The 121,308-nt window shown below is 37.4% G+C and overlaps 10 protein-coding genes across 17 annotated transcripts; 2 read left to right on the top strand and 8 right to left on the bottom strand.

The window, feature by feature from the left end:
• Positions 1-14,157: 14,157 nt before the first annotated feature.
• Positions 14,158-32,784, bottom strand: gpt (glutamic--pyruvic transaminase). Of its 3 annotated transcripts, none has more exons than XM_055228332.1 (12): positions 32,526-32,784; positions 29,509-29,692; positions 23,741-23,830; positions 22,948-23,056; positions 22,250-22,383; positions 21,392-21,635; positions 20,716-20,795; positions 20,491-20,627; positions 20,214-20,388; positions 19,210-19,365; positions 16,738-16,850; positions 14,158-16,159 (listed from the first exon to the last, which is right to left on the bottom strand). In XM_055228332.1, the coding sequence occupies exons 1-12, from the start codon at positions 32,555-32,557 to the stop codon at positions 16,069-16,071; spliced, it is 1,545 nt and encodes a 514-aa protein (XP_055084307.1). In that variant the 5' UTR covers positions 32,558-32,784; the 3' UTR covers positions 14,158-16,068. The 3 variants fall into 3 exon arrangements, with proteins under 3 accessions (XP_055084307.1, XP_055084308.1, XP_033838162.1); XM_055228333.1 differs by having other exon boundaries at positions 32,660-32,757; XM_033982271.2 differs by lacking the exon at positions 32,526-32,784 and having other exon boundaries at positions 29,509-30,138.
• On the bottom strand, positions 30,690-32,492 carry fuz (fuzzy planar cell polarity protein). Its single transcript, XM_033983098.2, has one exon. It carries the CDS (start codon positions 32,183-32,185, stop codon positions 30,902-30,904), a length of 1,284 nt encoding a protein of 427 aa, XP_033838989.1. The 5' UTR covers positions 32,186-32,492; the 3' UTR covers positions 30,690-30,901.
• A 489-nt stretch (positions 32,785-33,273) lies between the features above and the next one.
• LOC117384973 (guanine nucleotide-binding protein G(I)/G(S)/G(O) subunit gamma-5-like) lies at positions 33,274-35,381 on the bottom strand. The gene is made up of 3 exons (XM_033982164.2): positions 35,215-35,381; positions 34,397-34,532; positions 33,274-33,540 (listed from the first exon to the last, which is right to left on the bottom strand). Exons 1-2 carry the CDS (start codon positions 35,290-35,292, stop codon positions 34,407-34,409), a joined length of 204 nt encoding a protein of 67 aa, XP_033838055.1. The 5' UTR covers positions 35,293-35,381; the 3' UTR covers positions 33,274-33,540; positions 34,397-34,406.
• Positions 35,382-36,308: 927 nt separating this feature from the next.
• Positions 36,309-42,558, bottom strand: ssx2ipa (synovial sarcoma, X breakpoint 2 interacting protein a). 2 transcript variants are annotated; one of them, XM_033982166.2, is made up of 14 exons: positions 42,344-42,558; positions 41,391-41,543; positions 41,057-41,214; positions 40,740-40,946; positions 39,843-39,953; positions 39,624-39,759; positions 39,471-39,546; positions 39,160-39,337; positions 38,587-38,734; positions 38,236-38,354; positions 37,829-38,002; positions 37,636-37,756; positions 37,183-37,339; positions 36,309-36,793 (listed from the first exon to the last, which is right to left on the bottom strand). In XM_033982166.2, the coding sequence occupies exons 2-14, from the start codon at positions 41,431-41,433 to the stop codon at positions 36,655-36,657; spliced, it is 1,767 nt and encodes a 588-aa protein (XP_033838057.1). In that variant the 5' UTR covers positions 41,434-41,543; positions 42,344-42,558; the 3' UTR covers positions 36,309-36,654. The 2 variants fall into 2 exon arrangements, with proteins under 2 accessions (XP_033838057.1, XP_055084296.1); XM_055228321.1 differs by having other exon boundaries at positions 36,521-36,793; positions 42,349-42,558.
• Positions 42,559-43,386: 828 nt separating this feature from the next.
• Positions 43,387-48,650, bottom strand: mcoln3a (mucolipin TRP cation channel 3a). Its single transcript, XM_033981925.2, has 12 exons — positions 48,385-48,650; positions 48,051-48,218; positions 47,824-47,977; positions 47,383-47,461; positions 47,005-47,101; positions 46,818-46,917; positions 46,190-46,302; positions 45,968-46,117; positions 45,313-45,414; positions 45,017-45,139; positions 44,155-44,361; positions 43,387-43,515 (listed from the first exon to the last, which is right to left on the bottom strand). Exons 1-12 carry the CDS (start codon positions 48,604-48,606, stop codon positions 43,387-43,389), a joined length of 1,644 nt encoding a protein of 547 aa, XP_033837816.1. The 5' UTR covers positions 48,607-48,650.
• A 1,102-nt stretch (positions 48,651-49,752) lies between these two features.
• Positions 49,753-52,951, bottom strand: bcl10 (BCL10 immune signaling adaptor). 2 transcript variants are annotated; one of them, XM_033982163.2, is made up of 3 exons: positions 52,674-52,951; positions 51,691-51,979; positions 49,753-51,128 (listed from the first exon to the last, which is right to left on the bottom strand). In XM_033982163.2, exons 1-3 carry the CDS (start codon positions 52,725-52,727, stop codon positions 50,743-50,745), a joined length of 729 nt encoding a protein of 242 aa, XP_033838054.1. In that variant the 5' UTR covers positions 52,728-52,951; the 3' UTR covers positions 49,753-50,742. The 2 variants fall into 2 exon arrangements, with proteins under 2 accessions (XP_033838054.1, XP_055084542.1); XM_055228567.1 differs by having other exon boundaries at positions 50,613-51,122; positions 52,674-52,942.
• Positions 52,952-59,252: 6,301 nt separating this feature from the next.
• LOC117384773 (CCN family member 1-like) lies at positions 59,253-63,428 on the top strand. Its single transcript, XM_033981924.2, has 5 exons — positions 59,253-59,535; positions 60,215-60,428; positions 60,855-61,175; positions 61,560-61,762; positions 62,149-63,428. The coding sequence occupies exons 1-5, from the start codon at positions 59,494-59,496 to the stop codon at positions 62,437-62,439; spliced, it is 1,071 nt and encodes a 356-aa protein (XP_033837815.1). The 5' UTR covers positions 59,253-59,493; the 3' UTR covers positions 62,440-63,428.
• On the bottom strand, positions 63,034-70,472 carry LOC117384772 (outer dense fiber protein 2-like). 4 transcript variants are annotated; one of them, XM_055228417.1, is made up of 16 exons: positions 70,370-70,472; positions 69,943-70,096; positions 69,622-69,730; positions 69,411-69,539; positions 69,185-69,259; positions 69,026-69,097; positions 68,822-68,938; positions 68,025-68,210; positions 67,583-67,692; positions 67,319-67,454; positions 66,559-66,669; positions 65,913-66,017; positions 64,356-64,456; positions 63,834-63,996; positions 63,299-63,424; positions 63,034-63,207 (listed from the first exon to the last, which is right to left on the bottom strand). In XM_055228417.1, exons 2-16 carry the CDS (start codon positions 70,080-70,082, stop codon positions 63,034-63,036), a joined length of 1,854 nt encoding a protein of 617 aa, XP_055084392.1. In that variant the 5' UTR covers positions 70,083-70,096; positions 70,370-70,472. The 4 variants fall into 4 exon arrangements, with proteins under 4 accessions (XP_055084392.1, XP_055084391.1, XP_033837814.1 ...); XM_055228416.1 differs by having other exon boundaries at positions 70,377-70,472; XM_033981923.2 differs by lacking the exon at positions 70,370-70,472 and adding an exon at positions 65,499-65,657 and having other exon boundaries at positions 69,943-70,097.
• Positions 70,473-70,581: 109 nt separating this feature from the next.
• ift22 (intraflagellar transport 22 homolog (Chlamydomonas)) lies at positions 70,582-72,237 on the top strand. The gene is made up of 5 exons (XM_033983105.2): positions 70,582-70,853; positions 71,023-71,105; positions 71,180-71,266; positions 71,811-72,013; positions 72,089-72,237. The coding sequence occupies exons 1-5, from the start codon at positions 70,818-70,820 to the stop codon at positions 72,235-72,237; spliced, it is 558 nt and encodes a 185-aa protein (XP_033838996.1). The 5' UTR covers positions 70,582-70,817.
• Positions 72,238-72,309: 72 nt separating this feature from the next.
• LOC117385780 (ATP synthase subunit g, mitochondrial-like) lies at positions 72,310-73,707 on the bottom strand. The gene is made up of 3 exons (XM_033983106.2): positions 73,583-73,707; positions 72,845-73,005; positions 72,310-72,491 (listed from the first exon to the last, which is right to left on the bottom strand). The coding sequence occupies exons 1-3, from the start codon at positions 73,632-73,634 to the stop codon at positions 72,393-72,395; spliced, it is 312 nt and encodes a 103-aa protein (XP_033838997.1). The 5' UTR covers positions 73,635-73,707; the 3' UTR covers positions 72,310-72,392.
• Positions 73,708-121,308: the final 47,601 nt, after the last annotated feature.

The raw sequence follows: 121,308 nt of genomic DNA, 5'->3' as shown, positions 1-121,308 counted from the left end.
ACGCATAATTAAGCCCATTACTGACAAAAGCTATAGTCTTTTGGCACCTGGTCACACCTCAGTGGATACTTGAGTCTAATTTATCATTTGGCCAAAAATCCATAGTACAAGTGAACGAGAGGTGGAGTTTGTGGGCGCTGAAGGATGGCCTCACACCAATATACTGATGAAATAAGTAAATACACAACAGTAACAATATGGAGAATACTCAGCTAATTGCACATGTTGGTTGAAAAAATAAAACAACATTGATGTAGTTAAAAATCACTTTGAAAAGCTATTTGAATTATCAGGTTTCAAGAAAGATTTGTTTTGAATGTTTTGAGTAATGGATGTCTAATAGAAAGTGAGACATCCCAGCTCAGATTCTGTGATAATGGCACTTACAAAGCAGAAAAGAACAGAACTAGATGAATGAATGGGAGGGAACAAGGGGAGATCTTGTTAAAATCAGGAGGCGGAGATTTCGGCCCAAAACACTGGCTATAAATTAAATCTATCTAAGTTCAGAAACTGGTGTGGAAATGAAAATATCAAACTTTAAAATGAATGGATAACATAAGGGCAAGAGTGCATCCTACCATTATGACAATTTTACATCAAAGTGGGCATTGCGTAATAGACAATTTAGTATTTTGTTTTTCTTTGGACAATGTTATTTGAATACATTATGTTTACTTTTAAAGGTGCACTATGTAACTTTTTTCTCTCCATAGGGATGTTATTACGAATACCTACATCTTACATATATTCACTTATCTGTGTTTTTATTTAGGAATAAAATGTTGTGAGCATGCTTGCCCCTCCACTGATCAGACCTGTTACTTGGCTTGGTGGAGTCGCCTGCTTGTCTCCATGAAGATAGCCAATTTAATGCAAAACAGTGTAACATTTCAGGCAAAACAACAATCATCCACATTGAGATAATCAGCTAGTGGACCATCCACCTGAAAAGTTACACAGAATACCCTTAAAATAATAATATTAAGCAACTGTTTCATCCTTTTGCCATTGTTCCCCAAAATAAATCAAAACATGAAGATATAAATATAATAATTTCAAACTACTGGACTATTTATGAAGACTTCTTTTCATTGTTCCTATGTGTCACGAGAAGACAAGAGATTATTACAATGATAACAGTGACAAGGTGGTGTAACCCTTTCAGAGTTAATACAGGCATCTGCCAATCAATCAGTCACGCCAACAAATAAGGCGATTATGTAAAAGGACCCGCTGCAATACAAATGCATAGTGGTATTTTTTTTATAAGTACAGTGTAGCCTTTCTCTATTACAGCAGGACTTTTTGAGAATTTGATACTGTGTGCACAATATACTTAATATGCTACACTATACTAAAACACAAAAATACTACCAAAACCAGTCAGTTAAAGGGGCAAAATGAAAGTTTATACGTGGATGGTCCAAAAGCTTTTTTCTTCATGGGGAAAACTGTTATTTTGTTTGGAATGTTCCACAAAATGGCATAAAATTTAACAATCTCCATGGAGACGAGCGAGTGTCTTCATCAAACCAAGTATTTTGTCAATAAAAAAATGCCTTTTCTTGAATAAGTAAAGTTAAATAAAATAAGTAGTGCCATACTATGAAACATTTCAGAAAAAGCTACATTTTCATCATGAGACAAACAGGTGACACAAGAAAAGTTTAAATCTTTAAGCTTTTGATTAATAATAACAACACAATGGTCTTATACTTTAGTTTTACTTTACAATATTCTTTTTCTGGTATCACTTCTTTAGCCACAGCTGCCCTGGCCTGATTGACAGAAGATGTGGCTACAAATCTGTGCCACAGGCCTCTACAAACACCACCAATAACTTTCCCACCAGATTCTGACTTTGTGTACTTTCATGACAAGGTGAGGATGAGTTCTTGCTTTAAAGGAGAGTGTCAATAGGCACCGGTCAGAACTGAGATTTTACCAGCAACTTTACAATTAGACAGCCACTTGATATCTATGGCCATGAGAAAATTGCTAGTGTAGCCAAAATTGCATTCAAGTAAGTGTAACATTACTTCAAAATAATATTGCTCAGGCAGAAGTATAAAGTAGTGACCCAAGAAATTACAAAGAAACTGAGTACTGAGTAACTGTGATTTGTAATTTGAAGTCACTGATGTCAGGCATAAAATTAGCTAAATAATGCACAAAATCTGTCATTTCTAAAGTATAGACCACCAAAAAACAAATTCATATCCAAAGGAGCGGTGCATGAAACACAAATGTTCAAATCATTTAATATGGCCAACATACAGGTTTACTCTTGTAGACTTCCTCACAGTGAGAAGAAACAAAATGCACACTGTAAATATATGTCTGTGTGAGTCGTCCAGGTCTGATCCACAGCAAAAGCCGAAGTTAAATCTGTCAACTGGACAAATCGTTGTAGGAGTGAAGACGTTTCTCTGCTCATCCAAGCCGCTTCTTCAGTTCTGGTGAGATTGCTGGTGGACACTGCCTTATATCAATCTAAGGGAGGAGCTAACGACACTGAAACTGTAAACAGCTATTGTCTCCAGCGATCTGACCAGAGCTTTGGATGAGCATCAAAACGTGTTGACAGATTTAACTTCAGCTTTTGCTACTGTAAATATATATATATACCTACTCAAGTAAAATTATGTTGTCTAGAAGTAAAAAAGTAACTTAAGTAAATGTAACAAAGTACCTCCCTCCCTTGGCTTAGAACCCTCAGAAGGGAAATACCAAAACTAAACAGAGAATCCCAAATTTAAGCAACCGTCCACATATCTAAAACAGGAAACAACTATAGCAGTATTTTCAATGAATTCAGTCTGGTCTTTGTTTAATTTTAGCTGTGTCCTTTTGCTTGCACTTACTGAACACTGTGACAAGGTTGTGTTTCTGTGAGCAAAAATACTGCCCCCTTTTGTCCGAGAACATGTTTAGCGTGGGAGGGGTGCAATGTAAGAAATAGAGGAGTATTTGGGTAATATTTAAAGGCACGTATGCACACAAACATGGACATGAGGCTGTGAGTCACTTGTTGGTGGTCCAGCTCCTTTTGGCTCTGGTGCGAGGTGAGTCAGGGAGAGCCAGAGAACAGCCGTGTCAAACCAACTGTGAACGCACAAGTCAACGTACATTTATATATCTACAGATCAGAGCTTGGGGAGGGGAGGTGTATTTGCTTTTATTGTTATTGAACATAATGTGGCCTAGGATACTGGAGCTTTGTACTAAAAATACCTCTTTTGTTGAGCTGAAGGCTATTGAGATCTTTTGAACTGAGATCAAATTTAATGATACATGTACTGCACATTTTGCACACATCCTTTTTGGCTTTATCTTTCCCACAACTACATTGTTCTTAATTGGTGTTTTGCTTAACATTTGTCTTTCTTTGTTTGACTCTAGTGGGCTCATTAGAGGTCCCTCACCAATTTATACTAGTAAAAATATAAATAATAATAAAAAGAAAGAAAGAAAATACACCTATACTTTTTAGAAATAAAATCTACAGTTAACCAGTTGAAGTAGGCTATTTTTCTTACTTCATTTGCCAGACTTTTAAAATGAAAGTAAATACCTCTTTGTGAAATGTTATTGGGAATGGTAATTTCAAGACTTGTCCAAATCTCAACAAAAAAAAGAAGTTACTTAAGCTATTTTAATTCACTAAAGATTGCATGTTTTTACTTAAATAGACTTCATGCTATTTGGAGCATTTCAGTAACCCCAGCCATGTCTGGTTCTAAATTGGTAAGTCCATGGATGTTTCGTTGAGACACTGACGGGATAATAAGATTTGAAGTGTAATATTGAAATGAATGCAGTTGATTACATTCAATACATTTACTGGGAAATAAAATGTACAATTCCAAATGATCTTTGCGGTCCTGTTGCTGTATGTTTTTGAGTTTAAGATTGATTCCCATCCCTCTGGCACATTCTCTCTCAAATCCCTCTCTTCTACTCTCTCTTTGACAGGTTGTTTGGTGAGTGGACTTCTGTAGTTCATTTACAGGCAGTCAGAGGCATCCGCAGGGATCTGATGGTTCCTGACACAGAGACAAGCAGATGTTTCAAACAGACATGAATAAAACATACATCCCAATTGACCACTACTCTTCCCAATTGCCTAATGAAATATGAGGGAATTGATACAAAAAAGTGAAGGATTGGAAACCGTAGATGTCAGATAAGCGTGCCATGAAATATGTATGGCGTTTATGTAGACTGATTTGGTTGGCTAAGCAGGCTTTGGTTACGGTTATGACAATCAAAAGGTTAGACAGGTTTGTCAAACTGAGAATTGAGAAGAAATTGAATGAATATCTTAATACAGAGCAAGAATACAAATAGATTCATCATGTGAGTTTCTTCTGCAGGGAGACCCAATGGAGATAAGTCGAGAAGCTCGGTGTAGAGTCGCTGCTCCTCAACATCGAGGGGTCAACTGAGGCTGTGCACTGTGCACTGTGCCTGAGACAGACTTAACAGATTCATACAATTCTTAATGGGTGTTTTCAAACCTATTGGTATCCTGGCTAGCTCTGTTGTTCTCTGTGTTTCCTTTTTTTTGCTTTGGGTCTGATGATGGAGTTATAGATGGGACATAGATGATGTCTAAGGCCCCCATTCTTGTTCACGAAAGAAATCTTCAGGAAACCCACACACATTGGCCAACACCTGCTGTTTGATTCACACCATCCACTGCAGCAAAAACTCTGAGTTATCCATACTCTACAACCCAGAGCTCAAGTGGTGCCCACAAACAGGGAAAAGTTAAGGAGGAACATGTGGAGGAAGCCCTCTCAACTTGTGTATATCCAAAATGGGCCTTCAGTGGATCTAAGAGAGCTATAAAAAAAAAAACAAGACAAAAGGGAATCTGAACCTAGAAGGAAAGGTGTAACTATTCCTCACACAGCGGGTGTGTCTGAAAAACTTCAGAGAAGTCTATTTCAAACCTACAAACACTTTAAGACAGAAACTGGTTCACCCAAAGGACAAAACCCCAAGCCATAAACAAAGTAATGTGGTCTACTCTATTCAATGTTGTGAAGAGTGCAGTGAGTGGTACACTGGAGAAACTAAACACCCACATAAGAAAATGTACCAACAGCATCGCGAGAGCTCCTCTGGACCCCAATCTGACTAACCACTCCTTTGAAGATAGTGAGGTACAGATCTTAGCCAGAGAAAAGAAATGGTTTGAGAGGGGAGTTAAAGAAGCAATTTTCCTTGAAAAGTAATGGGGGCCTTAGACATCGCCTATCCCCCATCTATTTACTCCATCCTCAGACCCAAAGCAAACAAAGTAAACAAAGAAAAGAATAGAGCTAGCCAGGATGCCAATAGGTGTGACAATACCCATTAAGAATTGTATGAATATGTTAAGCATGTCTCAGGCACAATGTACACTTAGTGTAACTCAATAGACCTAGCCTACATACAGAAACTGTAAACAAAAAAGTTGTAAAAAAAGTTTCCAGTTCCAGTATAGTTAGCTCCTCCTATCAGACAGATTTAAGGCAGTGTCCACCAGCAATCTGACCAGAACTGAAAATCAGCTTGGATGAGCAGCGAAACGTCTTCACTCCTACAACTTTTTGTCCAGGTGACAGATTTAACCTTGGCTTTTGCCATTTCCCTGGAGGTCGCTGAGTTTAACATTGGGACCTGATAGAGCCAATTTATTTTATCACCACATTCCTATACACCACAAATGTTTACCAGCTTATGGAGTGTGGTGACAAGCCTTATGGTACTTTGGTCCATTTCACACATTCAAATCTGTATTTTTCTTCCCTTTTTCCCTCTTTTACTTGTGAGAAAAAAAACTACAAAAAAGGCTCAACAGTTCAATTCCGCAGTGGGGGGCCAGAACAGCATGCCTTAGCACACCAGCGCCCACTCAAAGCTGCCTGTGCACTGCATTTAAGCTACAAAAGTAATCAAAATATCACAATAAACGCACTCTGGAGGGCTACCCTAGAACAGAGGAGGGGCACTTCCCATTCAAAACCAAATCAAAGCATGATTGTTTGGTGTGATTTCAATAGCTTGACTCAAGTTGACAAGTGAAAAGTTGTTTTGTTATTTGTATGCAAAGTTAACTACTGTTGTTGAAAAATATGAGAGTGTTGCTCACCTTTAACTACTATTTGTTCAAATAATACACAAATGATTATATAAAAACCTACTGTGCAATAAAGTCAAAGCGTTTAATCTGCATGCGGGGATAGCATTTTTTCATGTACCGTTACTAACGTGTTTAAAGGTTCAGTATGTAACTTTTCTGGTAGGCCATCCATCTATACATTTTCTTCCACTTATCCAGTGCCAGGTCAAGGGGACAGCAGTCTAAGCAGGGACTCCCTCACTCCAGCTCCTCCAGTGGGAACCCAAGGCGTTCCCAGGCCAGCTGAGAGACATAGTCCCCCCAGTGTGTCCTGGGTCTTCCCCGGGGCCTCCTCCTGGTGGGACATGCCCGAAACACCTCCCTCGTGAAGCGTCCAGAAGGCATTCTGAACAGGTGCCCGAGCCACCACAGCTGGCTCCTCTCCACCTGGAGGAGCAGCAGCTCTACTCCGAGCTCCTCCTGTGTGACTAAGCTCCTCACCCTATCCCTAAGGGTGCACCCAGCCACCCTGTGGAGCCCATTTTGGCCACTTGTATCCACGATCTAGTCCTTTTGGTCATTACCCAAAGCTCATGACCATAGGTGAGGGTAGGAACATAGACTGACATAAATCGAGAGCTTTGCCTTTCAGTCGTATTGGACTGCCGACCAATACAGCGACCGCATCACTGCAGATGCTGCACTGATCCACTTGTCAATCTCACGCTCCATCCATCCCTCACTCATGAACAAGACCCCAAGATACTTGACCTCCTCCACTTGAGACAAGAACTCTCCACCCACCCAGAGAGGACAAGCCACCTTTTTCCGGTCGAGAACCATGGCCTCAGATTTGGAGGAGCCAATTCTCATCCCAGCTGCTTCACACTCAGCCGCAAACTGCCCCGGTGCCAGCTGCAGGTCCTGGCTTGAAGAAGCCATCAGGACAACATCATCTGCAAACAGCAGAGATGAGATCCTGAGGTTCCCGAACCGGACCCCGTCCGGCCCCTGGCTGCGTCTAGAAATTCTGTCCATAAATGCAATGAACAGAACCGGTGACAAAGGGCAGCCCTGGCAGCCCTTGTTTTCTAATAGGCCCACCACCTATTCGTCTTCTTGGAACATTCCACATAGCTGAAGTCAAGCATGTTACTCTACCTGGCTAAATTACAGGTCAGATCTGTGGAGATGCAACCCCACTCATAGCAAGGATGCTTGTTTTTCAATGATTTTCTTTTAGCAATAAAACATGCAATTGTATTAGATGCATAATTATAATGCTCTATATAAAATAGAAAGCAATAATATCTCCTCCTAGTCTTCAAATGAACAAGACACTAGTTCTTCTGCAAAATAAAGATACAGTGACCAGGTTAAGGAAAGGTTAAGGAACCTTTTAGTTGTGGTAGATGTTCAGTTAAATTACAGATGTATTACATTTGTATCACACCATTCACTAAAATAGCTATATCTGTCAGTAGTTACTTAAATCCCATATGTTGTTGTAAAGCTCTTCTGCTTGTTGAGTAAATACAGTACTGAGTTGAAGGTTGATCCATGTTGATGACTGACAAAGCCCACAAATAGTCATTTTAACTTGAACTGAATACACACAGGGCAAACAAATGTCCCAGGGACAACTACACTATACAGCCTTAATGAAATATAAAGATAGACTTCATTCATATTGAACAAGTACTTTATTAGGCATTCAGGCTTAGTAACTACTTCATACCAAAACTCCAAACCAAACCCCTTAGTTATGAACCTTGAATCATTTCATTTTCAGTTTCAGTTTGTTCATTCATAGTTTATTAAGACTAATATAAATGTGTTAGGCCTCACAAATTAATGTAGCCATTTTAATTGCAGAGCCGTATGACTCATCGGTTCAGCACAATGCAGCTGATTGTTGATTGCTTTGTCTTAGAGCTTCCTTTCATTACAGAGCACGTGGTAAAATGAAGGATGTTTATTTGCCGGCTGTATGTCCTGCTGTCGGCCAACAGGGGGCCCACAATCGAACACGTCATTGCCTCATGCAGCGAGTGAATAAGATGTTGATTCATGACCGCAACCTGTCAGAGCTCTATATGAGAAGAAAGCTCTTTAAAATGTTAAAATGCTCAAATTGGTGTTGTGTTAGCTCACTGACAATAAATTTGTCTCATTTGTGATAACCTAGTAGACATATGACTAGGCCTGTTACAAAAAACTATTTTAAAGTTTGATGGGCCTACATAACTACAGAAAATATCTCAATAAACTATACCAATAAAATTTCTTTATGACAAAATAACCCTTAAGATTCCATGAATGTTCTTTAAGAATTGATTGTTAGATTGATTGATTGATCATTAAAATATTTGGATAGGGTAGACCATTGTTAGCATAGACATGTCATGAGTTGGACCATGGATCCATCCAGCAAAAAATCCTGTCCACCTCAAAAAGCATTTTTCCCATAGAGTGCAGTGTAAAAACAAACTGCTCATGTTCGAGATCAGGTTTTGTGGCAATTATAGCCTATTTTCTGATGACAAGCTTTATCTCATTTCAAAATCCTTTAGTCACCTTAAAAATAGCTAAACAGGCTACACGCATTACTGAGCTTGGCCTGTTCACTCGTGGCGGCCATGTTTGCTCTCGGGCTTGGTTGCAGTGCCTTGGTGGAAGTCTGCACACTTCCCAACTATTCTAGCATTATCTTATTTTTCGAACTTAAGGTTTATCGCCATCAATGACACTCTGCTCTTCAACTCAGAGGAAATTCCTGCTTTTGCATTCCAGAAGTGCTCTGTCCACAATCAAAGTTTTATCCATTACAACCTGGAATACAGGATTACAAGAAAGGATTATAACCAAAGCAAATCCCCCATGAGAACAAAAAAAAATAAGTAGATTGATTTTCATGGAGATGTCAGTCGATGCAGTGCCTCAGTGATGGCATCAGAGGGCGGAGTGTCACATTTTGTGCCGATGAGATTGAGCGTTGGCGAGGGGCTTAGTGGCAAACACAATCGAGAAGTGTAAACATACCGGGGTCCGCGCGAGGCAGATCGATAGCTGCAGTCTGCCATTGATTAATTACCCCGAGAAAGAGAGTGAGGTGAGAGGGGCGCGCACAAACCTGATCAGAACAAGATTTATCACCCAATCTGAGCATCTTCACCCCGCCCTGCTACTCTTCCTCTGCGGCTCACCTTTGTTTGGCCGATTTGTATGAATAAGTCTGCACCTATCACTTCACTCACCACCTTAAAACTATACCACCTTAACGACGTGATGCCTTACATATCTCATTAAAGGTGTACTATGTAACGTTTCTGTTGGAAGGGTCCGCTACATTCTTGTCTTTGTGGAAATAATTTAATTCTGTTTTGTGGAGCATTCCTGGGAAAGCAATAACATCATGGCAATAATACACATTTAAGTCAAGTCACAGGTCAGATCTGTGGAGAGGCGACTCCGCTCTGACTAAGTAACAATGTGTGTTTTCTTTTGGCATAATATAAAAATGCAAGCTAGATGAGTTTAATGCCCTAACGTGGAATAATCTAGGCAAAGTCATAAAACTAGCAGAAAATCTTCAAAATGCAAATGAAAATACATATTTTGTCACCTTTTTCCATTTGAATATTTTATGCGAATTTAACATAGAAACATCAACAAAATAGTAGTGCTAGTCCTTTTTCAACATACACCCTTGTAACCGATCACAGCATGTGGGAATAAACAGAAGGTGAATGATTACTGTGTAAAAAAACTTACAGTTTTGTTAGTCTGAAAAACTATTAAAGGCAAATAACAGCAGTTTAAGAGAAGTTGTCCTGACCAGTATTCTGCATTAAGCTATGAAGTGAACGCTCTTATCAAAACAGTTTTCAATTGTTATAATTGAGCAGGGGAAATGTTTGTATGTACAACGCTAAAGTACTCTCTATGCACACATTAAAGTACTCTTTGCACACATTATGCCAATCAAAAGTTGCACAACTCAAAGACCGTGTAATTTGGTTCATTTTGCTGATTGTGGTTCAGCCTTGGAAGCTAACCACTTCCACAAAGGAACAATTCAGAGGTTGATTGAGGCTGCAGTGACTTAGACCCATAATACAACAGCACTTTAGCAATGTCCTGTGTGTGGATCAGGGCTAATATAGGCTACAGCAAGCTGGGTGTGCACGTGGTTAACTATGGCATGCTATATAAAGAATGGCTCCGTACAGCATTCTAGGAAAGTGTCTCATATTAGGTGCTATATAATTTGACATGTCTTGACACTGCATCGTGGTGGACTGTGATTCGTTCTTTGGCACAAATGGAAATGAGATTCTTTGAGAGTGACAATAGATTATTAATAGATCAGTCAATGACATATCAAAAATAGTTTCTGGGATGTTGAAGAACAAAAAGTGGATATTATCGTAAAATGTTGAGTTTAGGAAAGATGCAAGAGACCAAAGAGGTAGGTGAATGGAATTAAAAGTTTTGAAACAGGAGCTAAAAACAGTGGCAACTCCTCACAGTGGGATGGGGACAATTCTAAAATAATATTACCTTGTGGTGGATACTTTAACTATCTGTCTCTCATGCACAAAATGTGTTTCCTTGTGAAAAAACAAACACAAGAAGATGGGACAGGTGGTGAGATGTTATTCGAATTAATTCATTGTTCTGTTAGAAGTTATTATTAAAACAGAGATCGGAAAGGTCTTTTCTTTTTTCACTAACCTCTATTCACACTGCCTTCTGATTGGATACCCAAAACAACAAATTATGACATAAATAAGGGACATTGGGTTTTAGTAATTAAAAAATAAAAATCAGCATTACAATTGTTATTAGTAAAAGCTATATTTAAAGGTCCTATATTACGCAAAAGTGAATCTTGTGAGTTTTAAGCCATGTTATAATGCTGGTACGTCAAAAACATACCCACAGTTGTGTTTTGTTTCATTCACACACTGAATAACCCTGCATTACAGTATTAGGCTGTCTGCATGCCCAAAACTCAAAATGCTCTGTTCTATCTTGCCATTTCCCTACCTTTTATATTTAATTCAGTGGAGATGGGAAATTTCAGGGCTGAATTATCCAGATGATTCTAGTGAAAGTGTATGGAATGGAGCACTTCCTGTTTTACCATATGACATCACAAGGTGGAACAGAGTGTTTTGCGTTTGAGAGAAGAACTCCGTTTAAATATGCGAGTGTTAAACATGTGAATTAAACAAAACACAACTCTAGGGATGTTTTTGATGAAGAAACGACATTATAACACAGATAAGAAAATAGTGTTAATATAGGCCCTTTACTTTAAACATGTTTAACTCGTATCTGGGGAAACAGGAAGGTCATGTTTGTGAAATGTTGCATATAATTCCTTTAAAGATGCAGTAGGCCTGTAACTTCTCTGGTGGAGAGTCTGCTGTCTGCTGGGCTTCAACATGAGGCCATCGTTGGGCCGGAATATTCCATCGTATGACATGTAGACAATTCAATTACAGGTGAAAACATTGCTTATGAAAAACTGCAAGGGCGTTCGCTTCTCCACAGATCTGAACTTTGACTTGGTCTGATGGCATCATCTGCTTGCCTCTAGAGAGATACAGTATACTCTTTAATCTAATACTGTGGCATAAAAGGAGACAAGCAGATGGGACCTTTACATTATTAGTATTAACAATTCCAAACTCCAGAAGCTTCAGTTTTCTTGGAATTTTTGACAATTACTTTGATTTTGCAGGCTAAATGAGAGCCTTATAGCATTTTGTTTTCACTTCAAGTTCACTTCAGCACAAAGGTAAGAGAATAATTAAGCTATTGACCCATTTTTGTGACATTTTGTATTTAATTGCTTGAATTAAAGCGAGAACACAAGTGGAATCTAATGCACAGTGCAGAGTGCGGATATTGAACAGTATAATCGTCGATGCTCAAACACCAATGGGTTTTAATGAGCTGGTTTGCCGGATAGCTCTTGTTGTAAAGTATAAACTACAATAGCGGATTTATTAGACTATATGGACTCGCCACTGTCACTATACTGACACACCGCACACGTCTGAAGCCTGACCATCTCCCATCGCCCTTACAATCCTCTCCCGAACTAACGATGACCTTTGAGTCCCAAAAGATGTCCGCGGATGGAGACGGCGGCCAATTAATTTACGCTGGGAGAAGAAGAGAGACGTGCGCGCCCCAGACCCGTCACGTCGCAGCCGGACTGAACTGCGAGGGTTATCCGGGAAGAGAGGAGACAAAGCTCGGTATAATTAGGATTCAGGAGGGCCTTAGTTGGAGATAATTAAACTTGACAGCCACTGTGGAGACGAGAGGAAGTGAGCTGGCAAGAAAACCCCCCTTTCTCACTTCAAACTTTAAACTCCGGATATAGTTCAATCACTTTTTTACGCACGGAAGAGGAGCGCGCGCTATCCATCACCCCTGCTGGCGTCTGAAAGCGCTTACAAGGCAATAATACGGATGACAGATTAATAGAGATGACAAAAGCAGTTGTGGCGTTTACAAGTATCGGAGTTTATGAGACGGGCGTGATCATTATCGAAGCTGACAATTTTGAACGTCCTGCGCTCCAGGCAACGTGATAGAACCAGACGTGGACAAGTATAAGCAGAGAGAGGACAGGGCAGGTGAAATTAAAAGTATCTAAGAAGAAGAGAGCATAGGCTGCATGACTATAGATGTAGGATTTCCCATGCATTATGTGCCAAGTGTCATTTTAGTAGCATTGTTTTATCTTATAGGCCTTCCCCTCTGCTGTTTGTCTCATGAACACTTTAGAATATCTGCACTAAACTGGACACTTCACAATACTGATCACCTTAATAAGCCATGTTTGCACTGTTGTTATGATGTTCTGGTATATATCTATCACTTAGTATTTTGTTTTATTTTTAAGCATATCTTTTTTAACTTTGTGCATGCCCTTATTTGTACTTTTTCAGTATTTCTATGGTGCACAATTGTGTTGCATGATGTATAATGACATTTAGGTTAAATCTCATGTCTAGTATTGAAGCAGTCACTTTTGATCAATAGGCCTGTGTTGTATTATTTAATTTAATATAATTTTTTGGTATTTTTTCCTTTTTTCCCCAATGCGGACAGGCCAGGGATAACTTATAGGGGTTAAGCACTATACACTGGACAAAGTCTTCCTTCTTTTCTTTTATAACATAATATAATATAGTAAGAAATGCATTATCGTTATTATTATTATTTATTATTATTATTATTATTATTATTATTATTTATTCATTTATTTATTTTTATATATATAAGTCATCAGTACTTTTTATGGCAGATTTGAGTGATCCTACCAATATAACCTAAACAACATCACACTGCATTGTCATACAGACCTAATATTAATATTTTAAGACTGATTTAAAGTATGTTAAATTCACCATCTGAATTATCCATTGTATTCACCACTGGTCTGTGACCGTCCATGTCCAATATTTTCAAGATATGTCCCTTGGTGAAAAGAGTTTGGGCAACCCTGTTATAAGTCATAGTGGTTTTGGGCTTTGGACATGTACAGAAATTGAAGGCTGTTTAAAGCTGACAGACAGAAGGCCTCAAGACTGACTAAAACAACTAATACAATGTGATTACTAACAGATGTTGCCCAAGTTAAAGCTTTGCCTGTAATGTTCCACAGTGTAGCATTAACCCTTTCTCTCTCGGGACAAGTGACACACCAGGCCATGTTACAGATCATATCAGAGGAGAGGTGAGCCCGCTTACAGGAAGAATGCAGGTTTTAAAGTACTAAAACATCTGTAATCTAATGTATGCAAGTTAGATGAGTTTAATGCCATACAGTGGAACATTCCAGACAAAGCACACATTTTAGTATTACTTTTCTTCCAGAAAAACTGTTGGGAAGACACATCAGCTCAAAAATGTGTGTAGATATTGTCCATAAGAGGTCAAAGAAATAATTCTATATATATATATATATATATATGCATTAGATGTAAGGAAGCAGCAGCACAAGCCAGTTACGGTTAGGTTCATGTAACCATTTATTACAGAAAATTGTTAATGGCAGCTGAAATGAGTATTAGCAAAAAGTGAATACAATAAAGTATATTATTTGCTACACAAAGTCATACAACAAAAATGTGGCTGGATCTGAACATGACTTAACCTGAGCATGACTATTGGCAATAAAGGAACTAAAATGTCAGCTTACATCGCAAAACAAATTAAATCTATTCTTCATAAAGAATATAGATATGTGATCATTAATAATTGCATGTTTCTATTTCATTTTGGCACTGGCTGTCTTGTTATAATTGTAATCAAAAAGTTTTACATCCTTCATTTCCCCAGATTAAAATATTAAAATAAATTCATTCTGGCCTATCTGTAAGGCAAAGGACACATTTACAAAAGGAGAAAAAGCTCAAAAGATCAAAACAAATGTATCCAACTTCAATAACTATAAAATAAAAAAATATGTTACATTTTATTTCTACAAAATCATTTTTCAACCATGCAAATCAATGCATTTTTTGAGCTTAATACTTTGCAAGTCAGCAGTTTTCTAATACAAGTTTCTGACATAGTCTGAGCTGAATATTTTTTCGGCATCCAAACTAAATCAGGTCTGTATCAAGTCAATCAATAGCCTATTTTAAGTCATGGAGCCTTACAAGGATGCATATTAATGTGAATTCATTCAAGTGAAGTCCAGGTACAGTTTTCTGGAGTTTAGGATCATATATGTGGGGCGTGTAGTTACATACAAGACCGTTTTGAGGTGTGGGCAAAAAAAAGATTGCTTGGCTGATATTTTGACTATCTTATCAGTTATCAGCATTAAATCTCCAACATAGTCGGATATGTTGGTATGGCTGATATCTGACTAAAGGAAATTGTCAAGATCACAATATGGAAAATTCATCCTGGCTTTAAGAGGTAACTAAGCAATCAAAGTCATTGTAATTGGTTAATCCAGTTACTCATTTGGACCATGATTAAGGTTGATCAATATAAGTAGGAAAACTCACTAAATCTGAATCTATACCATGATGCAACATACAATTGCCAATCCCTATTTTGCCAAAATTAACTCAACATTCAACTTATAATAGATTAACTACCATCAGTGAACTACAACACTGAGAAGTGTTTAAGATTCAATGTAAAAAGTCCAAGTTCAAGTCCAAAAATCTATCTGAGGTCTAGTCTTACACAAGTGCAAGTTGATGTCAAATGAAAAGAGCGCCAGTATATTTATCACCCCTCAAAAACTGGTGTACTTAAAGGTGCACTATGTAACTTTTGTGGTGGAGTGTCCACTACTTGTCTCTATGGAGTCAAGTTTATAGACCTGAGAAACAAGTGGGTGACACCACCAGGCCTAGGTCAGATCTGTGGAGAGGTAAGCCCGCTCTCAACAATACATGCTTTTTTATTTTTTCTAAAAATATTTGTATTTAATTAGGGCAAATCAATAACATCTCCATGGAGACAAATAGGTGGCGTACCATCCACCAGAAGTGTTACGGAGTCCACCTTTAATGAGGAAGCTTCATTTTAGTTTCTTTTCGTAGCTTTTTAATACTTCACATTTACATGGACACATATCTTTTATACTTACAGTTACCACAGCACATGCATCTTTCAGATCATCAGGACAGCAAACAGGAGAAATACAGTCGGTTTAGCCTTTTTATCAATACTTTCTCAGTTCTTGTGTCTAGGACAATATTGTTTTCCTGTAAATAGTGTAAAAGTCTTGTTCCATAATTTGAACAGCACAGGCTGCAGTGTGTCGACACCAGGGCCAGATGAAGGCACTTTGAGTTTAGTGACACGTGGCTGATATGAGGCGAGGTCTGTCTGTTCCTGTGTCCTGTGATGGTGGTTTTAATAAAGAAGAGGAGGAAGAGGAGGAGAGGATTTGGGATTTAGGAGTACTGCTGCGTGAATTTCTGGTGGAACTCCTTCACTTTGTTGAGCAGAATCTTCAGCTTGTCTATTGGCGGCAGGATGGTCATTCTGGACACCAGGAAATATAATTAAGTGAGCAAGTTCTCTTTCTTATCAGACTAGCACACTAAAATACATTTTCAGATACCAAGGCAGCAACTAATCATTAATTTAGTAGTCAACTAGTCAGCCAGTATTTTTTGATTAGGCAAATGATTCTTTCTACAGTGACTTGAGAATAATTAAAGTTGTGTAAATGTGTATAAATAGAAAACTTTAACAAATATGTATTATTGACATTTTTAAGTACATTTTTTGCCATTTTTGATTGAACAATGTGATGAAACATCTTTTGGCAAGTGTTTAAGAGTCTGTGTTGTACAGATAACAATTAACAATTATTAAAATAGTCAAATTAGTAGTTAAAGCAACATTATTTAACATTAGATTCTGAATAGATTTGTTCCTTTCTAGAAAAAAGCCATACATGAATTCAATTTTTGTGCCTTGCGGAGAATTTGAATTAGAAAGACATCTGCATAACTAGTGAGGAATCTATAACTTTAACCAACCAATCTTAAAATTGATACTGTTATATACAAACAGCTAACTTAATTTGGAGAATGTCTTGATTTTGTGTTGCACACCTGAAATGATATGTGCCCTCCCTCTGCCCAAAGCCACTTCCTGGTACGAGGCAGATCCCAGTCTCCTCCAGCATCTTCATACAGTAAAACATGTCGGGCTGCTGGCCTTTCTCCTGCACAAACAGACACAAATATGCTTCAGGTTTGTGTGAGTCATCCAAGTTTTATTGAGATTGAGAGCAAGCCATTCTAATTATCAGTGATATCTTTTACTAGTGATATGATTGCGTCTTTTTAATCAGTGAAAGCATGCGGTTTGGAGTAGAGTTCAGATGTTGGAGGAACAAATTTGACTATCTTTCTGTGTGTTAAATGGTAATATTTAAGAGTCTATATTGTCTATGTTCAAGAAATTATTACTGAAAGCCATTTTATTTGTTTTTAATAAGACAACATAAAAAGGAATAGAACATCGTAATGGATTTTTTTTGTATTGCCCAGCCCTACTCATCACTAACGCAATCATTTCATGTGCTCTAAATACCGCTTTGGAATTCAGTGTTTTATAACAATTGAAATTAGTTATTACTCATAGTATCAAGTATAAAATGGATGAATGTAAGTTTGTTTCATACCAGTCGGAAATGTGACTAAATACAAAAGCTAATTTGTTAACCACATGTGTTTATTAAACCCACCTTAATTTGAACATTGGATATTTGTTTTCCCTATAAATTTCAGATTTCCTTTTCTCCAATTCAATTAATGCTATTGTTTGCAGATTTTTAACCATTTCTCACCTTTTTTTCAAGGAATCCATCAAATAATTTTCTTTGTTATTGACCGGGCAAGAGGCTAGCTAAGGAACTACCTATGGACATTTGAGTTGTTACAGTTCGAAACAATACAGCAAGATAAGAATGAGGCTTTCCTGTTGTGTTCACCTGGTTCCCCTTGGACCCTGCTTTGATGCCCGGAGGTCGGACACTTTTGGCTCTTACTCTCCTCAAACTACCCTGACACAAGATCTACTGACGCTACCTGACCGGTCCTCCTGTTAAACTGCGCTGAGACCTTTCACTAAGCCACAAAAGCAACAAAGAAGCCCAGTACGTTGCTGCAGCTAAACTTGAATTTCCTTCGGTATCTCTCTTTCTTAATGATAAGAAAATATTCATTCAGTTTGCTTTTACATCCTGTTTGAATGATTCAGTCTTAGTAGTATTACTATTTTTCAGAACAAGCTCAATAGGCTAAAAGTGACTGCCAACAGTGAAGCCAACTTCTAAATGCTAGTGCTTACCCATTTATTGGTCCTTAACTCTACGACTTTGTGAGATTGATCATGAAACATCAGGTAAATTCCTCTGACCTTAAAGTGTGAATATTATAGAAAATCATTTGTTCCCTCAGAGCACAAGGTGGGACGTGGGCACTGGGCTGAGTCTAGTAAAATCCAGATATGGCTGCTTCTGTATTATGGAAGATATGACAGAATTGTATAATATTGTAACTAGGGTTGAGTTATCAGTTAGAAGATCTGTGACATTAGTAATGTAGGAGCCATATGATATGTTAGTTGCCGTGGCAATGCGTAAGGGGCGGGGTTCACGTGGGCAAGGGTGACGTACTGGGAGGTACAAAGGCACCGGGTTTCCTGCTGTCTGACAGGTGGAGAGGGGAGACGCCGGGTAGCCGTATTTTTCGTTGACCGCTTTATTTTTCTGCTTGTTACCATACCAGTTTCTGTAGGCCTACAACTTACCATCTTTGTATGTGTAACCTGCTTAGACATTGTGGAACCAACTGATTAAAACACCATAAAACGCACTTCGTGAGTCATTCAGTTCTTCCAAATAATAGCGCGTCAGAACGAGGTACTGGACCCGGACTCCTCTCGAAGCGACACAGGCATATGGTCGCTACAAGTAATATCGGAGAGCGTCCCCAAATAAAATGCATCTTGTATATTTGGCACCAATAATTTATCTGCACTGCCCCTGTCTCTGTGTGTGTCTCTGTGTGTGTGCCCATGTTTTATGCCCAGTTAGTCATCAGTGCATCAGATTAGTTTTCAAGAAAATAATAAAAAAATATGTCTCTATTCATGTTCACACAATCATGCAACAAATTATTTTCTACCATGGCCAATGAGAATTCCTCTGCTAACTGCTGTAGTCTGGACAACAGTTAATTCACATTCTGCATAACTTGACAGAATGAAAATATTCATTATTCACTTAAATACATGACAATATAGTGAATTTAGGAAGCAGTGCTAATTGAATGGTACATTTAACTACTAAAATAAAAGATCAAACAATGGCAGAAGATAGACTGGTTGTTTTTCTTCCATTTTGAATGACAATCATTATGAACTAGTTTGCTGTTGTCTTGTAAAACCTCCATTATGGAAACTATGCAAAATTTCAACCCAATGCTATTACAAAAATAGCATACAAAATAATATAAAACCTTGTTAAATTATTTATTTATCTTGAACGGGTCAACGCAAATGAATGATAGACGTACCAGGGCCTCTTGAATGGCCTTCTGGGGGATGGTGATGCGCGGGAACGAGTACATGGCTCCTTGGACTGGATTACATCTGATTCCTGGTACAGTGTTCAAAATCTGTTCAGTGAGTTTGGCCTTCTCCGCTAAGGCACTTAATGTAGCTGTGCGCTCCTGAAAGGGACAATAAAAATAAGTGTATAATAAAAAAATATTTATAAGTAATGGGTAATACAACGATGAAAGCAATGGAGCACAAATTTTACAGCAGGACGTAAGTGTAAGATTTTATATATATTTGTTTATGTCCATTCACTTATTGTGCTCTTTAAATGTCAACAAGGACCTTACAGTCATTTATTTTATTTTTGTCAACAAGTACATGGCTCAGCCCACCCCTCGTTAACGGTTATAGTATGCGTCTTGCTTAACATTGGTAAGTAGTATTTGGTACAAGTAAAATATCTTTCTAATATTTCTTTCTAGCATCCTCTCAGAAAATGCATCACTTTTAAACATGCATAATGAGATAGGATTTGTGTGGGATGATCTTCCCATCACGTTCATTTACTGAGACATGGGACTAGCACAAAGAACAGAGTGGGTTGAATGGATCAATTTTCTCACCCTGTCAGAGGGTCTGAGGTGGTTGTGTTTTAGTTTACTACAGTAACCAATGTGTTGTATTCACATAAATCTGGAACCACATTTAAAGACTTCCACTAGAACTTTTACTATAACAAGACAAATTCTACATGCTTTTTACACTTGTATCATATGCAGCCTCCATCTGTTGAATCAAGTTCTGTTCTTTTAACGTTGGCAAAGCAATGAACAGACAGTTTTGACAGACTTTGACAGAGAAATTGTAAACTTACAATCAAAACGGTCCACAGAGCCTCAAATGACTTCATAACTAACTATATATGTAAATTTGCTCCTAATGTAATTTGCTAGAAAAGTAACAAACTAAAAATACATCCACTTTATGTAAAAGCCATGTAAAATGTAAAAGTATATACCTTGATAAAGCTGTTGTAGGAGGGCTCTCCGGGCTGAGGAGGGTTGACCACGAGGTCCATGAGGGCTTGTCCTGGGACCGGAGCACAGAGGCGCACAGACACCAGTTTGGTCAGCTGGAACTTCACGTCATCGTCCATGTTTATCACCTCCATGTAGCCGCCACGGAAACCACACCTGAGAGCAACAATGGTACAAAAACATACACAAGAATGCCGAAATATAAATGGAAGTATTTTTTATTATGTTTTATTATTTTGAATAGTTTGGAAGACTTACTCTCCCATGTAACACTTGGAGGTGGAGTGGAATGAGGCCAGTTCAACAGTTTCTGAATACTCCGGGCCCATCTCAAACAGAACCTTCTTAAATGAGTGAAATTGACAGCCCTCTGCATACACATTATCCTGGTACACCTGGAAAAAATTCCCATTCAAAAGATGGTAAGATCACAGACAAATAATTAAGGTCGTTTAATTAAAGAGTAAAATGCAAAGACAATACCTCATCTGCCATCAGGAAGAGACGCTCCTTAGCAGCAAATCGAATGACATCCTCTATACACTGTCTGCTCTGAACCTGACCTGTCCAAGAGAGAAAAGATGGTAATACTATGCTGCCCTCTAGTGTTTCTTCTAAGTAATGTATTAAACGATGCCGATAAAATAAGGGCATGAGAACAAAAAGAAGAAATGCGGCAGTCATGTGGATTAGCGATAAGTGGCTTGGAAAAAAGCTGATTAAAAGGGCAACATCGGAGCATGTGGAACAAGATACACCACATATTGAATAAGCACTAAAGTGTCTAAAAATTAGCAAAGGTATTGATTTCAAAATATTTGTCAAATAAATGTTTAGGTACCAGACACAATTATTACTTAAAAGAAAGTACAATAAATCTAAAGCCTTAAATATGGGGTACCTGATTTCCCAATCATGAAAGGAGAAGGTAGATATAAATCTAGTAGTTCTTAGCTCTCACTAACTATTTGGAACAACACGAGTGTTCATATCCGTGCATTTTATGGCCACTAGAACAGCTTTAGAACAGATTTTTAGAACTATTTTACAACAACTGCTACTAGATGTATAACTTCAGAGCACAAACAATCAAATTTCATAACTTCTCTCGACACAGCATGTATATCTGGACATAGTTTCATCATAATAACAGTAGTACCGGTGGGGTTTCCGGGGTTGATGATGCAGAGGGCGCGAGGGTGGCAGTGCTGTCGGGCTTCGTTCACAGCCCTCTGCAGCTCGTTGATGTCCATGCTCCAGCAGTTCTCCTCGTCCAGATAATAGTTGATCTGCACTGCACCCAGCTCTGCCAGGGCGGCCGAGTACAGCGGGTACTGCGGTATGGAGATCATCACTCCGGTGCGGTCTATGCCCTGGCCACACACCAGCAGCTTCAACATGGTCTGACAGACAGAAATACAATGAAAGTCATACACATTTTACAATCAACCATTAAACATTTACGATTAATGATGCACTAATATTTCTAATGGAATCACCATCATCTGATATTATTTTGCCTGGAATCTTCTACAGAATGGTGTTAACCATATCTCCATACCACACCTAACAACTTAACTTGAAGGAATGGAAGATATAATATTTTAATGTCATACTGTGGAACACTCTGGCAAAGCGATAACATCTCCATGAACACCCGGGGGAAAAAACCTTCTGCCAGAAAAGTTACTCTGCACTGCACCTTAAAGTTTTTAACTATTAAGTGGTGGTTTTCAGTTACTATATTGTATTATGTCATACTATCCACTACACTGTATTTTCATAAGAATGGTCCAAAAGGAAAATCCATAAATGATGAACCTGTTTTGATATTTTAAAAACGTGCCTGATCTGATCATTTATAAATGTGTCTAGGTCTTTGAATTCGTTATATCACAAGTTCACAACAAATATCTACATATAGTTTGCACCCCTGTCTCAATTGAAATAGTGTACTAGTAGTGCATTTATGCTAACTCAAACTACACTACGAAGTAGTATTCAATATGGTGTGTACCACAATGCCGTCACTTGCTCCTGTGGTGAGGTAAATGTTCTCGGGGTCACAGGGCACGCCTCCGTCTCGTCGCTCGATGTAGTTTGCCACGTCCTGTCGCACTGAGTCTATGCCCTGACTGGGACTGTACGCACCTGCACACAAAGAATACAAGTGCATTAAAGTAAGGCTGCAACAAAGTATTAGTATTTCAATATATTGTGATATACTTACTGTATTTGATCCCTAGGTTTCAAGTGAGTACTGTTGTCATAGCAATTAACAAATCCATATCAGAATACTGTATCATTTGAATGCACAAAAGCCCTCAAAAAGTCATTCAAAACAGAAATCTTGTCGACAAAATAATATCAACAAATGATCATTTGGATATTTTCTAAAACTGAATTGTGGAAGCATAATTTTGTTACATATTTGTAGGAAAACAATATTTTGACTTGTTTAACAGTAGAATATCATATAACATTGAGTAGGTAAAGGATTATTCTGTTAGGAATGTATATATTTGTATATATTATCACAGTATTATTGCTATACAGTATCATAATCCATGTGAGCCATGCGAGGTACCCTATAATTCTGAGCTCTAATATGACGTTTCCAGTTTTCAGTGTGACACTATAATGATACCATGTGTAGAGCTTAATTAAGGTGAAGGTGATAATTATAATGCACTGAAGCTCAGAACAAATACTGACCCAAACTGGAGCCGCCACAGGACTGCAGGATGCGCCGGGCTCGGTTCTTTGCATCCTCAGGGAATGTGTTGTCGTTGAGGAGTTCAGGGTATGAGCAAAGAGCTAAAACCTGGAGACAACAACATAAATGAGCACAAAATCTGACAAATGACGGATACAATGAAATAAAAGTACACATTTTTTGAGTGGAAAAGAGTGATGTAGGAATATTGCTTTTTTTTTTACATTACACAACAAATTTTGCTACATCTCACAACAACTGGACTGACTGAGGGATTACACAGATATCTTGAAAGACTTATGAATTTTTTGGCTGTTTTAGATTGCTGTCAAGAGCTGTGCTAGGAATTAGGGTTGTCCAAAAAATAAAAAATAAAAAACACAAAAAACCACGAGATACTCTGAAGAACTGATACTGAAAAAAAAAACAAAGTTGGACCTTGTATTTTATAATGGTTTTCTACATGAGAACTTGAACACATCATAATACTAAAGAAACTACCACAATTTTGCCTTGAAATACCAGTATATATTCTATTATACAAAAAAGGGGCTTCTAACTATCATGTGGTCAAAATCTGTGTCAATCCTTTTCCTTTGTATGTAAATGGAGCACAAAGAAACAGAAATGTAAGTACTGTGACCACACTAGTATGAATAATACTGAGCTTATGTAGCACTAACTTGATGTTTATGAGGTAAAGAACACCTGTTACATATATATTCAAGATGCTACCTGAGTGAAGAATTTTTGGATGTAAAGCAGAGGGGTCATATGTAAGGAGTGTCTGACCTGTCTGAAGAAGGTGATTGGCTGCTGGCCCATAGCATGTGCATCACCAATGTTAGCCTTGATGACTTCGGCAAATGGCTTCTCTATACCCTGCAGAAAGAGACATGGGTTAGCATAGCATCAAGTTGATGGTTTTATCCAGTTGGAACAGATACATGAGTTGGAAGGAGCATGAACATTTGTAGAAAATTTGTTAAGACTCAAAATGAATAATAAAAGCACAAATTTACAACAGGAAAAATAGAATACCATTTTTTAATCACAATAATCACAACAGAATTATGTCACTACAACAGCTTAATTTCATCAACCGTTTTAAAATGAGGGATTGACTATGTAGTAACAAGTAGTAGAGAAGTACCAATAGGGGGCAGAGAGACAATCTGAAGAATTACAAGAACTAAAAATTTACAGTATTAAAATGTTTACAAATCCAAATCTACTTAATTATAGTGAATTAAATGCATTGTTATGTCCATCAATTCTGGTTTTATATAAATGTCAAGACAAAAGAATGTATTTGACACTTGAGTTATCGGCCTCCCATGACGCAGTAATGGACAAAAACAAAAAACATGTCGACTCTGTTTACGCTTTTGGGGTCTTGACCTGAGCAGCTGCAGAGCACACAGCCGGGTCAGGACTTTGCACAGTACTCTTGCTTGGATGGACTGAACAAACTGGGTTATCTAAGCAAAATACACCATGCATTTGAGGCAGGGGGCAACTCAAACTTGACTTTATTTCAGTATATTTTTTAGCTGAAATCTTACTTACTTTTCTCTAAAATTTTGAAATATGTAAGTTAATATTTACATGTAGGACCCACAGTCTACTTAACAAGTACTAAGCAGTGGGCGGAAATAGGGGGTAGGTGAAAAGAGATATTTTCTGAGTACTCTACCCTCAAATGAAGGACAATACAGGTTAATCAAACATGCATGCTCAAAATAAATACAACTATGAGTAGGCTAAGGGAGGGAGAACGATTTACACAAGAAATTTTACGCTGTATAAAAAGTTTAGAGTTGCTGAAATACATATCATTAAGTAAATACACAAATGCCAATATTTTTAGAACATGAGCACTGTCAGCTAAAAAAAAACCTTCTGGTACTTAGCAACAGGAAACCCTACTATATCCATCTGCATCCATTACATTTGATCATGTTACGTTACACCTGCTGCCACTAGAACAGCTGCTCCCAAACTACAAAGAACGAGGCCCTTACATCAGTTATGATACCCCTCTACTGTTCTGTGGTTCGCGCCATAAACTTGTCCACACGAACACCTCAAGGAGCTTGTTAACACTGACTTAAAAAATTGTAAAAAATCTAATAAAAAAAAAAAAGATCTTATTAGCATTAACAAAACTGCATTGAACTTTAGTTTAGATTATAGTATTGTGTTAAAATGTGTTAAAATAGTTGGTAGAATAAATAAACAGAAAGACATTGCATTTGACCCATCAATAATAATAATAAAAATAATGATAATGATAATAAATAAAAACTTTTGGCACATTCTGCACTGAATATATTTGGGTATTCATTATTGTCTCACACCTGTATTAGAATTGCACTAAAAGGCACTTATACAACTGATATGATTTGCATTAGTTATTTTATAGATATTCTTTTAGCCAAATTTTCAAATAGGGCATATTTGTTTACAAAGTGTACACAAACATTACAAAAGTTTGTGCAAATTTAATCTTATCTTGTTCATTTGCGACTTTGCTTCTCAGAAACCAAACTCAAGACAACAGGAAGTACAGAAACCAACTTTACAGTATCCATTGCTCATTTAAAATAGACGTACTGTCATGTAATCTCTCAGGACATGTTATTTAAGGTTATGTCACGATAGGAAAAATGGAAATGCTGCCAACATGCAAGCAAAGAAGTACCAGCATGACGAAGCAGAAAGTTACAACCTCAAATACAAATACGTGGCATGTTTATTTGGTTAGCATTGCTGTTCTGAGATTTGAGCATTAAAAAAAGAGTCTCTTGCTTATTGGTTACTGGAGCAGGGGCGTCTCCCGGTCTGAGCCAATAATTTTATAGACTGTGGATAATGCCTCCAGGGTCAAAGAACAACACAGAATCTGGGAAAAATAAAATGATCTCTGTGCCTGTTGAGGCTTGTAAAGAAAAAAATGGCCAACGACATTATTGCCAATGCAAGGTAGAAGAGAGTTTAACTTATATTATGTATTAGGTAACAAAATATACACTATGCAAATTGTGAGGTTTATTAGATAACACTGCGATTAATACTTCAACCACCAATCCTGTATGGGTGTAGTTTACTGAAACATTCCTGTGTGTATTGATATTTTGTGTGCTCTCAAAACTATACTACGCTATGAATACTACTCTAAGTACTACTGCTACAACTATCCAAGCAAGATATCAATGACTTACCAGACTTAGATTTGTTAATTTACAAGTTAACTTTTACAGTACTTTATAACAATAAACACATTTTAAAATACAGTACTTTCAAAACTGTCCTTGGGTAAAACTTTCAAATTTCAAATGCTGTTAAAACAACCATAACAAAAGAATAGCCAGTACAAAATGCTGAAAGGTCAACATCTGCAATTCATGCTTCAGAAAAGCGAATATCCTTCAACAATTTGTCTTTCTTTGTCTAACATGCCAATTCAAACAACTTCTTGTATGTGGAACATTATCCAAGTCTGAGTGGTGAATCTGAGCCAGGCTTGTGCCCAGTGCCCATAGCAACTGCTCAAGCTTTAGAAAGTATTTGAAAAGGCCCCTCTCTCTTCTCGGCCTCATCTATGGGCGGGTCATTACAACAAACAAAGAACGCACTAACAACATAGTTACTTCAGGCTCTCTTTATCGCTCCTTTCTTCAATGTCTCTCTAACACTCTTCTACCCACACTTCTTCCTCTCTTTCTCTCTCCCTCTCTACAAAAATCGAGATATTCCATCCTTGGTTGATGGGAACACCGTGTTACTGTAATAGGCAAAGGGCAGAGGAATTATTCAAGTTTTGAATAACAGTAATCTGAGGCGCACTAAAAGGACATTGTTTTGTTTGATTCACTAAACGACAAAGGAAGTAACCCGTTTCCCATAGTAACCCAACACCTGCTCAAACACACACTGCAAAAACTCTAAAGCAAAGTGAAAGTTGTGTAATTGGATTAGATTGGGTGAGGAATATTTTTTTTTTTTCTACTTGTAGCAAGCTGTAATGAAATAAGACTAGAAGCAGGACAATTACACTGTTCTCTCAACCTTAAAAATAAGTGGACCATTAGAATAGTGACTTCACACTTCATTGTTCATACTATAGCAAGAGCATTTTTTCCAAGAACAGTTTATGCTACAGAGCAAGTCAAATTCAAATTAGATGAAATTTCATGTAACTACAGAAGTTGCAAATATCCTTCCTTATTTTGGTCAATGTATGTGTGTTCCATTTACGGCACACTTTCAACATGTCCTTAATACTGAAACTAAAGGGGGAAAACAACCACATGTGTCAATTTTATCTTATCAAGTTCAACGCAATATAATACTTAGAGCAATAATAATGTGTGTGTAATGGGGACACTGATAAATGCTCTTTTGTGTTTTGTTCTGAGATCTTTCCCCACACCCGCTCCACCTCTGTCATGCTCTGAATGAGTGACTGGTGGATTAAACCAATCACAGCAAAATGTTAAACTCTCAGAAGAAGCAGGTGGCTTTAGTTTCCTCTTAAATGAATTATACAGATAAGTTTGCATGCATCATGATAAACTTAAAAACATGATCTAGGTGCACAGAAAAAAACGGCATCATATAAACTATAGTGTGTTAAAGTAATGTGTTTTTATTTATTTCTAGAAACCTTCCACAAACCTTCCAAAGGTATCAAAAACAATTTGTCAAGACAAAAAGGAAAATAATTAAGCCAAATTAGTCACTATCAGTCACAGAATGAGTCACTATATGATAAGCACTGACTAAATAGATGGTAAACCTGTTGGCATATATTTAAATGACCTCCCCCCGTTATTACTGTGGCCTTCACCTGTTCAGTCTGTCGTCTTTTCCTCATGTCCCAAAGCAGAGACAGTTTCACAGCAGACTGCTCTCTGCACACTAAGCTACTGCCACATCACCATTAAGCGTAAACAAACAAAGTTACTGTACTACTTTGATGATTTGCAACAAGAGGGATGAGTACTAGAGGGGGGCAGAGAAGCCTAAATTAAATAGAACTTAAGTTGAATTGAAAAGTTCAGTTACCTCATAATGTTAGCCACTTCTAGGATTTGTTAAGATTTGATATTGGTTTTTATTCAGCATAACAGTATTCCAATAAATGAATATAGTTTTGAACATGACACAAGCACACAAGTGTATAGTGACCAAAAATGTTAAAAGTCTAAAAAATTGATAACCAGATACAAACTGATACTTGAGCTATAGTATCAAAACTAGATACTCATTTGAAGAAGTATAGATACTGAAAAAAGAAACCTCACAATAAGACATATTTGAACCCTTCCTTGTTGTTCAAGACCTAAAGACCTAAAGCTACTAGTATAAGACTATATGATATGGTATTACAGAAGCTACTTTTTGTATTGAAAATGACATTCTATTACCTAAACAAATATTTTTTGTCATCATTGTATTAAAATGTCAAGTAACAAGCCATTCCTTAGTATCGTAATCAAGTTTGAAATGTTATAATTGTGACAACACTACACTCAGAACAATGGTAATAAGTCACTTGAATTGCTTATTTAAATGGCCACTTCTATCATTTACACTGAGAAAAACGTGTGACATAGTTGTGAGAAAGGGGAACAATAGAACAGAAACAAAACTGGGACAGTGGATGTTGAAATTTATGACTGAAATACCATGTCACTAAAGACTGACCATGATTTTGTTGATGCAAGACAGACAAGGCCAATTTCTAAACAACGTTTGGACTTTGACTCAAGTTTTAAGAGTATAGATCACCGCGTTCTGTTAGGTTTATGGGGATGTAACAGTAACTAAATAACATCTTAAAGAGGAGGAGCCTGCGTGTGTAATTATAAAATTTGAGAGGCAGAAGTCACGTCTCAAAGTTTATTTTCACAAATGTAGCATTGAAAGTATTAAGGTGTGAGCAACTCTAATCTAGCAAAATATTACTATTAATAAAAAATAAATACAAATACTGTAAGTTAAATACCCAGATCACAAACAATTATTTATAACTACCATAAAAGTCATCATGAGATATTTTGGTAACAAAGTGTTAAAAATAATAAAAAGAAAATTTTTCCATCATTAAAAAAAACTAAGTGTTGATGCAGTTTACTTTTAAAGGTGCTCTATGTAACATTTCCCATTGTGTGTCATTGCTTTGCCTGGAATGTCCCACAGTGTGGAATTAAAGTAAATTAAGTAAATAATACCTGGGAAAAAACATGCATTCTTAAGGGCTCTCACTGTAACGTGGCCTTGTGGTGTCACCTGCTTGTCTCCATGGCAATAGATTAGGTTTAATGTCATATTGTGGAACATCAAGGCAAGGCAATAACATCTTCATGTAGACAAGCAAGTGGGGAACACTCCACCAATATTAACAATATAACATTACATAATGTTGTATTGTTAATATTTTACAATGTTTGTCCATGTAGCCTAACAATGTTGTTGTATATAGCTGGCACTCATAACAATTAGATATGTTATCAGACAGTGGCACATATAAGATTTTGCAGGGCAGTACAGACCTCAGACAGCTCTCTCTCCAGCTCCACGGCGCGCTGCACGATGGGTCCCCTCACCGCGTACTCCACCATCTTCACCGTGGGGTTCATGGTGTCCAGGGTGAGCACCTTGGGCCGGGATATCCCATTCTCGGACATTTTCTCTTTGGGGAGGCCGCGACGAGATGAGGTCAGACTGGACAAAGCTCTGCACATATGGGAGGACACAGAATGGGGAGATGTCAATGACGTGGAGCAGCTGGGACCACCGGGCTGTCTACCGCTACAAGCCCCCAGAAAGTCGCGTGGTGCCCGGTGTACCAGGCGCAGATTTCTGGGGGAGAGGAAACGCATTCTCGTAGCAGACATCTCTTCCCAAAATTGTTCAAAAGTCAATATAAAGTGCTGTAGCGACGGTCTGGTTTTGAAAGTGTTGGTAAGTCGGTGAACGCGCGTCTAAAATGCGCAATTCCTGGACTTTGGACTTGTAAAAGCGACAGAGTCGCGTTCGCCTAAAGCCCGCACCGACTACAACTTTCACTGTGGAAGTTGGTGACTCTGGTGTGCACACATGGCACTGTTGCCCGCCTCAGCACCCCTCCTCTCGGTGTGGCTTATTCAACGTCATCCCTCCCCTTCTCTGGTCCTCTGCGCACCACTAGCTGTCAGTCAGGACGCACTTCTCCGGTTACTGTAGAGCAGAACTCAGGAGCGCTTTAAGTAACTGAAGGGAAGTTACGTGATACACTTTTGACAACGTAGAGGTTTCAATTCGTCTTTTTAGTTTTCTGGGCCACAATTTTTGGCTTTAGACAGTGCACCGCCATGCAGTTTTGGAGAGGTAGATAGTTCACAAGTATATAATAATAAATGCCCTTACATTTTGATCCCACTTATGCATAAACTCTGATCTAAACACTTATCTCAAAATGTTATCTGCAAATCTTAGACTTCTGTTCATGTTCAAGCCCAAATCTAATGAATAAAACTAACTGACAGACTTGGACCTCAAGGCTGCAGTGAAGGGTACATTAAGTCCAATAAAAATTCTGAGTGTCAATGGAAAAAACTAAAAATGTAAATTAAATGTAAAAATGAACTGACACTATAATTACTATGATAATGTATTAGTACCAGCACTTATGAGTCATGTGCATGCAAGACTGTGCATGCAAAATTAAATGCTAGCCAGCAATAAGATGGAACAACAAAATCAAAAGAAAGTATAACTTTATTTAATATAATAAAAATAAAATAAATAGCAGTTGTGCTTGAAAGGTAGTAATCATTTCCATAAATTTGTTAATTCAAATGTTGCCTGAGGCGTGTCAGTGTATGCCAGTGCTTTAATGTTCAAATACAACCTTTAACATTATAGAAATCAGACAGTGAACAAGTAATGTAAAGAACCAGTAGATCAAAACCCAGTGGATGTGACTATCTGTGAAAGTGTCTGGTTGGCCACAGAGCGCAGTGCAAATGTAGGCACTGAGAGAGGCAGCAGCAGGAAGAGCTGGTGCTGACTGGTCTGTAGTCCATAACACTTGCACTCCTCTGTCACCAGGTAGCACTGCTGTGGCTGATGGGAGAATCCCTGAAGAAAGTCGTCTGAGCTGCTCCGAGTCTGCTCTTCAAACGGACTGTCCTCCTGGTGGAAGTACCTAGTGACGCTGAAGATGTAAAAGAGCTTCAAAAGTTCCCAGCAACGGGCTCTAGAGGGCAGCACAGGGTCAGGCTGGTGTGACGGGGCTCTGACACAGGAGAAAGAGCGGTGTGTCTCTCTGTTTATCAGCATCAAAGACAGCACATCCTGCCTCTGAGTGACAGATGGAGGTAAGCAGCGTTCTCCAATAGCCAAACAGTCTCTGAGAGAGTCCACCAGAGGAGACCAGAACTGGCACAGCAGTTGGCTCTCTGCCCTGTGCAGAGATGGCGTAGGGCCACAGAGCACACACACATCCGCCCCGGGCAATAGCTGGAAGCGCAGGAGGCGAAGCGCTACAGTGGGGCTGGTCTGAGGCAGGAACACTGGGTAGTCACAAGAAGAGGATCCAGACTTGGACAGTGTCTTAATTAAGGCTAAGAGCAGCACCACCTCTTGAGGCATTAGATGACACCACTTTTCAGTTGCTGCAGCTATTCGTCCATGAATGACAAGGCAGCCACACTCACTGTCAGCGGCCTGAGCAAAGCCAGCCATAGCCTCCTGGAGCAGAGCAGGGTTAGGGGGCAGCAGTGAGTCGGCACAGTGCGTCAGGTTTCCCATGATGCTCTGCTGTCTCTCCTCCAGCAGCAGGTCTATGAGGCTGAAGCAGGCTCGCAGGTCCCTCTTGAGACGCTCCACGTTCCTCAGAGTCACTATCTCGTCCTGTCCCAGCACCAGTACCATACAGCCCCACACATTGTCCAGCAGCCGCTGCAGGTACAGCTCCTCCTCTGTGAGGCTGCTCTCACTCCTCTGACCTCCACTCACAGCAATGAGCATCACACTGTCCTTAAACACTCTCCACACCACCTTTCCCCCTCCTCCAGTGCCACAGCTGAGCAGAGACACCCCCTGACCCCCTCCAAACATGTGCACTCCATTCAGTGACCCAATGACCGAGAAAGGCAGCGGTTTAGAGCTACCCCGGGTGAACAGGGGCACCCCACTGTTAGCAGTGAGGCACAGGAGCTGCACTGGCCCATCCTGGAGCATCATCCCGCCTCTGTACAACCGGTCTGGTCTAGAATAAACCAGTGCACAACAATACTGTTCCTACAAAGGCCGGTTAGGTATTTGGGGTTGGATAAAGTAGTATTGTAACAGCACCCAAAATAGCTTAGTGCTATGAGCCGCTTAACGTCAGCACCATGTTGCTGATGCAATAGTCCATACATGTAGCTGGGCTAGCTCAGCTTTGTCTCCAAAGTGAAGAAGCTAACATAATTAGGACATTCATCCCTCCAATACCGAAGACAAGTCCCTCATTTCCGTGTTTAAACTCAATTTCGGTTCAGATTAGCGCACCTGCAGTAAAGAGGTTAGCGGAACAAGTTACCGTTTCCACAGCAACGCAGTCCCATGTTTCATTCTTCAGACGAACGTCCTCATGAGCCGGTTTGGTTTAGCCCGCCAAAAACTGAGGAAAACCAGGAATGACAACAGTAAAATAACAATGAAAGGGAGGCGGACCTGTGCTCAGCTCTCACACTCTTCCCGTTATCATTTCCAATATGTAAAGGGTCGTCACGCTTTGCCTGGTTTAGCCGCACGTTGATGTCGAGGATGTCTTCCAACATTTATCTCGCGATAGTTATAAACGTGACTACGCACAAGGCGGATTTCAACAAGAACAGCAGAGGGCGATGTCTCAATTAGGTCTGGTGTATTGCATCATGTCCAAATCATGTCACCGTCAAAATGCATAATACAGCACTTGAGGGGGCTTTGTTTATGCTTAACTTATTATCAATCAACCCATCTGACAAATATTTTCACTTGGCACATTAAATGTGCACCATTTAACTTTTCTGGTGGGGGTCTGACTCTCCACAGATATGACCTGTTACTTGGCCTGTTGATGCTCCCTGCTTGTTTCCACAGAGATAGACAAGTTAAATGCCATACTGTAGATTAGAATTTCCAGGCCAAGCCGTGCTTCTTCATGGAAACAAGCCGCTGGCAGACCCTTCACTAGAAAAGTGACATAGCACACATTTTAAATAATCAAATTATAATGAACTAAATATAATTAAAACATGATTGTAATATGTATTAATATTGTAATACACAGTAAGGCAAACATGTGAATAGTAAAGAATGTTTTATTCATTATTAAATACAAAAAGTTACAACAATGATGACTAAAATAGAACAATAGAAAAGGCACGACAATTTATTTGAAAAACCACACTGTGCCATGGAAAATAAAATGGTCTTCTTTATTTGTTGCTGCTGCAGAATGCTGATGGTCCATTTCCAGTGTCCTGTGCAGTCAGGCCCGTGGCAGTGTGATGGCTTGGCATGAGGAGCAGTGTCATGGTCGTTGTTCCCTGTCACATCAAAGAATAGGCCTACAACATAGAAACAAAACATGATGTATAACATCCACATAAGAATGCTCAGTGACCTACTGCTCTGCTTCCGGAAGTAAATTTTCCATTAATTTTTCCCATAGACATTTTGAAAAATTTAAATATTAAAAGTTCAAAAGGCATCACGGAGGCATCCAGCTATGTGGTAACCAATATCCATAACGTGATTATTTTAAATCCAAAAAAACACAATTAAAATGAAATATTTTATACAGTTTTATACAGGTTTATACAGTAAAGTTTCAGAAACAGATTTTAAATCAAATTATGGGTCATTAGTTACCACATAGCTAATTAGCTCTGAGCAAATTTTCAAACTTTTAGTATAAATTTTTTCCTGGAATTGTATGGGAAATATGTATGAGAAATTTACTTCCGGAGCTGGGGTGCGGGCGGTCACTGGTGAGCTCCATACACGTCCAAAGAATATAATATGCAATTATTCTTGCGATTAACTGATTAGTTGTTTAGATGACGAAAGGCCAGTCACTATGAGATTTTTTACAATGCTTGAGGGCATTTTCTTGGAGTATCTTTATAACAAAAGAGATTTTTGCTTAAAAAACTAAAATTTTCCAAATTTCTTTCTTTTTAGAGTTCAGAAAAATGTATTCATTGGATCTGTTAATTAGTTTCAGCCCTACACCAGTTAAGACTTTACTTTTTTATATTCCTGAAGTTTAAATTTTATGGAGCCTGCACTCGCTTGTGTTGACATGGTGGACTCCGCTACAACTGTTTTATGACATACCCTCCCAATCTCTTTAAGCACTACCTTTTAACACTCGTCAGCTATTGAGGACAGATGAATGGTTTTAACAATGTGGACTCGTACCTTGGGGGTTTCATAAGAAGGAGCAGACCTTCGGTGGCCTGAAGGGATTGGTGCTGGACGAGACGCCTGTGAGCAGAGGGTCGTGTAAGGCATTCTGAACACAGAACTGCTGCAGGTCTGCGGCTGCCTGAGAGACCTGTAAAACACATGGACCGAATAAGGGATTAATCTAGAATAATAAAGTTATAGCATAATTACAACAAAATCTTGATGGCTAGTAGCTAAAAGGTTTATTAGGGTTGCAAAATGTACATAGGGTAACACCATAGTTTTTTTTTTTTTTTTTTTGGAGTGGTGGGAAGCTTTGTAATTGCACAAGTGTAGGAAGTTTTGAAATGTTAGCTTGATCATTTGAGTAACAACAATTAGCATTATCATCAAAACTGATGTGAGTTAATTAAATTATGATTTATGCCACCAATAAAAAAGTCTGGAAACTAAAACACCATAAAAATAATCAGTCATTAGGAAAGCGGTGTCGAACTTATGAAATTATTAAGGAAAAGAAGGTACAAAACATAGGGTTTGTTGCTAGAAGACCCCAGATTTGAGGTGCTAAAAGCTAAAGCTAATCCAAAAAACACGACAATAAAGCAAAATTATTTATTATTTGCAGCTACTATAAGGAGGAGAGGTATATTTTAATATTTCAGTCATATAAACACACAAATATCGGTTAATGTATATAAATCATACTAAAAATGTTATTACTTTCCACACGAAGTTACGCCCAGTTACGGTAGCCCCCTTGTTAGCCATAGCGGATTTGTTGCTTCCCCGTTATAACAAAATCAAAAAAGTTGAAATATGGAAATTACCTTTACTCTGTTTATGCTGGCCTCAAAACGCAACTGCTGTACGACTTTTTTCATGGCAATAAGATTAGAAGTGGACATGTTTGTTTAGTTTTTTCGGTCTAAACTCTCAGTTGTGAGCTGCGGCTGGAGGAGGTGGGTGGATGCCCCGACAAAAAGCAGAAATGATCACATCCGGATTCCGGTTTTTCACGTTCTAGGTTTTTGCGCATCCAGAAGAGGGCACTAACACTCTGCAATTGTTTTTGTTTTTTGTTTTTGTTTTTTTTTTGTTTTAGTTTTTTATGTATAGCGCAAAAACAACAACAAACCCCCCCCCCCCCCCCCCCCCAAAAAAAAAAAAAAAAAAAAAAAAAAAAAAACTATATCTGATGCAAAATAATGTGCTCAGTTTCTTTGTAATCAAATTGATACTTTGCAGTGGCCTCATGCTGCGGTGCCTCTGATGAGACGTTCAACAGTTACTATGGTAACACAATGCACACATTAGCCAACACTGTTAAACTCCCCCCCCCCCCCCCCCAAAAAAAACAAAAAAAACCCAAAACAAAACAAAAAACAATACATTTTCAGGACCTTGTGATCAATATGAGTGTTAATGGTAGTGTTTAGGTGTTTGATTTCCAACAAAAAGGTAAGAGCTATTGGTCAATAAGTGAGAGACTTGTTTAACAGCACAAATATCATCTGTTGCAGTTGCAGTTCCAGCTATATCAACTATTTCTGGTCAGATTGTGTAAAACAAAAACAAAAAAAAGAAAAAAAAAAAGCTACAATTATGGTCTAATAAAGCTTCAGACAGAACAGAGCCTACAGTTAGCTTAACACCCACAGGGAATATTGATGACATCAGCTGCAAAGTCTAAATACAGAGTGTGAATAGAATACAGTAGGCTACAATCTATTGCAGTAGTTCTAAGTACCATGGGTAGATCTTTAAATAAAACAAATCCCACCAGTGGAACATGCGTCACAGATTGAAGAACACTGATATATTGTGTTTGATGCAAACTGATTCATTACACCCATTTACCCTTACTCTAAATTTATTTAAATTCTGTTAATAAATTGTGAGTGAATTTACGATTAAAGCCATTGAAATTAAATAAATCTTTATTTCATTAAACATAGCTATTATGTTACAAACATACTATATACTTCTCCAATAGGTAAACAAAGAAATGTAAACTAAACCCTTATCATTTAAATAAAATTCAATCAATTACATTGTATTTATATTTAAGTGCTTGGAAGATTCTATGTACAATTTAATCTTACATTCTTATTCTGTAAAAAGATAATAGTAATAAAGTGCTTGATTTTGTGATTAGAGTTTAGACAATGTGCATTTATAGTCTAAAGTGGTCTTGGTTTTGCATTTGATCAAAAAAAATAAAATAAATTGATTTGTTTTCTGTTGTACAAAAAGGCACCAATAGTTTGTCATGTCAGGCTGTTCTCTTCTCCCAAACTGAATATGCTTATTTCTTCATATCGGGAGCGGATTTTGGTCTTGGTCTGATTGTTGCCATCCTCAATTGTACTTGATTCTTGCCAGCGTCCCCTACTCGATTGTCTTGAGCTAAGAGAGATAAAAGCGTATATATAAGCTATGAAATATTGTCAAGGGTTTCAATAAGGTTCACATTCAGTGCTGAACAGAGCATATCAAAATCAACCACTTTCCTTATTATATCATACTATATATTGATGATCAACAAGTTTATTAGATAAAACTAAAGAAGTAATTCCTCGAACACATTTACAAGTTTGTTCAAGATATAAAACAAAATGCAAATATTACTGGCTTAAACAAAAACACAGCTAACTGAAATACAAGTTAACAGTTTGGTTGTAAATAGTTATATTTAACAGGTTAAATAAAAAATGCCCCAGGTTTCCTTTTGCTGAAAATAATAAAGCTGCATTAAAAAAAAAAAAAAAAAAAGTTGATATATTTGACATTAGCACCTTGTGTCTGGTATGAGGCGGAGTGTTCGATAAAGCTCTGTTGTGGTCGGCACAGCAGAACGTGGCGCAGGTTTTGGAGTGGAGAAGTTGGTAGAGTATGTTGAGGATTTGGGCAGGTGAATTGAAGTGGAAGACATTCGTAGTTCTGGTTCACTTCCTGCAAATAAATAAATTCTAGTTAAATGTAGCCTATATGTGCCTGTTATCATTTTTTATGCTGTATGCATCCCATACTGCATACCCATTTTAGATTTGATACAATGTTTTGAACATTTCTTTAAAACTTTTTCAGAGACATATCTAGTGCTGTGTCAAATGTAATTAAAAAATGACATATTTCTTCATCTAATACATATTAATACTAATGCATGTGTTTGGCTCGTTGGTTCAATCAGAATTGATCAAAATGACAAATGTAAACAAGTAGCATTTTTGTAATTGCCATAAACATACTTATTGATAGTGAACTTTGACCACCATCTGATGAGGATCCTCTCCGACGGTCAGTAAAAGGAGTCATGTTCAAAAACTGATTTTTGAGCCAAGACGCACGGTCCTCCTGAAACGCTTGTTTCTGCAAAAATAAAACACACCTTTAACATGTCATCACAAAAAAAGGCTAGCAATGAAAGCCCCTTCCCCTTACATCTCTCTCTAGGCGAATAGCGGCTTCAGTGAAGTTCTTTCGCTCTCGTTCAAAGTTTCTTTTCTGTTCCTCGAAAAGTTTCCACTCCTCTTTGAGACGCTCCTTCTCCTCCAGAGTGTAGCAGTCGTTCAGCAGCGCAGCCGTGTCATCGTCAAAGGAGGTGTGCAGTTGTTGCTGTAAATTTGGAGAAAAAACATTTTTATGTTATGACAGTGGTATTCAGATGTGTTATCACAACCAGTGCTCTGTCAGTAACGGCATGTGGTCTGGAGCAGTGGTTTTTGGCATTGTTATTTTTAGGAAATTGCGATTTTATTTTGTCTTACTAAAAATGGTAAATTGTGATTGATCAATAGATTTTTTTTGTCGCATCGCCCTGCTCTAACTGGTGTACTATAGATACTGACCTGTAGCAGCTGCTGTTGTGTCTGGATGAACTCTTTACATTGCAGCACCTCTTGTCTCATTTTCTCCATCTCATCATTGTGTGTCTGTCTTAGGATTACATCCTCTTGGTTCTGAGAAGCTTTGGACACAATAGCTTAACAAATTAAATATAGGTCTACTACAGTATAATAAACATAATAGTGGCCACTTTTGGAGCAGGAGTCAATATTTCTGTTTAAATGATGAAATAATGTTGTAGATTGATAAGAACTATACAAAACGGCACATAATGAACCAGAACATGTATCTCCAGTGTTTTCTCCAGCGCCACAGGTCTACAGTGATGACCTCAGAAAGTTAACAGTTTGTACCTTGGCTGTCTAATCTCTCCATGTGGCTGCGCACTTTCCTCCACTGCTGTCGAATGCTGTTGGTGAGCTGTTCTCGGGCCAGTTCACATGACTTATCCAGTGATTCTCTGCCCGAGTCTCCTGCCCTCGCCTCTGTGTCCGAGTCACCCTGAAAGGCAAGTTTAGGAAAGACGTGTTGTTTTACCCTTGTAATGGTAAGTAAAATTAACACTAAGTTCAGCAGTGTGGAGCTTCTCATATTGAAACAACATTAGCAATTCAATTTCTTGGATTAAATGGCCCAAAATAGCTAAATCTAACATTTCCAATTGACTTTGAAATAAATAAAGAACAGGAATCAAGTTATTTTAAAACAAGTAAACAAAAAGTAATCCTAGTATGAAGTACGTGAGTATTTAGAAGTTTTAAATAACCAGAAAAAATCTGACTATGCTACTTGAGAAAATACACTTGTATCAAGAGGATAATGTTTGTTATCCTCTACTCCTTGAAAGCATGTCAGAAACCAACCATAAATATTTTTAATTCCATGAAGTAGCCAAGTCAAAGCTTATGATAAAATGTTATAAGTACCTGTTCCTGGCTGTTGTCAGTGCTGGCTCCCTTTGACATTTGCCTTGGACTTAAAATGTGGATCATTTCCTTCTTCATCTGCTGAAGCACTTTTTTCAGCTCTGCATTCTCAAGCATTAACGACCTCTGACTCGCCTCATAGTCACTAAGCAGAAACTTGTACATGTCCTCCTCATGGCTGGATAAGGAATAACATAACAACATAAATAAAGTATTAGTTATAATTTACCATTTCCTAGGGTAGAGTAGTTGATCTAGTATGCTGTCAAAAGTTTCAAATAAACTAAAATAACTTTTTTTTTTTTTACTACCTGGCAGTAGCTTTTGCAGTCTTCCAGTGGCTCCTTTTTCCGTCAGCACGCCCCAAACAGTTTAAGACATCGATAGCTATCAAAAAGGTAAAACAGTTTAAATAATTTAATGGGAAAATGCTCAATCTATTCCGTGTATCAATAGTTACATACAGAGTTTTCTATCCTTTCTATCGACCAAGAGTTGGCTCAGGCGTTCTTTAAGTTTAGCGGTTTCCCTTTCTTTCCGTTTAGTGTCATGGTTGTACTGTGTGGCACGACTGGCGATAATATTCTGTAGTTTTTGAACCTAAAAGAAAAAAATGCCTTTGGGTTATTTGTGATGAATTAAGTGGCTTGGATTGAAAGAGGTATTAAGTCAGATAAACAAACCTCTTCCTTTTCAGTTTTTAGGCAGCTCTGCAAAGTCTTAATTTTGAGTTGCAGCTGACGCTCAGTTTCATGCATACCAGACTTTTCCCTCATAGACAGCTCCAACTGGTCCTAGGACCAAAAGCACATTTTATGACTTGAGTATTATTCTATGAGGCAAGTACATGTCATTAAAGCATTTGTGTTGACCAGACAACTCCACAAATGCAAACTTAATTGGGCATTGATTTCTTCTTCAATTCATTTTTGTGGTTTTACTGATGCCTCTTTGGGAAAGGTGCCTTTAAAAGAATACAATTCATTTGTAAGCACTCACTTTCTAATGTTTTTAGTAATGAGTATAAAATGTAACCACAAAACTTCAAACAGGTTTTCAAAAGGATGAGAATGTTGAGCTAGAGCCAGCCAGTTATGCACTTTTGGTCACATGGGCCCATACAGAGATCCCACTGAAAGGAACAGTCTCATTAACTGGTTGATCTATGTGGCGTGTTGAACAAAGAATCACTGGCACCAGAAAGTCCAATGGAATGAGACTGCTTACACAGCAGCATGGAAAGAAAAACGAAAACTGTATGGCTCCAAAGTGGGTAGGCTTGTACAAGTTTATGGTGAGCTTCAGGTTTGGTTTGCAGAAATGCACAGTGAGTATTAATGAGATTCTAAGACCAAAAAGACCAGCCCTACCAACAGACTAACAAACAAGCACAATAGTTTATAATTTGTTGAGAGGTGGCAAGACTTATTCCAGTTTGGGACTGAGATAAAACTTATGCTAGATTTAGGTGGAAGATTCAATATTGTTATAAGTTATTAAATTCTTAATAAATACATAAATAAAAACATTTGCTTCCAAGAATAAATTGAAAAATGTTGTAAACAAATTGTGACACTAACCTTGAGCCTAGAGTTGCTGATCTGCACATGCTCTAATGTGCTGGACCTTTTGAGCTGGTCCCTCTCAAGCTCCTCCACTGTGGTCATGTCCTGTCTGTGGATCTGCAGCAGCTCATAAAAGGCATTCAGAGCCGGGACAGAGCTCAGGCCTGTGTTCCCTGCTGCACTGAGCTCTATACATGACTCCAAGCCCAGGGAGTCCAGCTCCTGTCCAGCAAAAAGGAATTACGACAGCTGCAACATACTCCTTGATACTTTGCCATCAAACTGGGTATGGTTTTAGTGAAAATAATGCATGCAATGCATAATGCACTCACCTGGTTAACATATGAAATGCACTGGGGAACATTGTCTTCAGTACAAAAGGCACTGATGAAATTGTATGAGGTTTTCGATAATCCCAAAGACGAGTACATGGACATAATGTTGTTCTGCTTCGAAGGGGACATCATCAAATGTGAAATCTCATAATTCCCTGTAAAACACAAATAGGTACACCGTTTGCACAATATTGAAGCATACATTGTTCATCAAATGGAGAAAGCTAAAGTAGGTTGCGGTTCTAAAATAAGACAAGAAACTGGGCCATGTCTAGTAGCTAAATCAGTTCATCTTTTTATAGCGGACAATATTTCAGACATGAAGGATTACCAATGGAGGTCTCTTTTGGCACACTTGTCCACCAATCTCCCATATCACCAACATATCAGGATGCTACACTGACAGGTCATGAGTTGTCTTCTACGAATTAAGTTAGATTGGCAGCCATGCAGAGGACCAAAAGCTCCAAGTGGGAACTGCGCACTGAAAAAAAAGGCATTAAGATTAAGATGACATAATCTAGTCTTTGACAAAACTGGATTATAATGAGATTGAGGTTTAAGATTCCCATTGGATCAAATATCCACTGAAATGCACTGCAGTGAAATAAAAAGGCTGATCCCAGAGCATTAGCCGACACGTCAATACAGGCATTGGATTTGTTTTGTGAAGTTTTGATGCTTTGGGACAATAATATGAAGTTCAAGTGCTGGCAAAACAAGATTAACCAGACAGTTCAATACTGGGCACTCCCACTGAGCAGCACAGTAGTTCACTGTCCCAACTTGTGTTAAACTAGGGTCGATGAGAGAACATTACAAGGTTGAACAAAAGAGCTAAAATAAATATAGGGTTATATACACAAAAATGTTGTTGTGTTTTTCAGTATTTCAGCAAGCATTCAATTATCTCTAAAAGGACGCCCCATAAATGTCCTTCTGCTGAATGTTTGAGATAAGAATTTCTGCAAGTATTATAGTACTGAACCAAATTATTAAGTAGATTGAATGGCTAGACATAAAATAATAAGTAAAAAATAAGTAAAGGATTAGTTAATATTTACCTAATTCCAATAAGGAAATTGTACATCTAGTTAGGTTGGGAAAAGAACCCAGATTAAGTGACTGTTTGGTTGGAAGCCTGATCACAGTTTTGTTTACCTTTTATAATGAAAATCTGAATTTATACACCGTGAATACAACAACAACGTGATCCATAGCAACATATAACACGATTTACAATGTTTGCTAACCTATAGAGAGCCAAGCTAGGTGTTAACATACCTTACCCTGGGGCAATTAAACCCAACGACGTCAAAAAGGTCAACTCTCTGCTTTTTGTCACGCATAAACAAACAATAAAATCCCAACAAATGGAGCGAGGCATACGATAAGTAGTTCTTTATAAAACTGGGGTTACAAATCTGGTTAATTTAGTATTGCCACGGGACGAAATGCATGCTGTTGCCTCTGCAGCTGGAGTGGAGTGAGCAGTTGAGTGTTTTTTAAGTCTTGGGTTCATTGACCTCGCACCAAACGCCGCTGTGATTGGACGCAGCGTTAGTAACAGTCACGTGGATTGGACGTGATGACGCACAGTTGGATTAGGCAAAACAAAACCTCTGGATGGTAAATGGTTTTTTGTGTTCATTTAGGCAAAATAAAATAATGAAATAAAAAATAAAATTAAAGCATGCAAACTTTAATTTCATAATTTGCATTTGAAATTATTTATATAAATTGGAAAAAAAGCCACGTGACCAAAGTCAGTAACTTACAGTGAGATACATTACCGGTATTTTGTTCATATTTGATCATGATATAAAAATATATATTTAAACACACACACACACACACACACACATTAGCCTATTCAAAGGGTTTTTAGCAGATAAAGTTTCCATACAGGTTCAGATATAGCGCCTTCATATACTGTGCAGCATATTCAGTCTAATATATTTACACCAGTAACGTGCAATGAGATACATTATTATATTCATATTTGATCATGACATAGAAATATATTTAAAGACACACACACACACACACACACACCCCACCCCCACACCCCCCCCCACACACACACACACACACTCACACACACAAGCACATTAGCCTATTCAAAGGGTTATTGGCAGATAAAGTTTTCCTACAGGTTCAGATATAGCAGCTTCATATACTGTGCAGCATATTCAGCCTAATATACTTTACACTATATGTAAACTATCAACCATACACACCAGAAAGACTAACAGTAATCGTGTACCCTGTCAATTCTCTTGCCTATATAGCCCTGAACAGACAACCATGTACATTGTTCACATTCTTCATCCAGAGCAGCAGCAGGAGATGGAGGACTTATTATTGGTCTGGTATCTTCCGGACTCAGGCTGATCTCTGCACTCAGCCATGAAGGCCTGCAGCTCAGACACTGGCACCTTATCCTGCTGATGGTGCTGAAAAAAACATAAGGGCATAAGGACAAAACCAATGTATTGCTGTTGTTGTTGGTTTTCTAGAATATGATGATGTTATACTCTCAGATGGGGGCAAAAGCCAGATTTCCCTATCGATTACATTGTACTTTGCCATGAAATATCCAAAAGTTAACTTGACTGATGCTGAACCTGATCATTTCTATTATTCACTACTACTAGACAAAAAAATCATTATATTACAACAGAAATCAGCATTTTAACAATAACAATTTCAGCTGTCCCCCTGTATTAAATAATATTGTCCAATAGAATGTTGTGACACCATCTGAAACCCAGCAATATGTGATGTCAAAACATTATAAGAGCCCATTGATTGAATAAAGATTGAGGGTAGTTGAATTATACAGAAATAACAATAGAATAGCTACAGAAATAGAAGTAACATTAAAGTTATTTTTTAAATTAGTTGTTAAGGTATATGTATTATTCCTTTAAGATAAACTGTCCACTGCATTTCACCCATCCTTTTATTGGGATCTGACCAGGCACCCAATCAGAGGGATTTTGCATGACCTGTGTCCTCCATTTGATATTTAGACCCCCTGAATTTATACATTTTGAACACAATTGTTTGAATCTTGACATAATTTCACTAACCTTGATGGTCTCATATGTGTCAGTGATGAGGGCTATAAACAGGCTGAGCACCATGTAAATAAAGAGAGAAATGAAGGAGTACAGATAGAGCCTGCTGAACAGCCACACTATGTAGCTCCTGTCCTTCAAGTTCAAGAAGGTGGCATACATGTCGTCCCCATTAATCAGAGAAAACAGGCATTCGGTCACTTTGTCCAGTGTCCTGAACTGTAAAATCAAAAAAGAAAAAAAGCTTACATGGGCAGGTGTAATTGCTAAAAGTCTCAATATTTTTATGAATTATTTTGATAGTAATAATAATAATTTCTGCAGTCCATCAGTGCTAAAATGTGCCAAGGAATGTCTTTTGATAAATTGGATAAACGTTGCATATCTTCAAAAAACAATGTCTTTATTATCTTGTAGTAGGCCTAGGTTTCTCAAACTGGAGTTCATGTACCGACCACTGATGTTACATGGGCTGACTCTGGTGGTACTGGTGGTCCTTTGCCGTTTAGTATTTTTTATTTTATTTACTTATTTTTTGGTGTTTTTCATAAATTCATAATTAACACAAAAACAACAGGATAAACAATATTTGAGTGGCAAATACAAAATCTATATTTAAAATAGGACAGCAGACACAACAGACACATGGAGGTGGGGTGGAGTAGGGGTGGGAATGCAGCAACAATTTAAAGATAAGATTTAATGTTTTTGTTGTTATTTGGGTTAATCATTATTTAGAACTACTTTATCTATGCTTCAGTCTGATTTTAGACCAAGTTTAACCCTGGTTAGGCCTTGATTTAGATCCGGTGGGACTCAGAAAGCTTTAGGAAATAGTAGTAGCTGTAATCAAAATGAATGTATGTGAAATTACTTTGTTGTGATGTGGTCCTAGTACGATCCATCCACAAAAACAATAACCAAAGTAGATCATCGCAGCACAACAGCAAAATCGAATCACATTTGGAAAAGCTGCTCTCAGGGTCAATATCAAAATCTAAACAAAAAACAAAGGCGGAATCACATTAATGAAAGTGGTACTTTAATTAACAACAAAGCAAACAGAGTTGAATTAGTTTATGTGATCCAAGTGCAATTGAATGGGTGAATGTTACCTACTTTCCATATAAATTTCTAAATCTAGAAGAAAACATTTAAAGCAGCCCTTACATTATATTTCTTGAAGAATCCAAAATAACGAATGACCCCAACCCAGACCAGCATTGTGGCTGTTCCCAACAAAATACTGCAGACATCATAGTTTGTCAGAAACTGCAACAAAAAGTGTAATTTTAAGCAATGCTATATGTTAGGCACCTGTCCAACAGAGAGTATTTTTAAAACCTGTTTAATTACACATTGGTTAAGAATATACAACAAGTAAATTATCTGCAGTGGTGGAACATAACAAAGTAAAAGTAGTAGTACATTTTAGAGTGGATACTTTTTACTTTTACTTCACTACATTTGAGAGCAGGTATCTGTACATTCTACAACACGACTGAAAAGTAAAAGTATTTCTTTTTTTTAAATCACTGTTTAAGACCTACTGAAAAGGCTGAGCAGTTTTCAGCACGTTTATAATTTCAACAAAAACATACAAATAAACAGCTAAAAAATTACAGATTCAATTGTTTCTGTTGAACAAAATTCAGCACAAATCTTTATCAAAAATCAGTAAATTTGAAGATTTATTGAAGCTCAAAACCTGTGCAAAATACTTTTACTTTTTATTCTTTAAGTGCATTTTCAAACAGGTATATTATATAAGTGCCTAACCCACACAGTGAGGGCACCATTGAAATAAACTTGTTGGAGCAGATACCTTTGTCTGGATCCCTATCTTCATTACCGACCCAGTAATGGTCAAAATGTCACTGATGATTATCAGGATGTACCAGCCATTGATAAACTCCATACGGTCCGACCAACTCACAATTTTATTAAAATACGCATGGAAGAATATGTTGAACTCCTGAAAGAGAGAACAATAATGCAATTTCAATCTGTAATGGAAATCAAGTTTTTTACAAATTTTAATACATACAAATTGAAGTTGTATGCCATTGATGATGGAGCGACCACACAGGATTAAGGAGGCAAAACAGGACAGGATGACAACTGAATCAAACACCAGCAGTCCATAGTTGTTTTTACCAGCTACAAATGAAAAGTAATGAGCAAAGAAAAATAGAGAAAGAATGCATGGGTATTTGGCACATACAAAATGGCATTGCTTCGTTTTCAAATAAGATGTGCAATGGGCTACTTTGCTAAACTACTCAGAACTTAGGTACATAAAAAAAAAAAAAAAATCAGTAAACACAAAAGTAAAGATTGAATATAAGTAATGAAAGTAATTGACACCATCTTTATCACTTCACTACTAGCAACAACTCTCTACTACACATTGTGACTGTCAACCTTACTGTGTATACTATGACTACTTTACTATATGGTCTATAAACTGCAGTACAACCTACATCCTTCCCTCATTACCGATTTCTGTTTTGATTTTCCTCTTCAGTATAATAATTATATTTAAGCAAATTGACTGCAAGACACAAATAATGACTTTCCACCTTTGTTGAGATCATAGACAGCTGTACAAACACAACAGCACTCCCCTCTACCAGCACAAATCTATTACAGGACGTGCAGTGTGTTAAACTTACAAGTGCCTTCAACTCTCCAGTCTTTACATTCATATATGCTCACATTATTTTCAACAACAACATTAACCCTTCCACTATGGGCGCTGTTGTCAAAAATTATCTGAAAGAAAAACAGTGTAGTCATGTAATATTAGTGTGTTGCTCTGGTCACTACAATAAAAAGTCATGTTGCTGTGTAATTTTTCACCTGGATTTTAAAGTCATAACAGTCCGGCAGCTCGTGGTTTCGAACTGTCTGTAAGTTTATGGACTTCAGACTGAGGTAGATGTTGACTGATATAAGTCTGAACAGACATGGAAGAAAATCATAATCTCTATTAATACTCAACATTTAATTAAAGGTGCACAATGCAAGTTTTGTAGCGAACTTCTTTCATTTATTCAATTACATGGGTTTCAATTGCTAAAAAAATACTTGCTTTGTTGGAGTCACTACTTGTCTCCATGGAGATTGCATTTTGTGGAACATTTCAGACCAAACAACAACATCTCCATGGAGAATAGAAGGTTTCGGACCTCCTCAGTGCCCCTTTAATTTAAAAGTAAATTGAGTAAACGTACTCACCTTCTGAAATCCAAAGAGAAGTTGGTGCGTGTATCTAAACATTTGTCCACTGATCCCATAGGGTAAACATAGATACACTCTATAACAGAAATACAAGTTGTAGAAATAGCTTAGTTTTGGTTAAAATGACAATGATAAGTAGTCCACCTTCAGACAGACTACTGGTATGTTAACAAAAAATCAATAACATATGAATACACTTGCATAGTAAAGTAGTACAAAGTTGACCTGGGCAAATGTATGCATCTGGCTTCAGTACTTATTTACAACTACCAAGAATTTAAAACGTGAATTATATATACTCAAGATAATAGAGATGTCTTTACTTTTGAATTCTTATGTAGGCTACTTTTGCCAGGAAATATAGCAAAATATAATAACTATTACAGACTGTGTTGAAGGAAGTTTTCATATAGAGTATTGAGAAAAGATGAATTGTACCTTGTTCAATATGTGGGTCGATGTTGAATGTCTCGTTGCTTGGATCAATGCTGCTGTTTCTATAGAAAACTTTACACAGAGACAAAGGAGCTGTTCTCCCATCCACCATTGTGTGCGCAAGATTACCCATTGTCAAGTTCTGAAGGTGGAGGAACTGCAAAATACAAAACAAATATAGCATTAGAACTAGAAGTAAATGTTTTTAAATTGCTTTATATTATATTCACCCTGTCAATCACAAAGTAGATGTGATTATATAAATCTGCTTTGATGTAAATAGCGTAAGGTTCCATTTGATAGTCCTTGAAATCTTTGAGAAATAGATGTTTGAACGTCAGCAGGCTTTCATCTTTGAATGTGACCATCATTTCATTGCTCAGTCCAAAAGACACCAACTAAAAATGATATAATTTACAAATATTTAATAAAAAATGCCAATAACCATCATGTCCTAAGTGATTATCAAACTTTACACCAAGAAAGTTGCACAGCTGAGACCCAAAACGTATCACTTTTAAAACATAACTTATTAGACATATATACGATATTATCATTACTTACTTGCGCAGTGATAATTGCAATTTTAAGAATCTGTATCATGAGTTTCCAGGGCTTCCGACCTCTTGCTTTATATTTTTCACAGGGATTCATGAAGAAATATTTGAGTTTTCTCCTGAAGTCCTCGACTATATGGGACTCCAGGCTTTGAATGTGTCCACTCCATCCGTACTGAGCCCTGCCAAATCCAGGCCTGCGTGGGGCCAAGGGCTCGGACTCCTCCATCCTCCTCCCAAGAAAAGACAAAATGTAGCTGTAACTTCTGTTGTTAGTGAACTATAAGAGTACAGACATTCCAGTCATTCTGATGTTTATCAAACTGGTTTTCTTACACAAGCTCACTGTCACTCATCTTGACAATAATTATGCTATAGGTTATAAAAAATAATGAAAGAATAGACCAATTATAGGCAATGCAAATAAAAAAGTGCAATTGACATTTAGAAAGTGGTTATTTTGAAACATATGACTGATCGTTGATTGAGACTAGTGATCTTGCAATGCAAAATTAGCTATACATGCTATAGTTTGGTAACTCCAAAAAAAAAAAAAAAAAAAAATCATGCATAATTTTTTGAATAGCCTCTGCAAATAAGTGGTTGGAATAATTACACTTAAAATGTTTTCTGTTCCCTATTTCATGCTATATTAAGGAAGAGCAAAACGTTGTGAAGAAAATAAATTATTTCGGAAAGCACTTTGGTTTGGTTCTTACTGTTATAAGGTGATACACAAATTAAATTTGACTGATTGATGATATTTCAAATGAACAGCATACAATTCGTAATGTTATTTACCTGTTAACATGTGCAATGTCTCTAAGAACTTTGTGACAATAATTGTAAACCCCTGCAACTGTGGTATAAAGCCTGAGCTGTCAAACTGCAGTCAATCATCCACTGTTTTTTTTCCCAGCACAAATGCTCCACAGTAAACATGCTGATTTTGTGCGCTATATGGATTAAAATATAGCTTCAATACTGATGTACCGCTACTGAAAAGGTACTGGTTTTATTATTTTATTATGGACAAATCTCTTACTATTCACGGAAGCTGCTAATAATTTTATATTTTTGCACTTTGGTTCATACAATGCTTTTGCAGAGATAAAAACAATCTTACCGTAATTGGATCACTTTAACATGCTAAATTTGTTGCAAGGAAAGTCTCTACATTTGTGTTTGCTAGTCAGACTATATATATCTTTATACAGTCTATGGAACCAGCCAACCAGAGCAAAAAAGCTGAATTTTTGCAGCTGTACTTTCAAAGAAATTGTAAACTAAACAAGACCACCTGAATCTTAATTTTCTATTTAAGGCTAGGCTTGCTGAATAAAAGCAATCAGAAACATATGCAAAAAACAAAGACAGATTTACAAAACAAAGAGTGTATTGAAAATTACAATCCACGCCACGAGATGACACAATAATCTGTTTCATATTTCGCACAAATTAACTTGCATTATTAAGTCACTAGGTTTGACATAAATACAGACACATGACAATATTGATCACAATAGATCATTATTACAGCATACTGTATGCACAATATGTAATCAGTAGTAGTGGAAAACAAATGGACTCGTGGTAGAGCGATATAAACCAGTGTTAATGCAGCTCTGACATATATAACTTCAAAACATTCACTTATTGGCACCAGAACTGACTAGTATCAGACATAGAGGCACCTTTTTAACCATATCTTGCCTGAACTCATAGTAAAAGACCCTGTAAATTAGGAAATAATACACTGTATAATGCATGTGAGGTGAGAAAAGTGTAGTCAAATTACAAAGTAACATAATTAGGCAGCTTTGACAAAATACAGAAAGTGAAGCAATCACTTTTAATGTAACTGAAGAATGAAAAAGTAAAAAAATGTATTTTCTGAGACCTTCTAAGACCACCTATTTGATTACTGTCATCAAGGTAACGTCACTTCAAAGTGTATTGATAATGCATGTCTTTCTCAGCAAAAATTTGACTGAACTGACCTCTTCTAAAATATTTTGCAATTCAATACTCTCAATTAGTTCAACCTGAAAAAGGACAGGGGTAAATGTCCCTTAGCTGTGGCTTTAGAGTAAAAAAAAAAAAAAAAAAAAAGCACCGTTGCCATAGTACCAATTCATAAAAATATTATATTATTATCTTTTGAATGGTGAATAGTGCTGAAACACATGAATATTTCAATCTGTTCAGTTCATTGAACCCTATCCATGGATTTCAGAATGATTAAAAAATAGGACTGTCACCATAGCAATTAACAATTTGAAACAAAATATTATGCCTTCTGATTGGGAAAATAGTCCCCAAAACATTACTGTAAGCTGAAACCCATAAAAATCCCTGGAGGTTATTAAAAGAGGTTCCTGGTTGAATTGGGAGTGAGTGAGCGCGACCGGAGCGGCTGGAAGCTTGGGTCTCCTCCAGTGCTCGGACAACCAGTAGAGGCAGCGTCTATATTTGAGGGGGACTCTACCAGGATTTCATCAGGAAGTGGTGGAGCCCCAGGGTCTCCAGGTTTGGGGAGACTGGAGCAGGTGGAGGGCAGGTTAGCGCAGGCTACAGAGCTCAACTCTGTCCCCTTCTGGACAGACATGAGGTTGAGAGAAGTTGCTAATTCTGAAGTGGAGGGGCTCTTCTCTCCGTCCGGGTGGAACAGCATAGTGGAGGTATTAGAAAAAGAGAAGTCGGAGGTGGGTGTAGTGCCAGAAGCTATGTCAGATGAACTGGAGGCTGAAGCTAAAATACATGAGCAGAAAGAAATACAGCATTTAATTAGGAGTGTCTTATTAATCAAATTTTTTTCTAATCATCTATGATTAGAGAGCTAGGGTCTTTTAACGTGAGAGGTCAAGAGCCAAATCTCAGTCAGTAAAAGCTTGTGGTTTGGAGCAGAAGAGGGATACATCAATCGATTAAAAGCCTGTATTGTTTGTTTTTAAGAAGTTAATATTGAAAGAAATTTTTATTTGATTTTAAGACTACCTAAAATCAAATCGAAAATTGTAATCGATCAATATAAGGACATTTTTGTAATAAATTCTGTTATCATATCACCCAGTCCTACATTTAATATTCAGAACTGTAGTCAACCACTGTTATGTTCAAAACAACAAATAGCGGTCTAATGGGAAGTAGGTAAGCTTACCAGAAGTGACAGAATCTTTTTGTTAACTACTGTAGGAACAAAGCTTTTACATAAAACGCTTAGTGTAGAGAAATGTAATTAGAAGTTCCTATTTTAATCACAACCTAAATATGTGCAAATATTATAATATAGAAACTTAATGAGTCTGCTCACCTCTAAGAGACTCAGACTTCTCATTTTTTACTTTTTGCAGTTCATCTGTGACTTTGGTGATGATGAAGTTTTGTGAGCGCATTTCCCTGATGGAGTCCAACAGTGCATCCAGTCCGCGGGGGTTGTCTGTCAGAAAGTCTAGTAACAGTGCGGTCCTTTTCCTCTGAGTGGTTCGGCAGCTGATCTCCTCTGCATCATCCCGGGACAGGATCCTCCGAGACCTCAGAAAGTCCAAGTGACGCTCCGCACGGATAGTTTCACAGAGATAATGCCGCAATCGGAGCAAGACCTGGGATAACAAAAATGTTACAAAGACAATGCTATTACACTCTTAAAGATTTCACAACAACAGATTTTAGTATTCTTGTGAGAAGAAAAGTTGAAATCCTACATTTTCTTTAATTCACATTGTCTAATAGGTCATAATGTGAAATCAAACTTTCTCTTTGTGTCCAGGTTTTGTCTTGGTTTAGTCCTAGTGTAGTCCCAGTGTAGATTTGTTTATTTCCTGTTCTAGTCTAGTATATATATTTATTATTACACTATAATTACCAGTACAGGAATATGTAAACTATTATGAAGAGTTAATATTATGAAGAGTTAAATTCCAACTCATACTCTTATTAGCTATTATTAACACCTGCTGTATAGGCTCCATGGATCTGTCTCTGTTAATATTTAAGCTTTATGACTTATTGTTAGAGTGAGAAGACCAACAATAATATTGTATATATAATATTATATAACAGTAATTTGATCATTTCTCTGTATTATATTGAGTAGAGTAAAGTGAGAACTGTGGTTATGTGGTCATAGTGAGGGTGTGGAGGGGATTTCCTCATTTACAAAGGCCTAAAAGGACCAATCGGCTACATAAACAAACATGATGATTAACATAACATTAAACATTTTCACTGGATTTTATGGGTTTGTTTTTGTCTATTTTTATGATTGATATACAGTTAACGTTTCTAAACACTCACGTCTTTTTTAATCTCAGTCATCTCCTCTTCTGTCAGGTGAGGACCTTCCATCATGTGCCCCCCAAAGAGTAGTTTCCAGGTGTTCAGAGGACGAAATGGCGACTATAAAACTTTCTAAACTATTTCTTACCAATGCTGTACCTTACTTAAACGCCCCAGGAGTCGTGTGAGGGCTGGAAAAAGTTATGGATCATGATAAAAGGTTAAAAAAGCAGATGCACGGTTCGTTTACGTTTCAAGAGCCGTAAAAATAAAATCCCCGGACTTCCTGATTCAAGTCGAGCTTTACGTCGACAAAGTGAAGTGATGACAATATCACGTCACAGGTAATGCTAACGAGGCTAATGCTAACACATGCCCCATTACAGTTTAAATGAACGAAACTCAATGATTTTCGAGTTCAACAGAGCCAGTTATCAAGTTATAACAACCATTGTGTACCGAGAATGGTAAATCAAAGACAGGTAGAAGAATTTCCTAATTCCGTCCAGTAGATGTCAGTGTTTGGCTATGAATCAGTCTGTTTCTCTTTGTAAACAGGTTACAGTTGTTTTCTTACTTTAAGTTTGGCTTTCAGAATTATTTATTATATTATATAGTATATTATAATTATATTTAATACATACAGTCAATGATTGGGGAAAGAAGGATGTACTAGACCAGGCATGTCCAAACTGTGGCCCGGGGGCCAAATACGGCCCTCAGACCAATTTTTCTTGGCCCTCAAGCTTCCAGGTGAATTGGCCCATATTACCTTAAACAGTACATTTTACTGTATATTTCTGAAAATCTACTCTAACAAGCCCATATCAAATATTTAATGTGTCCTGTGAGGATGTAAACATGAATAAAGGTCTAGTGGTTCAGTTTAACTTGTAATAAACACACATATTTGAAGTATTCACTGTACTGGCGACCAGTCTGTGGCCCTCAATCGGCCCTCAGCTTTGTCTGTGTTTTTATATGTGGCCCTTAATGAGAAAGGTTTGGACACCCCTGTACTAGACCATGTAAATGCATTAACATTATTATTCAGGGCCACAAACATAGTTTACAATCATTCCAAAATTGCAAACAGCAGGGATGCACCGGCACTTTATCTAAAACCAATACGAATACATCATTTTGATGCCAATACCGAGTACCAATACCGGACATTATTTTTACAGGGGTTCTGTTACAGTGGTAAATCTAATTAATTATTGCATTATTTATTTTCCAATATCATTATTATCCAATTCATTATTTCATTATGCAGTTTTATTATAATAGACCTATAGTCTACCTTTTCACTGGAAAAGGCCTACTTATTTAATTTCTACTAAAATCCTAGTATTTAGGTAGCCTGTAATTTCAATATAATTTCAAGAAGAATATTTGATATTTATTACATCGTCTTTGCCATTTGCCAAGGAGCCACTTTTAGCATAACACTGAATGTTCTCTTACTTTTACCATCGCCACACTTTGAACAATTCCTGTTGTTCCTGTGTCCCTGTGTCTCTGTGTGCCTGGAGCTGGGTGGAGAGTCTGGCACCATCCTCACCAATGGTTTCCACCCACTACTCACCTGCTGTCCATTGCAATCAAGCTACAACCTCTGCAGTACAAAGACTCGGCTCATTCAGTCACACACTACCAGATCGTCAATTCATCCGTTGTGGTAAAATCACTGCTTAGCCTAGTTTGTTTCTTTGCATTTTTCTAGTTACTCTGTTTGTCATGTTTTCTTCAGCACCAGCGCCTCAGCCTCTGACCCAACACCCAGCCTCTGATTATATACCACATCCAGTCTTGACTAAAAATGTTCAAAATGAGACTCCAGTAAAAAAAGGAATTCCATATTAGCCTTTATAAATCACTACAGGGGCTAACTACATTGTTAAAAGGCTGTAAATTAACACTGTTGAGTACTGTTTATGGTCACCTCCTCTCTGCTCAGTGCACACTGCAGGACTGAGCATCAATTAAGATGCTGTGCACTTATAGTGGTATCAGTTCTTGGTATGGGCAGCACATTGACAAGTACGAGTACTGGCACCTGGTCCCGAAACTGGTTTTGCACTGTTCTGGCATTAAAGTAAATCTGGGTGGGATGGATCCTACTGTGTGGAGTTTGAAAGTGCTTCAGCCTTCAAATGTCAAATACAGGCCTACCAGTAATACCAAAACATCAGGTCAGGCTGACTTTGTGCTTCATTAAAACTGTGTGTACTGGGCATCAGAACAAGCCTGACTGATACCTTCTGGTTATGCAACATCACTCTCATCACTCAGTCTTGGCATGTGCAGCAAAAAGGTGTGTTCTAACCATGTAATACATATAAATGAATACCACTGATAAAAGGTAAGCTGTAATGTTCCAGTTTGTCTGAAGCAGGCTGGGGCAAGACCATAGACCTATCAGATGTGAAGCAGATCCTACTGTACTCAAAGGTTTTGTGGAGGTCATGGGCTGTCATGGGCACAACGCATAGATTTTGATAGTCTTTATGTCAAAGAGTCAAAATATGTGCCAAACTTCTGTCTGTGATTGTTAATAGTTTTTCTTTCATCTGGGTGGTCCTCAAGGCAAGGCAAGTTTATTTGTATAGCACACTTTGTAGACAAAGTAATTCAAAGTAGTTTACAGAATAAGAAAGATTTTAAAATCATAATACAAATCAAAACATAAATAATCATAAATAATAATAATCATCATAAAAATAACATTGACATAGGTATAGCTAAATCATTTTAGAATGTTAACGTAAAATTGACAAATCCTCAAATTAAAGGTGCATATAGAGCACTTTAATGATGGAGGGTCTCTTCTTCTCCATTGCACATTCCAGGCAAAGGCTAATGGATCAGCTATATCCACTATATGGCTGTGTGAAATATTTATACCTTTGCAAATTGACTTTCTTAAAAGAGTAAATATTTAATTTATATTCAATATCTTATAATCCTGAATGCATTAGGCCAATGATGTGATTTCCATGTGAGGGTATCTCAGAGCCACCTGTTTTAGTGGAACAATTACAAACCGGTCATTTTAACAACACTTGCCCATGCTCTGTACAACATTCCCACCTGCTTCTTGTATCTCCCCCATTATACTCTTCTACCTAACAATGTTCTGCAAATTCTTCTTATTATGGGCTAAAGTTTCCACTCCAGACCACAATAGTCAGCTTTTTCCAGACATCTGCCAATGCTCTGAGCTCATCCTTGTTCACCCATCATCAACTATCAAGGCTGGCACCATTTCAAACTCACCCTCATAACCAAAGTTAGGTAATACAAAGCTGTGTGCCAGCCCTCTTGTTCGTGTTCTCACAAGTTATAATGAAAGGAGATGCTCCAATAACACGTATTGTTCTTTGATGTGCAGAGCTGGAGATGCATTTTATCCTGGCAACTGTTTCAAAGTAACCTGCAATACTGATCCTTATAGGAATGTGGCCCCGGGCATTGCTGAAGTTGAATTTTGTTTCATTTTATTTCATGTTCTGTAATGTCTTACTTGTATCAGGAGAGATGTAGAATAACCATTACCTAAATATTTTGAATTGTTTTTGGAAGAAACGTTCTAAGGTTCTGTGGATAGTGTACTGTAGTCTTCCTGCTTCTGAAGAGTGCAGATGTTATCTTTGCTTTATTTTGCTTCTTAATAATTTTACCTGTTGTAAAATTGTCTATTTGTGGTAAAACAAATTCTATTTTGTCAACTGGACATCCAAGCTGCTCCTTCAGTTCTGATGAACTTCTGATGAACTTCTGATGAACTGAAGAAGCGACTTGGATGAGCGGCGAAACATCTTCACTCAGAAAAACTTTTTATAGAATTTTCCTTTTACTATGGACGAGGGATTACACAGGCTTGTCTAGTTATGATTGTATTTTAAGTAAACCAGGATTTTAAATCAATTTTTACATTTTTTAACAAGCTACCTGACAAGCCAGCAACATGTCAGAACCAAACCAAAGGAATTCTTTTTGTGAACGCTATCGAAACAAGAAATTAATGACCTACAAGCACGGATATTTGCTTTAGAATCTGAAAAAGGACACTACCAGTAACTTCCAGTGGTAAATGGTGATCTGTTGAACACTGTGACTTAGAGTTTTGAATGTTCTAGACACCATTGCCCCAATGAAGGATAAAATGGTTACAACCAAACAGAAAGCACCATGGAAAAATTATGACTCCGTCTGGGCACAGAAAAGGGAGTGCCGGAGGGCCGAGCGGGAATGGCACAAGTCAAAGCTCCAGGTTCATTATGAGATTTACAGAGAAAAGTACAGGTACAACCACAGTTTATATAGAACAAGGAAGAGGTGTTTTTCAGACATTATTGGAAGTTGTAACAACTCTTGTGTAATGCTAGCAACAGTAAACAGATTAACAACCCTCCAGCTCTATTGACATTAGTACTAATTTCCACATCTAAGTGCAATGAGTTTGCAGTATTCTTTATAGACAAGGTTTAGGGCATTAAAAATGCCATCAATTTCACAATGCAAATAACACCCCAGCACCCACCTAGACACTTACATCTGACTGCACCTGTAACTGACAAAACTGTCCAAGAGATCGTCACCAGTCTGAGTTCATCTACATACTGCCTTGATGTGTAACCCACTAAATTTCTAAAGTCTGTGCTCAACAGTTTACTATTACCACTAGCTTGTATATGTTAACATGTTCACTTGAATCTGGAACATTCCCAAGAGTTTTGCGGTTATCAACCCTCTCCTAAAGAAGAGCAGTCTTGATGCCACAATATTGAACAATTGCCAACCAATCTCAAATCTGCTGTTTGTAGGCGAAGCCTACATGTGTCCTACCACAAATATGCAGACGACACTCAGATCTATGTCTCACTGGCAGCAGGTCAATGTGGGATAGAGGATTTACTCTGCCACTGCATCCAACAGATCAGTGTGTGGATGCAAAACTTTCTCCAGCTAAAGTCAGATAAGACTGAAGTCATAGTCTTTGGTCCACAGAAACATAGAGAAAGTGTCAGCAGTCACCTCTTGTCTCTCTGCTTCCTGCTGGTGCCAGAGTCAGGACTAAACATGAGGAATCAGCATTTCAGTTTTATGCAGCTAAAACTTCCTGAAGATGTGACAGGCCACTACTTTGACAATTTTTAAATCCAGGCTCAAAACAGTTCTGCTTAGCTGTGCATATGACTGAAAGGATTTTTATTCTGCACTCTCCTCTTTTAATGTTAATTTTATGACAGTGATTTATGTCTTGACTTGTTTGTATTGTGATTTTAATGTTTTAAATATTTCCTTATTCTGTCAAGCACTTTGAGTTACTTTGTGTACTAATTGTAGTGATAGTAGTATGAGATGAAGCAAATTTAGTATTATTAGTGATAGTATTAGTAGTATTAGTAGTTGTAGTGTTAGTAGTAGTACTAGTAGTGTAGTAGTAGTAGTAGTAGTAGTAGTAGTAGTAGTAGTAGTAGTAGTAACAATAGCAGTAGAAGCAGTGGCAGTAATAATCAACTGAATTACTGTACAATTGACTCGTCAATAGCATATTGGAAGTTATCAGTTGTAGTAGCAACAGTCAAATGGTGACAGATGATAAAGATTGCAATAGCTGATATCCCTTTAAGAACCTCTGTCATTTCATTCACTCCAGTTTGTGTATATAAGGTGTAGTACCTATTCCATCTCTAGAAATGTATTCATCTTTTCTCCGAAATACAGTATTAATGTCAAACAAACTGTAGCTGTGCATGCCCTCCTCTCCATTGATGGACAGGAGTCTCATCTGTGACTTTAGCACTATCCTGGGTCTTATTCCAGCAGTGATCTCAGTCTAAACACGGCTTCATGTGAGATACGAGGGCCGCGGTCAGAGAAAAGTAAAGCTTCAATATTTACAGGAGAACGGCTGGTGTCCGTATGTCAAATCCTATGGGACATCCCACACAGGAACAGGGCTGATAATGAAACCCGTCAGTTATAGGGTACAGGTGTCCCTTGGATATTTGAGCACCTCTGAATGAGTCTCACTCATCTCTCTCTGTACATTTTCTAGAGGAGGATCTACGGCATGCTTGTCTCCATGGAGACCTATAGAATGTTTCACACTATGGCATTAAACTTGTCTAGTTTGTCTTGCTTCATTGAGGCAAGCAGATGATGTCACCAGGTGAAATTACAAGTCAGATCTGTGGAGAAGCGAGCCGACTCATACTAAGAATGCATGTTTTCATAAAAAGTATTTTATGAGAAATAAAAAAAAAAGTAATGTTTACAAGATGTTGCAATTCAAATCTAAGACAGGCAATTAGATAAATTGATGTGGTTGGAGGTAATGAGTTTCAGCTTTAACAAAACATTTTCCAAGACAAACAAATGTACAGCTGTAATTAACCCCACAAAGTTTCTGTTATGCTCAGTTTTATTCAACTAAATACATCCAGATTTTACAAACATAAATTTTATTTACATAATTACTTAAGAAACATGCGGTTTTATCCCACTCCCTCTCCACCTGTGAAATAGTATGTTACATGTGTGCAAAGTGGAATGATATACCTACTATAAACTGTGGCTGAATTTAAGTCATGCAGGCTGGTTCTTGGCAGGCCTTTGCAAGAACTTTGAGCGGCCTGGCTTTTGGGCTCAAGGGAAGGACTTGCCAAGGCATTCCTGTCATAGTTTTAGGACACCTCTTCAGACCAAGTATACGTCAGAACTGCTACAGTGCACTATAAAAGGCGGAGGACCATCCCAAAAGAGCGTGCATTGTCAGTCTACTCTACGACGAATACCATAAAAAAACACCCTTCATCGGCTACTGAAGATGTGGACAATTTTAGTCTTTGTCATCTTTGATTTTGCACTGGTAAGTTCATACATGTCTCTACTGATTTAGTTGCAGCTATATACATAACATTTATATTACCAGCACTTTGACGCTCCTTAGTCCCAATATACACAAGTTTCAGTGAGTTTCTTTTGCTTGTTAGAGAAGTTACATTGTGCACGTATCTCTTTACTGTAGATATTATTGCTTTGCCTAGAATGTTCCACAGTATGGCTTTAAAGTTATCTATCTGGCACTTATATAATTACAGGTATTACTACTAAAATTCATTTGAAAACATGCATACAGTACTTACTGTGAGTGGGGTCACCTCTCTACAAACTGATCTGCAATTTGGCCAGGTGGCATCTCCTGTTCGTCCCAGTGGAGACAGATGAAGTTTCATTCCGTACTGTGAAATAGGGATGGGACGATTCTCAAAAAAAAATATCTAATCATTCAGTTCTAGTGCTTGACTTTGTGTTGTGTTCTATTCTTACATAGATATGTCATTTTGACACAGGCAGAAAGACAACAAAAACTTAAATAAAATCAAATTGTGACCTATGGAAATAAGATTCGAATTGTGACAAAACAGAATTGTCCCACCCCTAATATGAAACATTTCAGAAAAAGCACAGCTACATCTACATAGAAACAAGCAGGTGGCGGACCATCCACAAAAACAAAACATTACAAAGTTATTTTCTTTTTTCAGGTATCATCATCCTCATGCCAGAAGTGCCTTTGCCCACCTGAGGGACCTGTGTGTGCAGCAGGGGTCAGTATTGTCCCGGATGGTTGTGGATGTTGTAAAGTGTGTGCTAAACAGCTCAATGAAGACTGCAGTGAGACAGAGCCATGTGATTACATCAAGGGCCTGGAGTGCAACTTTGGTGGGAAATATGGAGCAGATAAGGGCATTTGTAGAGGTATGTTTGTATGTAAGTTGTTGTGTAATAATACTAATTACTTCATGTGATATATACAGAATTACAGATGCACATTTTCCACCAGGATGGTTTGTCTCCATGGAGATGTTATGCTACCTGAAAAGTTATAAAGTACTTGTATGTATGCCACGTATCGTATATTTATTAAAATGTGTTTTATTTGCTCAAAAATACCTTCTTACTGCAGGGTCATCTCTCCACAGATCTGACCTATAATTTGGCTTCCACTTGCTTGTCCCCATGGAGATAGACACATTAATGACTTTCTGTGTAACATTCCAGGCAAAGCAATAATATCAAAGAAATAAGCGGGTGGTGGACCCTCCATCAGAAAAGCTACATAATGCACCTTTAACAACTTTGCCTTGTAATTGCTACGTATCATTTATTTTGTTTTCTTTACAGCCAGATCCGATGGCCAGACCTGTGAATACAACAAGAAGATTTATCAAAATGGAGAGATATTCAGGCCCAGCTGTAAGCAGCAGTGCACCTGTTTGGATGGAGCTGTGGGCTGTGTGTCTCTGTGTCCACGAGAGCTGCCCCTACCCAATGACCGGTGCCCCCATCCCAGACTGGTCAAGGTTCTGGGACGATGCTGTGAACAACTGGTTTGTCCTGAAGAGATGAAGACAATGAAGAAATACAGGAAAAAGGAAAGGCTATCAGAAGATTTTGTTAACAGTGAAAAGAATCTGGATATAATGTGGACAGAGAACTTATTGGGTGAGTTTCAGTATATATTATGTATTATACTACAGCTACACCCATTATGAAAAACATTTTAATAACCCATACAAGTGAAGCTACCCACATAATTTTACACTTCTCACATGTGTCAACTGTTTACAATTGACCAATGATCTTGTTAGACCACTACACTTAACACATACTACATCCCGTCTGAATTTTGAAAGCTGCCTTATCCAATTATCCAGTCTCAAATTGACTTTTATCAGCGTTTGACTACCCTCTATTGATAAAAGTTGTAATACATGATGAAATAATTGGTGTAATAGTACTCACTTCACTAGTTAATGGCCACGGTGTTTATTGTGATGTAGGCTGTAAATGAAAATAAGTAATACATTTTGTTGATTTTCCTTTCAGGTTTCAGAAGTAATGCTTTGGAGAACACTGCAAAACTTGACTGTGTAGCTCAGACCACAGACTGGTCCTCTTGTTCCAGATCTTGCGGCACTGGAGTCTCCACCAGGCTGACAGTTAGCAGAGAAACTCAGTGCAAAATGGTGACGGAGACTCGGATATGTGAAGTTCGTCCATGTGCACAGATAAAGATGCAACAACTGAAGGTATAATGACCTATGATTATCTATTTACATAAACATCACTATGTAAACATAAATTACACCCTGGAAATGTTAATTATATTCAGTTTACTTGTTATGTATGTATGTATTACACAGATTCAGTAAATGATATACTATTCCATATTATTGTGCATAAGGTGTCAATAGTGTAAAAGAACTTTGGATTTATTTATAAAGGACAATACATAAATATATGCAGGTGATATCCATGGGTTTTCAAATAAATTTCTTCCCACTGAAGGATTTTGTATGGGCCTTTCCCCATTTAGTAGATAATATTTTGATTTGCTTAAATGTTAGACCATAAATAGCTCTTCATGTGTAATATATGCAAATTTAGCAGTTTCTTTTCCTTTTTTCTTCAATAGAGTGGCCAGAAATGTCAGCAGATGCAAACTCCCTCCAGACCAGTGAGAATGTTCCTTGATGGCTGCCGTAGCGTGAAGAGGTTGCCGGTTAGATTTTGTGGGAGCTGTGTGGATGGACGCTGCTGCAGACCCCAGCGGACTCAGACTGAACCTGTGCTTTTCAGGTGTAAAAATGCAAAGACTGTAACACGAATGGTAATGCTGATCCAGTCTTGTACATGTGACTATTACTGCTCGGAAACAACTTCTCTGTATAATGTATTTAATGAGGTTCACAAACTCAGGTATTAGGGAATAATTACAAGTGATTATAATTTATGCTTCAAGACAATGGAGCTGTGCATTTTGCTTCTTATAAAAGCTATTTCTGTTATTTTATCTTTCATTTTATATTATTTGTGATTTTTTTTTTGGAATGTTTAATTCTTGACAAGACAGACTTCATGACAACACAGAGTCATGGGATGTTGCTTTTTGTTTACATGACATAGTACATACTAATTGCCAATTACTATTTTAGATAATTGTTTTGTAACGTGACCATGGCTAAACACTTAATAAATTAGGTTTTTGTTTTTCTATTGGCATGAAAGTGGTGTGAACTATGAACTATATAATCAACTGTAAAGGCAGAAAATGCAAAATACAGGAGGGCTAACCCACATTGTCAATGTGTAAACATCTGTAGCACCAGAGAGAATAATTCACAGTTCAGTCTAAACTCTGAAAAAAAAAGTTTTCAGGCACTACAAAATCTAATACAGGAGACAAACCACAGAGTTTAAATCTATCCTCTTTAGACAGAATTATACATAACCTTATTCACAATTGATCAAGCAATAACAAATATTACAGTACATTGATACAAATTAAGGTACCGGTATGTCATTTTAGAAAATAGGACGATGTAAAACACGTAGCTTGCAGTCCTTCGTCAAACATTGTTGTGTAAGAGTTTTTTAGGAAGTCCACATAGTTTTGTATGCTTTGTTTGTGGCTCTCAGACTGGTCCAGAGTACACTGTAGATCTTTCAGACGGACTTCAAACTGCTTCGCTGCCTGTAAAACACATAAGTAAGGCAGTAATTTCAGAATATAATACAACAATAATATAATAATATACAGCCATGATTTTAAGAGCAATACTTACTGTTATCTTGCTCTGTCGCAGTACACTGAGCTCTTTGTCTCTTCTACATATTTGTGCCTCAAGCTCCAAAATCTTAGTTTGAAGAGCCTCTTCCCGAGCAGCAGCTTGGTTTTTAACTTTGTTGACCTGAAAAATAAAAGGCAAATTGCACATCATTCCCACTTGCTTTGTAGTTTACATTTCTGCTACAGATACAGTGCATGGTCACTGCAGAATCTGTCTCTGCTGCTTAAAGCTTCTATGGCTAATCCCTTTAATGATTCAGAGTTGACACAGCCAATCAGAAGAGCAATGATTTGACACAGTCTGTTTATGCCAGACTGCATATTCTTTCTGCACCCAGTCATACATTACTGGAGTGGGACTTTAAGGTGAAGTGTATGTTTTGTATTTTGTCATTGTACATGTATTGTTCAAATTGAAGAAAATAAATAAATATAGTATAGAAAACACTAAATCAATACAACAACTATTCGTCAACAGACATATTATATGGAATAATAAAAATGCTATTATGTGTCAGTGTTGCTGTTACCTGCTGTTTGATGTCAGATAGGGCGGAGTCGAGCTGGCGGCTGAGGGCGTGGCATTCGGACGAGCGCTGGTCCAGTTGTCGGTTACTGAAGCCCACAGCCTCCTCCTGACGACCCAGCCTCCGGATCAGCTCTGAGTTCTCCTGCTGCAGACTGTCCATCGCCCTGCACAGATTTCACAGCAGTTACAAAACAAAAACATCCACTGACAGCACAGTGAAGCTTTGAGCAAGAAAGTCTCACATGATGAAATTTTACTGTCCCAGATGCACTATTAATGACTCTCAACAAGATATTATCAAAGTTGCGGTTTTGGAGGTTTGCAAAATTATTGAGTACATCTTATAAAACAAATCTGAAAATATAACTGATACAGAAACACTACTGTGTGATTTTCAAAAAAAAGGATGTTGCTGGGTTCATCACAACAGGCCAATGTAATGAGGGGGGGACCTTGTTCTACAAGGTCACAAAAGGAAAGCAAAGGAAAGTATTGGGTGTGCAAGATTCTAAGACGGTCTCACATTTGCAGAGAATGAACTTTTTCCTGCAGTTGTGAATTGGCCTCATGGATGGACTCTTTCATCTCTTCGAACGAGCTCAGCTGCTTCCTCTGACTCTCCATCTGTGCAAAAGACAGAGTCCAGAATTTTTGCATAAAGCATGAAATGAAAGGAGTCAATCAGAAATCACACACCAAATTATACTTTGAGGAGAGATCACATGTTAAAAACCCAAATTTTACTATGGATCAGACCTGGACAACTTCCTTTTACTTCCTTCCTTTTACTTTCAGTTTTATGGTGGGTTGTATTATCGATAGATCGATAAATATACTGTATTCAGATACAATGTTGCAAATGATTATTTTCTTTTACATTTGAGTTCTGAAAAATATGAAGAAAGTGAAGAAAGTTCAAGAAACTTGAAGAAAGTCTGTGAGAAATGTAAAAGAAGAATTTAAGGTATTTTTCAGATATTTAAACCTGTAAGAGCATCAGTGCAAACTATCTCACTCACAATTTAAAATACATGCTCACAAAGGAAGATGCTTTAATGATCATGATTTTAAGACTACCGTAAGTAAGATTAAAGGCCATAAGCAAAAATCACATCTTACTTTGATCACTCCAAAAAGCATAGCGTAATGTAGATTTTTTTCTGAATACAGCCGAAATAAATAAGTTGATAAAAGCTGTATAAATCACATGAAATACATGTTCAACTTCAGTGGTTCTATGTGAACTATTTTTCACCAGAATAGGAAAGCTAACACAAATGTTTAGAGCTTTGATTTTTTTCTAGTTCCCTGGAATAGCTTATTTATTTTAATAACAATTAATTAATTAATAAATAACAAATATTATTTTGGAGATAATGATAATTTTCTCATTTTGCTTATTACCAAAAAAAGGTCTGAAAAAGTCACAGATCAGATCTGTGTAATGGCATCTTCATTCAGAATATTTTAGAGAATTGAATAAATGCCAAGACAGATATGTTTACAGTTTCCCAGTGAAATATAAGGGCGCATTGAAGCACACGGCATACAAATAAATGATAATGTTTCCACTGCAATCCACTCCACAGCAATCTCTCAAAGCTAAACGCACACAGGGGAGATTACTACAGCCTAGTGGACAGATGGATAGCACTCATTTTTAAACCTTGGCCTGTAGCTGTTTAATAGACTCTGATTTTTCAGCACATTTCATTTCGCAGCATCGCAGCCTCTCCTCACAATGACGAAGACTGCGCTTGGCTGAACTCAGAGACTGTGGGTACGACTTCAAACCGTCAACACGAACCTGCAGCTCCTGTCTCACCTGTGCCCAAGAGCAAGGCACCCGATAGACAAGTGTGTGGAAGTGAAAAAGATGCTGAATTATTAAGACAATAAAGAACCAATTGTATCATCTCTTAAATATTCGTTTAGACTACAAAATCAAAAACCTTTTGAATACAGACAAATCATACAGCACTCCTCATCATAATTTTTAACCAGCAGCTGAAATACTGAACACGTGAATACTAATAGATAGTGTGGACACTTCTAAATTAAGACATAAATAAAATCTTACCTTTTGTACTTCAGCCTCTCTTCCATCTTGAATGTTTTCTTTCTGCTTTAAAACGCTAGCATGAATCATTCTTGTTTTAGAAATTTCCGCTTGAAGATCCTCTACCTGTGAACCACAAAGACGGATTAGAAGAGGATTATTTTGACACAACCAAACTAAAGACAAACTGATATACTAAAAATAATGAAATTGTGTGTAAATATTTGTTTTGTATTTGCCCATAGCTGTGTGAAATGGGGATGAAGAGTAAGGTCTGGGGAGAGACAGTCAATTGGAGCCAGAATCAATCTCACAATGCTAAGGTCCTATCCATGGGTTTCAGAATGATAAAACATTAGGACCATTACTATATATGAAAAAGTCCCCAACATGTTGCAGATAATAGGAAACTGAAACTCATGAATAGGGGATAGCATGTGCACTACAACTAGCACTTTTTGAGATAGTCCAACACTGCAATAATGTTTTTATAGCTGAAGAAAAACTGCTCTTTCATAGGATGCAAAGGTTCTTATTACAATATATGCGTTTAACCACACTAGACAAAATACTCTGTTTCACTAAAATAGTTTTTGTTTCTTCTTGTTAGTTAGCATCTCATATTTTCCTGTTGTCATGTCTCCAGTCATGTGGCCGTGCTAAATACCTGTCGATGTAATTGTTTGGCTTTATGGTTTTTCTCTTGAGACACAATTTTCTCTTCCACCAGAGCAGCCTCACAGTCAGCCAGCTGTGCCTCCAACTGAGCAACAGATGCCTGAAAAGTATAAGGAATTCATTTGTGTTGTGTAAACAAACACCATCATAACACATTATTAAGACTGACAATAAGAAAAAAAACACGGAAAAGAAAGTCTAAAGCTGGAGAAGGGCATGAAGTCCCTCATAAATCTGCTTTGCGAAACAGTCCCAAAACACGTCTGTACAATTAGTCAGCTTTTAATTGAGATTTTAAATATTTTATGTTTTAATTTCCAATAGTATTTAATTAAAGATTGAGATTCAGTCATTTTTAATCATTAGTGATCAACTTGGGTATTTTATTGTTAGTCCACATAGAGGTCCACAGCCAATGTTCTGTCAGTAACCAAACTTTAGGTAGAAATTTCCCATTTTTTCAGTAGGATAGCAATGATTAAAAGTCCGTATTGTTTATATTCAGATAAGTCATTATAGAAAGTCATTTTTAAATTTGTTTTCAAAGAGACAATAGAATAAATAAAAAGTCAATAACACAAAAGAAAGGAAATAATATGCAACATGAAGTGCATATGTCATAGTATTAAAGGTACACTTTGAAAACCCCTGGTCTCAAAGTAGATTAAAACTAAACTTGTTAATTTTAAATGAAGGTACAGCATGCATTACAGTGGCTCTCTCACATGCGGTTGTCAGACGTGTTGTACCTTGAGTGTTGAATTATTAAAGCTGAGGTCTCCATTTTCAGCTGTGAGCCTTTGGACTTGTTGCATCATACTTTCATTGGCAGTACTGAGGTCATCTCTTTCCTTCAGTAGTCTTGCATTTAGCTCTACGATTTGGCTGTGAAAAAGTAACACCTGAATTAAAATTATGGAAACATCATAGAAAAAAAGCAACAGGCAATTTAACCCGAAGTGTTGTCCATTTTTAAAGTTACTGAACTACTGAAATAAATTACCATCACCAACCTCTTTAAAAAGGTTATCTGAGAAATAAGTTTGTCTTTCTCGTCTGTTATTAGTTCTTTTTGCCGCTTCTTAGAGTCTCTTTGTAGACGTGCATTGGTAAGCTCTGCATCCTACAAATGAACAAAAGCAAATTAATAAAGCATCACAAGTTATAATGTCATTACTGCAGTGTTGAATTACATGAGCTGTAAAACACATATGAACTGTACTGCGTTAGTTTTATATTTTGATGAATGGATCTGAATTATTTATCACTTCAATTGGAGAAGCTCATAAAATGTGTGTTTTGTTTCTATTATACTCTTCACAAAACAATCCAAGAATCCATTGAAAACACTACTAATACAAAATAATCAAGTTTTAATACATTCCACTTTTTATTCAAATTAAATAAATAAATAAATATGAGTTGGATTTTAAAAGAGCTCCTGTAATATATTACCTTTTCTTTCAACTGAGCGTAACACTTTTCCACTGCAGCCTCAGAGCGTTCAGCCCTGTGTTTTTGTGCCCGGGTGGCCTTCTTCAGAGCCTCTTTATCCTGTGCTGCTTTTTCTCTGAGTGCAGTGAACGATGCTTTCAAATCCTCCATTTCCAGCCTCTGCTGTGTCACCGTCCGCTCCAAAGTCTGCAGCCCGATCATAATAGGAGAGGTCTTAGTAGCATCACAAACCTATTTATCCCAAGGTTAAATATACACTTCAAAAATTGAGCCTTGGTGTAAACTCCTTCAGTTCAGAATATTAATTTGAGAAGTTCATACACAAGTAAGAAAATTAATTATCCAGAAGAGTAAGTTTAATTATCTTACATCATTTTGGTGGAGGGCGATATGGAAAGAAATTAAATTATTTCATAGTTTAGTTCACTATTTCCATTTTATCACAAATCATGTACACTTAGTGACCTCTTAAAGAAAACATTAAGCGACATAAGGTCAAATGTTTCTTCTGAGAGGACACACTTCACTGTTATCGAGTGACTGACATTGAAACAGGCTAATCAACAGGAGAAGTAGGAGATGTGTGATATGTATTTGATATCAGAGCTGCATTAAACAAAGATGGGCCCTAATATGACATATATGATATCTCCAAAATGGCATATTGTCACAGGTACCAGACTGCAATTCAGTTTTCATTGCCTTACCCCGTGATGAGCAAGTAAGTAATTATGTAGATATGTAATTTTAACACATCTTGATTTCCCATTTTTGAAGTGTGTTGTATTATTTTGTACCCGCAGCTGCACAGTCAGGCGGTTGTTTTCAGCCTCTTTACTCCGCAGCTGACCCTGGAGGTGAGCACGAGTTGCCTCAACTGATTTGGTCAAATGGACTGCACTTTTGGTGTAGTCCTGAAGGGAATAAAAGTCAACAGTTTAACAAGGCAATGAAGGCAGTGATAGAGTCAAAGACAGGAGTCGATGCTGTAATAGCTCTACCTGCTCTTCTTTTTTTTGATCCTTCAGTTCTTCAACTCTTTTGCCCATTTCACATAAGTCTTTTTTTAACATCTTGAAGCAACCATATAAATGTGACAGTCAGAATGTGAAATCTAAATATGCTTGCCAATTTTTAAAAAGGAAATCTCAAAAGTGTACCTCATTTTCATTTTCAGCCATTGAAATCCTTGTCAGTAGACTGTGAACTTGCTTGTCTGCATGCACTTGCTCAGCCTAAATCAACATTTTGTGAAATACCATTAGATCGTATTTATGTAATAATACATGCAGAATTAATAACAGTTGGAACTGTTGGAACCTGCATTATATAAACTAAAAATAGAGCCAATAAAGATTACAAAATGAAAGACAGCAACTAGCAAACCTCTGCTTGTTGGAGTTGTTTCAATGTCTGACGAACAGATTTATTTATCTGTCGGAAGTCCTCCAGTTTCTCCAAAAGAAGCCGTCTCTGTTGTGTGATTCTGCTTTTATGTGATGTCTGTCTGGAAGCCTGAAAGAGACACATTTTACACTATTACCTTTAATTTAAGCTGTAATGCTTTAGGTGATCTGTCTGCCCTTCAGTCACTCACAGCTGATTCACTGTCCAGAGCATCTTTGAAAGAGATGAGTTGTGCAGCAGCAGCGTTGGCAGCTGATTCAGCATCCATTAGCATTTGGAGAAAATGGCTCTCTCCACGTCTAAAAGAGAAATTATAATTACATTTAGTTCTTACATCGTACATAATGTCTTTGCCAAATCTCTTTGGCATAATGGGAATATTGTTTTAAATGGAATTTATAATCCGAGAACAAAGTAACACATAATTGCCTTATAATTATAATTGTATTGCTTTGTTATACCCATTTCCAAATACTGTTATTATTATTTTGCACTATTTTTCCAAAGGCACCTGGGATGATGACTTGAGCGTGCTTTAGCCCAATCCCTTTCCTCCGGGGAGGTGTCCAGATCACCACAGTTCAGAGGGGCGTCTTCCCCACGAGAGCGGCCGACACCAAGGGTAGGATCCACGCGATCCTCCGGAGACATAACTGCAGTAGTTACTGTAAACAAACTAAGAATTAGCACGGGGAATGGCCAAATTACAATCTAAAGGACTTATATTACATAGCTGGAGTGCATGTACAGTATCACAAGTCAAGTATGTCCAGTGAGAGTTTAAAGCCTGTCCTTCACAACAACATAAGGGACCTTTTAGCTTCTTCAACGCAACACAAATCAAATCTGTCCACAATATCATGCAAAGTGTAATATGTGCTCGTATCTGTGACAGGTTGATTTTACTCAATGGACAATACCATTAAAAACTACATTACTACTTACGTTAACACCTCCGCAAGAGTCGATTGTTGCAGATACAAAACTCAAGAGCCCTCCACTTCGATTGGTAGCGTTGTTTTTTAAATGGATGAACCCGATTGGTTAGACCGGAAGCGTGTGTGTATTTACTTACAACTGATTGGCTACGACTTGATTGACGTGCGCAGACACCAATGAAAAAGCGAGTGTGAAAAGCCCCGACTGAAACCATGGAAACGACCAGGAAGTTTACTGCAATGCTACGCTAGGCTTGGACAAAAACTGGCAGACTGATCTAAACTGTGCTTTTCACGTCTATTTTAGAAAGCCTATTAATTGTGTATAATACTAAGCGACTCGTGATTTAATAGTAAACAAGGAGTTATTCTTTATTTCATCGGGGTACAGGGATTCAACATCGCGTTAAATGTAGGCTAACCGATTAGCAACCATCACTGGCTAAAAATGAAAGTCAAAATAGTCCTAATTGGCCCGACGGAGGTAAGTAAACAGTGTGTCGATCTTCTTCTGTAGGTATATAGATTTATTTGTTAACAAAGAGTACCAAAGAGCAATCAGTGTTCTTCCTCAGATTATATAAACCGAACATTGTATCTCTATGCTCGTGCGTAACTAACCCAGGAATGTGTGAATATTTTTTGTCTTTCAGAGTGGCAAAACAGTTCTTGCCAACTTCCTATCTGACATATCAGAAAATGTGGGAGGAGAATACAACCCCACAGTAGGAGTAAGGTCAGACTGCATAATACAAGATTAACATTTTGTTTTTAAGATGCCATTACAATGGATTCATTTGCTTTCCTCAGGATCCTGGAGTTTGAGTCCCCCTTAGAAGAAGCTAGTGATAACAGAAGCTGCGAAGTTGAGCTTTGGGATTGTTCTGGAGATTTCAAGTAGGTTGTATAGCTAATACATGGAAAGAACTTCAACCACTTCCATAGAACTACAACTTCTATGCCTACCACCACCTCTCGTGATGCTTCCTAAAAGTCTTGTGTTATGGAATTTTATTACTGCTAATAACACTTTACAGCTACTACTATTGCTAATACCACTTTATTTTTCTTTAATAAAAGCTTACATTAAAGTGCCTATTCTGAAAGATATGTTCATGACAAAATTACATCTGCATGTCTTGCATTTTCTCCCAGATTTGCAATGTTTGGGGGCTGCATGATTTTGGGAAAAAAAAATCTAATTGCAATTAGATTTGTGATTTATATTTGAACAGTAAGACTGTTCAGGGAGCACTGTGTAAACATTAATGCCACTGAAATATGAACTTATAAATTAATACAAGAATCTGGGTACAACAGATTTTTCTATAAATACAAAATATTTAGTTGATTGCAAAGGACATTCTATTATCTAATTGCAGCATTTGCGATGGCATCGGGCAATATATTGTACTCTTAACTGCTTCTTCTTTTCCCATAGATTTGAGTCATGTTGGCCCACATTCATGCAAGACTGCAATGGTGTGGTGATTGTGTTCAACAGTGATGTCCCAAGCCACCTCAAGGAAATCGAAATATGGCATTCGATGTTCATCTCCACCCATAGTTTACAGGAAAACCAGTGCCTGCTCATAGCTCATCACAAACCAGGTGGTGCAGTGGAGGACAGACACATTTCCTTAGGTAAAATCACAGGTTGTTTTCAGTAATTGAATGAAATGTTTAATTTAACTGACCCCCAACCTCTTTCTAATGCAGCCTCGCCTCTGAACAGACTTCCATTGATAAAATCCAATTTGGAGGAAGAGCCGGAAGATGTAAGGAAAGCCTTCAACAGTTATGTAGGAAATGTTTTGAGAGCAATGTCAGAGAGTAGGGAGCGCGAGGAGATGTCTATAATTATGTAAAGAAATATCTGTAATTTAGTAACCAATGATTAATTACCGTAAACATCTGATTTTGACATAAAAATATATCAATTTGTGATAAAATTCTCTATAAAATTTATTTGCACAGTTTGCTGTACATATACTGTATGTGTACAAATGATCATTCATGTGATTCAGACATCATATCCGACAAGCCCTCCTTTGCCGATGCACTCTCCAATGTAGAACCACATCAACACTTCGGTAGTGACAAGTCCATTTCTCAAAGCATCCTAGAAAACATAATTAAAAGGGAAAGTGTCATGTATTATAGTTATTACCTTATTTTCACTGGGGGTAGTTGATTAAAAATGGTGTATTTTATTTTTACTTGTATTTTAAAAGTGGACTATAAACACCTGTTTTTACTTCCTTATTCTTGATTTAGTCTTATTTTAGATGCTGTTTAGTTCAAATTTACTGGTTTATTTGAGGTGGCGCATGGTTTGAAAAGTTGAATAACCCCTGCTCTGTTTTTTGAGAGAGAAATGATTAAATAAATGGCTTTCACATGGATATAGTATAGTAGCATTGCAAGTCATTATTTTGTCCACTCTTCCAACCTAAAGCTACTGATTAAACTCACTCTGACTGTAGTTTGCCCCACACGTCCAGCCTTGTAGCTCTTGATTAAGCCTTTTGCTGCCTCTATGGCTTTGGGAATCTCAGACGGAGACGGAGGTACCAGCTCCACTCGGGCGTAGTGCCAGAAAGTTGCCAGCCGAGGTTTAGCATATGCCACTGTACCTGTAGTGTAAAGTACAATCAATGAGCCTAAACAACCAGGGTATATGGGGTCCATTTATGACAACAACAGGAGACATTTTGACCAGTGCTGTCAATGCAGGTCTATGTAATTTCTACTTCCAATGTAAGTGACTAAATCTGGTAAAGATAACACCCCAAAATGTCTTAAACTTATATAAGCAACTGGATATCTAGTTACTACTACTACATCAAATTTTCATTCAAATCCTGTGTAACTTTCTCACATCTATCTATAAAACAAAACCCAGAAATGCATGTAATAGATCCAAGTTACATGAGAAAACAGATAAATAACTGGTCTATATCACAACATAGATCAAATAATAGATTATTTTTCAAAGTTTCGCTGGTCCCTTTTGCAGTTATTCAGAAATCTTTGCCTATGCCACATCAGCAAGCCTATCCAAATATCAGATTCTTCTTAATTCAACTAAATGGCAATGAGAATCGACCTGTTGCAGCTGAGTAGAGGTCACAGAGGTTATACAGAGGCTTTCTAGGTACCATTTGTGTTTTGATACGCCTTTATACACAATTATTGGCAAAAATATCTTACCACTGACCAGCCCGGGCACTTTGGTGACCAGTTTTTGTACGGCCTGCGCCATTCTGATCAGTTTTACAAGAACAGCTGGATGTCACGGCTGCTTAACTAAAAACGAAAGTAAAAAGGGACTTCCGGTTAATAATGTTTTCAAAGTAAAAGTCGAAATAAAGATTTGATTACGCTTAAGGGACAAAAATAAAATAAATAAATACAAATGTTTATAACCTTTTTATTATCTTGACGACTAGGTGGCGCTCAAACTGCTTGCTAAGCTGCCCTGAATATGAGAAGAAGATCAAGATATAAGATCATTATAGACCCATGGCACTGAACTGAAGAACGTCGAGGGGTAAAGTGAGTAAGTTACTTTTGTGTGTTTTCTTTTTTGCTTTTTAACGTTGTCACACTTTTAATATGTTGTACAGAGTGAAGAATGTCGTGTTTTTTATCTGTTTGGATTAGCCATTGCAGATAACATAGGCCTATATATGCATTTCTATTGTGCGCAGGATCACACAGATCTCCACAGATCTGATTTGTAGTTGATGGGGCCAAGTGCTGGTCTCCATGAAGTTATGGATATGGTTAATGCCAGACGACGAAACTTCCCTGGCAAACCAATAACCTCTCAGACACCAGTAGGTGGCACACCCTCCACAAGAAAAGTTCCATGTACTGTCCAATCAAATATTATACCAGGCCTAAGACTGTTACCACTTTGCCCTCAGCACTTACGCAACTCTGCTTTGTCTGAAATCAGTTTGTTTTGGTCTGTATAATGAGTCCTCTACAGACTTATTTTTCCACATTGTGCAAATAACCATCTTAAGAGTCCAACAGCTGCTGCTCTGCTGAGGCCAATGATGACAAATTACGCTTCAGACGCTAATCACTAGAGGGCGCTCTTTAATTGTCTTCATCATCAGACTCTTTGCTCCTGAGATTCAACACAAAAAGCATTTTAAATCACGGGTCTAGTGCTGGGAGGTTGCTCTTTGATAGTGCCATTATCATTTAAATTCTTCCTTAAGGATGAGTAGGGAAGTCAGTCTTAATTGGGGTACTAAAGACCATAATTTCACGTACAAAAACAACATCAAAAGGTTGTTTTTCTTTGAAGGAACATGCCATTTTATAAAGTACCAACTAAGTCTTATTACAGTCAAAGTGTTTATGGAAGAACATCATGATTAAAATACAAAAGTTGGCTGCGTATGCGCTCAACTAAGAGGGGTGTGGGTTGAATTCCCGGAACACCAGATGAGCCTCTGCAAAAAAAAAAAAAAGAAAAAAAGAAGAGCAGCTGCTCTGAATTATTTTTACCTTATAAAATTATAAAATTATATTCAAATTTGAACTTGTGGTTGTGGAAATCTGGAAATTTGTCTATTAGATTTTATGTTAAACTAGTAAGTTTCTATAGGTTCACCCTGCGTGTCTACGACACCAGTAATGAATAATTCAGCACATTATGAAAACAATAATAAATAATAAAAGAAATCAAATAGAAGAGTTAATTTAATAAAACAGACACCTCCAAATGGTTATGTTTTCCCTTTTTGTTACATCTTTTAAAGGTATTACCAGTAACAGTAAAGTGGATGGATTTGATCAAGCAAGAGGAATGATACTGGTATTGCATTAATTGATTGGAACATTTTTATACACAAAATAATTCACATCATCTGATATTTTTTTAAAATAGCTTGATCGCAAGACCTATAATATATTAGGTAAGTAGATATTAGTTACTGCATAACTGGTTAACCTCTGTGATGTTTTTGAACATGAATTTATTGAAAAGTCAATGGGAAAAATGAATGGAAAATATACGTCTGGAACCAGAGTGGACTTCAAAGCAGATGGGACTGTTAAGCTCCATAGGGAATTTGTCCTCTGTATTTGACCCTTCACATGGTGAATCGGCCAGGCAGGGCCGGTCCTGCTGATGATGATCAGGATTACTGAGCTGAAGAACTACCCTATAAGGAAAGAAATCTATTTTACATTAGAAGTAGTGGAAGGTAACAAAGTAAAAGTAGTAAAGTACTGTACATAAGTGCATATTTTAGGTGTCCGTACTTTACTTAAGTACATTTTACTTTTTACTTTTACTTCACTACATTTGAGAAGGTATGTGTACTCTCGACTCCGACCAATTGAACTGGACTGAAAGGTAAAAATATTTTTTTATTGTCTGATACCTGCTGAAAAGGCTGAGGAGTTTATTTTTTAACACATTCATAGTTTGCGTCAACAGAAACAGCTCGAAAAACAATGGATTCAATTTTCAGCTCAAAATGTGTGCAAAATACTTTTCACTTGTTAAATACATATTTAAGTGGGTACTTTTATACTTTTACTGAAGCAAAAGTAACAAAATTGTGTGCTTCTTCCACCACTGTCCATTTGTGACACATGTTTAAAAAGTAGGATTCTGTTCAAGTGCGCACTTTAAGCAACTCCAAGAGCATTAACATTAGAGCAGTGGTTCTTAACCTGGGTTCGATCGAACCCTAGGGGTTCGGTGAGTCAGTCCCAGGGGTTCGGCGGAGGTCAAGACACGCACCAGACTCATATGATTCGCGGACTACGAGCGTCTCCAGACGCTGGCCGTGTCCTAATTCGACAAATGCACCTTTACTGTGCCTGTCTAACACTGCTCCCTCTAAGCTGCGCGCGTGCGCAATTGCGCACTGCTCACACGGTCTCCGCGCACAGAAAATCTGTGCTGCGCACAAAAAAAATCGGACCAGAATTGAAAATAAAATAAACACACAACAATTCATTCTGTATGGAAGCCCGTTTCCGCCATGAAAAAAAAAATAAAAGCCCCACAGAAAGTCGAAATTACGAGTTTTAAACTCGTAATTATGAGTTTAAAACTCGTAATTAGGACTTTTAAAACTACTAATTATGAGTTTAAAACTCGTAATTAGGACTTTTAAAAGTATGAATTATGAGTTTATAACTCGTAATTTTGGGAATGTAACATTTACAAAAAGTGAACCTTATCAATTTTGATTAAATGAATTTGGTATTTTAATAATTTCCTCAATAAACCAGCGGGGTTGTGACCAGCTGGCACTCTGCTCAGACCAGGAAAACGAGCGCTCACAGACACAGAGCACAGCTCATGAGTGGTCAGAACAGCACTCAGGGCCCACTGATTTGTTCAAGACGCCAGAAACTTTACTGGAGCTTAATTTATTCATTTTTTAAAAGTATGTAGGTGATAAACATAACAGTCCTCCTCCTGTCTCCTCTGCTCTGTACACTCAGTTGCAGTGTGCTACAAGCTCAATTAAGACTTTAAAAGTTCTAATTACGAGTTTTAAACTCATAATTAGTAGTTTTAAAACTCATAATTACGAGTTTTAAACTCATAATTAGTAGTTTTAAAAGTCCTAATTACGAGTTTTAAACTCGTAATTACGAGTTTTAAACTCGTAATTACGAGTTTAAAACTCATAATTACGAGTTTTAAACTCATAATTACGAGTTTTAAACTCATAATTACGAGTTTTAAACTCATAATTACGAGTTTAAAACTCGTAATTTCGACTTTCTGTGGGGCTTTTATTTTTTTTTTCATGGCGGAAACGGGCTTCCATAATTCTGCGCTATTTTTCAATGTGATTCAGTGAGTGTGACCGGCGACGAGCTGCTCCAGCCAATTATGTGATTCACATACGTATTTGCGCAGCTTATCCACGTCATTGACAGGCTCCTCATGTCCCGCTGCCAGTGTTTTAGCCGAAGTGGCCGATGTGGAGTGAAAACTCGCTAATGATGCTAATGATGCTAATGATGCTAAGTGTTTCACCCCTTAACGTCCCGACGGCCCGCCCTCGGGCAAAGATCCACTGTTTTGTAGCAGTTGTGCGTTTTAAACATGACGAAACGGACAAAACAAAGGAAGTACGCGACCGAGGACACTGTGGATGTTTGTACAAGTGAAACTAGAGGCATCACGGACCCGGAGCGGTTCGTGGAACCGAGTGAAGATCTCATGGTGGACTCAGGAGCAGAGGACCTTATGTGCTTATGGACTGGATGCTGTTCCTGATCGGTAAGTGTGGTTTATTCTGCTATTGACTTAATTGTGGGTCAAACGTGTATTATGTGTAATCATTAGCATTAGCTAATGCCAATCTGCAGTAATAGAGCAGCTGGGTGTGCAGATACAGATTCCTCTCAGTGTGTATTGGTCATTGAATACTGTCACTTCGAACGGCATAAAAACATACGACATAAAAACGAAGAAAAGGAACAGACTTTGCTGTGAAAATAACATGAGAGTGGCCAAGGTGAAGCCATGCATTTCTGACCTGGTCTCTCAAATGCAACAACAGAAGTCACACTGATTTGCAGTAAATATTCATTATTGTAGCCTAATGGAAATTAGATGATGGGTGTGTGTTCAAATGTTAAAAATAATAAAAAGCATAAATACAGTAAGTTCATTATTGGAATACATAATACAATACAAAATTAAAATAATTTCAGTGTGGTAGTATTAAAAAAGGTCATGTCTTTGTTAAAAGGTATGTTTGTAATTTGTTGTGAGTTTATGCATTGTATTGGTTTTATTCTTTGAACACAGTGATGTTAATACACGGTTTATTTTGTGCACTAGTAAAACTTACATATGTCTTGAATTTGAAAAAAATTATATTTTATTTTTCAATAAACAAGGGTTCGGTGAATGTGCATATGGAACCGGTGGGGTTCAGTACCTCCAACAAGGTTAAGAACCACTGCATTAGAGAGAAGACTGGAATATGAATGGATAAACAATAATTCAAGAATCCCATGAATATCAGAATATTTCAGAACCTTTGTAAAAATCGAAGCTGCAGGTACTTTGCAGAGAACGCTCTATCATCTAAATAATTATAGCCTATGTGATCCTTTTGATTTCGATTCAAAGTGTGATTTCCATTGGATTATGAGATCTTGCAGCTCTATTCTCACACTGTGCGTGTTTGGCTGAAGCTGTATATCCAACAGGCCATGTCAGGTACTGAACTACATTAGTATTCCGAATGGCCCCTCTCATGCTCCTCACATTAGTGTAAGTATAAGGCTAAGAGATGGGACGGGCTTTGGATATCCGTGTGCGCTGATGTGTTCGTTCCACTTGGTCAGAGCTGGAAGGACGGTGACTCACCTCAACATTCGCAAAGACAAGTCTGTAAAATATCTCCCATCTCCTCTTCTCTTGTGACTTTATATATATGCAGATGAGATTAGACTAAATGACTTCACTCAGGCTTTTTAAAAGATAACAGTTGCCATTAACATTGAAAAGATGAGTTATAATATCAAAGTCTAGCTAATAACGTCATTTCATTAAAAAAAAAAAAAAAACTCCAAAAAACGTCACATTCAAGTGGACATTATTGCGTTTTGTGCTTTCTAATTTATTTCTTTATCTGTGTTTCTTTGTTGGGATTGGCTGCAGATTCTATCTTACTTCTATCTCGCTAGAGTTTGACTTGTATTTGTAGATAAATTAAAGTGGTGGTAAATTTGGGAACGTGGAAGGCTGAAGTTAATGAATCTCTAGGACCAAATTGAGTTATCATAGGAAATTATATGCAGAAATATCATGGAAAATACTTTAAATGGGAATCTTGTGAAAACTCGGATCTTATCTTTTGTATATATACATTATAGTTTATGATGATTTATGATAATTTTATGCAATATTTGTTCCTTTTTTTGTATGTAAGAGGCAAAGAAGGAAAATGTACGAAAAATACGACAATTTTCGACCAATCCAGTTGAAGATTTGATGATTTAAAACCTAAAGACACAGAGTGAAATAGTTTGTTGAATCACTAAAATTGTTATGGCCACAGGAAAGTTATAGTAGCTTTACCAATTACAGAAATTCAGCTTTGGCAACAGGTCAAGAACAAAACAAAATCCAAAAGAGTGGAACTGTTTCTTGTCACTTTTATATTATATCTTTTCCTATTCTGTTGATGAAAAACAGCAGAAATCATGAAGTTGTTACATCTTGAGTTTTGCCAGTTTAATAATGTGTTGTTTTGTTCTTTGTGTGCCTTCATAATCAGATCTGCTATCACGTCCTATGTTAAGCCAAATTGTTTTTTTTTCTAGGTGTACACACTTTATGACTGATGTTTTTGTTCCAGTGATTTTGGCTGGCAGAAAAGTTGATCCACTCTCTCTGTAAGTGGCTCTAACAACCTGCTCTGAAAGCACAGAGGTCGCTTTGACATGTGCAAGAAAATGTATTTTTTTGTTAAATTTGTCATAATATTTTCTCACAAGCTCAAAGACGAACGAATGTGGATGATGAAGGTCACAAACGGCTGTGTGTTCACCAATTAGTAGTTTACAAAAGCTTCCATTATACACAAAATTACAAAAGCAAAACTCATGGCATTTGAAGGGAATCATTATTTTCTTTTAGACAACACTTCCTCTGTTCTGTTCTTAATTGGCATAGTTAAGATGTACGATGACCCAATTACAACCAAACTGTTTTATTGATTTGACCTTTTCTCTGGGGTCAAATGCTGTGTTTGTCATTGTTCACTACAGATTTTGATTGAAAGAGAAAAAAAAAAGTTCAGTTGCCCTGTGCCCCCATAACTACAGAGAGAGAGAGGACAAAATGTACTGGATGATGAGTACAAAACTCAACAATTATGTTCAGTTATTGTACTGTTGCGCCACGTTGATAACTGGATTTATAAGCTGCTGCGCTCGTATTTGTTGGATAACCCCACTGGGCTCTACAACTACATTTTCACCCAGCATAGAGTCGTTTTTAGCACCTTAAAATCCCCATTGATTTAACATTAGGCTAATTTAAAATTCTATGACGTGATTTCCTTGAATGATTCATCAGGACAAAATCAATGTTGAAATAGGTCTGCAAGATGGACGCAATTAGCAAATGCCAATTAGCAAATGCAATACACCTTATTTCCTCCACAAGCAACAAAATATTCTGTCTAAACTGCTACCATAGTTTATCGCTTCATATTTCTGTCTTTTTTGTAAATTCTCCTCGAGGTATTTTGAACAGAATTCTATTATTAAAACATAAATCACAAATCTAATCACAGTTATATATCATTCAGGCTTGTTTAGAAATGAGAAATGGTACAAAAAAACTACCTGTAGCGTTCCTTCAGAGGCTATCATATGGTCAAGTTCTTTACTAAATCATAATCAAGGTTATTTGTATTAGGAAAAAGTATTTGCTGTAAAATGCTCTTTAGTTTTTTCAATAACTTCACCATATCTACCCTATTTACTCTTACTTTGCATTGCTGTGCTCGTCTGTGACCTGCTCTGAACCTGCATAATTCTCCAATAATATTTTCTCCTCTTCAGACCTCACCAGCAGATCAAACACAAACAGTACAAAGCTTTAAAATCGAGACGGGAGCAAAACCAAACACATTGAAAACACACGGAGGTCAATGCTAAAGCCCTCTGTTCGCAAGTGCCAAGATACAAGCCCTTATAAGATCCCACTCAGGTCATGAAGTACCGTAATCCCCCCTAAAAACGAGCAACACACTGGAACCAATTAGCGTAAAATTGCCTCCAACTGCGCTTTGTTTATCTCAACTCCCAACCTAACCAAAGGATCATGGGTAAATAAATAAATAAATACATAAATATTATACCCCCCAAGGTCCATTGACCTATTGTGTGGCACAGACTAGTGGAGCTATTCTCTCATTCATAATTCATAAGGTAATGTCGGGCATGTGTAGCAACTTGCCTACTGCAGCTTTAAAGTCATGTTTAATAGGGATGCTGGTATTCAAATGTAGCACTATGCAAAACAGGAAGGTATTACTGTGCAAAAATAAAATAATCTTATGCTTCTGGTAAAAGAAAAGTTAAATTCTGTGACCTGGGCAAAAAGTTTTTAGAGTGGAGATGTTTCGCTGCGCATCCAAGCCGTTTCTTCAGGTCTGGTCAGAATCCCAATGGACACTGCCTTATATCTGTCTGAAAAGAGGATCTAACTACGCTGAAACTAACACACCTATTTGTATACAGTTTTCGTTCGTTGGCTTGATCTAATAAGCTAGAGTGATCTGTGCCTGAGTCATATTTTGCGTAATCGTTACGGCCCCTAATGAGTGCTTTTTACTACGAGCTTTTTAGGTGTGGTGAGTCCCAAGACACCACCAAAGTTTTAGGCTGGTGGAAATAAAAACATATAAATCCATCATTAAACTTGGTATTGTTGAAAGTTCCGCTGAATGGCATTGAATTTATCTGTCTCCATGGATGCCACCAAGCCAAATTACGGGTCAACCTGACTCACAGCGAGAATGCGAGCTTTTAAGGTGTTTCTGAGCAATAGAACAAATTCAAGATGTGCCATACTGTGAAACATTCCAGGCAAACCCATAACATCTCCATGGTAGCAGACCTCCCACCACAAGGGTTAATGAACTTGAATGAAAAAAAAAAAGTTTTATCATTTAGGAGAAAAAACTGTGAGGTGGAAACACTTTTTTACGTGGTGTATTTTTGGATTGATGACAGACTGGCAGCTGCTGATGTGGCTGCTCTGTGAATAATCTGGTGTCACGCAATCTGCATTTTACAACTACACACATTTTAGTGCCAAAGGGAATTGGATCCACACATGGAATTACTGCCACTATTGTGTTTATTATAGGGCAAATGGTTAAATTCTTAATCTTTCTAAGGTCAGCTTTTAGCACTATTTTTATTGCTGTTTATATGTAGTGCATACAAGGACAGTGGCTGGGGTTTGTGCCGTTCAGCAGTTTGAAGACTAAGACTGAGGTTTTAATGCCTAAATTCAAGCAGCTGAGAGTGAGTCTAAATTTTATTAAAGGACTCTTCAGTAAAGTAAATTTAGTTTTATGATATTGCAACTATCATGATCTCACTTTATCAGTTTAACCATTCGGTGTCATTTTGCCTGACACTTTTGGGATGTCACAAAGAATCAGAAACATGACAGTTTTTTTGGACACTATGACCAAAAACTATGACCAAACAACATCAAAAGTATGTGATTCGCTTTATGAAATCTAACTTTCTGAAGATAATGACATAAACAGATAGATTTGACTAGGTTTTACAATAGATTAAAATGACTGGTTACAGTATTTTAATATTAAAATAAAAAGGTTTAAAGTTGCCTGGGCACACACCTGGAATACTGTCCTTTACACGTCACAGCAACATCACGTGACCACTCTGAGGAAGACCGCTAGTGAGCAGATGGAACTGTAACGTATGAAAACAAACTAAACCTTAGTCTGAAAAAAAGAATCTATTAAAATAAATTGACAGAAGACCAGGTGAACCTCATTGGATCTGAACAATCTCGATTAACCTAATAATCTTGAGATCCCCAAATGCACTTGTTTGCAGATTAAGTAGTCAAATGGCACTAACCAGGTCCATAACTTTGACTGCTACTGTTTTACACTTTTCAGCATTTTTCACTTTTCATTGGCATAATACATTGTTATTCTCCTCATAGTGAGCCATTAGCACAAACCAATATTGTACCCGCTGCACAACACAGATAAGAGAATTCAGCCATTTCTGATATTTGCCATCGAGCAGTGGTGTGTATCAAGCTGTAAAATAGCTTTTATAGACCATGTTTTGCTAATATTAATTAAATGGCAATAGTATGTTGCAACAAGTTATTAAAATAAATATCAAAATTTATCATTGAGAGATGAAATAAATTATACGTATCATCGATTGATCAGTAAGTAAACATTTTTTTCCTCAAAGTAATGCCAGGTGTAAAAAGTCTCTGAATTGTGATTAGATTTGCAGTGTAATGTTCTGCAGATTCAAACATACGATAAGACACACGGTCAAGCATGCTGAAATATTATACACTTCTTTAAAGATGTACTATGTAACTTTATTCTGGAGGTCTTCACACTGCTTGTCTCCATGGAGATGTTATTGCATTGACTTGAATGTTCCAAAATCTGGCATCAAACTGATCTATTATGCATGCATACAATTACAGGAGTTTTTATTGCTAAAAGAAAAAGAAAATACATTCATTCTTACTGTACATGGGCTCATCTCTCCACAGATCTGTTCTGTAACTTGGCCAAATCCTTTGAGATACTTAAGTTTATGTTAAGTTTAATCCCATACTGTGGAACATTCTAGACAAAGCAATAACATATCCATGGAGACAAGCAAATGATGGACCCCCACCATGTTTTTAACCATGTTATATTTGTTTCCTCTTCTCATTTACTCTCTTGAAGTTGTATTTGGAGTGATTTGTGCATGTTTCAGCAGTCTTTAATCATTTATTTTGAATACATCATATTGTCGAGCGTACTGTCATTTTCACCACCACCGGTATACGCCCTCTGTTTGTTGTGATGAAGTTTACAGCAGTGTCTTCTCCCATTGGGCACTGCAGTTTTCTAACATTGAAGTCAGCAGGCTTGTTTTTTTTATTAACATAATGATCCACAGCTGTTATAGATTTTAACTATAGCAGACACAAACACAATGTGTCTGCTTTAAGATGTGAGACAGGCCTCTACTTTGACAATGTTTAAATCCAGGCTCAAAACGGTTCTGTTTAGCTGTGCATACGACTGAAAGGGTTTTATTCTGCACTCTTCTGTTTTAATGTTAATTTTATGATGATTATTTGTGATTATTTATGTTTTTATTTGTGTGATTTTGTCCTTATTCTGTAAAGCACTTTGAATTACTTTGTGTACGAATTGTGCTATACAAATAAACTTGCCTTGCCTTTAAGATAAACAGACAACATTACAGAACAGTTCATATCTTTGTTCTCATTTTTTCATATCAAGATATTTTTAAGAGCGTCTGGCTGTCAATCACAGCTCAATGGCTAAAGAAATCAGTGTATGGCTTGAGGTAAAAGCTTATTGAAAAGCCAAAGTAAACAGTCATTCTGACTCAGATAAGACGACTGAAAAGCATAAGGCATATAAGGTCAGATAGACGGCACTCATTTCATGTACGCTGTTTCCATTAAAATGTGTGTCTGTAGTGCAGCATACACGATGGATTAAGACAAATAAATATTGTATAATGTCACCTTGAATGTCGTAAGCAGCCATGACATGTGTATCCTTGACATAAATAAGCAAATACTTGTTATCAGTAATGACACATTCACATACTGGACATACATATTTTATTTTTAGTATCCATTTAACAACTCGACTCATTTTGCAATAAGAAAAAAATGATCTTAACATTGATAGCAGGATAGGTTGTTAATAATACAGTAGTTTTATTTAACAAATCAAGCATGCAGTGAGATACGGGTTACTATAATAAAGGGCATTATTTTTACTTTCACTTCAAGCCTTTGTGAAAACTTGAGTGATTCTGAAGCGAGTTGAACTGGAAAAACTCTGCCCCTGTGATCTTTTATTAACGCCAAATCAGCAGAGACAGATTTCCTCCATTTTCCGGACTCCAGGAAACTCACAAAAACAATGTAAGAAAGTCTAATTAAGCCGTTTCTTTTACAGTGCGGCTTTGCTTTGAAGATGTAAACATAGTAGAGGATTTTAATGCTACTCAAAGCTGAAGTTTCGCTCTTGTTTCTAGAGGGCCCAACTCCGGTTCCTGCTGAACTGAGCCAGTGCCTGTTACAAGTCCAACTGTTATCAGCTCAGTAGGCACAGGAGGGTGAGCCCAGCCACGTGCAGTACCACAGGCCCAACAGGAGGGGGAGCAAACAATACCTGAAGTGAACTAGATGAACAGGGAAACATACAGTGATGTAGAGACACGAGAACTGATAGGAGTTAGCACAGCTTTTTGCACAGACATATAGAGAAAAGAACAACTTAAAAACACAATGTATAGCACAGTAAAACTCCTAACCCTAACTCCTCAATTAAAAAGTGTAGGGTTAGGCTTTTTCATGCTTTATTAAGGCTCGTTAGTACCAAATAACTTAATCAAAATCAACAAAACATACAATAAAGTTGAAGGAAAGTCATTCAAACAGCACATGAAGTTACATCACTATTTATTATTATATTCCTGAGGTAGAAGAAAAAGGTTTTGAGCTGAAGTAAAAAAGAAAAAGTGAGTTATTTAACCTTGACTGGCACAAAAGACTGTATATACCATCACATTGGCACCTTCATGCAGTTGGATCAAGTATTCGATTTAAGGACATAACCAGTCCATGCAGTTTTTAAGTTGTACCTGGCAACCTTTCAGAGTGGAGAACAAATGACTTTCCCTGTCATAAGAAATCGCTGAGGAACTTTAATAACTTGAGCATAAATCTGCAAGTCTTATGAGTCTGTAATATTAAGTTAATGAGGCTGCTAGGCTAGACTACACTGGACAGTAACAGCCCCTGTTAAGGCCGAATTTTAAAGCGAACTGTGTAACTTTTCTGGTGGAGGGTCTGCTATTTGCTCGTCTCCGTGGAGGCGTTTTTGCTTTTTCCTGGAATATTCTACAGTATGTCTCTCCACAGAGCTGACCTGCGACTTGGTGAAATGGCGCCACCTGTTTGTTTCTGTGGAGGTAGATAGAATTAAGACCACCACTCACAGTAGTTTGAGTTAAAAAAAAAAAAAGGCCCAATTTAATATGTTTAATGCATAGACCGTATATATAAACGGACATAGCTAACCTGCTAGCCACCGCGTTCCAAATAGGATGTGATTATGGATGTGCTTCCGGCTCCATCGACTCTGACACCAGTTCACTTTACATTGAAAAACTGTCATGCCTCTCTCTGTAACTGCTGCAGTGAGCCTCATCATTTTGATCTTAAAATATTCGTATTACCCCGCTCTGTATCGGCTCTTAGGTTGATATGATACTCACAGTCAAAATTCCTAAATTCGCCCCTACAGCTGCTACCCTTTTTTACCCTCTTCCTTTGGCTGGATCTGAACGCGATCGATAACAGTACACTCCCTTAGTCCACTTCTTTATACAGTCTATGGTTTAATGTCATATTTTGGTTCCAGGCAAAGCAAAAATGTATATCTAATGAGGCACGCAGTTGTCAGACCCCTCACTGTTGTTGTATATATTTGCCTCTAAGTATTTTATTTTATTTTTAAACTTATCTTTTTTAACTTTATGCATGCCTTTATTTGTACTTGTTTTATGTTGCACTTTATCATCAAAGTAAGTTCCTAGTCTGTGAGCTGTGTTCACTGACAATGGCGATAAAAGTCTTCTGATTCTGATTCTGACTAGAAATGTTACACAGTGAGCCTTTAATATCATTTTGAGAACGCCCTGAAAAGTCTGTCTCCCACACTCTTAACTGCACCTACAACTGCTTCTGTTTAATCCCAGTAGTTTACAGATTATTCCTCCCCTGCAGCAGAAGTCAGACTAACTACATGTTTACTCCGTTTTCTCCAAGGACCACCCAGACATTCACAATCAGACTGCTGCTACTTGTTTTCCCGATGGGACATTTCCTGTACTTCCTTCCTGTATGACTAACGAGTGCCCCCTATGCCCTCCGTATTCTCCCCCTCCACCCACCCTCCTCACCCAAAACGCCCTCTCCCCTTCACCCATATGCTCCCGTCTGGACCGGCCAAGACGTCATTGGCATAGCTTCCTCCTCCTCTTCATCCTGCAAAAACAAAAACAAGAAACCCAAAATGTAATCCAAGGCGGAAAGTTTGATTTTTTTTTTTTAACTTTATTGGTCAATGGGGAAAATACAACTGCAAATGGACATTGCATAGAAAAGAATGAGAAGTGTTTTCAAATAGATAGACCTATTTTACTAGCAACGTTTTTTTATATATATATATTTTGGATACTGCAATGCATCTGTGCTATGATTTTAAGACTTTTGAAAGCATAATTTCTGTACAGGTTGACGTGACCATTTGTACAGATTTCTTCCTCTTCTTTGAGTCTGTATTTTCCTTCACTGTAAGATTTCCTTGTCTGTTTTTGTAATGTTGTTTGTGCATAGTCCATTGTTGCAGCTGACAATAGTTGAACACAAAGTATACAGAACATATAGATTTTGCAATGACTTTTCCTGTAGTTGTTTGCAAGAAGCGGAACTTAGCCACTGTGAACATATTGGATTGCACTGTTCACAAAGCAAGCCAAGTCCTGCTCCTCAGACAAACACAGAATTGGAGTTATTAGCCATTGGGTCACATTCATACATATTATGCTTATAGTGTATCATCCATAGATTGTATATGTAAATGGACATAGCCAACATGCTTGCAGCCACATTCTAAATAGGAAGTAATCGTGGGTGCGCTTCCAGCTTTATCGACTCTGGCTCCAATTCACTTTACATTGAACAACTGTCACCCTTCTCTCTGTAACTGCTGGAGTGAGCCACGTCATTTTGGTTATTTCACTATTTTGTCCGTAAATCAAGATGTGAACATTAATAACAGACAAATTAGGTGCCTCCTTTCCTCGAGGTCAAATAGGTTGGACTGACATGGGTCTCACTTCTTTATACAGTCTATGGTAGCGTCACATTTAACATACATGTTTTTATAATTTGTATAACTACTGCAAAATGTAGCGTACATGTCTTAATAGGGTTTTTTTTTGATGATAGATTCTACCCAAGCATCCTTATGATGTAATAAATAAATATACATATACACTAACTTGTACAATATTAATAATAAGGCTCTTGTACTGTGGAATAGCTTATGTCCCCTGTGTTTGCATAAAGGTAAAGAAGACAAATGGGTTTAATTTCGTGGCAAAAAGTAAGAAGATACTGGCTACAAACTTTGCACAAAGCCTGATAAATAATTAAAAAAACACCATATTCCTCACAAGTCTGTATAACATTTAATCCATTTTAAATCAGTTTAAATACATTTACCTTTTTAAGATCATTAAATATTACTCCAGAGCCAGACGAAAGTAGTAGTAGTAAGTATTACATAAAACTTCAACCTTGCTAACTTTCTGTAACTTTCTGACTCAAACTTGTGCGTTTCAGAATTCATTTTTCTTTTTGAGCGTAAATGCTTGAGGCGGCTCACAGTTTGGCAGATGTCGGGTAGATTTGAGCTGCGGCTCGTTGGAAATCCCTGGCAATGTGATTTCTATTACATCATAAACCAAATCACTCTGCCAGGAATCCCTCCAGCCATAGCACCTCCGTGAAGGCAGCACTCACAGCCCTGCAATACAAGAGTCAGGTATCGAACTTTGTACACACCAAAAAACACGAAAAGCAGTAAAAAAAAAAGCTTAAAATACTATCAGAGTTGTTACCAAGCTGGGTAAGTAACAACAACTTCATTTTATAGTGATGTTTTCATACTGCTTCTTCCATTACTTGAGCTAATAGTTATTTTTTTAGACAAACTTTATTGATTCACAAGGGAAATTACTTGTACACAGTAGCTCACAGGTAACTTAACAATATCTTAACAAAAGACCAGCAAAGAAACGTTGTTATTTTGCACACGTTGCACTCACAACCTGGCAATACAATAGTGAAGTATCAAATGTATTCACCTGTTTATTCCCCTCAGTTTCATATTGTCACATTAAAAAAGTGGTATTTTGCAAATTTATGCTTCTACTACTATGATCTGCACTTATTATTTTCCCTTTTACGTATTAACTCTACACCCTATGATTACCATTTTTAAATAAGTACACACCGAAAAAATATCGTTCCCCAAAGATGTATTAATAAACATAATTGAACTTATTCATTTGAAATTACATATTTAAAAAAAAAAAAAAATCAACAATAATCCGACTTTTAATCCTCTGTTGACAAACTGCAAATGACTATACATTTGAACACCATCGCAAATGAACACTAATCGTACAACGCTTTCCCTTTTCCATTTCTAACAATGGGAGGGGCAGACATGTCAAGTTCGATTCAGGAAGTGTGCAGAGATGTATGGATATAATGACGACAGGAGGTCAGACAGGTGCCAATTCCAAAACACATAACGGCACAATTCCCCCCCTCATCACCATTTAATCAGTGAGTAAATGCTCTCCGGTGCAGTTATGGGTCTGTTTCGCTCTCACCTGCACACCTGGGTAAACACTAGAGTTTTACCCACCCCAAAGGATCTAGTTTGAGGGCGTGTTGTAAAGCTTAGTAGCTATGATCAATCAAGTCGATGCGTGCAACCTGGACAGCCAGACAGAACTTGCTAAAAGGCGGTATTGTATTTGAAGAAAAAGGGGTAATTTTTAAACCAGGGACTATTCAGTGATGGCTATTTATGTAAAAAGATATGACCATGGGAGGACTGTTAAATGTTCTAGTAATAATAAGTATTAGTCAGGATTTTGTGGATAATTATGAGGTGGGGACGAATATTCACGTGTGTTTTAGAGTTTTTGTGCTCTCAATGGAACCATCTTTTGTGGAAAATTCCTATTCAAATCTTGCAAATGTATCTTTTTTGTCAAAGAAAAATACATTTTCAACCAAATTCAAAAATGCTTTTCTTCTTTTGCGAATATGATTCAAAGATTGTCAAGACTCAATAATTGGATAGTCAAACCGGATTGCATATGAGATATCTATTTTCTGCTACAGCTAACTCGAAACTTTCCAAAACTTTCCTGGCAATGAACAGAAACTGGCAAAAATAATGAGTAGTTAGAGCCTGCTCCTCTAAAACTAGTCAGACGCCATTTTGTCCAAATAATAGGCATTACGCTGATTATGATCATTCAGGAGTAGTGGTGTATTTAACAAGTTTCATCTCATGCGTTTGCGAGCAATGACAGAGTGAAGTTGAACTATCGGCAAATTGCACTCACTCACACACTGTGGTCCAATTAATGTAGCCACAAAATACTTTAAAACTAACTCCAAACCTTAACCGCTTCATTACATATTAACCCTTGATTGTTCTTAATGTTCATTTGTTTTTGTGTTTATTAAGGTTAAATAATACCCGATTCATTTATTTTATTTTATTTTATTTTTTAATTTATTTTTAATTTTATTTTTTTATGAACTTACTCAAAAGTGAAAAGAAATTGCATCATGTTAAAAATTACATCAGGCTACTATTAAGTGTAAATGTACACACTCCCACATCCTCAGTTCCACGGAAATATCATTGCCTTGTCTGGAAACAGTTATGAGTCAAACTGAGCATTGTAGACGGATGACAGACCCCTCACCCAAAAAGTTACAGATTAGATCTTTAACAGCGACCCCGAAGTCAAAGGCAGCAGAAAAAAATGGGTCTAAATATCAGCGACAGGAAGATGTGTGTTTACAGGGATTAGTGAGTCATACTTCCAGCTCTATCAAAAACCGCTTTGTGATAAATATTTGCCAATGCCAGCACATGCGCGGTCTAAGTTGTTCAAAGAAAATCCTCACAGCGTGCAGCAGAGGTTACCGTAAAGCGAACTTTCTCTTTTTGCAGTTTTCTCTGGTATAAACATGATTCTTTGCCAAAGACTGTAATTTCAGTGTTTGGAAATGTTCTGTGTCCATGTCATAGGGTTGTGTTGCGTTAACTGATCTGAACAGATTTTTTTGTCATATAAAAATGTTTTTCAGAATTAACTTAATGAACATAAACAAAGTCAGTATCATTTACCCCAAAAAGTAGTCAAATTTCTTCCAAAGTCTAAGTTTCAAACCGCATATTATTGACTGAGAATTAGATGTAGACTTCAGTAATTTTAAAAGAATGTTTAAAACCTGCTCAGCTTGTAGTTTCAATCTATACAAACATGTTCTGAAATATGGCCCTTGTGTTGTTTAGCGGTTCATATTTCCATCTTCTTTCACTTACCAGTATAAAACACGCACTGTGAACCGTGAAACTCAAATTGATTTAATAAAACGGCTTTATAATTCTCATTGAAATACCCAGAAAGTTTGCTTTGGCCAAACTCGTTCATCCCTAGTTGACTTTTGCATAAGGCTCATTAGACCTGCAGTTCAGTGGGCAGCTTCCAGTGTGTTTGAAAAGTACGAGGACAGATTGCAGTGAGGAAGTAGTTCATATTTCGAATGCCATACAGAGTAATGGAAGTCCCGTCTCTCATTCACGTGGCAGCAGATGTGCCGTAGCTGAAGCTCTTTCAACTGTGGCATTAAGGAGACACTAGAAAAAGACATCCACTTCTTTCTAGTCAATCAAAAAAATGAATTCAGTGCTGGGAAAATAAGAAAGCGGGGAATATAGTGCTGTACGGCAAAATAAAATCCCATCAAGGAACGTTTTGTGCAATGTAATTCTGCGTGATGTAGTTCTATGCCTTCAGCTAGTGAAATGTGCCTCAAAATAAGATACTGCGTAACTTTCAACCATGTTTGACAAGTATTCAGATTCAGATTTCTGTCAAAACACAATCAGCTAGCCAAAAAGTTTCTGAAGTTAATCAACAAAACAACATTTTTCGTATAACAAAAGAAAATCGACCTGGTATAAGAGAAAAGCTTGTCTTGTCTTGTGTAAAACTGTAATTATTATGTTCGGGCGTTGCATTAATTTCATCTTATCAACAGTTGACAGTTAGTAATAATGACTTGAATAGAAATGGTAATTTTCTTTATAGTGTCCAGACCACATATTTTTTTCTCCTGAGTGATATACGTTACAGTGTGGCAGTACTTTTACTTCAGTTTTCAATATCTCATGTTTGCTTTGGCATTATTTTGCACTATTGATGTTTTAATGAGGTATGGAAGTATTAGAGATTGAGAGAGATAATCCTCATAACTTAATCAGCCTTTGGGGAGGAGGTATTAGCTAATTATCTTTTCTTCTTCTCACTCGTCTCAAACTTTCCCAGCCTCTGTCTTTGCAGAGCTCCACAGCTGGTTCATAATAACAGCCCCAGGCCTTAGTGCGTCTATGGAGCTCAGTGACAGTCCATCAGTGTAATGCAATAGGCTTGTGCAGTCTGCTGTCTGAGCACATGTCTCTGTGTATTATCCTCTGACCTGAGGGAGGATTTATACTCTCTGATAGCCACTACGTTTGAGACAAGCCAAGTAAGTGTCAGGTTTGTGGAGATGCAAGCTTTCTCACTGTAAGGACACATGTTTCCAGTGCAGTCTTTAAAAAAACAAAACAAAACTACAACAACATGCTTTTATTTTAGTTTCTTTGCTGGCTAAAAAGTTACGCGATGGTGTGAGTGAGTTGTGCATGTTTGATCAATTGTTAATCATTTATTTTCAAGACAATTTTTGTTATTGCCGATCAATCCCAGTTTTCATCGCCGCAGGCATACACCCACTGCTATGAACTTACTTTGCTCTCCAATTTTATTTAATTAATCGATGGTATGCGTAGGATTCGGCAGTGTTTAGGGACAAATGATTAAAATAAATATACGCTACTCGTTTGTGCGATAGGAGGTGCTAACAACTTCATGGCTCCTTGTTGTGATGATGTTTACGTCAGCTCCCACTGGGCACCACAGTTTTCTAACACTGCTTTCTTGTATTAAGTTGTTTTAGATGAACACTGCTATTTAAAATGTGCTAATTATAACATAATAATCCACAGAAAGTGTCATAAATTAGCTATAGAGCGAAACAAGCACAATATTTTTTCTTTAACCAAGTATATTATAACCCAGATTACAATATTTGACTTTATTTATTATTAAGATTTGTTGTTGACAGGAGAGATGAAAGTGTGGGATGGGGTGAAGAGTGAAGAGAGACATTCAAGCATTGTTGCAGCTGGGAGTCGATTTACAACTCTGAGGTATCTTTTTTTTTTTTACATAAACCCTGAATGCCAATGTTGAACCATGAATAAGTTCCAGTTCAAGTCCCTTCTCTCACTTTGAAGTTGAACCATGATGGAGAAATAATTATGTGGCAGTTGTTTCCACATGGTTCTCATCCCACCAATGTCTGTAAATGGATAAAAATGCATGTCCCTTGCTTCCTTATGGGTGCCATCCAACAGAATGCCCTTTCTTACAGTTATGAGTCTCATCTTTTCACAATTTGCTGCTTTTAAAATGTATGGACTAAAAATGCTAATTATCTGGCATTCGTTATTGGTTTATCAAAATTGCTCTATAACAAATCTCATTATAAAGGCAATAACTTAACCTTGAAGTAAGGAAAAAGACAAGGAATCATACACATTTATGTCAAAACATCTTTATCAAGCTAATAGAACCAAATTAGACCAATCAAAATCAAGATTCGTTCTCCAGATTAAAGCCTTCTTGTATATTCCTTTTCCCAGTGACCGTAGATCAAAAAACCAAACCATTTCAACCCGTAAAACAACATGCTACCTCTAATTTTAGGATTTTAACCACAAGCACTTGATCACCGGTCTCTGAAAACATACTCTGGTGACACCTCTACAATGGACCATACATTTGGGTGCAGAAGGAGGGGCACGCTGGCCGCCCATGGGTGCCTCTGGTTTGACAGCTAAATGAGACACAATTGTCCTGACTCTGCTCCATTCGCTAACAGCAGGAAGTGGCTCATGAGTCAGACTGGGGCGGACTGCACTGTGTCAGCTGCTGGGAGCTTGGAGTGTGACTACCGCTGTGAGAAAGTGCTCTCTGGTTTGGCTAAAATCAGTTAGATAATGTGCTATTTTAGAAGGTCAAATTAAAGCAGATTCATACCGTCTTCAATATAGACAGAGATAGAAAAGACATACTGTATTTTTTTTTTTTTTCTGTTTAAATTTTAACATAAGTAGATCACCATTTTCCATTTTCTTAATTATGAAGTGCATTGAAACAGTTTGGAGATAGATTGTGGCATTACATCGTAGCAAACAGCACATTTTCTTTGCGTACCAAGTTCAGGGATGTGGGCGGGGACAGGAGGTAGGTGAAAACTGAAATTTTCTGAGCCCTCGTGTCTCAAATGCAAGACAAATACAACTTTGAGTAAGCCACTGATGAGAGAACACCGTTATAATGTGATTAAAATTGTTTCGTGGTCATTCATTCTGACCTAAATGACGTTTGACATTCATTTATAGCAGTGCTGATTTGAAACGAATGAAATTATCCAAATTAATGCAGTTTTTTATTCAATTTTTTGCCGTAACCATCTGGGCTGCTGTATTACCCCAACTATGGGATTGACAATATTAACACGAGCAATTAAAAGCCCAAAAACAAACACAATTTCACACTGAAGTTTGGCGTGCAGTGCAAATAAGGCAATAACAATTAGCTTTATTTGTTTACTTGTTATCTAAACTAGCGAAAATCATCAATGAGCCTAAGATTTGTTTTAATCCACTATAATCTTATAATTTAAATGGATTTATATTAGTTTACACGGCGATCCTGCCAGCTGGACATGTTTTTTGCGCTCTTCCCAACAGACGTAGTGGGTGGCTGGACTATTTCAAAAATGGGTTATGATTATGACCTTCAACTTTGCATTTTAGTCACAGAGCTTACGCAAAAGCATGCCCAAGCAAACAACAATTTATATTCATCATTTTCATTAATTTGGGACAATTTCGAGACGCTAATTCAACCAAGAGATGTAGATGGAGCGAGGCAGACAGAACACACACAGAGGGGACACTTAGGCTTCACTTGTTGCCCGAGGATAGCTGCAAATTAAGCATTAAAAACCTGGCATGTGATTCCCATCTTTAGAAAACATGTTTGCTGGTGACTCACGGATAAAATATTTTTCATAACGTTTGAAATAGCTAACATCCAATCCGACGTAGCATTCGCAGCGAGGCAATCTGAAATATTTGAAGTTATAAGCAGTTGAAGCTGGTTCTATAATTTTCACCTGTTTTTTGAAAAATACATTATTTTTGAACCAGCGCCTGAGGCTTTTGAGCTAGACAATTTCAACACAAATAATGTCAGATGTGCCTATATTCACGAGTGCGGGCATGTCTGTAGAATAACAGTTATAGGGTGTGTGGTTGTTCTCCTTTCATTACATCTATCGGCGCATTTGAAACAGAAATACACGCGGCATTCAGCTTTTGAGCGCTTATATAATGTCACATAGCGAAATAATAGCAGCAAAAGAAAAAAAAAAGGAGCTTACACATCAACCTGTCACCCATACAACGTAATGCCACCTCAAGGAAAGAAAAGGAAAGAACATAGTGCACATGTAAAGCAATCTTTTTGTAATTATGTTGGCCAACCCAGCCCTGATGCATTTAGTACTAGCTAGACAGGATATCTTGGTGTTTTGCTGTTCAATCCATATGTATTTTATATTTCGTTAGGTTTTTATGTGAAGTAAATGTGCTATATAAATAAAATTAAGCATAATACCACCAAATGTTGTCTGATAGTGAGGGAAAAAGAAGAAGGAGACCAAAGAGGACAGGTGAGACTGAACAAAAGCCAGGTGAAGGGAAATGGGAACAGGTTTCACATCTGCCCCCTACTGGTGGTGGACACAAATACACTAAAAATGGCTTTTAGGATGGATCAGACCTGGACCACAGACGGATTACACAAACGATACACTAAAAATGGCATTACTCATTTTTATTATAACACCAAAGTTTTGAAAATAGCATAAACCTGGAAAAATACATTGTGTAAAGTAATTTGTGAGCTGACCCTGTGATTTTGGCTTCATCTTTCATCTAAACTGTTCACTCACACATGAAGTGCCGGCGTCTGTCTGGACCGGCTGCACATGTCCAGGTTATCCTCATTTAACCTTCACTGTTTGAACACGCACAGCTGGATGCAAGGTCCGATAACATCACCACTGCGTTGCCAGATGTTGTGACAGAAACAAGCCGATCTGATGCTTGTGTGCTTAAAATGAACGTGTTTCAATCATTTTCATTAATCACATATTAAACACTACATGTAATAAGTTCTGACAGGTAACCATTTTCACCAAAACAGTCATTTGTGTAGTCTGCTTGGTGTTGAAGTAGTGATTTTAAAACAAAGTAATGAGCACCATAATAGTAAATGTTCTGTCTATGTATTTCTATGGTATCACTTGACATTGGACATATTGACAGCGTGGCTAGCGTCAGACAGCTCTATAGGGTAAAGCCGAGTGCCAAGTTGTTTGAAACAGATTGATAACTTTTAAAAACTAAACTATAGGAGCAAGCCATAAAATGCTCTCCCTCGGTGATATTTTGGAAACAAGTTGCGACACAAACTGCCAACTGCCAACTACCAACTACCCTTTGTACAAAATGCTGCAGGTCAGAGTTTAAATAGATTTTTTCTTGTGTGTTTGGTTTATATTTTGCTCCATGTGGTCACTTTTACTGAACTCAAGCTGGAGTTTTTTTTTTTTCAAAGGGGAACAGATTGGCAGTGGCAGACAGGAAGGGGAAGCGATAGGCAGCAGACAAACAGAGCAGACATGACGTGCGTGAGCCAGAAGTGAGCTGAGTTAACACAGAGGAGCTTTACAGACAGAAAAATGTTACTTCAAAAATCGCCCTGGGCCAAAGAACCACAGCCGAGCGACAACGAGCGACAAAGTACAAGGAAAAATAGCACCAAAATATTAAGTAAGGTATTTGCCATTCAAATCGCTCCCGGCTACCCAAGACATATTGAAATTTGTACTGACAAAAACTATGAGCTTTTACTTTTGGTGAAACTTTTGGGGTCACTATGGCAAATTATTTGGGGTAATTTACTTAATTATGTTACACCGGATGCCCTTCCTAACCCTATGATTTTTATCCAGGCTGAGTGCTGGCAGAAAAAGTACCCTTGTTTGTGCAGTACTAGTAAATATAGCAAATAAAAGTTAATAAAATGCATAAATAGTACACTGTAGTTTGCCCCATATTAATTTCCAGACCTTGTTGATATGAGAGTGCAAAGAAGTTGCTCTATTAATTACAAGTCTATGAAAAATTAACTTAACCCTTTGCATATAATGTTCAATGTTTTAAATTATTATACTTGGAAGAGAGCTGATTTTTGCATTCGAACAGCCAAACACAGCTAATATAAATTCTACCCTGTTGTCAACATGTGTGAGTGTGTAGCTGCTCAAGTCAAAAAAGCTCCAAATTACAAGTCAAATGGAGGGTTTTGCATTCTCCTGTGAAATAAATCAGGCCGGATAATACGGTTGGGGTTTTGGCCACTGCAGTGAAATAGCTTATTCCTGCCTTCAACTAAATTTGTACCAGACCCATTGAATCTAAGGCGTATTTACCTCACAATATGAGACCCAGAGAGGGCTATTTAAGGCTTTGGCTTGAGTGGTGGAACAGGGCAGGGCTGGAAAAATGTATGTATACTCCCCATGTTTAAAAATACTCTGTTATGAAATATTACATGCAGCTCCAATTTAGTCAATGCTCTGTTTTATTTGTTTTATGGTTTGCTTATAAAATGGTTCCCATGCCATAGTGTCTCCAGTCAAAAGTAATACTAGGCTGTATGATATATTTCATGGTATTTAAATCAGTTTTTGTCTTACTACAACCACTGCTATTACTATTGCCGCTACTACCATTACTACAGCTACTACTACTACTACTACTGCAACTACTACTACTACTGGTACTACTACTATTACTACTACTACTACTAAAATGACATCTATTGCTGCTTCTAATGCTGCAACTACTACTACGACTTCTACTACTACAATAACTACATCTACGACTTCTACTACTACTACTGCTACTGCTACAATAACTACTACGAGGACTTCTAATACTACTTCTACTACATTGTACTTCAAGATCACTACAAAAGAGTGGATTCTGCGTTCTAAATATAAGCTCTCAAATAAAAATTAACATTGCACATATATAACTCGCAAATTCTTGGTGAAATGTAACCTTACTATCACTACATATCATTTAAAGAAACAAACAAAATTGTTCAAAAGTCCAACAACAGAGTCTATGCAGTACACAGTTGAGTAAAAACAACAAAAGTAGAGCTGAAGTGAAAGCAGCAGCACCAATCATAGTTTCCCACACATAAATGTAGGTATACGGGGTTTATAGCGGCGCGGAAAAATGCAATAAAAACTCTTTCTGTGAATGCAGCCATGTGTGCGAGTTTAAAGGAGTTTCCTGTAAACAAGACTGTAGAGAACAAATGCTCTCTCACTCCAACGCTCTGCTCCTCACTCTCTCTTTCAACTCTTCTCTTATGTCTTTTATGGCGATTTGGAATCACTTTCACTCTGGCTTTTGATACTCTACTTGGTCAGTCATTTTTCACTGATTTTGGAGGTCCTTAAAATGCGTTTCTGAGTTTTTTACCATCAGTAGTACAGTAAAGAACGTCTCCGAACTTTTACTTGGAACTTTTAGTCGCATAATGTCACCTACAGCTGAGTAACATTTAGATTTTTTTGAGTTTCTTTTGTGACGTTTTGTAGTCAGTTTTATACCTATTTTTGATTCTCTGCTTGGTCAGTTCTTTCTTTTATTTGGTGTAAATACGTTTAATATTGTTGCTATGTATGACTCAGAATATTTTGAAATACACTACTCTACACTGATGTTTGACTGCAGCAACTTCCACGTTAACTATTTCCCTATAACTCGTAGTCCGCCATTTTGTGTCCTCACCAATTTTTGTTTTTTACTACAATTGGCGACGGGGCATGTAAACAGCCCAATAAGTCAAAGTGCTTGTGAAAAATAACATTTAAAGCCTGGTTTCCACTGTGCACACTACATAACAAGCTCCATAAAACTCAATGGAGGAGGCCTGCAGTATGTCTGTGTGCACCTCCTCCCGTGTGTGTCTTTAGCCACACGCTGAATGCAAATGTGTTAAACACCAACAAGACATAGCTCAAGATGGTAGAAATCATTTGGTATAGTTTTGAAAAGCTCATTATAGTTCTATATTGTAGTTCTAAAAAACAAAATAACAATATCTTAGTAAGTGCATAATTAATAATGACTTGACTCTATATGTTGATTTGGAAATAGTTGGAAATTAACCAGTGAATTAGCAACAAGTTAAAATGTGTATTTAGTGTATTTAACATGAATTAATATTCAGTTACAGCTTTACAGTGCGAAACAATAATTATTTTCTCTCTCAATAAAATGTACTGTGTATGTTTAAATGTTTGCATCATCTGTTCTAGGCTGTTCCAGTGTAACATACATCTGTGATACATGCATGTGATATCATGCAAAAAACACAACCTTTGTCCTTAAATTCTATTTTAAGAGCAAAATGAAAAAAAAAAAAAAAAGGGGGGGTACTTTGTCTGGTTGTCTGCAGCGAATTTGTCATGTTGACGTGTTATTGAGTTAGCAGCTTTTTGTCAGACGAGTTTAAGTGACCCCTGCTCTTTCTCAGTTCAGCTGTTCAGAGCAGGTGTGTTTTCTCAATGTCGGAGCGCCACGTGTGTGCTAAGCATGCAGTCGCTCTCTGGACAGGATCAGGCTAACTCTGTCCCTCTGCGGAGTTAAGTTAGACTAACCCTGCCTGTCTGCGCAGTTACGTCAGGCTCACTCTGCCGCTCTGCCGAGTTAAGTCAGGCTAACTGCCTGTCTGCGGAGTTGCGTTAGACTAACTCTGCCCATCTGCCGAGTTAAGTTAGACTAATTCTGCCCCTCTGTGGAGTTACGTCCGGGTACTCTGCCCCTTTGTAGAATTAAGTTGGACTAACTAGTTAAGTTAGACTAACTCTCCCCTCTAAAGTCAGTTAAGGTTGTTGCATTGAAAATTAAATTTGAAAGACTGCAATTTTTTAACAAATTTCCTCCACAAACAATAAACTATCCTGCCGTATTCTACACATATTCTTGTATTACTTTGTCAATTTGAACACAATCCTATTATTAAAACATAAATCGCAAAACTAATCTCAATGCTCAGACAAATCTTCAGCCCTAAAGTCAGGCTAACTGCCCCTCTGCTGAGTAAAGTCAAGCTAACTCTGCCCCAGTGCCCTCCGTGTGGCAGGACCGCTCATCAGTAGCCTTTTGTGAGAGTGTAAAATGATGTCATGTGGAAATGTCTGGGTCAAAGTTTAACATGTCTACAACAAGTAAGGATATGTGTATGGCACATGCTAAAGACTAGGACTAGTGTTTGGGGTGTATGGACAGTTATTTTTCAGCAAGGACCATATTGGAATCCAAGCGCATAGTAGAGGGCTGGAACAATACAATCAGATCATTTCTGAAAATATCAGCTACTGTAATCTAGTACTATGCTATAATAATATGACTGTCAAAAACATGCTGATGCTGTATGGTTGGTCATGTTGGGAATGTAATATACACCGTGTGTAATCAGCATTTCATTTTCTATATTGTAATTGTTTTAATAGTTTAGGTTTGTAATTTTTTATTTTTTTTTAATGAGAGAAGAGCACTTGTACAAGAGACTGATTCAGTAAAAGTTTAGAATGTGCAATGAAATGGACGACCAGTGGAGGGTATTGACTGGGAGAGTTGGTGTCATCGTAGGCCAAAGTGAATTTACTGGTGCTATCTGCATTATATTATATTACAACTTTCCTCGTGTTCAAATTCAATACAATTACCAGAAAAATATTAAGCACAAGTACATGTTAGTTAAATATTGTTGTTCTAAATTTCCCAATGTGATGCAAAATTAAAACAGTGTACAGTGTGAATAAAGAGTGAATATACACATAAGACTGATGTGAGTTTAACTGAGTAAAAACTGTGCTTCTAAACCGCTATACCTTTGTTGCAACCATTTAAGTTTATAAGTTTATAGTTTTCATTTGCGCCAAAGTGTATTGCAGTACCAGACTCACAATGCATTTGACTAGACAAAAAAAAGAAAGACAACCAATGAGTAAAGGTCCAAATAGCCAGAACACCATCGAGATACAGTGTCCGCCATATTACTGTAAAATCCCGCCAAGAAAAAATGCTTAAATTAATTACAGTAATGTAGAGTGGAAGCTTGCTAATAGGCAAAGCTAACAGAGATATCCACTCATTAGAACAGGCAGTATGATTTTGACCCTTATTTGACATAATAAAGCAAGATACGCCATCTAAATTATATAATGGCTCTATCAAAATGGCGGACATATCTTTTCTACTCGTTAGCGTTTTTGCAATTAGTGCATTCAGCGTAAGTTTACTGTCAGATCCGAACCTTAAGTCAACTTTTTCACATTATCTTGATGGAGATACGGGTTGTCCGTGTACAAATATTTACATCTTAGCGAGAGTGATTTATCAAACGCTAAATTGAAGTCGATTCTTTACAGAGCCATGTGTTTCCTGTTATTTCCAAAGTAGGAAAGATCAAGGCTTGAGGCTGCTGTTGGCTCATATGGCATTTCTTCATATGTTATTATTACAATATGTTTCAATTTGTTCAAAGAGTATTGACTAGCGAGTGGATAATGCCATAATGCGAGCTGACAATGCTACATGTTTTACACTATGGCTGGATATATGGATTTGAGTACATACCAAGTTGATTTTGAACCTTTACACTTTCCATAATAGCTTTTTATTAAGATTTCTGTGTAAATGTGTAGCATATGTTCTTCCATATCTTGCATAATAACAATACAATAAAAAGCTTGAACATATGCCTATATATCTATTGATGTTGATGTCGCTTCTGATACATTTCCACATGCGCTTAGAGACAATAACAAACAAAGAATATTTAAATAGAGAAAAATTATAAACAAAACCGTAACTTCGTAAATACATTTTAATTCTATTTCAATTTGTCAAACAGTGACTTGGCAATTTGGCAACACAACGCTGCCCCATATTCAACTCTAAACTTCAATGCAGTGATTATGATTGGATGCAAGAATCGCTCAGTAAGTCCACTCACCTTTTCAAAGTTCTCTTATGTAGAGGAAATCCATATGTAAACCTAAAGACCCAAACGGGACAGCCGAAAACACGAGGGCATATAGTAGCTCTCTAGTCCAAGTTGAAATGTTTGTGCTAGCGTCTTTGCTCCACCTCCTCACTCAGTCCTCTTTAAGTTTTAGGGTGTGGACCAGACTGAGCGCTACAACTATGAGAGGCCCACATCATTCACAGTTTGAAAGCCACACCCAGAGGAACGGGGAGAGAGAGGGAGAGGAGTGGAGAGAGGCAGGGCAGCCGGGAAATACTCAAGAGAAGTTTACCCTGAATAAAAAAAACACAAGAGGAGAAGCGGGAGTTCTGCGGCTATACTGCCACTACTATTACTACCATTACTATTACTACTATTATTACTTAAGTGTAGGAATGGAACAGTAGAAGTAGATATTAAACAAAACCAGTGAATGATGTTAAAAAAACTATAATTAAGTGGGTGTAACTTCTGATTTTTAGGTTGCATTGGGACCAAACCTTATTTCTACTATTACTACTACTACTACTACTACTACTACTACTACTTGAGTGTAGGAATGAAGCAACAGAAGTAGGTATTAAACAAAGTAAGGAAACATAAAACAGAAGTTATGTTAAAATTATTAAGTGGGTGTAGCTTCTGATTTTTAGGTAGTATTTAGACCAAACCCTATTTCTACTACTACTACTTCTACTGCTGCTGCTGCTGCTACTACTACTGCTACTATATTACTTAAGTGTAGGAATGAAACAGAAGGTATTAAACAAAGTAAGTGAACATAAAACAGAAATTATGTTAAAAAGTTATAATTAAGTGGGTGTTTTTAAGTTGCATTTAGACCAGATCCTACTACTACTACTACTACTACTACTACTACTACTACTACTACTACTACTACTACTACTACTACTACACTACTACTACTACTACTACTACTACTACTACTACTACTACTACTACTACTACTACTACTACTACTACTACTACTACTACTACTACTACTACTACTAATACTAATACTAATACTACTACTACTACTACTACTACTACTACTACTACTACTACTACTACTACTACTACTACTACTACTACTACTACTACTACTACTACTACTAATAATACTAATACTAATACTAATACTAATACTAATACTAATACTACTAATGCGTTCACACTTGCACACACCTTAAATCAAAACTGGGACTAAACTGCGACTAAAACTGGACCTAAACCTGGACTAGAACAGGACCAAAACTGTGGCTAATGAACTTACTCGTGTAATACATTTTTATATTTTTTTCTTTATTTACAGTGAGTTGCAGAAATTTACCCTGAATGCCCTCCGCAGTGAAGCACACATGGTTGCTATGGGTGAAATAACTTGCTCAGAAACACACACAATCAAAAAAACCCTATACTTTTCCACAATTTAAAACTTATAAACTCATAAACTCGTACGTTTTCTTCTACTCACAAATGTACTGCCGCTACACATTTTGTGAAGGTAATTCTTACAAGTGTGGGCGTCTAGAATCATAATCATACTTTTTTCCCTCCAGGTATAAAAAAATAAAGCTCCCATAACATACAATTTATCTTCTTACTTATATAATTGCACTCTATATTTTACCATTTGGGGATGTTTATGTGTGCGCTCTGATCTTTTAACATGGCTGAATGTGTAGGTGGTAGGAGGATACATGAGCAGACAGTAGGCCTCCGATTTAAACAGGAGATTAGAGAGATAAAAGAAAGGGGTTTGTCAGTCTGTTTATGAACATATGCGGGCCCTTGTGCGCCTATGAGTTGGGGGCCGCCCGCGCCTTTACGTTGATGGTAACCAGCTGCCCGGCCTTTCCTGTCTGAGTGGGTACACAGGCCATAATCATACAGTGTGCCCACATCTGTTCAGAGTTACCCAAACACACGCGCAATCCCACTGCAATTCTACTCAATAATTATTTTTGGGACCAAAGTTCAGGCAGTGTAACACCATTGCTACATAAGTGACATTAAGCTATAGCCGCTACGTGCTGCGGTGTTATCAGAGAGCCCATTTGTAGAACTGTGGAATAGTTTTGTAATAGGACAAGAAAAGGTCACGATAATGCATTTTGAAGCACGATTTGGCTACAGAGGAATATCACGATAAATGATTATATTGAAACTTTTTAAAAACACCAGAAAACTTGCGACTATTGCAACAAAAATATACATAATAAATACTGAGTTGCAAAATACATTCTAGCTTTCATGTATTGGACAAATTAGACAAGCTTAGACAAGAATCAAAGTAAAAAAAACAAACAAAACCACAACACTTTCTAATAATTCTTGGATAAGGATTTAAATACAGCATTCAATTTCCCCCACAGTGTATAACGTCACAGCACTTTGTCGATAAATATGCAAATACAAATAATTTTACCAATCGGAAACCTGGAAGAAAGAGCGTTATATATTGCGACATTATGTTTTTTACAAGTTGTGCAAGGGCGATCCACCCTGCTAACTTTGCTCTCTGAAAAATCCCATAAAACAAATACTATAGCGCAGTGCCAACATTTTGTGAAAGCTAGCTCGAGACACGTTACCTGTTTAAATAGGCTCCATGTACTCCTCACAGTTTGAAAATCCAATACCGCATTAGTTAAATTTAGCAATTATAATGATTAAAACACTATTAAATATTGCACCTGTGAAATAATCAATAAAAGTACTTTTAAAACGTGATTTTGAGGAGAAAAAAAAACTCAATTTGTCATGTTGTCGTCTGCGTGTCTTTCCTGTCTGACTGGGTACACTCCATAGTAATCATATAGTGTGCCCACATCTGTTTAGCGTTACCCAAACACACGTGCAATCCCACTGCAATTCTCCTGCCCCCGCTGTTTATTTGATCTCACTTTATTATAACATAACACAGGCCCTCAGTGGCGGCTTTCATCCATTGGGCTTTTTTACAGTTTGGACCAAATACTGTTTAATTTCTGCCAGACGCTCTACAATGTTGTTCACTCCTTTATACCCGAGTTTATATTTCGGTCATTTGCACAGTTGTGGATTAACGTCATAACTTTTAAAAATATCAGATTGCATGTGTTTGTAGTATATTTTTATGGCCAAGTGTATTTTAGTATAAGTCAGCAGAGTATTTGTATGTTATTGCCAGAGTCAGTCATTTTACATTTCCTGGTTTGTGATGTATTGGCAGTATGTCCAAACATTTAATTTCTCCGTCTAATGTCAAATATATAACAAAATTACAATATATTTTAAATAGTAATATTAATTAACTTATAGATAACATGTATTAAAGTGCAGTATTATAGAGATTCAAAGATGACAGGAATATGTATCAATCAGGACTTTCTGTGTTAACTTTAGACTCATTTTGTTATGTTTCCTTATCTGGTGTAATACTAATATGCTTTATACATGATCATAAAAGAGTGCAGGTCCGTGTAATGTTTTAGTTATAAGTATTGGTTTTTGACACATAATGCACTTTAGTTGCAAAAATGACAAAATGGCTGAATTTTACAAGCCAATTTGTGTCTGGCTTAAAGCAGCACTGCGTAACTTTATTTGTGAGGGCACATCATAAGCATGTATCTAAGAAGATGCTATGACTTTAACTAGAATATTCACAGTACTGTCTATAAAGCATTAATCATGTGCATGTTTTATTGCGCAAAAATATATTAAATAATGAGCGTCTTCACACATTTGACCTGTAACTTGCCCTGTCTCCTGCTTGTCTCCATGGAGATAAAAAAAAAGTGCAATTTCAAACTGAGGAACATTCAAAGCATTAACACCTCCCTCTATTAAGAAGCAAGTGGCAAAACCTCTACAAAAAAATTCACCTTTAATTTCAAAAAGTCATTTGTTTTGCAACTACGTAATAGCCCCAGGGTTAGCGCATTTTACAAAAACCTTCTTTTTTTCAATTATTTCCAATTATTCCTCGTAACAAACCGCTTTTTATACCTTTGAATTGCGAAGTCACAAAAACAAAAAAAGTCTTTATTCGAGCTCCAACAAAAGCAAACCACGTGAGAGTGGATTTGTACTTAATGTGTGAAAGCAAACAACACCTTTTCCTCAGCTGGTTTATATTTCCTTTGCAGAGACTTCCTCAAGTTGACATTTGCACACACATTTATAACATATGAGTGAAAAGATGGATTTTACAGGTTAATCAATCAATATAAATTCCCTACTATTAATCCAGGGTGGGTACTGCTTGTCCACCAGTTTCTATTTATGTCCAAATATTATGTTGCCAGGGAGCGCATGTGTCTATTATGTGATTAAATTATGGCTAACAATGCCGCATGTGTGCATATGACAAACGCGATGACACATAAGACACAAGTACAATAGTGGGATGGTGGAAGATCTTTGGAAAGACAGTGCCAAGCCACAAAAATGCCTGTAAACTCTTTATTTGTCTGGATCCTTTAGCCAGACTAAATAGACGCTGAAATATTGACCCAAAGTTTCAGGAAGGAGACACGTAAAGAGGCATCTTACAAAGGACGGCTCTTTAGAAACGCACTGGAAAAAAGTCTTATGGAGTCGGGTTTGTTGCTCTGAGTTGTAAAATAAAAAGACTCCCAGGATAATGTGTGTGTGAATTACTTTATTGGATGATTTAGTGATTTATTTTGGGTAGGTTCAAGACAATAATGATTTGGGAATTCTCAGAGTGATAAAAATCTAGCACTGTTGCCATGGCGTTTATGAATTCAAAACAAATGACTATATCTTTTTGCGTAGGTTTGAGACAGTAATGATTTGCGAATTCTCAGAGTGATAAAATCTAGCACTGTTGCCATGGCGTTTATCAATTCAAAACACATTACTCTATGCTTTGAATGGGTAAAAGTCCTGGTAATATCACATCTAAACAAGAATGTAAACCCATGAATAGAAAGTTAAAATAAAAGTTAAATACAGATGCAGCAATCTCAGAGATTAGTTCCTGCTGCCATGTGCTGTTGTTGTCCTTGATGCTAATTTAGCCCGTAGGAACGTGTTATGCGTGACAGGCCTTTTGGTGCCCTCTTTTTTTTATTATTGTGGACTTAAATAACTGCTATGAGATTGCTTGAGCACCGCTTTCTAACGCAAACCATATAATTCATTGGTTTTGGCTTAAGTTTTGTCATTTTATAGCTGCAAATTTCTTATTATAAAGCCGTGCAACTTTTTAGATTTTTGTTTTGCTCCTGCTAAATAGTTCCCCTGACAAAACCTGGCTCCTGTTATATTCCAGTGGTTAATTTTTGATGTTTAATATTTTCCAGCCTCTGTGCGGATGTTTTGGGCTCCCAATGGCTGCTCTGCGTGTGTTCCTGTCTCTGTGTGGACATGAATGAGTCACTCTGGTGCGCCCCTCCCTCTTCACGTGGGCGGGGGTTGTGTCTGTGGACTCTGTGTAAGCGCTTTGTCCCAAATGTCACTCGAGTTAACAGCAACAAGGGATCCCATGTGCGCACCAGTATTTTCAAATGGAGTCTTCAAATGGAGTGTAAATTTGAATGGGTATTGATGCTTCTCAAAAATCCGGCCCAAAATCACAACACGACAAAATGGGAGTGCGTTGCAGCCCTGTTTTCCGCACATTTAAAAGATATTTTTAAAAGGAAATGTGTAACTAACAAAGATAGGAACATAGGAGAACAGAGCTAAGCTTGACGAACTTGGATATAAAGAGGTTGTTTTTAAAAATGGAGTCAAATTTGTTGGAGATGTACCAGGTTTACAAAGAAAATGATCACAATTCTGAAACTAGACACCACTTTCCACTTAAAGAGATGGTCATTAACAAACAAAGGTACAGGTATACGACTTATGGCATAACTTTACAAACTGTGAAATGACTTTGGTGTACATCATCTGTAACAAACGCTCATATAAAAGCACATATTTTGTGTATAAATGAGTCCAGATCCCATGAAAGATCCAATTTCCAGGCCCACGACACCCTTATCCAATTCACCACTGCAGACAGACACAGACAGACTTAATGGTCCCTCACTCACTACCTTTGTTAACCACTTGCTGTTTTGTAAATCACCAAACAAGTTGTGTTATTTCTAAGAGCTGGCACTCCCTCTGAGCTCCAAACACTACACTTAAATTCAGACTCCTCGGGCTCCAGGCAAGTGTGTTCACTATTCTAAATGTGTGCAAGTGCTTCAGTGTCTGCATGGCCCCAAATGCTTAATCCCCAACTATCATGAATTTGACTCCACCCTAAACCTTAAGTGGTCCATTAAACTACCCTTTTAACAAGCTGGTTTTGATTGAAGCATTGTTATTTTTCTGGATACCATGGTTTCACATATGGTAGATTCATTCATATTGACCATACAATTGGATAAAAAAGAGATATTTTATTTATTTATTTATTGTATTTATTTATTTTTATACTTTTACTGTTATGTGACACTGCATATCCCAAGTAATTATCTGCTAAAATCACGCTATAACAAAATGATTGAGGATTTGCTATTTGTTTAACCATAAAGTTCCGCTCTCTTACAAGACAGGATGAAGCCAATCCTACCCATTTTTATCCATTTCAAATCCATTGCTTTTCAGCCTAAAGCGAAAAACACCCACGCTTCATCAAAAGAGGTTAAGGTTAAACTCCTCAGCATTTGACCTATCCTCCAATGCCGCTGGGACAATCTCATCTCCAGATCTTACCTAGTCACTCTGTCGCTGTGTCACCAATTCCGAACAGCACAAATACAACAGCTAAATAAAACAGCTAAATAATACAGGTGGGGTAATCTCACTGTACATTACTGCGTGTGGCTGCAGGTGTGGTCTTATCTGAAAGATGGAGTTACATATTGTCTGAGAGGCCTGGTCTCTCTCTCTCTCTCTTTCTGAGCTCATGTCACATCATGCTTTTTAATTAAGGCCTAACAAAGCCATCAACTCTACATGTCAGCATCAGGTCATAACAGAGCTGGAGTTACCACAGCGAAGGTGCAGGTGCGAACTGCTAATTATACGCAAATGACAGAGAAAAAACAGTGTGGTTTTGTCAAGGTTAATGTTATACTGTATTTCTCAATGGTGCGGCTTGAGTTGGTATGCATCATCTATTATATATGTGTTTAGATAAGGTTTAAATGCTTAATTTAATTTGATAGGTCCTTGTTTAGATCCATAGACTGTGTAAAGTGTAATAAGGGAGTGCGACGTCACTCGTAGCGCCTCCGGTCAAATGGAGCTCACCGAGGCTAGCAGCCAAGTTCCATATTTGGGATTTCCGACCGCAAGTATCATCGCGACCAAAGAGCCAGTCGTTTTAAAACCAAAATGACGGTCCTGACAGCACCACTTATGGAGAGAGGGGCGACAGTTTTTCAATGGAAAGTGAATTGGAGTTGGAGTTGATGGAGCCAGAAGCGCACCCATACTCACTGTTTAGTCCTTGGACATGATCACATTTGCACACATGTCAAAATTGGAACTAAACTTAGACTAATCCCAAAACTACACTGGACTAGAACTAAAAAAGAACTAAAACAACATATTTTTTTGTGCTATGGGCTATTTTATCCCTTTAAAAGTTGCACTATAGTTGAAAGTGAAATATTTCGTGAGGTTGTAACTTTCAAATGTAGGTGTGGCATTTTGAAACAATTGCATTATGGTAAAACATTTAATGAACTGTGTAATTGTAAAGGAAATTTCTGAGATGCAAAAAGTAGCTGTTACAAAGGCAATGTGGCGTGTGGTCATTGTGCTCCTGGTAATAGCCTGCACCGCCCCTGGTGATAGTCTGCACCGCTTCTGTCTAACTGCTGTCTTTGAAGTCTGTACTGGCACATGCTGCAGGAGGAGGGCATTAGCTCCAGAAGTGCACGGGGTCACCGGGGCCTCTTAATTTGTCTTTAATGACAGCCATTAGACTACAGGCCTGAGTGGACGGCTAGCGGGTTGGCCACAGTTTTCGTTTTAAATGGTTTGTCATAACCGCAGGAGCAGATGTGAAAGATTTGCTATGATAAGTAAGACTTTAAAAACAGAAATGAAAAAAACAATTACTTGTGACAAACCTATTGGCTGCAGCAGTACATTGCGTAATTTTAAACGCAACAGGGAGCAATAGACTTGGCTCTTTGCTCTTGCCAAGGAAAAAGAAAGTTTGCAGTTGAATCTACATATGCAAATTTACATCTTTAAAGCTTTTCCATTTATGGGCACCATTTTGAGCAATTTTCCCCTGTTCAAAAATATTTTTCTTTGAATTGTTAATCACTAAAGCAATGGTGCCATAGACTGTATATATAAATGGACATAGCTAACCCGCAACCCGCAACCCGCCACGTTCCAAATAGGAAGTGATCAACTCGTTAGAAAACTGTTGCCGCTCTCTCTGTAACTGCGACTGCCAGACTTGTCGTTTTGGTCTTAAAATATTTGTTTGTATTGACCCGCTTTACATGATTCTGGTAAATTTATTTCACTATGTGTTCATAAATCAAGATATGAACATTAATAAGTTATGAAACTCAGTGAACTTGCGGTAATTTTGTCTGAGCATTCCTCTCGTCAAAAAAAAAAGACCCCAAAAAACACCTTTAACGTGTCAATGAATTATGCAAAATGATACAATGTGTAACTATGACCAAGCCCCAAAGGAGTCCATAAACAACACAGCTGGAAACACTGAGCACTCCATAAATCAGCGAAAACGACCCCGGTGCTCAAATTCATAAACACGTTCATATTTTGGCAAAACAAATGGACCCATTTTATGTGATGTGTGTTCTAGTGCCAGGCTGCAGTTAGAGGCAAGTTAGAAAGGGGGCATGAAAATACTTGCAAAGGTAAATGAGGTACTTTTACTGTTACTTGACCTTTTCACTTTCGCTGGTGTTTTGAACTATATACTCTTGACAATATGACTCCTATGAGACTAAAATGTCTTCCTGCAAGTCGTGTTTTTGTTTTAAAATAGGAAGGGTTCAACAATTTAATGTATTTTTGTTGTTAATTTGTAAGAAAAACAAAAAAAACCCAACAAACTTTTATCATTATTATTTATTTAATATATTTGTATTGTTGTTGTTAGATAAGGCCTATTTCCAGTGAGATTTTTTTCTCCCAATCCCACTGCAAATCTTGTACTTTTCTGTTGAAGTATTGAAATTACCCCATTGAGCGACAAAAATGTCTTGCTCCTACACCAAAATGTTGCAACAGTTTTGTTTTGTTTGTTTTTTTTATTGAATTTGACGGTAACTTTTTTGTAACTCTTTGTGTATGTGTTGTTAATGTAAACTGCTTTTGTATGTGGTTGCAATGATGCTGGTCTGTTTTGTAGACTGGCTCTAGTGAGTTGAGACCGCCGTTGTTTTGCTCTTGTTTTGGCGTTAGCTACGGCCTTCAACAGTGTTCACAAAATAAACAACCAGAAGAAATTATACATGTTTCCTTACACCAGAATGCAACAGTATAGATAGATATTATTATTAGTGTGCCAGTGCATTCTATGGCTACTCCCAGCTGTGACATATTGAACCACTTATCCAGGGGCAGTCCTGCTTCACTGGCCCAAAGTTCAGAAATGTGTCACTAAACGCTCTTTAGAAACGCTAATTACTCTGGTCACCTGCAATATACCACTAATGAGAGCGAGAGAGGAGGAGGCATTCACATTTCTGTCACGGTGTAAAAAGTACATTAGTATGAGCAGTCTGGAGTCAATTCATCTGGATTGATCAAAGCTATTATGTATATTTGCTGTTTTAAAATGACTTAACAATACAGCTGGGATGTGGTACAGGGAGGTCAGACTGTATAATGACTGCATTATAATGGAATCATTTGGACAAACTTCACTTGCTGTCTACTGCATGTATAAAGACCTATTTTTGATCTTATAACTAAAAACATGGGTTAGGATGTTATTTTGGGGCCAAATAATTTAGAGTAATGATAAAACCATAATAATTATTACAATTTGTGACTGTATATAGACATTGGTATTTTTATTTCGCTATTGTGTCCATAACTTAAGGTGCAGGCAGGAAGCAGCGTTACCTTCAACAGCCTCGCTCCAGATTGGCTCATTGGTTGCTATGATACTCGCGGTTGAAATTCCAAATATTGACCTCTGAATTAACCCTGTAACTGCCTCGATGAGCTTCATTTGACTGGAGCCGAACGCTATGGGTGATCCAATTTTTCCCACGTATTTGAGCAAACTTTGCCACACCCCAGTACAGATATATTGAACAAGCAGCTCTTGAAGTTAAACAATACATTTGTTGTGTGCTGCTGCATCTACTTAGAAAGTGTTTTATTGTCCATTAATTATTTTTCCATTAGTTGTTGTTGTTAGTTTTACCGTCATGGCAAAACCCTGCACTGGTCTCTGTTGTGAGAAGTGGAATATATAAGTGAAGAATAACTTTGGACCACTGCAAAACTTTTAAACTGACTTGTTCTGTTTTTCACGTTTTGAGACAGTAAAATCAGTTGCATTGCTTTTAATAAAATCGTGAGTTATTTGGGGGTAAACAACTATTAAAGAATTGCACTTTGCTGTAAGTGAAAACAACTCTAATCTAGACGAGAGCGTCATGGAGTTTCTGCACAAACTGGTAATATACACAGTGTTTTATCATTGTTGGCAACCCATACGATTAAACTAATGACAAATTACAACCATGATTAGTGTACTTTTTATTACAATTTGCGATATTATAGTTTTATATCCCATCCAGCCAGGAGTTGTGTTTCATTTCATTCACACGCGCTTGAGTAATTCGACATATTTAGTCTGTCTCTCTCCCTGGAGCTCGGTCCTGTTGCGTGATGTCACTGAGTGGCATCTATAAACTGCTGCTGTGTTTTTGGATAAGGTTAGAGGGTGGAAAATATAATAGCTGGGTGTTGCTTTTACAGTTTATTTGCCTGTTTGTGCTCTATAGCCTCCACAATGTATGAATGAATAATAAAACGATAATCATCCGTTGGCTGTTGTAACCTGCAGGGAATCACTGAATGCAAATTTTCTATCAATGGAGGGTTTTGTAAATAGACATTACAGCTGCTTTTTAATAGTGTTGTTGTTAAAGTAAACTGATGTTATGATGCAGACGCACATCTCACACACAAATTAAATTTTCTAATATAATCATTACTCAAGACTCTATCTGTTTAATGGATGCAGAGCGGCAGAGTGGTTAGTGGCTGGAGTATATAGGCTATGCTATACCCTCCAGATCTGTGCCACATCATGCAGGCGGTGGTGGTGCAGAGGTTAGTCTTGCCTCATAACAAGAAGATCCGGAGTTTGCATATGATGGGCTTTCATGTTTGTTCTAATGCCTTTTTTTTTTTTTTTTTTGTATGTCTTACTTTGGTGAGATAGTATCTGTGGTAAATATCCATCATATTATAGCAGTCGAGCAGCAGTATGTGAAGAAAAGTAGTTGAAAAAAGTTGAAAAGTTTCTAAAATAGTTAAATGGATTCGTCTTGATTACTGTATGGTTGCTATTGGTAACAGTTATGGATATACCTTTTCTGGCATTGTAGTATTATATGTATTATAAGTAAAATTATGAACTTCGCTTGAATGGTAGGAAAAATTAAGCAAAATCTTCAATATAATATGTAGTAAAATACAATACACCATACTACTATTTAATAATAATAATAAAATACTTTGAGTTCTTTATTTTCAGTGTTATTAGAACCAACTTGTTTTGGCAAATCTTTCAATAATCACAATGAGCCATGTGCTTACACACTTCCTACATTAAACTTGCACGGGTCAAGTTTGGGCTTTTTGTGCAGACAGGAATTCAAAATAAATCCAAGTGACTCAAGCTTACAAGTTTAAACAATGCTCCAATGACATGCCACTATTTATCCCTGTCTAATTGACCCGGACCACACCTGACAACTACTACAGCAACAAAATCCCTGCTTTGAATGGGTGCCGTGAAAAATGTGGCAGAAAAAGTAAACACGGTTGAGTCACATTGGGGTTCCTGTCAAGCTAGGAAAAATTATCTGAACAAGCACAAGTTCTGCGGGTCAAAAACGCACAAATTGGAAACATTTTTCTGTTGATAATACCGCCATTGTACTGTGTGCCTCGCTCAGTGATAGATGGGTATTGGATTGCTAACGTCGCTAAAGCAAATTTTCAAGTTGTTAAACCGAACTTGACTGCAGCAGTTTTGAATTAAGGCGGAGAGTCAAGACTTTTCTAATACAAAAGAAAAATGCTGTATTTAAACGAGCTAAAATTCAGACGTATCCTTGTTGAGTAGATATAACAGTTAAAACTATTAGCGTATAGTAGGACTAAACCAGGGTTACACAAGACTAAACAAAAACAAAGACTTTGGGGTCTTAAAAGCATGTCTAAACCATGACTTAAACGATTAACCACAAACAAAACAATACAAAGATCTCAGTATCTTAAATTCAAAGTGAAATTGGGCTTGTGAACCATAACAAAACTAACAAAAGGTGCAATTTAACTTCTTCAGTAAAAGACCCACCCCAGCTTATTTCCAGGGAGAAGTTACTGCTTTGCCTGCGTGCAATTCCATAGTTTGATATTAGCTGTTACAAATCAGATCAGTTGAAAGGCGAGCTCACTGACAGTAGAAAGCATGTTATTCGAGGTAATAATAAAACATGCAATGGAATAATGAACAGCAGAAGTTACTTAGTGCACTTTTATTTAATGTTACTGAAGACTTGTCGCATATAATTGTAAATCGATGTTACATTCACAAATCCATGTTACGTTTAGGTATGTCTTGGTACGTCTTGGTATGTCTTATCACCACTTGTCACTATGGTATATGTATGGTCACTATGTATGTATGTCTTGCATTAAATAAAAAAAAATAAATAATAATAATAAAAAAATAAATATAATAATAATAATAATAATAATAATAATAATAATAATAATAATAATAATAATAATAATAATAATAATAATAATAATAATAATAATAATAATAATAATAATAATAATAATAATAATAAATAAATAAATAAATAAATAAATAAATACATACAGAAATTTACTGAAGATCTGACGTGCTAAAACAATCCCCTCACTAATGTTCCCTATGCCACATGTTGCAAACCGCTGCCTTATAATTTAGTTTCTGCTTAAAAACACATGCCATTGTCCGTCTGCATATCACACACATTGTCTCCGTCATACCTCCATCATACAAATCAATCCAGTGCATTGTATTAGTAGCTTCTCAATACAATATAGCGATCATGAGGGTAAGTGTCAGCTCTAGACAAATCACCCATTTAAGTATTTTTGATGGATCGTTTCCCTGATGTGATTTCTAACAAATGATAAATGGGAGTCATATTTTTGGATAACAGCCCTCTTGTCCATGTGCACCAGATGTACAGGGTATAAGCGAGACTTTCTCTATGGGGAAAGAAAGAGCTACAGTGCCGTTTTAATCAGGTCTAATTACACTGTCAATTGTTTTAGTGGTGACTTTTGTGGGGGGTTTTTGCCTTTGTACCTGTTTTTAATATTTGAACTTGCAATTACAAATAGGCAAGGAGAGTAATATTTCATCATCATATTAATTTGAGTGTTTTAAAACTTTTATTCCCTGAAATAAAAAGTTTTTTTTAATCATTTGCATTTTTAAATCAATCCAGTTTCGCATTTGTCTTTTCAACTAACCTAAACTAACCTTGAATCAATTAATTTTTTTAGATAGACAAAATTAAAGAGAACGAACACACAAGACATGAATTATATTGAGTTTTGGAGGCAGAGCTGGTGCGTTTTAGTTTCCCAATTCATTTACCGGTAGTAGCTTATACACATGTAGCAAATAACGTGGATATTTGATCAGATTTTTACATAGCACTGCCATCTTTTCAAGGCACTCAAAATGCTTTAAATCAAGGAACCACACACCCATTCACACACGTTTACACACAAGACAAAAGGTTAAACCCATGTGACTCAAGCTTACATGTTTAAACAATGCTCCAAAGACATGAGACTGTGTATTCCTGTCTAATTGATCTGGACCACACCTGACAACTACTACAGCAACCAAATCCCTGCTTTGAATGAGCACTGTGAAAAATGCCAGAAAAAAAGCCAGTATGAACACGATTAACGTAATAGTTTTGAAAGGCAGCAGAGACATACAAAAAACTAATTATTAAGTGAAATTAAAACCATTACCAATAACATATATGCTTTCATTTTCACAGTTTCTCACCTCAGAAATTAATGTCACAAAGCATCTGACATAGAAAGAAGTACAACAACATTGATCTTGGCATTTCCACTTCTTCGTTTTACCTGTGAAAGGAGTTGGTAAACTTTCGCTTTGTGAATGAATGGAAGGAAAATGACATTTTCACAAAACCTGCAGAATATATTTTGACTTTTTGACCGAAGTACATTGAGAAGTCTTCCACTGGAGCTTCACTTTAGAGAGCCTTTTGAATAAGAAGTGAAGGTCTGAAACTCAAGTTAAACTCCAGAGAAAACTGCAATTTGAGACTGAGAGGCTCTGCTCTGCTGCGCTGGGCAGTGCCTCATAGTTTGTGTTTCAACTTTGTATATTTTTGGAGTTTCTGGAAAACATAAAAATATATTGAAATTAAAATGTACCTATAAATACCTACCTTACCTACCTCGGGACATAGAATTTGCAAAATCGAACCAGAAACTGAACCAGCAGCTTTTGGGTAAAAAAGTTGCTGGTTTGATTCCTGTTTCAGCTTGTAGAGTATGGTTACATATTTACAGTCACGGAAGGTAAGGAAGTACAAGTAGTAAATTACTGTACTTAATTTTTAGGTATCTGTACAACATTTTACAGTGTATACTTTTACTTTTACTTCATTACATATGAGAGCAGGTATCTGCTCTCAAATGTAATGAAATGTATGAGGGGTTATTTTTACCATGTATGAGATAACATACTGACTAAAAATTAAGAAATGGATTTGTATTGCAACTGCTGGCCAAAATATGTCATTTTTTAATCAATATCACTACATTTAACACTTTAACAAATTAACAACACTTGTGTGAAATACTTTTACTTTTTACTCTTGTAGTACTTTTTTTTGTTTTTTTTACCTTTGTATCTGTCCTATTAAGTAACAAAAACTGAGTACTTCATCCACCATTGCATATTTCTTACTGTGAGCAAACTTGCCTCTCCACAGATATAACCTGTAACTGCTAACTATTGACATCAAGCGCATGTCTCTATGGAGATAGATAAGTATAACACCATACAGTGGACTATTCCAGGAAAAGCAAATAACATTTCCAAGACGAGCAGGTGGCAGACAAGGCTTTATGTAACTGTACTTGAGCACTTGCCTCCGAATTGGAAAAGAGGCTTAAGTGTAACCCAAAAATCCTTGTCCAGTTGTCAACTTATTAAAACCTGTTTCTAGACATTTCAGTGAAAAAATGAAATGTCTGAAAAAATGTACCCATATGAAAGTAAATGTTGATGTTCAAACTCCACACTACTTGTACTAGTACTATGTCCTCAATTCAAACACTTCATCCTGTAAAAATTGACTCTTTCTCTGTTCCACCTTGTGATGTCATGCAGTGGTAGTTTTCAAATTAACAGCTCCTTTTACCTTTAGATCAGTAGAGATTAGCAGTTCTAAGGTTGAAATAATCCAAATGATTCTAGTGAAGGTGTGTGGAGTTTAAAAACACAGTGGAGCACTTCCTGTATCACCACATGACATCACAAGGTGGAACAGAGTGTTTTCAGTTGGAGAGAAGAGCTCAGCCTAAATATGCGTCAAATTTGTGCGTCAAACGTGTGTGAATGAAACAAAACACAATTCTGGGTATGCTTTTTGGGTATATTTCAAATGTAACTTCACAAAACTAAATTACTAGAGTTACACTACGAAATTCCCACCACATCTTGTCTTTGCAATGTTGTTTGACAGTTCTAACTTACGGGCACAAAATTCATTGAAGTCGTTGTACTGCGGTTAAGCGTGACAGCTCCTTCTAAAATGTGACTTTTCTAGCTGTTTCTACATGTCAACTCCATGTACACTTTAGCTACAAGGCAAATAAGGGGAGAGACATTGCTGGGCTGTTAATAGCTACATTTTGTCAGATTTGGTGTAATTACATGGCTGCACAAATGTTATGGTTACGGGCGATGAATGGAAACTTTGAACACAGCACAAATAGCGTGAGAAAATTGCATCTGGATCTGTCGGTTTGGGTTAAAAAAGGAACAACTTCACAAGGCTGCTTTTATAAAGTTCAATTTGACAAAACAACTGAGTTAAGCAGATGGTTAGAGCCGCTGGTTGGACTCTGTTTTTTAAATGGATTTATTGGCAGCACAAGTGCGGTATATGAAGACATTTTAGAAGAAAGCAGCTAAGCCAGTTCTCAAATCGGACTAATTTAAAACATAGTTGGTGGATCTGCTTTGGGCTGTGTGACATTTTCACCCTAACCACCAGACTGAAAAAACATCATAAAAGCCATTACAAAATTATAGGTTGTTGCATAAACAGAGAAATGGTGAAGTCTCTCAGTTCATGTGCCGTGGTTGTTTTTGTGATTTGAGGATCCTCAAAATAAGCCATTTTAATGGTATACAACCCTAATATTGTGTTGTATAGGGAAAATGCTTGATCCTGATTAAAGTAATTTAATATAACAATGATATAATAATGTAGTAGAATGTTATTTTCAATACATAATAACTGCAGCTTTGTAAAACTCTTCTTATGAGTTCAAATGAGTTTAGTTTCATATTAGTTTTAGTATCAATAAACAGAGGGTAGTTACATTTTTAGGCCCGAGCCTATAGAGCGTAGGGCCTATTGGTTTTGCAGCGATGAGTCCATGGGCGAAGCTTCCCACTCAGCTTCTTTCTCTTGGTAAACCCCAGCATTATAAGCAGGATCCAAAGCACCCATGCCTCAGGCACGGGACATGCATATTTTTTACTGCTAACATGTAATAGCCAACAATGAGTCAATGGGCCAAACCTATTGACTGTTGACAAAGGTATTGCAAACTGCTCATGTCCCCCAAACATAGTCCTGGCATCAAGCCATATCCAAGCACCCAGGCCGAAGGCAGGGGCCAAATTTATAACTGTTTAAATGTATAGAAGCCAATGGGAGATCAGTGGGTGCCCCCGACGAGATGATCACCATTGACCCCACAGTGACGTGGATAAGTTAAGAGCTTTCAAAAAACAGTTAACTGTTGCTGTGGCAACTTATATATTGTTTTTGCTGAAAATATTATAATTTTTTAATTATTTATTTATTAAGCCCGGGCCCTTACAGTTCTCTGGGGCCTATTAATTTGGTTACTCTTAATTGACTAATAGTTTCCCCAAATACTTTTTACAGTTACTTGAGTAATTTCTTAGACTACTCCTTTGTAGTTTTACTTCTGAATTATTTTGAAGTAACGTAACTCATACAATTTTGGCCACTCTACCCACTTCTGTCAATAAGTATGTTATATTGATTTTTAGTGACTTGAAAACGATGTTGTAGATGGTGTTGCAAATGTTCCGCTATAGTGCTATGAAAAATCAGACTATCTTTATATTAGTGCTACTGTCCATGTCTCCAGCTCCACGCTGAGCCCTGGGTCTAATCCTGTTGCGTAGATGAGCTGTGAGTTGCATGTGGCATGTGGAGTGTATCTGTATCATCTGACTGTGATTTCCTCTCTCTCCCTTTCTCCCTCTATTCCTCTTTTTCTCTATCCCTCTATCTTCTCTCTCCACCCTTCTCCTCTTTCCCACTATGTCCCCTCTCTGTCTTCTCCCTCTCTTCCCTCTCTGTTGCTCTCTTTCCCCATCTCACTTTCTCTCCCTTCTCCCGTTCTCTTTTTCTGTCCTCATCTCCCCCTACTTTACTCCCTCTCCCCTTTCTTCCCTGCTGTTGCTCTATGCTGTCTCTCCCTTTCTCCCTTTCCATACACTCCCCTTTTCTTCCCCTCTGTGCTCCCCTCTCCCCGTCTGTATCTCTTTACTTCTTTGTTTCTCTCTCTCTCTCCCTTTGTCTGTCTGTCTCTCTGTCCTTTTGTCTTTTCATCTCCCTCTCTACACAGTCTCCTCTCCCCTCTCTCTCTTTATTTCATTGCGCACTCAGAGGCTTTGTGCGTGAGTCACTCTGCTCTCTGCTCCGGGGCATCCTGCTTAACACAGACACAATACAGCAGCATGCAAATGTCACAGAGCAGTCTGACGCTCGCATAGTGTTTGGCCTCCACTTGTTTCTAATAATTACGATGTTTTTTTGAGATAGTTCAGTATTTATCATAGTTTTACATCTGTGTAGTGGAAGTTTGTGGAGAAACGTTGCAAAGAAAAGTACAAAAATACAGGAAGTATTGCTGACTTCTATAACAGAATACCTCCACCTTTCTGATCAAGTGCTGTTATTTGTTGTCCTCTATTTTTATTAGTCTAATAATCATTTTTGTGTACTTTGGCTCCAGCAAACATTATGGTTGCTAGGTAACAGTTCTACTGCTTAGTAAAATTACAGATAATATGATTGTGTTAACTTTTAATGAAAGTATTCGTCTTACCTGTTACATGCCCTTCAAGCTGAGCTGCTCATTACATTTAAAAGCTAATAAATCTAAGTGCAGTTATTGGGCTCATTTATGTCTAATCGTAAGACGAGCTAACATGCTAAGTTTACAACTTTAAAGGTCCCAGGTTCGATTCTCAGTGCGAGTGGGTTCTTTCTTTGTGGAGTTTCCCTGTTCATGTTTTCCCCGTGTCTGGGTGGATTTCCTCTAGGGTTTCTGGTTTCCCATAAATAAATAAGACAGGAACAAGCCCATAGCTGTAGATCTGGAGATGGGTCCCCTGCTCCTTACAAGTTTAC

This window comes from Periophthalmus magnuspinnatus, chromosome 17 (assembly GCF_009829125.3).
Source record: "Periophthalmus magnuspinnatus isolate fPerMag1 chromosome 17, fPerMag1.2.pri, whole genome shotgun sequence".
Taxonomy (NCBI): domain Eukaryota; kingdom Metazoa; phylum Chordata; class Actinopteri; order Gobiiformes; family Gobiidae; genus Periophthalmus; species Periophthalmus magnuspinnatus.
Note: the sequence above shows the minus strand (reverse complement) of the source record. Positions and strands in the feature narration are given on the sequence as shown.

What these genes read in the sequence shown, in the direction of transcription:
- fuz (XM_033983098.2), bottom strand. Translation starts at nt 32,185, where the DNA reads ATGATGCTCCAGGATGGGCCAGTGCAGCTCCTGTGCCTCACTGCTAAC.
- bcl10 (XM_033982163.2), bottom strand. Translation starts at nt 52,727, where the DNA reads ATGATGGAAGGTCCTCACCTGACAGAAGAGGAGATGACTGAGATTAAA. An exon ending in TGACTGAGATTAAAAAAGAC is followed by an intron (nt 51,980 to 52,673) that starts GTGAGTGTTTAG and finishes TTGTTATCCCAG; the next exon opens with GTCTTGCTCCGATTGCGGCA. An exon ending in GAAGTCTGAGTCTCTTAGAG is followed by an intron (nt 51,129 to 51,690) that starts GTGAGCAGACTC and finishes CATGTATTTTAG; the next exon opens with CTTCAGCCTCCAGTTCATCT.
- LOC117384772 (XM_033981923.2), bottom strand. Translation starts at nt 70,082, where the DNA reads ATGTCTCCGGAGGATCGCGTGGATCCTACCCTTGGTGTCGGCCGCTCT. An exon ending in ACGCTCAGTTGAAAGAAAAG is followed by an intron (nt 67,693 to 68,024) that starts GTAATATATTAC and finishes GTTCATTTGTAG; the next exon opens with GATGCAGAGCTTACCAATGC. An exon ending in CCAAACAATTACATCGACAG is followed by an intron (nt 66,018 to 66,558) that starts GTATTTAGCACG and finishes TGTGGTTCACAG; the next exon opens with GTAGAGGATCTTCAAGCGGA.
- gpt (XM_033982271.2), bottom strand. Translation starts at nt 29,853, where the DNA reads ATGTCTGCTACGAGAATGCGTTTCCTCTCCCCCAGAAATCTGCGCCTG. An exon ending in TCTTCCTGATGGCAGATGAG is followed by an intron (nt 20,628 to 20,715) that starts GTATTGTCTTTG and finishes AATTTTTTCCAG; the next exon opens with GTGTACCAGGATAATGTGTA. An exon ending in TCCAAGTGTTACATGGGAGA is followed by an intron (nt 20,389 to 20,490) that starts GTAAGTCTTCCA and finishes TGTTGCTCTCAG; the next exon opens with GTGTGGTTTCCGTGGCGGCT.
- ssx2ipa (XM_033982166.2), bottom strand. Translation starts at nt 41,433, where the DNA reads ATGGGAGATTGGTGGACAAGTGTGCCAAAAGAGACCTCCATTG. An exon ending in TCAGCAACTCTAGGCTCAAG is followed by an intron (nt 39,954 to 40,739) that starts GTTAGTGTCACA and finishes TTTTGGTCCTAG; the next exon opens with GACCAGTTGGAGCTGTCTAT. An exon ending in CTATTCGCCTAGAGAGAGAT is followed by an intron (nt 37,757 to 37,828) that starts GTAAGGGGAAGG and finishes TTATTTTTGCAG; the next exon opens with AAACAAGCGTTTCAGGAGGA.
- ift22 (XM_033983105.2), top strand. Translation starts at nt 70,818, where the DNA reads ATGAAAGTCAAAATAGTCCTAATTGGCCCGACGGAG. An exon ending in TCCTAATTGGCCCGACGGAG is followed by an intron (nt 70,854 to 71,022) that starts GTAAGTAAACAG and finishes TTTGTCTTTCAG; the next exon opens with AGTGGCAAAACAGTTCTTGC. An exon ending in GATTGTTCTGGAGATTTCAA is followed by an intron (nt 71,267 to 71,810) that starts GTAGGTTGTATA and finishes CTTTTCCCATAG; the next exon opens with ATTTGAGTCATGTTGGCCCA.
- LOC117384973 (XM_033982164.2), bottom strand. Translation starts at nt 35,292, where the DNA reads ATGTCCACTTCTAATCTTATTGCCATGAAAAAAGTCGTACAGCAGTTG. An exon ending in CCAGCATAAACAGAGTAAAG is followed by an intron (nt 34,533 to 35,214) that starts GTAATTTCCATA and finishes TGTGTTTTACAG; the next exon opens with GTCTCTCAGGCAGCCGCAGA.
- mcoln3a (XM_033981925.2), bottom strand. Translation starts at nt 48,606, where the DNA reads ATGGAGGAGTCCGAGCCCTTGGCCCCACGCAGGCCTGGATTTGGCAGG. An exon ending in GTTATGACTTTAAAATCCAG is followed by an intron (nt 46,918 to 47,004) that starts GTGAAAAATTAC and finishes TTTTTCTTTCAG; the next exon opens with ATAATTTTTGACAACAGCGC. An exon ending in ACACATATGAGACCATCAAG is followed by an intron (nt 43,516 to 44,154) that starts GTTAGTGAAATT and finishes TGTTTTTTTCAG; the next exon opens with CACCATCAGCAGGATAAGGT.
- LOC117385780 (XM_033983106.2), bottom strand. Translation starts at nt 73,634, where the DNA reads ATGGCGCAGGCCGTACAAAAACTGGTCACCAAAGTGCCCGGGCTGGTC. An exon ending in AGTGCCCGGGCTGGTCAGTG is followed by an intron (nt 73,006 to 73,582) that starts GTAAGATATTTT and finishes TTTACACTACAG; the next exon opens with GTACAGTGGCATATGCTAAA. An exon ending in TGGGGCAAACTACAGTCAGA is followed by an intron (nt 72,492 to 72,844) that starts GTGAGTTTAATC and finishes TATGTTTTCTAG; the next exon opens with GATGCTTTGAGAAATGGACT.
- LOC117384773 (XM_033981924.2), top strand. Translation starts at nt 59,494, where the DNA reads ATGTGGACAATTTTAGTCTTTGTCATCTTTGATTTTGCACTG. An exon ending in AGATAAGGGCATTTGTAGAG is followed by an intron (nt 60,429 to 60,854) that starts GTATGTTTGTAT and finishes TTTTCTTTACAG; the next exon opens with CCAGATCCGATGGCCAGACC. An exon ending in GTGGACAGAGAACTTATTGG is followed by an intron (nt 61,176 to 61,559) that starts GTGAGTTTCAGT and finishes TTTTCCTTTCAG; the next exon opens with GTTTCAGAAGTAATGCTTTG.